Source organism: Camelus bactrianus, unplaced genomic scaffold, assembly GCF_048773025.1.
Source record: "Camelus bactrianus isolate YW-2024 breed Bactrian camel unplaced genomic scaffold, ASM4877302v1 HiC_scaffold_59, whole genome shotgun sequence".
NCBI classification, from domain to species: Eukaryota; Metazoa; Chordata; class Mammalia; order Artiodactyla; family Camelidae; genus Camelus; species Camelus bactrianus.
In genome coordinates this window covers 1,790,662-1,929,610 of record NW_027413976.1, presented here as the reverse complement: position 1 = coordinate 1,929,610, position 138,949 = coordinate 1,790,662, and positions in this window count along the sequence as shown.

Here is a 138,949-nt window from a genome sequence, read left to right as displayed (position 1 = left end):
TGCCAGGGAACTCCTTTGACACCACTCAGCTGCGAGGAGGGCGGACCCAAACCACCCGCACACTGTCAGGCTTGTTCCGGAATTGTGAGTGTGTGGAGGTTCCGTCTTCTGTCTGCAGGACCTTGGATTTCCTAGGAGCCATCCGCGTGTCTTCCCCGAGTGTCTGCCTGTGCGGACTTCCGGGGAAAGGCGGGAGTTGGGCTGGAAATGCAGGTAGCATCTAGTGCCTCCCCCTGGACAGGGTAGGGAATTAGCGGAATTCCCCCTGCCAGGGACTCCTTTGACACCACTCAGCTGCGAGGAGTGCGGACCCAAACCTTCCGCACACTGTCAGGCTTGTTCCGGAATTGTGAGTGTGTGGAGGTTCCGTCTTCTGTCTGCAGAACCCGGGATCTCCTAGGAGCCCTTCGCGTGTCTTCCCCGAGTGTCTCCCATTGCGGGCTGCCGGGGAAAGGCGGGGGTTGGTCTGGAAATGCAGGTAGCATCTAGTGCCTCCCCCTGGACAGGGTAGGGAATTAGCGGAATTCCCCCTGCCAGGGAACTCCTTTGACACCACTCAGCTGCGAGGAGGGCGGACCCAAACCTCCCCAACACAGTCAGGCTTGTTCCGGAATTGTGAGTGTGTGGAGGTTCCGTCTTCTGTCTGCAGGACCTTGGATTTCCTAGGAGCCATCCGCGTGTCTTCCCCGAGTGTCTCCCAGTGCGGGCTGCTGGGGAAAGGCGGGGGTTGGGCTGGAAATGCAGATAGCATCTAGTGCCTCCCCCTGGTCATAGGAGGTAATTAGCGGACTTCCCCCTGCCAGGGAACACCAGTGACACCAGTCAGCCTCGTGGACGGGGGCCCCATTCCTCCCCCACACAGTCAGCCGTGTTCCGGAATTCTGAGTGTGGGGAGGTTCCGTCTTCTGTCTGCAGGACCTTGGATTTCCTAGGGGCCATCCGCGTGTCTTCCCCGAGTGTCAGCCTGTGCGGACTTCCGGGGAAAGGCGGGGGTTGGGCTGGAAATGCAGGTAGCATCTAGTGCCTCCCCCTGGACAGGGTAGGGAATTAGCGGAATTCCCCCTGGCAGGGAACTCCTTTGACACCACTCAGCTGCGAGGAGGGCGGACCCAAACCTCCCCAACACAGTCAGGCTTGTTCCGGAATTGTGAGTGTGTGGAGGTTCCGTCTTCAGTCCTCAGAACCTTGGATCCCCTAGGAGCCATTCGCGTGTCTTCCCCGATTGTCTCCCAGTGCGGGCTGCCGGGGAAAGGCGGGGGTTGGGCTGGAAATGCAGGTAGCATCTAGTGCCTCCCCCTGGACAGGGTAGGGAATTAGCGGAATTCCCCCTGCCAAGGAACTCCTTTGACACCACTCAGCTGCGAGGAGGGCGGACCCAAACCTCCCGCACACTGTCAGGCTTGTTCCGGAATTGTGAGTGTGTGGAGGTTCCGTCTTCAGTCCTCAGAACCTTGGATCCCCTAGGAGCCATTCGCGTGTCTTCCCCGACTGTCTCCCAGTGCGGGCTGCCGGGGAAAGGCGGGGGTTGGGCTGGAAATGCAGGTAGCATCTAGTGCCTCCCCCTGGACAGGGCAGGCAATTAGTGGAATTCCTCCTGCCAGCGAACTCCTTTGATACAACTCAGCTGCGAGGAGGGCGGCCCCAAACCTCCCCCACACAGTCACGCTTGTTCCGGAATTGTGAGTGTGGGGAGGTTCCGTCTTCTGTCTGCAGCACCCGGGATCTCCTAGGAGCCCTTCGCGTGTCTTCCCCGAGTGTCTGCCTGTGCGGACTGCCGGGGAAAGGCGGGGGTTGGGCTGGAAATGCAGGTAGCATCTAGTGCCTCCCCCTGGACAGGGTAGGCAATTAGCGGACTTCCTCCTGCCAGGGAACTCCTTTGACACAACTCAGCTGCGAGGAGGGCGGACCCAAACCTCCCCCACACAGTCAGGCTTGTTCCGGAATTGTGAGTGTGGGGAGGTTCCGTCTTCAGTCCTCAGAACCTTGGATCCCCTAGGAGCCATTCGCGTGTCTTCCCCGATTGTCTCCCAGTGCGGGCTGCCGGGGAAATGCGGGGGTTGGGTTGGAAATGCAGATAGCATCTAGTGCCTCCCCCTGGTCATAGGAGGTAATTAGCGGACTTCCCCCTGCCAGGGAACACCTGTGACACCAGTCAGCTGCTTGGACGGCGGCCCCATTCCTTCCCCACACAGTCAGCCTTGTTCCGGAATTCTGAGTGTGGGGAGGTTCCGTATTCTGTCTGCAGAACCCGGTATCTCCTAGGAGCCCTTCGCGTGTCTTCCCCGAGTGTCTCCCATTGCGGGCTGCCGGGGAAAGGCGGGGGTTGGGCTGGAAATGCAGGTAGCATCTAGTGCCTCCCCCTGGACAGGGTAGGCATTTAGCGGATTCCCCATGCCAGGGAACACCTTTGACACCACTCAGCTTCGTGGAGGGCGGCCCCAAACCTCCCCCACACAGTCAGGCTTGTTCCGGAATTGTGAGTGTGGGGAGGATTCATCTTCTGTCTGCAGGACCTTGGATTTCATAGGAGCCATCCGCGTGTATTCCCCGAGTGTCTCCCATTGCGGGCTGCCGGGGAAAGGTGGGGGTTGGGCTGGAAATGCAGGTAGCATCTAGTGCCTCCCCCTGGACAGGGTAGGGAATTAGCGGAATTCCCCCTGCCAGGGAACTCCTTTGACACCACTCAGCTGCGAGGAGGGCGGACCCAAACCTCCCCAACACAGTCAGGCTTGTTCCGGAATTGTGAGTGTGTGGAGGTTCCGTCTTCTGTCTGCAGGACCTTGGATTTCCTAGGAGCCATCCGCGTGTCTTCCCCGAGTGTCTCCCAGTGCGGGCTGCTGGGGAAAGGCGGGGGTTGGGCTGGAAATGCAGATAGCATCTAGTGCCTCCCCCTGGTCATAGGAGGTAATTAGCGGACTTCCCCCTGCCAGGGAACACCAGTGACACCAGTCAGCCTCGTGGACGGGGGCCCCATTCCTCCCCCACACAGTCAGCCGTGTTCCGGAATTCTGATTGTGGGGAGGTTCCGTCTTCTGTCTGCGGGACCTTGGATTTCCTAGGAGCCATCCGCGTGTCTTCCCCGAGTGTCAGCCTGTGCGGACTTCCGGGGAAAGGCGGGGGTTGGGCTGGAAATGCAGGTAGCATCTAGTGCCTCCCCCTGGACAGGGTAGGGAATTAGCGGAATTCCCCATGCCAGGGAACTCCTTTGACACCACTCAGCTGCGAGGAGGGCGGACCCAAACCTCCCCAACACAGTCAGGCTAGTTCCGGAATTGTGAGTGTGTGGAGGTTCCGTCTTCAGTCCTCAGAACCTTGGATCCCCTAGGAGCCATTCGCGTGTCTTCCCCGATTGTCTCCCAGTGCGGGCTGCCGGGGAAAGGCGGGGGTTGGGCTGGAAATGCAGGTAGCATCTAGTGCCTCCCCCTGGACAGGGTAGGGAATTAGCGGAATTCCCCCTGCCAAGGAACTCCTTTGACACCACTCAGCTGCGAGGAGGGCGGACCCAAACCTCCCGCACACTGTCAGGCTTGTTCCGGAATTGTGAGTGTGTGGAGGTTCCGTCTTCTGTCTGCAGGACCTTGGATGTCCTAGGAGCCATCCGCGTGTCTTCCCCGAGTGTCAGCCTGTGCGGACTTCCGGGGAAAGGCGGGGGTTGGGCTGGAAATGCAGATAGCATCTAGTGCCTCCCCCTGGTCATAGGAGGTAATTAGCGGAATTCCCCCTGCCAGGGAACACCAGTGACACCAGTCAGCCTCGTGGACACGGGCCCCATTCCTCCCCCACACAGTCAGCCGTGTTCCGGAATTGTGAGTGTGGGGAGGTTCCGTCTTCTGTCTGCAGGACCTTGGATTTCATAGGAGCCATCCGGGTGTCTTCCCCGAGTGTCTCCAATTGCGGGCTGCCGGGGAAAGGCGGGGGTTGGGCTGGAAATGCAGGTAGCATCTAGTGCCTCCCCCTGGACAGGGTAGGCAATTAGCGGACTTCCTCCTGCCAGGGAACTCCTTTGACACAACTCAGCTGCGAGGAGGGCGGACCCAAACCTCCCCCACACAGTCAGGCTTGTTCCGGAATTGTGAGTGTGGGGAGGTTCCGTCTTCAGTCCTCAGAACCTTGGATCCCCTAGGAGCCATTCGCGTGTCTTCCCCGATTGTCTCCCAGTGCGGGCTGCCGGGGAAATGCGGGGGTTGGGTTGGAAATGCAGATAGCATCTAGTGCCTCCCCCTGGTCATAGGAGGTAATTAGCGGACTTCCCCCTCCCAGGGAACACCTGTGACACCAGTCAGCTGCTTGGACGGCGGCCCCATTCCTCCCCCACACAGTCAGCCTTGTTCCGGAATTCTGAGTGTGGGGAGGTTCCGTATTCTGTCTGCAGAACCCGGTATCTCCTAGGAGCCCTTCGCGTGTCTTCCCCGAGTGTCTCCCATTGCGGGCTGCCGGGGAAAGGCGGGGGTTGGGCTGGAAATGCAGGTAGCATCTAGTGCCTCCCCCTGGACAGGGTAGGCATTTAGCGGATTCCCCATGCCAGGGAACACCTTTGACACCACTCAGCTTCGTGGAGGGCGGCCCCAAACCTCCCCCACACAGTCAGGCTTGTTCCGGAATTGTGAGTGTGGGGAGGATTCATCTTCTGTCTGCAGGACCTTGGATTTCATAGGAGCCATCCGCGTGTATTCCCCGAGTGTCAGCCTGTGCGGACTTCCGGGGAAAGGCGGGGGTTGGGCTGGAAATGCAGGTAGCATCTAGTGCCTCCCCCTGGACAGGGTAGGGAATTAGCGGAATTCCCCCTGCCAAGGAACTCCTTTGACACCACTCAGCTGCGAGGAGGGCGGACCCAAACCTCCCGCACACTGTCAGGCTTGTTCCGGAATTGTGAGTGCGTGGAGGTTCCGTCTTCTGTCTGCAGGACCTTGGATTTCCTAGGAGCCATCCGCGTGTCTTCCCCGAGTGTCAGCCTGTGCGGACTTCCGGGGAAAGGCGGGGGTTGGGCTGGAAATGCAGGTAGCATCTAGTGCCTCCCCCTGGACAGGGTAGGGAATTAGCGGAATTCCCCCTGCCAGGGACTCCTTTGACACAACTCAGCTGCGAGGAGGGCGGACACAAACCTCCCCAACACAGTCAGGCTTGTTCCGGAATTGTGAGTGTGTGGAGGTTCCGTCTTCTGTCTGCAGGACCTTGGATTTCCTAGGAGCCATCCGCGTGTCTTCCCCGATTGTCTCCCAGTGCGGGCTGCCGGGGAAAGGCGGGGGTTGGGCTGGAAATGCAGATAGCATCTAGTGTGTCCCCCTGGTCATAGGAGGTAATTAGCGGACTTCCCCCTGCCAGGGAACACCTGTGACACCAGTCAGCCTCGTGGACGGCGGCCCCATTCCTCCCCCACACAGTCAGCCTTGTTCCGGAATTCTGAGTGTGGGGAGGTTCCGTCTTCTGTCTGCAGCACCCGGGATCTCCTAGGAGCCCTTCGCGTGTCTTCCCCGAGTGTATGCCTTTGCGGACTGCCGTGGAAAGGCGGGGGTTGTGTTGGAAATGCAGGTAGCATCTAGTGCCTCCCCCTGGACAGGGCAGGCAATTAGCGGAATTCCTCCTGCCAGGGACTCCTTTGACACCACTCAGCTGCGAGGAGGGCGGACCCAAACCTCCCGCACACTGTCAGGCTTGTTCCGGAATTGTGAGTGTGGGGAGGTTCCGTCTTCTGTCTGCAGGACCTTGGAATTCCTAGGAGCCATCCGCGTGTCTTCCCCGAGTGTCTCCCAGTGCGGGCTGCTGGGGAAAGGTGGGGGTTGGGCTGGAAATGCAGATAGCATCTAGTGCCTCCCCCTGGTCATAGGAGGTAATTAGCGGACTTCCCCCTGCCAGGGAACACCAGTGACACCAGTCAGCCTCGTGGACGGGGGCCCCATTCCTCCCCCACACAGTCAGCCGTGTTCCGGAATTCTGAGTGTGGGGAGGTTCCGTCTTCTGTCTGCAGGACCTTGGATTTCCTAGGAGCCATCCGCGTGTCTTCCCCGAGTGTCAGCCTGTGCGGACTTCCGGGGAAAGGCGGGGGTTGGGCTGGAAATGCAGGTAGCATCTAGTGCCTCCCCCTGGACAGGGTAGGGAATTAGCGGAATTCCCCCTGCCAAGGAACTCCTTTGACACCACTCAGCTGCGAGGAGGGCGGACCCAAACCTCCCGCACACTGTCAGGCTTGTTCCGGAATTGTGAGTGCGTGGAGGTTCCGTCTTCTGTCTGCAGGACCTTGGATTTCCTAGGAGCCATCCGCGTGTCTTCCCCGAGTGTCAGCCTGTGCGGACTTCCGGGGAAAGGCGGGGGTTGGTCTGGAAATGCAGGTAGCATCTAGTGCCTCCCCCTGGACAGGGTAGGGAATTAGCGGAATTCCCCCTGCCAGGGACTCCTTTGACACAACTCAGCTGCGAGGAGGGCGGACCCAAACCTCCCCAACACAGTCAGGCTTGTTCCGGAATTGTGAGTGTGTGGAGGTTCCGTCTTCTGTCTGCAGGACCTTGGATTTCCTAGGAGCCATCCGCGTGTCTTCCCCGATTGTCTCCCAGTGCGGGCTGCCGGGGAAAGGCGGGGGTTGGGCTGGAAATGCAGATAGCATCTAGTGCGTCCCCCTGGTCATAGGAGGTAATTAGCGGACTTCCCCCTGCCAGGGAACACCTGTGACACCAGTCAGCCTCGTGGACGGCGGCCCCATTCCTCCCCCACACAGTCAGCCTTGTTCCGGAATTCTGAGTGTGGGGAGGTTCCGTCTTCTGTCTGCAGCACCCGGGATCTCCTAGGAGCCCTTCGCGTGTCTTCCCCGAGTGTATGCCTTTGCGGACTGCCGTGGAAAGGCGGGGGTTGTGTTGGAAATGCAGGTAGCATCTAGTGCCTCCCCCTGGACAGGGCAGGCAATTAGCGGAATTCCTCCTGCCAGGGACTCCTTTGACACCACTCAGCTGCGAGGAGGGCGGACCCAAACCTCCCGCACACTGTCAGGCTTGTTCCGGAATTGTGAGTGTGGGGAGGTTCCGTCTTCTGTCTGCAGGACCTTGGAATTCCTAGGAGCCATCCGCGTGTCTTCCCCGAGTGTCTCCCAGTGCGGGCTGCTGGGGAAAGGCGGGGGTTGGGCTGGAAATGCAGATAGCATCTAGTGCCTCCCCCTGGTCATAGGAGGTAATTAGCGGAATTCCCCCTGCCAGGGAACACCAGTGACACCAGTCAGCCTCGTGGACGGGGGCCCCATTCCTCCCCCACACAGTCAGCCGTGTTCCGGAATTCTGAGTGTGGGGAGGTTCCGTCTTCAGTCCTCAGAACCTTGGATCCCCTAGGAGCCATTCGCGTGTCTTCCCCGATTGTCTCCCAGTGCGGGCTGCCGGGGAAAGGCGGGGGTTGGGCTGGAAATGCAGGTAGCATCTAGTGCCTCCCCCTGGACAGGGTAGGCAATTAGCGGACTACCTCCTGCAAGGGAACTCCTTTGACACAACTCAGCTGCGAGGAGGGCGGACCCAAACCTCCCCCACACAGTCAGGCTTGTTCCGGAATTGTGAGTGTGGGGAGGTTCCTTCTTCAGTCCTCAGAACCTTGGATCCCCTAGGAGCCATTCGCGTGTCTTCCCCGACTGTCTCCCAGTGCGGGCTGCCGGGGAAAGGCGGGGGTTGGGCTGGAAATGCAGGTAGCATCTAGTGCCTCCCCCTGGACAGGGCAGGCAATTAGTGGAATTCCTCCTGCCAGCGAACTCCTTTGACACAACTCAGCTGCGAGGAGGGCGGCCCCAAACCTCCCCCACACAGTCACGCTTGTTCCGGAATTGTGAGTGTGGGGAGGTTCCGTCTTCTGTCTGCAGCACCCGGGATCCCCTAGGAGCCCTTCGCGTGTCTTCCCCGAGTGTCTGCCTGTGCGGACTGCCGGGGAAAGGCGGGGGTTGGGCTGGAAATGCAGGTAGCATCTAGTGCCTCCCCCTGGACAGGGTAGGCAATTAGCGGAATTCCCCCTGCCAGGGAACTCCTTTGACACCACTCAGCTGCGAGGAGGGCGGACCCAAACCTCCCCAACACAGTCAGGCTTGTTCCGGAATTGTGAGTGTGTGGAGGTTCCGTCTTCTGTCTGCAGGACCTTGGATTTCCTAGGAGCCATCCGCGTGTCTTCCCCGAGTGTCTCCCAGTGCGGGCTGCTGGGGAAAGGCGGGGGTTGGGCTGGAAATGCAGATAGCATCTAGTGCCTCCCCCTGGTCATAGGAGGTAATTAGCGGACTTCCCCCTGCCAGGGAACACCAGTGACACCAGTCAGCCTCGTGGACGGGGGCCCCATTCCTCCCCCACACAGTCAGCCGTGTTCCGGAATTCTGAGTGTGGGGAGGTTCCGTCTTCTGTCTGCAGGACCTTGGATTTCCTAGGGGCCATCCGCGTGTCTTCCCCGAGTGTCAGCCTGTGCGGACTTCCGGGGAAAGGCGGGGGTTGGGCTGGAAATGCAGGTAGCATCTAGTGCCTCCCCCTGGACAGGGTAGGGAATTAGCGGAATTCCCCCTGCCAGGGAACTCCTTTGACACCACTCAGCTGCGAGGAGGGCGGACCCAAACCTCCCCAACACAGTCAGGCTTGTTCCGGAATTGTGAGTGTGTGGAGGTTCCGTCTTCAGTCCTCAGAACCTTGGATCCCCTAGGAGCCATTCGCGTGTCTTCCCCGATTGTCTCCCAGTGCGGGCTGCCGGGGAAAGGCGGGGGTTGGGCTGGAAATGCAGGTAGCATCTAGTGCCTCCCCCTGGACAGGGTAGGGAATTAGCGGAATTCCCCCTGCCAAGGAACTCCTTTGACACCACTCAGCTGCGAGGAGGGCGGACCCAAACCTCCCGCACACTGTCAGGCTTGTTCCGGAATTGTGAGTGTGTGGAGGTTCCGTCTTCAGTCCTCAGAACCTTGGATCCCCTAGGAGCCATTCGCGTGTCTTCCCCGACTGTCTCCCAGTGCGGGCTGCCGGGGAAAGGCGGGGGTTGGGCTGGAAATGCAGGTAGCATCTAGTGCCTCCCCCTGGACAGGGCAGGCAATTAGTGGAATTCCTCCTGCCAGCGAACTCCTTTGATACAACTCAGCTGCGAGGAGGGCGGCCCCAAACCTCCCCCACACAGTCACGCTTGTTCCGGAATTGTGAGTGTGGGGAGGTTCCGTCTTCTGTCTGCAGCACCCGGGATCTCCTAGGAGCCCTTCGCGTGTCTTCCCCGAGTGTCTGCCTGTGCGGACTGCCGGGGAAAGGCGGGGGTTGGGCTGGAAATGCAGGTAGCATCTAGTGCCTCCCCCTGGACAGGGTAGGCAATTAGCGGACTTCCTCCTGCCAGGGAACTCCTTTGACACAACTCAGCTGCGAGGAGGGCGGACCCAAACCTCCCCCACACAGTCAGGCTTGTTCCGGAATTGTGAGTGTGGGGAGGTTCCGTCTTCAGTCCTCAGAACCTTGGATCCCCTAGGAGCCATTCGCGTGTCTTCCCCGATTGTCTCCCAGTGCGGGCTGCCGGGGAAATGCGGGGGTTGGGTTGGAAATGCAGATAGCATCTAGTGCCTCCCCCTGGTCATAGGAGGTAATTAGCGGACTTCCCCCTGCCAGGGAACACCTGTGACACCAGTCAGCTGCTTGGACGGCGGCCCCATTCCTCCCCCACACAGTCAGCCTTGTTCCGGAATTCTGAGTGTGGGGAGGTTCCGTATTCTGTCTGCAGAACCCGGTATCTCCTAGGAGCCCTTCGCGTGTCTTCCCCGAGTGTCTCCCATTGCGGGCTGCCGGGGAAAGGCGGGGGTTGGGCTGGAAATGCAGGTAGCATCTAGTGCCTCCCCCTGGACAGGGTAGGCATTTAGCGGATTCCCCATGCCAGGGAACACCTTTGACACCACTCAGCTTCGTGGAGGGCGGCCCCAAACCTCCCCCACACAGTCAGGCTTGTTCCGGAATTGTGAGTGTGGGGAGGATTCATCTTCTGTCTGCAGGACCTTGGATTTCATAGGAGCCATCCGCGTGTATTCCCCGAGTGTCTCCCATTGCGGGCTGCCGGGGAAAGGTGGGGGTTGGGCTGGAAATGCAGGTAGCATCTAGTGCATCCCCCTGGACAGGGTATGGAATTAGCGGAATTCCCCTGCCAGGGAACTCCTTTGACACCACTCAGCTGCGAGGAGGGCGGACCCAAACCACCCGCACACTGTCAGGCTTGTTCCGGAATTGTGAGTGTGTGGAGGTTCCGTCTTCTGTCTGCAGGACCTTGGATTTCCTAGGAGCCATCCGCGTGTCTTCCCCGAGTGTCTGCCTGTGCGGACTTCCGGGGAAAGGCGGGAGTTGGGCTGGAAATGCAGGTAGCATCTAGTGCCTCCCCCTGGACAGGGTAGGGAATTAGCGGAATTCCCCCTGCCAGGGACTCCTTTGACACCTCTCAGCTGCGAGGAGGGCGGACCCAAACCTTCCGCACACTGTCAGGCTTGTTCCGGAATTGTGAGTGTGTGGAGGTTCCGTCTTCTGTCTGCAGAACCCGGGATCTCCTAGGAGCCCTTCGCGTGTCTTCCCCGAGTGTCTCCCATTGCGGGCTGCCGGGGAAAGGCGGGGGTTGGGCTGGAAATGCAGGTAGCATCTAGTGCCTCCCCCTGGACAGGGTAGGGAATTAGCGGAATTCCCCCTGCCAGGGAACTCCTTTGACACCACTCAGCTGCGAGGAGGGCGGACCCAAACCTCCCCAACACAGTCAGGCTTGTTCCGGAATTGTGAGTGTGTGGAGGTTCCGTCTTCTGTCTGCAGGACCTTGGATTTCCTAGGAGCCATCCGCGTGTCTTCCCCGAGTGTCTCCCAGTGCGGGCTGCTGGGGAAAGGCGGGGGTTGGGCTGGAAATTCAGATAGCATCTAGTGCCTCCCCCTGGTCATAGGAGGTAATTAGCGGACTTCCCCCTGCCAGGGAACACCAGTGACACCAGTCAGCCTCGTGGACGGGGGCCCCATTCCTCCCCCACACAGTCAGCCGTGTTCCGGAATTCTGAGTGTGGGGAGGTTCCGTCTTCTGTCTGCAGGACCTTGGATTTCCTAGGAGCCATCCGCGTGTCTTCCCCGAGTGTCAGCCTGTGCGGACTTCCGGGGAAAGGCGGGGGTTGGGCTGGAAATGCAGGTAGCATCTAGTGCCTCCCCCTGGACAGGGTAGGGAATTAGCGGAATTCCCCATGCCAGGGAACTCCTTTGACACCACTCAGCTGCGAGGAGGGCGGACCCAAACCTCCCCAACACAGTCAGGCTAGTTCCGGAATTGTGAGTGTGTGGAGGTTCCGTCTTCAGTCCTCAGAACCTTGGATCCCCTAGGAGCCATTCGCGTGTCTTCCCCGATTGTCTCCCAGTGCGGGCTGCCGGGGAAAGGCGGGGGTTGGGCTGGAAATGCAGGTAGCATCTAGTGCCTCCCCCTGGACAGGGTAGGGAATTAGCGGAATTCCCCCTGCCAAGGAACTCCTTTGACACCACTCAGCTGCGAGGAGGGCGGACCCAAACCTCCCGCACACTGTCAGGCTTGTTCCGGAATTGTGAGTGTGTGGAGGTTCCGTCTTCTGTCTGCAGGACCTTGGATGTCCTAGGAGCCATCCGCGTGTCTTCCCCGAGTGTCAGCCTGTGCGGACTTCCGGGGAAAGGCGGGGGTTGGGCTGGAAATGCAGGTAGCATCTAGTGCCTCCCCCTGGACAGGGTAGGGAATTAGCGGAATTCCCCCTGCCAGGGACTCCTTTGACACAACTCAGCTGCGAGGAGGGCGGACCCAAACCTCCCCAACACAGTCAGGCTTGTTCCGGAATTGTGAGTGTGTGGAGGTTCCGTCTTCTGTCTGCAGGACTTTGGATTTCCTAGGAGCCATCCGCGTGTCTTCCCCGATTGTCTCCCAGTGCGGGCTGCCGGGGAAAGGCGGGGGTTGGGCTGGAAATGCAGATAGCATCTAGTGCGTCCCCCTGGTCATAGGAGGTAATTAGCGGACTTCCCCCTGCCAGGGAACACCTGTGACACCAGTCAGCCTCGTGGACGGCGGCCCCATTCCTCCCCCACACAGTCAGCCTTGTTCCGGAATTCTGAGTGTGGGGAGGTTCCGTCTTCTGTCTGCAGCACCCGGGATCTCCTAGGAGCCCTTCGCGTGTCTTCCCCGAGTGTATGCCTGTGCGGACTGCCGTGGAAAGGCGGGGGTTGTGTTGGAAATGCAGGTAGCATCTAGTGCCTCCCCCTGGACAGGGCAGGCAATTAGCGGAATTCCTCCTGCCAGGGACTCCTTTGACACCACTCAGCTGCGAGGAGGGCGGACCCAAACCTCCCGCACACTGTCAGGCTTGTTCCGGAATTGTGAGTGTGGGGAGGTTCCGTCTTCTGTCTGCAGGACCTTGGAATTCCTAGGAGCCATCCGCGTGTCTTCCCCGAGTGTCTCCCAGTGCGGGCTGCTGGGGAAAGGCGGGGGTTGGGCTGGAAATGCAGATAGCATCTAGTGCCTCCCCCTGGTCATAGGAGGTAATTAGCGGAATTCCCCCTGCCAGGGAACACCAGTGACACCAGTCAGCCTCGTGGACGGGGGCCCCATTCCTCCCCCACACAGTCAGCCGTGTTCCGGAATTCTGAGTGTGGGGAGGTTCCGTCTTCAGTCCTCAGAACCTTGGATCCCCTAGGAGCCATTCGCGTGTCTTCCCCGAGTGTCTCCCAGTGCGGGCTGCTGGGGAAAGGCGGGGGTTGGGCTGGAAATGCAGGTAGCATCTAGTGCCTCCCCCTGGACAGGGTAGGCAATTAGCGGACTACCTCCTGCAAGGGAACTCCTTTGACACAAATCAGCTGCGAGGAGGGCGGACCCAAACCTCCCCCACACAGTCAGGCTTGTTCCGGAATTGTGATTGTGGGGAGGTTCCGTCTTCAGTCCTCAGAACCTTGGATCCCCTAGGAGCCATTCGCGTGTCTTCCCCGACTGTCTCCCAGTGCGGGCTGCCGGGGAAAGGCGGGGGTTGGGCTGGAAATGCAGGTAGCATCTAGTGCCTCCCCCTGGACAGGGCAGGCAATTAGTGGAATTCCTCCTGCCAGCGAACTCCTTTGATACAACTCAGCTGCGAGGAGGGCGGCCCCAAACCTCCCCCACACAGTCACGCTTGTTCCGGAATTGTGAGTGTGGGGAGGTTCCGTCTTCTGTCTGCAGCACCCGGGATCTCCTAGGAGCCCTTCGCGTGTCTTCCCCGAGTGTCTGCCTGTGCGGACTGCCGGGGAAAGGCGGGGGTTGGGCTGGAAATGCAGGTAGCATCTAGTGCCTCCCCCTGGACAGGGTAGGCAATTAGCGGACTTCCTCCTGCCAGGGAACTCCTTTGACACAACTCAGCTGCGAGGAGGGCGGACCCAAACCTCCCCCACACAGTCAGGCTTGTTCCGGAATTGTGAGTGTGGGGAGGTTCCGTCTTCAGTCCTCAGAACCTTGGATCCCCTAGGAGCCATTCGCGTGTCTTCCCCGATTGTCTCCCAGTGCGGGCTGCCGGGGAAATGCGGGGGTTGGGTTGGAAATGCAGATAGCATCTAGTGCCTCCCCCTGGTCATAGGAGGTAATTAGCGGACTTCCCCCTGCCAGGGAACACCTGTGACACCAGTCAGCTGCTTGGACGGCGGCCCCATTCCTCCCCCACACAGTCAGCCTTGTTCCGGAATTCTGAGTGTGGGGAGGTTCCGTATTCTGTCTGCAGAACCCGGTATCTCCTAGGAGCCCTTCGCGTGTCTTCCCCGAGTGTCTCCCATTGCGGGCTGCCGGGGAAAGGCGGGGGTTGGGCTGGAAATGCAGGTAGCATCTAGTGCCTCCCCCTGGACAGGGTAGGCATTTAGCGGATTCCCCATGCCAGGGAACACCTTTGACACCACTCAGCTTCGTGGAGGGCGGCCCCAAACCTCCCCCACACAGTCAGGCTTGTTCCGGAATTGTGAGTGTGGGGAGGATTCATCTTCTGTCTGCAGGACCTTGGATTTCATAGGAGCCATCCGCGTGTATTCCCCGAGTGTCTCCCATTGCGGGCTGCCGGGGAAAGGTGGGGGTTGGGCTGGAAATGCAGGTAGCATCTAGTGCATCCCCCTGGACAGGGTATGGAATTAGCGGAATTCCCCTGCCAGGGAACTCCTTTGACACCACTCAGCTGCGAGGAGGGCGGACCCAAACCACCCGCACACTGTCAGGCTTGTTCCGGAATTGTGAGTGTGTGGAGGTTCCGTCTTCTGTCTGCAGGACCTTGGATTTCCTAGGAGCCATCCGCGTGTCTTCCCCGAGTGTCTGCCTGTGCGGACTTCCGGGGAAAGGCGGGAGTTGGGCTGGAAATGCAGGTAGCATCTAGTGCCTCCCCCTGGACAGGGTAGGGAATTAGCGGAATTCCCCCTGCCAGGGACTCCTTTGACACCTCTCAGCTGCGAGGAGGGCGGACCCAAACCTTCCGCACACTGTCAGGCTTGTTCCGGAATTGTGAGTGTGTGGAGGTTCCGTCTTCTGTCTGCAGAACCCGGGATCTCCTAGGAGCCCTTCGCGTGTCTTCCCCGAGTGTCTCCCATTGCGGGCTGCCGGGGAAAGGCGGGGGTTGGGCTGGAAATGCAGGTAGCATCTAGTGCCTCCCCCTGGACAGGGTAGGGAATTAGCGGAATTCCCCCTGCCAGGGAACTCCTTTGACACCACTCAGCTGCGAGGAGGGCGGACCCAAACCTCCCCAACACAGTCAGGCTTGTTCCGGAATTGTGAGTGTGTGGAGGTTCCGTCTTCTGTCTGCAGGACCTTGGATTTCCTAGGAGCCATCCGCGTGTCTTCCCCGAGTGTCTCCCAGTGCGGGCTGCTGGGGAAAGGCGGGGGTTGGGCTGGAAATTCAGATAGCATCTAGTGCCTCCCCCTGGTCATAGGAGGTAATTAGCGGACTTCCCCCTGCCAGGGAACACCAGTGACACCAGTCAGCCTCGTGGACGGGGGCCCCATTCCTCCCCCACACAGTCAGCCGTGTTCCGGAATTCTGAGTGTGGGGAGGTTCCGTCTTCTGTCTGCAGGACCTTGGATTTCCTAGGAGCCATCCGCGTGTCTTCCCCGAGTGTCAGCCTGTGCGGACTTCCGGGGAAAGGCGGGGGTTGGGCTGGAAATGCAGGTAGCATCTAGTGCCTCCCCCTGGACAGGGTAGGGAATTAGCGGAATTCCCCATGCCAGGGAACTCCTTTGACACCACTCAGCTGCGAGGAGGGCGGACCCAAACCTCCCCAACACAGTCAGGCTAGTTCCGGAATTGTGAGTGTGTGGAGGTTCCGTCTTCAGTCCTCAGAACCTTGGATCCCCTAGGAGCCATTCGCGTGTCTTCCCCGATTGTCTCCCAGTGCGGGCTGCCGGGGAAAGGCGGGGGTTGGGCTGGAAATGCAGGTAGCATCTAGTGCCTCCCCCTGGACAGGGTAGGGAATTAGCGGAATTCCCCCTGCCAAGGAACTCCTTTGACACCACTCAGCTGCGAGGAGGGCGGACCCAAACCTCCCGCACACTGTCAGGCTTGTTCCGGAATTGTGAGTGTGTGGAGGTTCCGTCTTCTGTCTGCAGGACCTTGGATGTCCTAGGAGCCATCCGCGTGTCTTCCCCGAGTGTCAGCCTGTGCGGACTTCCGGGGAAAGGCGGGGGTTGGGCTGGAAATGCAGGTAGCATCTAGTGCCTCCCCCTGGACAGGGTAGGGAATTAGCGGAATTCCCCCTGCCAGGGACTCCTTTGACACAACTCAGCTGCGAGGAGGGCGGACCCAAACCTCCCCAACACAGTCAGGCTTGTTCCGGAATTGTGAGTGTGTGGAGGTTCCGTCTTCTGTCTGCAGGACTTTGGATTTCCTAGGAGCCATCCGCGTGTCTTCCCCGATTGTCTCCCAGTGCGGGCTGCCGGGGAAAGGCGGGGGTTGGGCTGGAAATGCAGATAGCATCTAGTGCGTCCCCCTGGTCATAGGAGGTAATTAGCGGACTTCCCCCTGCCAGGGAACACCTGTGACACCAGTCAGCCTCGTGGACGGCGGCCCCATTCCTCCCCCACACAGTCAGCCTTGTTCCGGAATTCTGAGTGTGGGGAGGTTCCGTCTTCTGTCTGCAGCACCCGGGATCTCCTAGGAGCCCTTCGCGTGTCTTCCCCGAGTGTATGCCTGTGCGGACTGCCGTGGAAAGGCGGGGGTTGTGTTGGAAATGCAGGTAGCATCTAGTGCCTCCCCCTGGACAGGGCAGGCAATTAGCGGAATTCCTCCTGCCAGGGACTCCTTTGACACCACTCAGCTGCGAGGAGGGCGGACCCAAACCTCCCGCACACTGTCAGGCTTGTTCCGGAATTGTGAGTGTGGGGAGGTTCCGTCTTCTGTCTGCAGGACCTTGGAATTCCTAGGAGCCATCCGCGTGTCTTCCCCGAGTGTCTCCCAGTGCGGGCTGCTGGGGAAAGGCGGGGGTTGGGCTGGAAATGCAGATAGCATCTAGTGCCTCCCCCTGGTCATAGGAGGTAATTAGCGGAATTCCCCCTGCCAGGGAACACCAGTGACACCAGTCAGCCTCGTGGACGGGGGCCCCATTCCTCCCCCACACAGTCAGCCGTGTTCCGGAATTCTGAGTGTGGGGAGGTTCCGTCTTCAGTCCTCAGAACCTTGGATCCCCTAGGAGCCATTCGCGTGTCTTCCCCGATTGTCTCCCAGTGCGGGCTGCCGGGGAAAGGCGGGGGTTGGGCTGGAAATGCAGGTAGCATCTAGTGCCTCCCCCTGGACAGGGTAGGCAATTAGCGGACTACCTCCTGCAAGGGAACTCCTTTGACACAAATCAGCTGCGAGGAGGGCGGACCCAAACCTCCCCCACACAGTCAGGCTTGTTCCGGAATTGTGATTGTGGGGAGGTTCCGTCTTCAGTCCTCAGAACCTTGGATCCCCTAGGAGCCATTCGCGTGTCTTCCCCGACTGTCTCCCAGTGCGGGCTGCCGGGGAAATGCGGGGGTTGGGCTGGAAATGCAGGTAGCATCTAGTGCCTCCCCCTGGACAGGGCAGGCAATTAGTGGAATTCCTCCTGCCAGCGAACTCCTTTGACACAACTCAGCTGCGAGGAGGGCGGCCCCAACCCTCCCCCACACAGTCACGCTTGTTCCGGAATTGTGAGTGTGGGGAGGTTCCGTCTTCTGTCTGCAGGACCTTGGATTTCATAGGAGCCATCCGGGTGTCTTCCCCGAGTGTCTCCAATTGCGGGCTGCCGGGGAAAGGCGGGGGTTGGGCTGGAAATGCAGGTAGCATCTAGTGCCTCCCCCTGGACAGGGTAGGCAATTAGCGGACTTCCTCCTGCCAGGGAACTCCTTTGACACAACTCAGCTGCGAGGAGGGCGGACCCAAACCTCCCCCACACAGTCAGGCTTGTTCCGGAATTGTGAGTGTGGGGAGGTTCCGTCTTCAGTCCTCAGAACCTTGGATCCCCTAGGAGCCATTCGCGTGTCTTCCCCGATTGTCTCCCAGTGCGGGCTGCCGGGGAAATGCGGGGGTTGGGTTGGAAATGCAGATAGCATCTAGTGCCTCCCCCTGGTCATAGGAGGTAATTAGCGGACTTCCCCCTGCCAGGGAACACCTGTGACACCAGTCAGCTGCTTGGACGGCGGCCCCATTCCTCCCCCACACAGTCAGCCTTGTTCCGGAATTCTGAGTGTGGGGAGGTTCCGTATTCTGTCTGCAGAACCCGGTATCTCCTAGGAGCCCTTCGCGTGTCTTCCCCGAGTGTCTCCCATTGCGGGCTGCCGGGGAAAGGCGGGGGTTGGGCTGGAAATGCAGGTAGCATCTAGTGCCTCCCCCTGGACAGGGTAGGCATTTAGCGGATTCCCCATGCCAGGGAACACCTTTGACACCACTCAGCTTCGTGGAGGGCGGCCCCAAACCTCCCCCACACAGTCAGGCTTGTTCCGGAATTGTGAGTGTGGGGAGGATTCATCTTCTGTCTGCAGGACCTTGGATTTCATAGGAGCCATCCGCGTGTATTCCCCGAGTGTCTCCCATTGCGGGCTGCCGGGGAAAGGTGGGGGTTGGGCTGGAAATGCAGGTAGCATCTAGTGCATCCCCCTGGACAGGGTATGGAATTAGCGGAATTCCCCTGCCAGGGAACTCCTTTGACACCACTCAGCTGCGAGGAGGGCGGACCCAAACCACCCGCACACTGTCAGGCTTGTTCCGGAAATGTGAGTGTGTGGAGGTTCCGTCTTCTGTCTGCAGGACCTTGGATTTCCTAGGAGCCATCCGCGTGTCTTCCCCGAGTGTCTGCCTGTGCGGACTTCCGGGGAAAGGCGGGAGTTGGGCTGGAAATGCAGGTAGCATCTAGTGCCTCCCCCTGGACAGGGTAGGGAATTAGCGGAATTCCCCCTGCCAGGGACTCCTTTGACACCACTCAGCTGCGAGGAGGGCGGACCCAAACCTTCCGCACACTGTCAGGCTTGTTCCGGAATTGTGAGTGTGTGGAGGTTCCGTCTTCTGTCTGCAGAACCCGGGATCTCCTAGGAGCCCTTCGCGTGTCTTCCCCGAGTGTCTCCCATTGCGGGCTGCCGGGGAAAGGCGGGGGTTGGGCTGGAAATGCAGGTAGCATCTAGTGCCTCCCCCTGGACAGGGTAGGGAATTAGCGGAATTCCCCCTGCCAGGGAACTCCTTTGACACCACTCAGCTGCGAGGAGGGCGGACCCAAACCTCCCCAACACAGTCAGGCTTGTTCCGGAATTGTGAGTGTGTGGAGGTTCCGTCTTCTGTCTGCAGGACCTTGGATTTCCTAGGAGCCATCCGCGTGTCTTCCCCGAGTGTCTCCCAGTGAGGGCTGCTGGGGAAAGGCGGGGGTTGGGCTGGAAATTCAGATAGCATCTAGTGCCTCCCCCTGGTCATAGGAGGTAATTAGCGGACTTCCCCCTGCCAGGGAACACCAGTGACACCAGTCAGCCTCGTGGACGGGGGCCCCATTCCTCCCCCACACAGTCAGCCGTGTTCCGGAATTCTGAGTGTGGGGAGGTTCCGTCTTCTGTCTGCAGGACCTTGGATTTCCTAGGAGCCATCCGCGTGTCTTCCCCGAGTGTCAGCCTGTGCGGACTTCCGGGGAAAGGCGGGGGTTGGGCTGGAAATGCAGGTAGCATCTAGTGCCTCCCCCTGGACAGGGTAGGGAATTAGCGGAATTCCCCCTGCCAGGGAACTCCTTTGACACCACTCAGCTGTGAGGAGGGCGGACCCAAACCTCCCCAACACAGTCAGGCTAGTTCCGGAATTGTGAGTGTGTGGAGGTTCCGTCTTCAGTCCTCAGAACCTTGGATCCCCTAGGAGCCATTCGCGTGTCTTCCCCGATTGTCTCCCAGTGCGGGCTGCCGGGGAAAGGCGGGGGTTGGGCTGGAAATGCAGGTAGCATCTAGTGCCTCCCCCTGGACAGGGTAGAGAATTAGCGGAATTCCCCCTGCCAAGGAACTCCTTTGACACCACTCAGCTGCGAGGAGGGCGGACCCAAACCTCCCGCACACTGTCAGGCTTGTTCCGGAATTGTGAGTGTGTGGAGGTTCCGTCTTCTGTCTGCAGGACCTTGGATGTCCTAGGAGCCATCCGCGTGTCTTCCCCGAGTGTCAGCCTGTGCGGGCTGCCGGGGAAATGCGGGGGTTGGGCTGGAAATGCAGGTAGCATCTAGTGCCTCCCCCTGGACAGGGCAGGCAATTAGTGGAATTCCTCCTGCCAGCGAACTCCTTTGACACAACTCAGCTGCGAGGAGGGCGGCCCCAACCCTCCCCCACACAGTCACGCTTGTTCCGGTTATTGTGAGTGTGGGGAGGTTCCGTCTTCTGTCTGCAGGACCTTGGATTTCATAGGAGCCATCCGGGTGTCTTCCCCGAGTGTCTCCAATTGCCGGCTGCCGGGGAAAGGCGGGGGTTGGGCTGGAAATGCAGGTAGCATCTAGTGCCTCCCCCTGGACAGGGTAGGCAATTAGCGGACTTCCTCCTGCCAGGGAACTCCTTTGACACAACTCAGCTGCGAGGAGGGCGGACCCAAACCTCCCCCACACAGTCAGGCTTGTTCCGGAATTGTGAGTGTGGGGAGGTTCCGTCTTCAGTCCTCAGAACCTTGGATCCCCTAGGAGCCATTCGCGTGTCTTCCCCGATTGTCTCCCAGTGCGGGCTGCCGGGGAAATGCGGGGGTTGGGTTGGAAATGCAGATAGCATCTAGTGCCTCCCCCTGGTCATAGGAGGTAATTAGCGGACTTCCCCCTGCCAGGGAACACCTGTGACACCAGTCAGCTGCTTGGACGGCGGCCCCATTCCTCCCCCACACAGTCAGCCTTGTTCCGGAATTCTGAGTGTGGGGAGGTTCCGTATTCTGTCTGCAGAACCCGGTATCTCCTAGGAGCCCTTCGCGTGTCTTCCCCGAGTGTCTCCCATTGCGGGCTGCCGGGGAAAGGCGGGGGTTGGGCTGGAAATGCAGGTAGCATCTAGTGCCTCCCCCTGGACAGGGTAGGCATTTAGCGGATTCCCCATGCCAGGGAACACCTTTGACACCACTCAGCTTCGTGGAGGGCGGCCCCAAAACTCCCCCACACAGTCAGGCTTGTTCCGGAATTGTGAGTGTGGGGAGGATTCATCTTCTGTCTGCAGGACCTTGGATTTCATAGGAGCCATCCGCGTGTATTCCCCGAGTGTCTCCCATTGCGGGCTGCCGGGGAAAGGTGGGGGTTGGGCTGGAAATGCAGGTAGCATCTAGTGCATCCCCCTGGACAGGGTATGGAATTAGCGGAATTCCCCTGCCAGGGAACTCCTTTGACACCACTCAGCTGCGAGGAGGGCGGACCCAAACCACCCGCACACTGTCAGGCTTGTTCCGGAATTGTGAGTGTGTGGAGGTTCCGTCTTCTGTCTGCAGGACCTTGGATTTCCTAGGAGCCATCCGCGTGTCTTCCCCGAGTGTCTGCCTGTGCGGACTTCCGGGGAAAGGCGGGAGTTGGGCTGGAAATGCAGGTAGCATCTAGTGCCTCCCCCTGGACAGGGTAGGGAATTAGTGGAATTCCCCCTGCCAGGGACTCCTTTGAAACCACTCAGCTGCGAGGAGGGCGGACCCAAACCTTCCGCACACTGTCAGGCTTGTTCCGGAATTGTAAGTGTGGGGAGGTTCCGTCTTCTGTCTGCAGGACCTTGGAATTCCTAGGAGCCATCCGCGTGTCTTCCCCGAGTGTCTCCCAGTGCGGGCTGCTGGGGAAAGGCGGGGGTTGGGCTGGAAATGCAGATAGCATCTAGTGCCTCCCCCTGGTCATAGGAGGTAATTAGCGGAATTCCCCCTGCCAGGGAACACCAGTGACACCAGTCAGCCTCGTGGACGGGGGCCCCATTCCTCCCCCACACAGTCAGCCGTGTTCCGGAATTCTGAGTGTGGGGAGGTTCCGTCTTCAGTCCTCAGAACCTTGGATCCCCTAGGAGCCATTCGCGTGTCTTCCCCGATTGTCTCCCAGTGCGGGCTGCCGGGGAAAGGCGGGGGTTGGGCTGGAAATGCAGGTAGCATCTAGTGCCTCCCCCTGGACAGGGTAGGCAATTAGCGGACTACCTCCTGCAAGGGAACTCCTTTGACACAACTCAGCTGCGAGGAGGGCGGACCCAAACCTCCCCCACACAGTCAGGCTTGTTCCGGAATTGTGAGTGTGGGGAGGTTCCGTCTTCAGTCCTCAGAACCTTGGATCCCCTAGGAGCCATTCGCGTGTCTTCCCCGACTGTCTCCCAGTGCGGGCTGCCGGGGAAAGGCGGGGGTTGGGCTGGAAATGCAGGTAGCATCTAGTGCCTCCCCCTGGACAGGGCAGGCAATTAGTGGAATTCCTCCTGCCAGCGAACTCCTTTGACACAACTCAGCTGCGAGGAGGGCGGCCCCAACCCTCCCCCACACAGTCACGCTTGTTCCGGAATTGTGAGTGTGGGGAGGTTCCGTCTTCTGTCTGCAGGACCTTGGATTTCATAGGAGCCATCCGGGTGTCTTCCCCGAGTGTCTCCAATTGCGGGCTGCCGGGGAAAGGCGGGGGTTGGGCTGGAAATGCAGGTAGCATCTAGTGCCTCCCCCTGGACAGGGTAGGCAATTAGCGGACTTCCTCCTGCCAGGGAACTCCTTTGACACAACTCAGCTGCGAGGAGGGCGGACCCAAACCTCCCCCACACAGTCAGGCTTGTTCCGGAATTGTGAGTGTGGGGAGGTTCCGTCTTCTGTCCTCAGAACCTTGGATCCCCTAGGAGCCATTCGCGTGTCTTCCCCGATTGTCTCCCAGTGCGGGCTGCCGGGGAAAGGCGGGGGTTGGGCTGGAAATGCAGGTAGCATCTAGTGCCTCCCCCTGGACAGGGTAGGGAATTAGCGGAATTCCCCCTGCCAGGGAACTCCTTTGACACCACTCAGCTGCGAGGAGGGCGGACCCAAACCTTCCGCACACTGTCAGGCTTGTTCCGGAATTGTGAGTGTGTGGAGGTTCCGTCTTCTGTCTGCAGGACCTTGGATTTCCTAGGAGCCATCCGCGTGTCTTCCCCGAGTGTCTGCCTGTGCGGACTTCCGGGGAAAGGCGGGGGTTGGGCTGGAAATGCAGGTAGCATCTAGTGCCTCCCCCTGGACAGGGTAGGCAATTAGCGGACTTCCTCCTGCCAGGGAACTCCTTTGACACAACTCAGCTGCGAGGAGGGCGGACCCAAACCTCCCCCACACAGTCAGGCTTGTTCCGGAATTGTGAGTGTGGGGAGGTTCCGTCTTCAGTCCTCAGAACCTTGGATCCCCTAGGAGCCATTCGCGTGTCTTCCCCGATTGTCTCCCAGTGCGGGCTGCCGGGGAAATGCGGGGGTTGGGTTGGAAATGCAGATAGCATCTAGTGACTCCCCCTGGTCATAGGAGGTAATTAGCGGACTTCCCCCTGCCAGGGAACACCTGTGACACCAGTCAGCTGCTTGGACGGCGGCCCCATTCCTCCCCCACACAGTCAGCCGTGTTCCGGAATTCTGAGTGTGGGGAGGTTCCGTATTCTGTCTGCAGAACCCGGTATCTCCTAGGAGCCCTTCACGTGTCTTCCCCGAGTGTCTCCCATTGCGGGCTGCCGGGGAAAGGCGGGGGTTGGGCTGGAAATGCAGGTAGCATCTAGTGCCTCCCCCTGGACAGGGTAGGCATTTAGCGGATTCCCCATGCCAGGGAACACCTTTGACACCACTCAGCTTCGTGGAGGGCGGCCCCAAACCTCCCCCACACAGTCAGGCTTGTTCCGGAATTGTGAGTGTGGGGAGGATTCATCTTCTGTCTGCAGGACCTTGGATTTCATAGGAGCCATCCGCGTGTATTCCCCGAGTGTCTCCCATTGCGGGCTGCCGGGGAAAGGTGGGGGTTGGGCTGGAAATGCAGGTAGCATCTAGTGCATCCCCCTGGACAGGGTATGGAATTAGCGGAATTCCCCTGCCAGGGAACTCCTTTGACACCACTCAGCTGCGAGGAGGGCGGACCCAAACCACCCGCACACTGTCAGGCTTGTTCCGGAATTGTGAGTGTGTGGAGGTTCCGTCTTCTGTCTGCAGGACCTTGGATTTCCTAGGAGCCATCCGCGTGTCTTCCCCGAGTGTCTGCCTGTGCGGACTTCCGGGGAAAGGCGGGAGTTGGGCTGGAAATGCAGGTAGCATCTAGTGCCTCCCCCTGGACAGGGTAGGGAATTAGCGGAATTCCCCCTGCCAGGGACTCCTTTGACACCACTCAGCTGCGAGGAGGGCGGACCCAAACCTCCCGCACACTGTCAGGCTTGTTCCGGAATTGTGAGTGTGTGGAGGTTCCGTCTTCTGTCTGCAGGACCTTGGATTTCCTAGGAGCCATCCGCGTGTCTTCCCCGAGTGTCTCCCAGTGCGGGCTGCTGGGGAAAGGCGGGGGTTGGGCTTGAAATGCAGATAGCATCTAGTGCCTCCCCCTGGTCATAGGAGGTAATTAGCGGACTTCCCCCTGCCAGGGAACACCAGTGACACCAGTCAGCCTCGTGGACGGGGGCCCCATTCCTACCCCACACAGTCAGCCGTGTTCCGGAATTCTGAGGGTGGGGAGGTTCCGTATTCTGTCTGCAGAACCCGGGATCTCCTAGGAGCCCTTCGCGTGTCTTCCCCGAGTGTCTCCCATTGCGGGCTGCCGGGGAAAGGCGGGGGTTGGGCTGGAAATGCAGGTAGCATCTAGTGCCTCCCCCTGGACAGGGTAGGCAATTAGCGGTCTTCCTCCTGCCAGGGAACTCCTTTGACACCACTCAGCTGCGAGGAGGGCGGACCCAAACCTCCCCCACACAGTCAGGCTTGTTCCGGAATTGTGAGTGTGGGGAGGTTCCGTCTTCAGTCCTCAGAACCTTGGATCCCCTAGGAGCCATTCGCGTGTCTTCCCCGAGTGTCTGCCTGTGCGGACTTCCGGGGAAAGGCGGGAGTTGGGCTGGAAATGCAGGTAGCATCTAGTGCCTCCCCCTGGACAGGGTAGGGAATTAGCGGAATTCCCCCTGCCAGGGACTCCTTTGACACCACTCAGCTGCGAGGAGTGCGGACCCAAACCTTCCGCACACTGTCAGGCTTGTTCCGGAATTGTGAGTGTGTGGAGGTTCCGTCTTCTGTCTGCAGAACCCGGGATCTCCTAGGAGCCCTTCGCGTGTCTTCCCCGAGTGTCTCCCATTGCGGGCTGCCGGGGAAAGGCGGGGGTTTGTCTGGAAATGCAGGTAGCATCTAGTGCCTCCCCCTGGACAGGGTAGGGAATTAGCGGAATTCCCCCTGCCAGGGAACTCCTTTGACACCACTCAGCTGCGAGGAGGGCGGACCCAAACCTCCCCAACACAGTCAGGCTTGTTCCGGAATTGTGAGTGTGTGGAGGTTCCGTCTTCTGTCTGCAGGACCTTGGATTTCCTAGGAGCCATCCGCGTGTCTTCCCCGAGTGTCTCCCAGTGCGGGCTGCTGGGGAAAGGCGGGGGTTGGGCTGGAAATGCAGATAGCATCTAGTGCCTCCCCCTGGTCATAGGAGGTAATTAGCGGACTTCCCCCTGCCAGGGAACACCAGTGACACCAGTCAGCCTCGTGGACGGGGGCCCCATTCCTCCCCCACACAGTCAGCCGTGTTCCGGAATTCTGAGTGTGGGGAGGTTCCGTCTTCTGTCTGCAGGACCTTGGATTTCCTAGGAGCCATCCGCGTGTCTTCCCCGATTGTCTCCCAGTGCGGGCTGCCGGGGAAAGGCGGGGGTTGGGCTGGAAATGCAGGTAGCATCTAGTGCCTCCCCCTGGACAGGGTAGGGAATTAGCGGAATTCCCCCTGCCAAGGAACTCCTTTGACACCACTCAGCTGCGAGGAGGGCGGACCCAAACCTCCCGCACACTGTCAGGCTTGTTCCGGAATTGTGAGTGTGTGGAGGTTCCGTCTTCTGTCTGCAGGACCTTGGATGTCCTAGGAGCCATCCGCGTGTCTTCCCCGAGTGTCAGCCTGTGCGGACTTCCGGGGAAAGGCGGGGGTTGGGCTGGAAATGCAGGTAGCATCTAGTGCCTCCCCCTGGACAGGGTAGGGAATTAGCGGAATTCCCCCTGCCAGGGACTCCTTTGACACAACTCAGCTGCGAGGAGGGCGGACCCAAACCTCCCCAACACAGTCAGGCTTGTTCCGGAATTGTGAGTGTGTGGAGGTTCCGTCTTCTGTCTGCAGGACTTTGGATTTCCTAGGAGCCATCCGCGTGTCTTCCCCGATTGTCTCCCAGTGCGGGCTGCCGGGGAAAGGCGGGGGTTGGGCTGGAAATGCAGATAGCATCTAGTGCGTCCCCCTGGTCATAGGAGGTAATTAGCGGACTTCCCCCTGCCAGGGAACACCTGTGACACCAGTCAGCCTCGTGGACGGCGGCCCCATTCCTCCCCCACACAGTCAGCCTTGTTCCGGAATTCTGAGAGTGGGGAGGTTCCGTCTTCTGTCTGCAGCACCCGGGATCTCCTAGGAGCCCTTCGCGTGTCTTCCCCGAGTGTATGCCTGTGCGGACTGCCGTGGAAAGGCGGGGGTTGTGTTGGAAATGCAGGTAGCATCTAGTGCCTCCCCCTGGACAGGGCAGGCAATTAGCGGAATTCCTCCTGCCAGGGACTCCTTTGACACCACTCAGCTGCGAGGAGGGCGGACCCAAACCTCCCGCACACTGTCAGGCTTGTTCCGGAATTGTGAGTGTGGGGAGGTTCCGTCTTCTGTCTGCAGGACCTTGGAATTCCTAGGAGCCATCCGCGTGTCTTCCCCGAGTGTCTCCCAGTGCGGGCTGCTGGGGAAAGGCGGGGGTTGGGCTGGAAATGCAGATAGCATCTAGTGCCTCCCCCTGGTCATAGGAGGTAATTAGCGGAATTCCCCCTGCCAGGGAACACCAGTGACACCAGTCAGCCTCGTGGACGGGGGCCCCATTCCTCCCCCACACAGTCAGCCGTGTTCCGGAATTCTGAGTGTGGGGAGGTTCCGTCTTCAGTCCTCAGAACCTTGGATCCCCTAGGAGCCATTCGCGTGTCTTCCCCGATTGTCTCCCAGTGCGGGCTGCCGGGGAAAGGCGGGGGTTGGGCTGGAAATGCAGGTAGCATCTAGTGCCTCCCCCTGGACAGGGTAGGCAATTAGCGGACTACCTCCTGCAAGGGAACTCCTTTGACACAACTCAGCTGCGAGGAGGGCGGACCCAAACCTCCCCCACACAGTCAGGCTTGTTCCGGAATTGTGAGTGTGGGGAGGTTCCGTCTTCAGTCCTCAGAACCTTGGATCCCCTAGGAGCCATTCGCGTGTCTTCCCCGACTGTCTCCCAGTGCGGGCTGCCGGGGAAAGGCGGGGGTTGGGCTGGAAATGCAGGTAGCATCTAGTGCCTCCCCCTGGACAGGGCAGGCAATTAGTGGAATTCCTCCTGCCAGCGAACTCCTTTGACACAACTCAGCTGCGAGGAGGGCGGCCCCAAACCTCCCCCACACAGTCACGCTTGTTCCGGAATTGTGAGTGTGGGGAGGTTCCGTCTTCTGTCTGCAGGACCTTGGATTTCATAGGAGCCATCCGGGTGTCTTCCCCGAGTGTCTCCAATTGCGGGCTGCCGGGGAAAGGCGGGGGTTGGGCTGGAAATGCAGGTAGCATCTAGTGCCTCCCCCTGGACAGGGTAGGCAATTAGCGGACTTCCTCCTGCCAGGGAACTCCTTTGACACAACTCAGCTGCGAGGAGGGCGGACCCAAACCTCCCCCACACAGTCAGGCTTGTTCCGGAATTGTGAGTGTGGGGAGGTTCCGTCTTCTGTCCTCAGAACCTTGGATCCCCTAGGAGCCATTCGCGTGTCTTCCCCGATTGTCTCCCAGTGCGGGCTGCCGGGGAAAGGCGGGGGTTGGGCTGGAAATGCAGGTAGCATCTAGTGCCTCCCCCTGGACAGGGTAGGGAATTAGCGGAATTCCCCCTGCCAGGGAACTCCTTTGACACCACTCAGCTGCGAGGAGGGCGGACCCAAACCTTCCGCACACTGTCAGGCTTGTTCCGGAATTGTGAGTGTGTGGAGGTTCCGTCTTCTGTCTGCAGGACCTTGGATTTCCTAGGAGCCATCCGCGTGTCTTCCCCGAGTGTCTGCCTGTGCGGACTTCCGGGGAAAGGCGGGGGTTGGGCTGGAAATGCAGGTAGCATCTAGTGCCTCCCCCTGGACAGGGTAGGCAATTAGCGGACTTCCTCCTGCCAGGGAACTCCTTTGACACAACTCAGCTGCGAGGAGGGCGGACCCAAACCTCCCCCACACAGTCAGGCTTGTTCCGGAATTGTGAGTGTGGGGAGGTTCCGTCTTCAGTCCTCAGAACCTTGGATCCCCTAGGAGCCATTCGCGTGTCTTCCCCGATTGTCTCCCAGTGCGGGCTGCCGGGGAAATGCGGGGGTTGGGTTGGAAATGCAGATAGCATCTAGTGCCTCCCCCTGGTCATAGGAGGTAATTAGCGGACTTCCCCCTGCCAGGGAACACCTGTGACACCAGTCAGCTGCTTGGACGGCGGCCCCATTCCTCCCCCACACAGTCAGCCGTGTTCCGGAATTCTGAGTGTGGGGAGGTTCCGTATTCTGTCTGCAGAAACCGGTATCTCCTAGGAGCCCTTCAAGTGTCTTCCCCGAGTGTCTCCCATTGCGGGCTGCCGGGGAAAGGCGGGGGTTGGGCTGGAAATGCAGGTAGCATCTAGTGCCTCCCCCTGGACAGGGTAGGCATTTAGCGGATTCCCCATGCCAGGGAACACCTTTGACACCACTCAGCTTCGTGGAGGGCGGCCCCAAACCTCCCCCACACAGTCAGGCTTGTTCCGGAATTGTGAGTGTGGGGAGGATTCATCTTCTGTCTGCAGGACCTTGGATTTCATAGGAGCCATCCGCGTGTATTCCCCGAGTGTCTCCCATTGCGGGCTGCCGGGGAAAGGTGGGGGTTGGGCTGGAAATGCAGGTAGCATCTAGTGCATCCCCCTGGACAGGGTATGGAATTAGCGGAATTCCCCTGCCAGGGAACTCCTTTGACACCACTCAGCTGCGAGGAGGGCGGACCCAAACCACCCGCACACTGTCAGGCTTGTTCCGGAATTGTGAGTGTGTGGAGGTTCCGTCTTCTGTCTGCAGGACCTTGGATTTCCTAGGAGCCATCCGCGTGTCTTCCCCGAGTGTCTGCCTGTGCGGACTTCCGGGGAAAGGCGGGAGTTGGGCTGGAAATGCAGGTAGCATCTAGTGCCTCCCCCTGGACAGGGTAGGGAATTAGCGGAATTCCCCCTGCCAGGGACTCCTTTGACACCACTCAGCTGCGAGGAGGGCGGACCCAAACCTCCCGCACACTGTCAGGCTTGTTCCGGAATTGTGAGTGTGTGGAGGTTCCGTCTTCTGTCTGCAGGACCTTGGATTTCCTAGGAGCCATCCGCGTGTCTTCCCCGAGTGTCTCCCAGTGCGGGCTGCTGGGGAAAGGCGGGGGTTGGGCTGGAAATGCAGATAGCATCTAGTGCCTCCCCCTGGTCATAGGAGGTAATTAGCGGACTTCCCCCTGCCAGGGAACACCAGTGACACCAGTCAGCCTCGTGGACGGGGGCCCCATTCCTCCCCCACACAGTCAGCCGTGTTCCGGAATTCTGAGGGTGGGGAGGTTCCGTATTCTGTCTGCAGAACCCGGGATCTCCTAGGAGCCCTTCGCGTGTCTTCCCCGAGTGTCTCCCATTGCGGGCTGCCGGGGAAAGGCGGGGGTTGGGCTGGAAATGCAGGTAGCATCTAGTGCCTCCCCCTGGACAGGGTAGGCAATTAGCGGTCTTCCTCCTGCCAGGGAACTCCTTTGACACAACTCAGCTGCGAGGAGGGCGGACCCAAACCTCCCCCACACAGTCAGGCTTGTTCCGGAATTGTGAGTGTGGGGAGGTTCCGTCTTCAGTCCTCAGAACCTTGGATCCCCTAGGAGCCATTCGCGTGTCTTCCCCGATTGTCTCCCAGTGCGGGCTGCCGGGGAAAGGCGGGGGTTGGGCTGGAAATGCAGGTAGCATCTAGTGCCTCCCCCTGGACAGGGTAGGGAATTAGCGGAATTCCCCCTGCCAGGGAACTCCTTTGACACCACTCAGCTGCGAGGAGGGCGGACCCAAACCTCCCGCACACTGTCAGGCTTGTTCCGGAATTGTGAGTGTGTGGAGGTTCCGTCTTCTGTCTGCAGGACCTTGGATTTCCTAGGAGCCATTCGCGTGTCTTCCCCGAGTTTCTCCCATTGAGGGCTGCCGGAGAAAGGCGGGGGTTGGGCTGGAAATGCTGGTAGAATCTATTGCCTCCCCCTGGACAGGGTAGGCAATTAGCGGGCTTCCCCCTGCAAGGGAACACCTGTGACACCAGTCAGCTGCTTGGACGGCGGCCCCGAACCTCCCCCACACAGTCAGCCGTGTTCCGGAATTGTGAGTGTGGGGAGGTTCCGTCTTCTGTCTGCAGCACCCGGGATCTCCTAGGAGCCCTTCGCGTGTCTTCCCCGAGTGTCTGCCTGTGCGGACTGCCGGGGAAAGGCGGGGGTTGGGCTGGAAATGCAGATAGCATCTAGTGCGTCCCCCTGGTCATAGGAGGTAATTAGCGGACTTCCCCCTGCCAGGGAACACCTGTGACACCAGTCAGCCTCGTGGACGGCGGCCCCATTCCTCCCCCACACAGTCAGCCTTGTTCCGGAATTCTGAGTGTGGGGAGGTTCCGTCTTCTGTCTGCAGCACCCGGGATCTCCTAGGAGCCCTTCGCGTGTCTTCCCCGAGTGTATGCCTTTGCGGACTGCCGTGGAAAGGCGGGGGTTGTGTTGGAAATGCAGGTAGCATCTAGTGCCTCCCCCTGGACAGGGCAGGCAATTAGCGGAATTCCTCCTGCCAGGGACTCCTTTGACACCACTCAGCTGCGAGGAGGGCGGACCCAAAACTCCCCCACACAGTCAGGCTTGTTCCGGAATTGTGAGTGTGGGGAGGTTCCGTCTTCAGTCCTCAGAACCTTGGATCCCCTAGGAGCCATTCGCGTGTCTTCCCCGATTGTCTCCCAGTGCGGGCTGCCGGGGAAAGGCGGGGGTTGGGCTGGAAATGCAGGTAGCATCTAGTGCCTCCCCCTGGACAGGGTAGGCAATTAGCGGACTACCTCCTGCAAGGGAACTCCTTTGACACAACTCAGCTGCGAGGATGGCGGACCCAAACCTCCCCCACACAGTCAGGCTTGTTCCGGAATTGTGAGTGTGTGGAGGTTCCGTCTTCAGTCCTCAGAACCTTGGATCCCCTAGGAGCCATTCGCGTGTCTTCCCCGACTGTCTCCCAGTGCGGGCTGCCGGGGAAAGGCGGGGGTTGGGCTGGAAATGCAGGTAGCATCTAGTGCCTCCCCCTGGACAGGGCAGGCAATTAGTGGAATTCCTCCTGCCAGCGAACTCCTTTGACACAACTCAGCTGCGAGGAGGGCGGCCCCAAACCTCCCCCACACAGTCACGCTTGTTCCGGAATTGTGAGTGTGGGGAGGTTCCGTCTTCTGTCTGCAGCACCCGGGATATCCTAGGAGCCCTTCGCGTGTCTTCCCCGAGTGTCTGCCTGTGCGGACTGCCGGGGAAAGGCGGGGGTTGGGCTGGAAATGCAGGTAGCATCTAGTGCCACCCCCTGGACAGGGTAGGCAATTAGCGGACTTCCTCCTGCCAGGGAACTCCTTTGACACAACTCAGCTGCGAGGAGGGCGGACCCAAACCTCCCCCACACAGTCAGGCTTGTTCCGGAATTGTGAGTGTGGGGAGGTTCCGTCTTCTGTCTGCAGCACCCGGGATCTCCTAGGAGCCCTTCGCGTGTCTTCCCCGAGTGTCTGCCTGTGCGGACTGCCGGGGAAAGGCGGGGGTTGGGCTGGAAATGCAGATAGCATCTAGTGCGTCCCCCTGGTCATAGGAGGTAATTAGCGGACTTCCCCCTGCCAGGGAACACCTGTGACACCAGTCAGCCTCGTGGACGGCGGCCCCATTCCTCCCCCACACAGTCAGCCTTGTTCCGGAATTCTGAGTGTGGGGAGGTTCCGTCTTCTGTCTGCAGCACCCGGGATCTCCTAGGAGCCCTTCGCGTGTCTTCCCCGAGTGTATGCCTGTGCGGACTGCCGTGGAAAGGCGGGGGTTGTGTTGGAAATGCAGGTAGCATCTAGTGCCTCCCCCTGGACAGGGCAGGCAATTAGCGGAATTCCTCCTGCCAGGGACTCCTTTGACACCACTCAGCTGCGAGGAGGGCGGACCCAAAACTCCCCCACACAGTCAGGCTTGTTCCGGAATTGTGAGTGTGGGGAGGTTCCGTCTTCAGTCCTCAGAACCTTGGATCCCCTAGGAGCCATTCGCGTGTCTTCCCCGATTGTCTCCCAGTGCGGGCTGCCGGGGAAAGGCGGGGGTTGGGCTGGAAATGCAGGTAGCATCTAGTGCCTCCCCCTGGACAGGGTAGGCAATTAGCGGACTACCTCCTGCAAGGGAACTCCTTTGACACAACTCAGCTGCGAGGAGGGCGGACCCAAACCTCCCCCACACAGTCAGGCTTGTTCCGGAATTGTGAGTGTGGGGAGGTTCCGTCTTCAGTCCTCAGAACCTTGGATCCCCTAGGAGCCATTCGCGTGTCTTCCCCGACTGTCTCCCAGAGCGGGCTGCCGGGGAAAGGCGGGGGTTGGGCTGGAAATGCAGGTAGCATCTAGTGCCTCCCCCTGGACAGGGCAGGCAATTAGTGGAATTCCACCTGCCAGCGAACTCCTTTGACACAACTCAGCTGCGAGGAGGGCGGCCCCAAACCTCCCCCACACAGTCAGGCTTGTTCCGGAATTGTGAGTGTGTGGAGGTTCCGTCTTCTGTCTGCAGGACCTTGGATTTCCTAGGAGCCATCCGCGTGTCTTCCCCGAGTGTCTGCCTGTGCGGACTTCCGGGGAAAGGCGGGAGTTGGGCTGGAAATGCAGGTAGCATCTAGTGCCTCCCCCTGGACAGGGTAGGGAATTAGCGGAATTCCCCCTGCCAGGGACTCCTTTGACACCACTCAGCTGCGAGGAGGGCGGACCCAAACCTTCCGCACACTGTCAGGCTTGTTCCGGAATTGTGAGTGTGTGGAGGTTCCGTCTTCTCTCTGCAGAACCCGGGATCTCCTAGGAGCCCTTCGCGTGTCTTCCCCGAGTGTCTCCCATTGCGGGCTGCCGGGGAAAGGCGGGGGTTGGGCTGGAAATGCAGGTAGCATCTAGTGCCTCCCCCTGGACAGGGTAGGGAATTAGCGGAATTCCCCCTGCCAGGGAACTCCTTTGACACCACTCAGCTGCGAGGAGGGCGGACCCAAACCTCCCCAACACAGTCAGGCTTGTTCCGGAATTGTGAGTGTGTGGAGGTTCCGTCTTCTGTCTGCAGGACCTTGGATTTCCTAGGAGCCATCCGCGTGTCTTCCCCGAGTGTCTCCCAGTGCGGGCTGCTGGGGAAAGGTGGGGGTTGGGCTGGAAATGCAGATAGCATCTAGTGCCTCCCCCTGGTCATAGGAGGTAATTAGCGGACTTCCCCCTGCCAGGGAACACCAGTGACACCAGTCAGCCTCGTGGACGGGGGCCCCATTCCTCCCCCACACAGTCAGCCGTGTTCCGGAATTCTGAGTGTGGGGAGGTTCCGTCTTCTGTCTGCAGGACCTTGGATTTCCTAGGAGCCATCCGCGTGTCTTCCCCGAGTGTCAGCCTGTGCGGACTTCCGGGGAAAGGCGGGGGTTGGGCTGGAAATGCAGGTAGCATCTAGTGCCTCCCCCTGGACAGGGTAGGGAATTAGCGGAATTCCCCCTGCCAAGGAACTCCTTTGACACCACTCAGCTGCGAGGAGGGCGGACCCAAACCTCCCGCACACTGTCAGGCTTGTTCCGGAATTGTGAGTGCGTGGAGGTTCCGTCTTCTGTCTGCAGGACCTTGGATTTCCTAGGAGCCATCCGCGTGTCTTCCCCGAGTGTCAGCCTGTGCGGACTTCCGGGGAAAGGCGGGGGTTGGGCTGGAAATGCAGGTAGCATCTAGTGCCTCCCCCTGGACAGGGTAGGGAATTAGCGGAATTCCCCCTGCCAGGGACTCCTTTGACACAACTCAGCTGCGAGGAGGGCGGACCCAAACCTCCCCAACACAGTCAGGCTTGTTCCGGAATTGTGAGTGTGTGGAGGTTCCGTCTTCTGTCTGCAGGACCTTGGATTTCCTAGGAGCCATCCGCGTGTCTTCCCCGATTGTCTCCCAGTGCGGGCTGCCGGGGAAAGGCGGGGGTTGGGCTGGAAATGCAGATAGCATCTAGTGCGTCCCCCTGGTCATAGGAGGTAATTAGCGGACTTCCCCCTGCCAGGGAACACCTGTGACACCAGTCAGCCTCGTGGACGGCGGCCCCATTCCTCCCCCACACAGTCAGCCTTGTTCCGGAATTCTGAGTGTGGGGAGGTTCCGTCTTCTGTCTGCAGCACCCGGGATCTCCTAGGAGCCCTTCGCGTGTCTTCCCCGAGTGTATGCCTTTGCGGACTGCCGTGGAAAGGCGGGGGTTGTGTTGGAAATGCAGGTAGAATCTAGTGCCTCCCCCTGGACAGGGCAGGCAATTAGCGGAATTCCTCCTGCCAGGGACTCCTTTGACACCACTCAGCTGCGAGGAGGGCGGACCCAAACCTCCCGCACACTGTCAGGCTTGTTCCGGAATTGTGAGTGTGGGGAGGTTCCGTCTTCTGTCTGCAGGACCTTGGAATTCCTAGGAGCCATCCGCGTGTCTTCCCCGAGTGTCTCCCAGTGCGGGCTGCTGGGGAAAGGCGGGGGTTGGGCTGGAAATGCAGATAGCATCTAGTGCCTCCCCCTGGTCATAGGAGGTAATTAGCGGAATTCCCCCTGCCAGGGAACACCAGTGACACCAGTCAGCCTCGTGGACGGGGGCCCCATTCCTCCCCCACACAGTCAGCCGTGTTCCGGAATTCTGAGTGTGGGGAGGTTCCGTCTTCAGTCCTCAGAACCTTGGATCCCCTAGGAGCCATTCGCGTGTCTTCCCCGATTGTCTCCCAGTGCGGGCTGCCGGGGAAAGGCGGGGGTTGGGCTGGAAATGCAGGTAGCATCTAGTGCCTCCCACTGGACAGGGTAGGGAATTAGCGGAATTCCCCCTGCCAGGGACTCCTTTGACACCACTCAGCTGCGAGGAGGGCGGACCCAAACCTTCCGCACACTGTCAGGCTTGTTCCGGAATTGTGAGTGTGTGGAGGTTCCGTCTTCTGTCTGCAGAACCCGGGATCTCCTAGGAGCCCTTCGCGTGTCTTCCCCGAGTGTCTCCCATTGCGGGCTGCCGGGGAAAGGCGGGGGTTGGGCTGGAAATGCAGGTAGCATCTAGTGCCTCCCCCTGGACAGGGTAGGCAATTAGCGGACTTCCTCCTGCCAGGGAACTCCTTTGACACAACTCAGCTGCGAGGAGGGCGGACCCAAACCTCCCCCACACAGTCAGGCTTGTTCCGGAATTGTGAGTGTGGGGAGGTTCCGTCTTCAGTCCTCAGAACCTTGGATCACCTAGGAGCCATTCGCGTGTCTTCCCCGATTGTCTCCCAGTGCGGGCTGCCGGGGAAATGCGGGGGTTGGGTTGGAAATGCAGATAGCATCTAGTGCCTCCCCCTGGTCATAGGAGGTAATTAGCGGACTTCCCCCTGCCAGGGAACACCTGTGACACCAGTCAGCTGCTTGGACGGCGGCCCCATTCCTCCCCCACACAGTCAGCCTTGTTCCGGAATTCTGAGTGTGGGGAGGTTCCGTATTCTGTCTGCAGAACCCGGTATCTCCTAGGAGCCCTTCGCGTGTCTTCCCCGAGTGTCTCCCATTGCGGGCTGCCGGGGAAAGGCGGGGGTTGGGCTGGAAATGCAGGTAGCATCTAGTGCCTCCCCCTGGACAGGGTAGGCATTTAGCGGATTCCCCATGCCAGGGAACACCTTTGACACCACTCAGCTTCGTGGAGGGCGGCCCCAAACCTCCCCCACACAGTCAGGCTTGTTCCGGAATTGTGAGTGTGGGGAGGATTCATCTTCTGTCTGCAGGAACTTGGATTTCATAGGAGCCATCCGCGTGTATTCCCCGAGTGTCTCCCATTGCGGGCTGCCGGGGAAAGGTGGGGGTTGGGCTGGAAATGCAGGTAGCATCTAGTGCATCCCCCTGGACAGGGTATGGAATTAGCGGAATTCCCCTGCCAGGGAACTCCTTTGACACCACTCAGCTGCGAGGAGGGCGGACCCAAACCACCCGCACACTGTCAGGCTTGTTCCGGAATTGTGAGTGTGTGGAGGTTCCGTCTTCTGTCTGCAGGACCTTGGATTTCCTAGGAGCCATCCGCGTGTCTTCCCCGAGTGTCTGCCTGTGCGGACTTCCGGGGAAAGGCGGGAGTTGGGCTGGAAATGCAGGTAGCATCTAGTGCCTCCCCCTGGACAGGGTAGGGAATTAGCGGAATTCCCCCTGCCAGGGACTCCTTTGACACCACTCAGCTGCGAGGAGGGCGGACCCAAACCTTCCGCACACTGTCAGGCTTGTTCCGGAATTGTGAGTGTGTGGAGGTTCCGTCTTCTCTCTGCAGAACCCGGGATCTCCTAGGAGCCCTTCGCGTGTCTTCCCCGAGTGTCTCCCATTGCGGGCTGCCGGGGAAAGGCGGGGGTTGGGCTGGAAATGCAGGTAGCATCTAGTGCCTCCCCCTGGACAGGGTAGGGAATTAGCGGAATTCCCCCTGCCAGGGAACTCCTTTGACACCACTCAGCTGCGAGGAGGGCGGACCCAAACCTCCCCAACACAGTCAGGCTTGTTCCGGAATTGTGAGTGTGTGGAGGTTCCGTCTTCTGTCTGCAGGACCTTGGATTTCCTAGGAGCCATCCGCGTGTCTTCCCCGAGTGTCTCCCAGTGCGGGCTGCTGGGGAAAGGCGGGGGTTGGGCTGGAAATGCAGATAGCATCTAGTGCCTCCCCCTGGTCATAGGAGGTAATTAGCGGACTTCCCCCTGCCAGGGAACACCAGTGACACCAGTCAGCCTCGTGGACGGGGGCCCCATTCCTCCCCCACACAGTCAGCCGTGTTCCGGAATTCTGAGTGTGGGGAGGTTCCGTCTTCTGTCTGCAGGACCTTGGATTTCCTAGGAGCCATCCGCGTGTCTTCCCCGAGTGTCAGCCTGTGCGGACTTCCGGGGAAAGGCGGGGGTTGGGCTGGAAATGCAGGTAGCATCTAGTGCCTCCCCCTGGACAGGGTAGGGAATTAGCGGAATTCCCCCTGCCAAGGAACTCCTTTGACACCACTCAGCTGCGAGGAGGGCGGACCCAAACCTCCCGCACACTGTCAGGCTTGTTCCGGAATTGTGAGTGCGTGGAGGTTCCGTCTTCTGTCTGCAGGACCTTGGATTTCCTAGGAGCCATCCGCGTGTCTTCCCCGAGTGTCAGCCTGTGCGGACTTCCGGGGAAAGGCGGGGGTTGGGCTGGAAATGCAGGTAGCATCTAGTGCCTCCCCCTGGACAGGGTAGGGAATTAGCGGAATTCCCCCTGCCAGGGACTCCTTTGACACAACTCAGCTGCGAGGAGGGCGGACCCAAACCTCCCCAACACATTCAGGCTTGTTCCGGAATTGTGAGTGTTTGGAGGTTCCGTCTTCTGTCTGCAGGACCTTGGATTTCCTAGGAGCCATCCGCGTGTCTTCCCCGATTGTCTCCCAGTGCGGGCTGCCGGGGAAAGGCGGGGGTTGGGCTGGAAATGCAGATAGCATCTAGTGCGTCCCCCTGGTCATAGGAGGTAATTAGCGGACTTCCCCCTGCCAGGGAACACCTGTGACACCAGTCAGCCTCGTGGACGGCGGCCCCATTCCTCCCCCACACAGTCAGCCTTGTTCCGGAATTCTGAGTGTGGGGAGGTTCCGTCTTCTGTCTGCAGCACCCGGGATCTCCTAGGAGCCCTTCGCGTGTCTTCCCCGAGTGTATGCCTTTGCGGACTGCCGTGGAAAGGCGGGGGTTGTGTTGGAAATGCAGGTAGCATCTAGTGCCTCCCCCTGGACAGGGCAGGCAATTAGCGGAATTCCTCCTGCCAGGGACTCCTTTGACACCACTCAGCTGCGAGGAGGGCGGACCCAAACCTCCCGCACACTGTCAGGCTTGTTCCGGAATTGTGAGTGTGGGGAGGTTCCGTCTTCTGTCTGCAGGACCTTGGAATTCCTAGGAGCCATCCGCGTGTCTTCCCCGAGTGTCTCCCAGTGCGGGCTGCTGGGGAAAGGCGGGGGTTGGGCTGGAAATGCAGATAGCATCTAGTGCCTCCCCCTGGTCATAGGAGGTAATTAGCGGAATTCCCCCTGCCAGGGAACACCAGTGACACCAGTCAGCCTCGTGGACGGGGGCCCCATTCCTCCCCCACACAGTCAGCCGTGTTCCGGAATTCTGAGTGTGGGGAGGTTCCGTCTTCAGTCCTCAGAACCTTGGATCCCCTAGGAGCCATTCGCGTGTCTTCCCCGATTGTCTCCCAGTGCGGGCTGCCGGGGAAAGGCGGGGGTTGGGCTGGAAATGCAGGTAGCATCTAGTGCCTCCCCCTGGACAGGGTAGGCAATTAGCGGACTACCTCCTGCAAGGGAACTCCTTTGACACAACTCAGCTGCGAGGAGGGCGGACCCAAACCTCCCCCACACAGTCAGGCTTGTTCCGGAATTGTGAGTGTGGGGAGGTTCCTTCTTCAGTCCTCAGAACCTTGGATCCCCTAGGAGCCATTCGCGTGTCTTCCCCGACTGTCTCCCAGTGCGGGCTGCCGGGGAAAGGCGGGGGTTGGGCTGGAAATGCAGGTAGCATCTAGTGCCTCCCCCTGGACAGGGCAGGCAATTAGTGGAATTCCTCCTGCCAGCGAACTCCTTTGACACAACTCAGCTGCGAGGAGGGCGGCCCCAAACCTCCCCCACACAGTCACGCTTGTTCCGGAATTGTGAGTGTGGGGAGGTTCCGTCTTCTGTCTGCAGCACCCGGGATCTCCTAGGAGCCCTTCGCGTGTCTTCCCCGAGTGTCTGCCTGTGCGGACTGCCGGGGAAAGGCGGGGGTTGGGCTGGAAATGCAGGTAGCATCTAGTGCCTCCCCCTGGACAGGGTAGGCAATTAGCGGACTTCCTCCTGCCAGGGAACTCCTTTTACACAACTCAGCTGCGAGGAGGGCGGACCCAAACCTCCCCCACACAGTCAGGCTTGTTCCGGAATTGTGAGTGTGGGGAGGTTCCGTCTTCAGTCCTCAGAACCTTGGATCCCCTAGGAGCCATTCGCGTGTCTTCCCCGATTGTCTCCCAGTGCGGGCTGCCGGGGAAATGCGGGGGTTGGGTTGGAAATGCAGATAGCATCTAGTGCCTCCCCCTGGTCATAGGAGGTAATTAGCGGACTTCCCCCTCCCAGGGAACACCTGTGACACCAGTCAGCTGCTTGGACGGCGGCCCCATTCCTCCCCCACACAGTCAGCCTTGTTCCGGAATTCTGAGTGTGGGGAGGTTCCGTATTCTGTCTGCAGAACCCGGTATCTCCTAGGAGCCCTTCGCGTGTCTTCCCCGAGTGTCTCCCATTGCGGGCTGCCGGGGAAAGGCGGGGGTTGGGCTGGAAATGCAGGTAGCATCTAGTGCCTCCCCCTGGACAGGGTAGGGAATTAGCGGAATTCCCCCTGCCAGGGACTCCTTTGACACCACTCAGCTGCGAGGAGGGCGGACCCAAACCTTCCGCACACTGTCAGGCTTGTTCCGGAATTGTGAGTGTGTGGAGGTTCCGTCTTCTGTCTGCAGAACCCGGGATCTCCTAGGAGCCCTTCGCGTGTCTTCCCCGAGTGTCTCCCATTGCGGGCTGCCGGGGAAAGGCGGGGGTTGGTCTGGAAATGCAGGTAGCATCTAGTGCCTCCCCCTGGACAGGGTAGGGAATTAGCGGAATTCCCCCTGCCAGGGATCTCCTTTGACACCACTCAGCTGCGAGGAGGGCGGACCCAAACCTCCCCAACACAGTCAGGCTTGTTCCGGAATTGTGAGTGTGTGGAGGTTCCGTCTTCTGTCTGCAGGACCTTGGATTTCCTAGGAGCCATCCGCGTGTCTTCCCCGAGTGTCTCCCAGTGCGGGCTGCTGGGGAAAGGCGGGGGTTGGGCTGGAAATGCAGATAGCATCTAGTGCCTCCCCCTGGTCATAGGAGGTAATTAGCGGACTTCCCCCTGCCAGGGAACACCAGTGACACCAGTCAGCCTCGTGGACGGGGGCCCCATTCCTCCCCCACACAGTCAGCCGTGTTCCGGAATTCTGAGTGTGGGGAGGTTCCGTCTTCTGTCTGCAGGACCTTGGATTTCCTTGGAGCCATCCGCGTGTCTTCCCCGAGTGTCAGCCTGTGCGGACTTCCGGGGAAAGGCGGGGGTTGGGCTGGAAATGCAGGTAGCATCTAGTGCCTCCCCCTGGACAGGGTAGGGAATTAGCGGAATTCCCCCTGCCAGGGAACTCCTTTGACACCACTCAGCTGCGAGGAGGGCGGACCCAAACCTCCCCAACACAGTCAGGCTTGTTCCGGAATTGTGAGTGTGTGGAGGTTCCGTCTTCAGTCCTCAGAACCTTGGATCCCCTAGGAGCCATTCGCGTGTCTTCCCCGATTGTCTCCCAGTGCGGGCTGCCGGGGAAAGGCGGGGGTTGGGCTGGAAATGCAGGTAGCATCTAGTGCCTCCCCCTGGACAGGGTAGGGAATTAGCGGAATTCCCCCTGCCAAGGAACTCCTTTGACACCACTCAGCTGCGAGGAGGGCGGACCCAAACCTCCCGCACACTGTCAGGCTTGTTCCGGAATTGTGAGTGTGTGGAGGTTCCGTCTTCAGTCCTCAGAACCTTGGATCCCCTAGGAGCCATTCGCGTGTCTTCCCCGACTGTCTCCCAGTGCGGGCTGCCGGGGAAAGGCGGGGGTTGGGCTGGAAATGCAGGTAGCATCTAGTGCCTCCCCCTGGACAGGGCAGGCAATTAGTGGAATTCCTCCTGCCAGCGAACTCCTTTGATACAACTCAGCTTCGAGGAGGGCGGCCCCAAACCTCCCCCACACAGTCACGCTTGTTCCGGAATTGTGAGTGTGGGGAGGTTCCGTCTTCTGTCTGCAGCACCCGGGATCTCCTAGGAGCCCTTCGCGTGTCTTCCCCGAGTGTCTGCCTGTGCGGACTGCCGGGGAAAGGCGGGGGTTGGGCTGGAAATGCAGGTAGCATCTAGTGCCTCCCCCTGGACAGGGTAGGCAATTAGCGGACTTCCTCCTGCCAGGGAACTCCTTTGACACAACTCAGCTGCGAGGAGGGCGGACCCAAACCTCCCCCACACAGTCAGGCTTGTTCCGGAATTGTGAGTGTGGGGAGGTTCCGTCTTCAGTCCTCAGAACCTTGGATCCCCTAGGAGCCATTCGCGTGTCTTCCCCGATTGTCTCCCAGTGCGGGCTGCCGGGGAAATGCGGGGGTTGGGTTGGAAATGCAGATAGCATCTAGTGCCTCCCCCTGGTCATAGGAGGTAATTAGCGGACTTCCCCCTGCCAGGGAACACCTGTGACACCAGTCAGCTGCTTGGACGGCGGCCCCATTCCTCCCCCACACAGTCAGCCTTGTTCCGGAATTCTGAGTGTGGGGAGGTTCCGTATTCTGTCTGCAGAACCCGGTATCTCCTAGGAGCCCTTCGCGTGTCTTCCCCGAGTGTCTCCCATTGCGGGCTGCCGGGGAAAGGCGGGGGTTGGGCTGGAAATGCAGGTAGCATCTAGTGCCTCCCCCTGGACAGGGTAGGCATTTAGCGGATTCCCCATGCCAGGGAACACCTTTGACACCACTCAGCTTCGTGGAGGGCGGCCCCAAACCTCCCCCACACAGTCAGGCTTGTTCCGGAATTGTGAGTGTGGGGAGGATTCATCTTCTGTCTGCAGGACCTTGGATTTCATAGGAGCCATCCGCGTGTATTCCCCGAGTGTCTCCCATTGCGGGCTGCCGGGGAAAGGTGGGGGTTGGGCTGGAAATGCAGGTAGCATCTAGTGCATCCCCCTGGACAGGGTATGGAATTAGCGGAATTCCCCTGCCAGGGAACTCCTTTGACACCACTCAGCTGCGAGGAGGGCGGACCCAAACCACCCGCACACTGTCAGGCTTGTTCCGGAATTGTGAGTGTGTGGAGGTTCCGTCTTCTGTCTGCAGGACCTTGGATTTCCTAGGAGCCATCCGCGTGTCTTCCCCGAGTGTCTGCCTGTGCGGACTTCCGGGGAAAGGCGGGAGTTGGGCTGGAAATGCAGGTAGCATCTAGTGCCTCCCCCTGGACAGGGTAGGGAATTAGAGGAATTCCCCCTGCCAGGGACTCCTTTGACACCACTCAGCTGCGAGGAGGGCGGACCCAAACCTTCCGCACACTGTCAGGCTTGTTCCGGAATTGTGAGTGTGTGGAGGTTCCGTCTTCTGTCTGCAGAACCCGGGATCTCCTAGGAGCCCTTCGCGTGTCTTCCCCGAGTGTCTCCCATTGCGGGCTGCCGGGGAAAGGCGGGGGTTGGGCTGGAAATGCAGGTAGCATCTAGTGCCTCCCCCTGGACAGGGTAGGGAATTAGCGGAATTCCCCCTGCCAGGGAACTCCTTTGACACCACTCAGCTGCGAGGAGGGCGGACCCAAACCTCCCCAACACAGTCAGGCTTGTTCCGGAATTGTGAGTGTGTGGAGGTTCCGTCTTCTGTCTGCAGGACCTTGGATTTCCTAGGAGCCATCCGCGTGTCTTCCCCGAGTGTCTCCCAGTGCGGGCTGCTGGGGAAAGGCGGGGGTTGGGCTGGAAATGCAGATAGCATCTAGTGCCTCCCCCTGGTCATAGGAGGTAATTAGCGGACTTCCCCCTGCCAGGGAACACCAGTGACACCAGTCAGCCTCGTGGACGGGGGCCCCATTCCTCCCCCACACAGTCAGCCGTGTTCCGGAATTCTGAGTGTGGGGAGGTTCCGTCTTCTGTCTGCAGGACCTTGGATTTCCTAGGAGCCATCCGCGTGTCTTCCCCGAGTGTCAGCCTGTGCGGACTTCCGGGGAAAGGCGGGGGTTGGGCTGGAAATGCAGGTAGCATCTAGTGCCTCCCCCTGGACAGGGTAGGGAATTAGCGGAATTCCCCATGCCAGGGAACTCCTTTGACACCACTCAGCTGCGAGGAGGGCGGACCCAAACCTCCCCAACACAGTCAGGCTAGTTCCGGAATTGTGAGTGTGTGGAGGTTCCGTCTTCAGTCCTCAGAACCTTGGATCCCCTAGGAGCCATTCGCGTGTCTTCCCCGATTGTCTCCCAGTGCGGGCTGCCGGGGAAAGGCGGGGGTTGGGCTGGAAATGCAGGTAGCATCTAGTGCCTCCCCCTGGACAGGGTAGGGAATTAGCGGAATTCCCCCTGCCAAGGAACTCCTTTGACACCACTCAGCTGCGAGGAGGGCGGACCCAAACCTCCCGCACACTGTCAGGCTTGTTCCGGAATTGTGAGTGTGTGGAGGTTCCGTCTTCTGTCTGCAGGACCTTGGATGTCCTAGGAGCCATCCGCGTGTCTTCCCCGAGTGTCAGCCTGTGCGGACTTCCGGGGAAAGGTGGGGGTTGGGCTGGAAATGCAGATAGCATCTAGTGCGTCCCCCTGGTCATAGGAGGTAATTAGCGGACTTCCCCCTGCCAGGGAACACCTGTGACACCAGTCAGCCTCGTGGACGGCGGCCCCATTCCTCCCCCACACAGTCAGCCTTGTTCCGGAATTCTGAGTGTGGGGAGGTTCCGTCTTCTGTCTGCAGCACCCGGGATCTCCTAGGAGCCCTTCGCGTGTCTTCCCCGAGTGTATGCCTGTGCGGACTGCCGTGGAAAGGCGGGGGTTGTGTTGGAAATGCAGGTAGCATCTAGTGCCTCCCCCTGGACAGGGCAGGCAATTAGCGGAATTCCTCCTGCCAGGGACTCCTTTGACACCACTCAGCTGCGAGGAGGGCGGACCCAAACCTCCCGCACACTGTCAGGCTTGTTCCGGAATTGTGAGTGTGGGGAGGTTCCGTCTTCTGTCTGCAGGACCTTGGAATTCCTAGGAGCCATCCGCGTGTCTTCCCCGAGTGTCTCCCAGTGCGGGCTGCTGGGGAAAGGCGGGGGTTGGGCTGGAAATGCAGATAGCATCTAGTGCCTCCCCCTGGTCATAGGAGGTAATTAGCGGAATTCCCCCTGCCAGGGAACACCAGTGACACCAGTCAGCCTCGTGGACGGGGGCCCCATTCCTCCCCCACACAGTCAGCCGTGTTCCGGAATTCTGAGTGTGGGGAGGTTCCGTCTTCAGTCCTCAGAACCTTGGATCCCCTAGGAGCCATTCGCGTGTCTTCCCCGATTGTCTCCCAGTGCGGGCTGCCGGGGAAAGGCGGGGGTTGGGCTGGAAATGCAGGTAGCATCTAGTGCCTCCCCCTGGACAGGGTAGGCAATTAGCGGACTACCTCCTGCAAGGGAACTCCTTTGACACAACTCAGCTGCGAGGAGGGCGGACCCAAACCTCCCCCACACAGTCAGGCTTGTTCCGGAATTGTGAGTGTGGGGAGGTTCCGTCTTCAGTCCTCAGAACCTTGGATCCCCTAGGAGCCATTCGCGTGTCTTCCCCGACTGTCTCCCAGTGCGGGCTGCCGGGGAAAGGCGGGGGTTGGGCTGGAAATGCAGGTAGCATCTAGTGCCTCCCCCTGGACAGGGCAGGCAATTAGTGGAATTCCTCCTGCCAGCGAACTCCTTTGACACAACTCAGCTGCGAGGATGGCGGCCCCAACCCTCCCCCACACAGTCACGCTTGTTCCGGAATTGTGAGTGTGGGGAGGTTCCGTCTTCTGTCTGCAGGACCTTGGATTTCATAGGAGCCATCCGGGTGTCTTCCCCGAGTGTCTCCAATTGCGGGCTGCCGGGGAAAGGCGGGGGTTGGGCTGGAAATGCAGGTAGCATCTAGTGCCTCCCCCTGGACAGGGTAGGCAATTAGCGGACTTCCTCCTGCCAGGGAACTCCTTTGACACAACTCAGCTGCGAGGAGGGCGGACCCAAACCTCCCCCACACAGTCAGGCTTGTTCCGGAATTGTGAGTGTGGGGAGGTTCCGTCTTCAGTCCTCAGAACCTTGGATCCCCTAGGAGCCATTCGCGTGTCTTCCCCGATTGTCTCCCAGTGCGGGCTGCCGGGGAAATGCGGGGGTTGAGTTGGAAATGCAGATAGCATCTAGTGCCTCCCCCTGGTCATAGGAGGTAATTAGCGGACTTCCCCCTCCCAGGGAACACCTGTGACACCAGTCAGCTGCTTGGACGGCGGCCCCATTCCTCCCCCACACAGTCAGCCTTGTTCCGGAATTCTGAGTGTGGGGAGGTTCCGTATTCTGTCTGCAGAACCCGGTATCTCCTAGGAGCCCTTCGCGTGTCTTCCCCGAGTGTCTCCCATTGCGGGCTGCCGGGGAAAGGCGGGGGTTGGGCTGGAAATGCAGGTAGCATCTAGTGCCTCCCCCTGGACAGGGTAGGCATTTAGCGGATTCCCCATGCCAGGGAACACCTTTGACACCACTCAGCTTCGTGGAGGGCGGCCCCAAACCTCCCCCACACAGTCAGGCTTGTTCCGGAATTGTGAGTGTGGGGAGGATTCATCTTCTGTCTGCAGGAACTTGGATTTCATAGGAGCCATCCGCGTGTATTCCCCGAGTGTCTCCCATTGCGGGCTGCCGGGGAAAGGTGGGGGTTGGGCTGGAAATGCAGGTAGCATCTAGTGCATCCCCCTGGACAGGGTATGGAATTAGCGGAATTCCCCTGCCAGGGAACTCCTTTGACACCACTCAGCTGCGAGGAGGGCGGACCCAAACCACCCGCACACTGTCAGGCTTGTTCCGGAATTGTGAGTGTGTGGAGGTTCCGTCTTCTGTCTGCAGGACCTTGGATTTCCTAGGAGCCATCCGCGTGTCTTCCCCGAGTGTCTGCCTGTGCGGACTTCCGGGGAAAGGCGGGAGTTGGGCTGGAAATGCAGGTAGCATCTAGTGCCTCCCCCTGGACAGGGTAGGGAATTAGCGGAATTCCCCCTGCCAGGGACTCCTTTGACACCACTCAGCTGCGAGGAGGGCGGACCCAAACCTTCCGCACACTGTCAGGCTTGTTCCGGAATTGTGAGTGTGTGGAGGTTCCGTCTTCTGTCTGCAGAACCCGGGATCTCCTAGGAGCCCTTCGCGTGTCTTCCCCGAGTGTCTCCCATTGCGGGCTGCCGGGGAAAGGCGGGGGTTGGTCTGGAAATGCAGGTAGCATCTAGTGCCTCCCCCTGGACAGGGTAGGGAATTAGCGGAATTCCCCCTGCCAGGGAACTCCTTTGACACCACTCAGCTGCGAGGAGGGCGGACCCAAACCTCCCCAACACAGTCAGGCTTGTTCCGGAATTGTGAGTGTGTGGAGGTTCCGTCTTCTGTCTGCAGGACCTTGGATTTCCTAGGAGCCATCCGCGTGTCTTCCCCGAGTGTCTCCCAGTGCGGGCTGCTGGGGAAAGGCGGGGGTTGGGCTGGAAATGCAGATAGCATCTAGTGCCTCCCCCTGGTCATAGGAGGTAATTAGCGGACTTCCCCCTGCCAGGGAACACCAGTGACACCAGTCAGCCTCGTGGACGGGGGCCCCATTCCTCCCCCACACAGTCAGCCGTGTTCCGGAATTCTGAGTGTGGGGAGGTTCCGTCTTCTGTCTGCAGGACCTTGGATTTCCTAGGAGCCATCCGCGTGTCTTCCCCGAGTGTCAGCCTGTGCGGACTTCCGGGGAAAGGCGGGGGTTGGGCTGGAAATGCAGGTAGCATCTAGTGCCTCCCCCTGGACAGGGTAGGGAATTAGCGGAATTCCCCCTGCCAGGGAACTCCTTTGACACCACTCAGCTGCGAGGAGGGCGGACCCAAACCTCCCCAACACAGTCAGGCTTGTTCCGGAATTGTGAGTGTGTGGAGGTTCCGTCTTCTGTCTGCAGGACCTTGGATTTCCTAGGAGCCATCCGCGTGTCTTCCCCGAGTGTCTCCCAGTGCGGGCTGCCGGAGAAAGGCGGGGGTTGGGCTGGAAATGCTGGTAGAATCTATTGCCTCCCCCTGGACAGGGTAGGCAATTAGCGGGCTTCCCCCTGCAAGGGAACACCTGTGACACCAGTCAGCCTCGTGGACGGCGGCCCCATTCCTCCCCCACACAGTCAGCCTTGTTCCGGAATTCTGAGTGTGGGGAGGTTCCGTCTTCTGTCTGCAGCACCCGGGATATCCTAGGAGCCCTTCGCGTGTCTTCCCCGAGTGTATGCCTGTGCGGACTGCCGTGGAAAGGCGGGGGTTGTGTTGGAAATGCAGGTAGCATCTAGTGCCTCCCCCTGGACAGGGCAGGCAATTAGCGGAATTCCTCCTGCCAGGGACTCCTTTGACACCACTCAGCTGCGAGGAGGGCGGACCCAAAACTCCCCCACACAGTCAGGCTTGTTCCGGAATTGTGAGTGTGGGGAGGTTCCGTCTTCAGTCCTCAGAACCTTGGATCCCCTAGGAGCCATTCGCGTGTCTTCCCCGATTGTCTCCCAGTGCGGGCTGCCGGGGAAAGGCGGGGGTTGGGCTGGAAATGCAGGTAGCATCTAGTGCCTCCCCCTGGACAGGGTAGGCAATTAGCGGACTACCTCCTGCAAGGGAACTCCTTTGACACAACTCAGCTGCGAGGAGGGCGGACCCAAACCTCCCCCACACAGTCAGGCTTGTTCCGGAATTGTGAGTGTGGGGAGGTTCCGTCTTCAGTCCTCAGAACCTTGGATCCCCTTGGAGCCATTCGCGTGTCTTCCCCGACTGTCTCCCAGTGCGGGCTGCCGGGGAAAGGCGGGGGTTGGGCTGGAAATGCAGGTAGCATCTAGTGCCTCCCCCTGGACAGGGCAGGCAATTAGTGGAATTCCTCCTGCCAGCGAACTCCTTTGACACAACTCAGCTGCGAGGAGGGCGGCCCCAAACCTCCCCCACACAGTCACGCTTGTTCCGGAATTGTGAGTGTGGGGAGGTTCCGTCTTCTGTCTGCAGCACCCGGGATCTCCTAGGAGCCCTTCGCGTGTCTTCCCCGAGTGTCTGCCTGTGCGGACTGCCGGGGAAAGGCGGGGGTTGGGCTGGAAATGCAGGTAGCATCTAGTGCCTCCCCCTGGACAGGGTAGGCAATTAGCGGACTTCCTCCTGCCAGGGAACTCCTTTGACACTACTCAGCTGCGAGGAGGGCGGACCCAAACCTCCCCCACACAGTCAGGCTTGTTCCGGAATTGTGAGTGTGTGGAGGTTCCGTCTTCTGTCTGCAGGACCTTGGATTTCCTAGGAGCCATCCGCGTGTCTTCCCCGATTGTCTCCCAGTGCGGGCTGCCGGGGAAAGGCGGGGGTTGGGCTGGAAATGCAGATAGCATCTAGTGCGTCCCCCTGGTCATAGGAGGTAATTAGCGGACTTCCCCCTGCCAGGGAACACCTGTGACACCAGTCAGCCTCGTGGACGGCGGCCCCATTCCTCCCCCACACAGTCAGCCGTGTTCCGGAATTCTGAGTGTGGGGAGGTTCCGTCTTCAGTCCTCAGAACCTTGGATCCCCTAGGAGCCATTCGCGTGTCTTCCCCGATTGTCTCCCAGTGCGGGCTGCCGGGGAAAGGCGGGGGTTGGGCTGGAAATGCAGGTAGCATCTAGTGCCTCCCCCTGGACAGGGTAGGGAATTAGCGGAATTCCCCCTGCCAGGGACTCCTTTGACACCACTCAGCTGCGAGGAGGGCGGACCCAAACCTTCCGCACACTGTCAGGCTTGTTCCGGAATTGTGAGTGTGTGGAGGTTCCGTCTTCTGTCTGCAGAACCCGGGATCTCCTAGGAGCCCTTCGCGTGTCTTCCCCGAGTGTCTCCCATTGCGGGCTGCCGGGGAAAGGCGGGGGTTGGTCTGGAAATGCAGGTAGCATCTAGTGCCTCCCCCTGGACAGGGTAGGGAATTAGCGGAATTCCCCCTGCCAGGGAACTCCTTTGACACCACTCAGCTGCGAGGAGGGCGGACCCAAACCTCCCCAACACAGTCAGGCTTGTTCCGGAATTGTGAGTGTGTGGAGGTTCCGTCTTCTGTCTGCAGGACCTTGGATTTCCTAGGAGCCATCCGCGTGTCTTCCCCGAGTGTCTCCCAGTGCGGGCTGCTGGGGAAAGGCGGGGGTTGGCCTGGAAATGCAGATAGCATCTAGTGCCTCCCCCTGGTCATAGGAGGTAATTAGCGGACTTCCCCCTGCCAGGGAACACCAGTGACACCAGTCAGCCTCGTGGACGGGGGCCCCATTCCTCCCCCACACAGTCAGCCGTGTTCCGGAATTCTGAGTGTGGGGAGGTTCCGTCTTCTGTCTGCAGGACCTTGGATTTCCTAGGAGCCATCCGCGTGTCTTCCCCGAGTGTCAGCCTGTGCGGACTTCCGGGGAAAGGCGGGGGTTGGGCTGGAAATGCAGGTAGCATCTAGTGCCTCCCCCTGGACAGGGTAGGGAATTAGCGGAATTCCCCCTGCCAGGGAACTCCTTTGACACCACTCAGCTGCGAGGAGGGCGGACCCAAACCTCCCCAACACAGTCAGGCTTGTTCCGGAATTGTGAGTGTGTGGAGGTTCCGTCTTCAGTCCTCAGAACCTTGGATCCCCTAGGAGCCATTCGCGTGTCTTCCCCGATTGTCTCCCAGTGCGGGCTGCCGGGGAAAGGCGGGGGTTGGGCTGGAAATGCAGGTAGCATCTAGTGCCTCCCCCTGGACAGGGTAGGGAATTAGCGGAATTCCCCCTGCCAAGGAACTCCTTTGACACCACTCAGCTGCGAGGAGGGCGGACCCAAACCTCCCGCACACTGTCAGGCTTGTTCCGGAATTGTGAGTGTGTGGAGGTTCCGTCTTCAGTCCTCAGAACCTTGGATCCCCTAGGAGCCATTCGCGTGTCTTCCCCGACTGTCTCCCAGTGCGGGCTGCCGGGGAAAGGCGGGGGTTGGGCTGGAAATGCAGGTAGCATCTAGTGCCTCCCCCTGGACAGGGCAGGCAATTAGTGGAATTCCTCCTGCCAGCGAACTCCTTTGATACAACTCAGCTGCGAGGAGGGCGGCCCCAAACCTCCCCCACACAGTCACGCTTGTTCCGGAATTGTGAGTGTGGGGAGGTTCCGTCTTCTGTCTGCAGCACCCGGGATCTCCTAGGAGCCCTTCGCGTGTCTTCCCCGAGTGTCTGCCTGTGCGGACTGCCGGGGAAAGGCGGGGGTTGGGCTGGAAATGCAGGTAGCATCTAGTGCCTCCCCCTGGACAGGGTAGGCAATTAGCGGACTTCCTCCTGCCAGGGAACTCCTTTGACACAACTCAGCTGCGAGGAGGGCGGACCCAAACCTCCCCCACACAGTCAGGCTTGTTCCGGAATTGTGAGTGTGGGGAGGTTCCGTCTTCAGTCCTCAGAACCTTGGATCCCCTAGGAGCCATTCGCGTGTCTTCCCCGATTGTCTCCCAGTGCGGGCTGCCGGGGAAATGCGGGGGTTGGGTTGGAAATGCAGATAGCATCTAGTGCCTCCCCCTGGTCATAGGAGGTAATTAGCGGACTTCCCCCTGCCAGGGAACACCTGTGACACCAGTCAGCTGCTTGGACGGCGGCCCCATTCCTCCCCCACACAGTCAGCCTTGTTCCGGAATTCTGAGTGTGGGGAGGTTCCGTATTCTGTCTGCAGAACCCGGTATCTCCTAGGAGCCCTTCGCGTGTCTTCCCCGAGTGTCTCCCATTGCGGGCTGCCGGGGAAAGGCGGGGGTTGGGCTGGAAATGCAGGTAGCATCTAGTGCCTCCCCCTGGACAGGGTAGGCATTTAGCGGATTCCCCATGCCAGGGAACACCTTTGACACCACTCAGCTTCGTGGAGGGCGGCCCCAAACCTCCCCCACACAGTCAGGCTTGTTCCGGAATTGTGAGTGTGGGGAGGATTCATCTTCTGTCTGCAGGACCTTGGATTTCATAGGAGCCATCCGCGTGTATTCCCCGAGTGTCTCCCATTGCGGGCTGCCGGGGAAAGGTGGGGGTTGGGCTGGAAATGCAGGTAGCATCTAGTGCATCCCCCTGGACAGGGTATGGAATTAGCGGAATTCCCCTGCCAGGGAACTCCTTTGACACCACTCAGCTGCGAGGAGGGCGGACCCAAACCACCCGCACACTGTCAGGCTTGTTCCGGAATTGTGAGTGTGTGGAGGTTCCGTCTTCTGTCTGCAGGACCTTGGATTTCCTAGGAGCCATCCGCGTGTCTTCCCCGAGTGTCTGCCTGTGCGGACTTCCGGGGAAAGGCGGGAGTTGGGCTGGAAATGCAGGTAGCATCTAGTGCCTCCCCCTGGACAGGGTAGGGAATTAGCGGAATTCCCCCTGCCAGGGACTCCTTTGACACCACTCAGCTGCGAGGAGGGCGGACCCAAACCTTCCGCACACTGTCAGGCTTGTTCCGGAATTGTGAGTGTGTGGAGGTTCCGTCTTCTGTCTGCAGAACCCGGGATCTCCTAGGAGCCCTTCGCGTGTCTTCCCCGAGTGTCTCCCATTGCGGGCTGCCGGGGAAAGGCGGGGGTTGGGCTGGAAATGCAGGTAGCATCTAGTGCCTCCCCCTGGACAGGGTAGGGAATTAGCGGAATTCCCCCTGCCAGGGAACTCCTTTGACACCACTCAGCTGCGAGGAGGGCGGACCCAAACCTCCCCAACACAGTCAGGCTTGTTCCGGAATTGTGAGTGTGTGGAGGTTCCGTCTTCTGTCTGCAGGACCTTGGATTTCCTAGGAGCCATCCGCGTGTCTTCCCCGAGTGTCTCCCAGTGCGGGCTGCTGGGGAAAGGCGGGGGTTGGGCTGGAAATGCAGATAGCATCTAGTGCCTCCCCCTGGTCATAGGAGGTAATTAGCGGACTTCCCCCTGCCAGGGAACACCAGTGACACCAGTCAGCCTCGTGGACGGGGGCCCCATTCCTCCCCCACACAGTCAGCCGTGTTCCGGAATTCTGAGTGTGGGGAGGTTGCGTCTTCTGTCTGCAGGACCTTGGATTTCCTAGGAGCCATCCGCGTGTCTTCCCCGAGTGTCAGCCTGTGCGGACTTCCGGGGAAAGGCGGGGGTTGGGCTGGAAATGCAGGTAGCATCTAGTGCCTCCCCCTGGACAGGGTAGGGAATTAGCGGAATTCCCCATGCCAGGGAACTCCTTTGACACCACTCAGCTGCGAGGAGGGCGGACCCAAACCTCCCCAACACAGTCAGGCTAGTTCCGGAATTGTGAGTGTGTGGAGGTTCCGTCTTCAGTCCTCAGAACCTTGGATCCCCTAGGAGCCATTCGCGTGTCTTCCCCGATTGTCTCCCAGTGCGGGCTGCCGGGGAAAGGCGGGGGTTGGGCTGGAAATGCAGGTAGCATCTAGTGCCTCCCCCTGGACAGGGTAGGGAATTAGCGGAATTCCCCCTGCCAAGGAACTCCTTTGACACCACTCAGCTGCGAGGGGGGCGGACCCAAACCTCCCGCACACTGTCAGGCTTGTTCCGGAATTGTGAGTGTGTGGAGGTTCCGTCTTCTGTCTGCAGGACCTTGGATGTCCTAGGAGCCATCCGCGTGTCTTCCCCGAGTGTCAGCCTGTGCGGACTTCCGGGGAAAGGCGGGGGTTGGGCTGGAAATGCAGGTAGCATCTAGTGCCTCCCCCTGGACAGGGTAGGGAATTAGCGGAATTCCCCCTGCCAGGGACTCCTTTGACACAACTCAGCTGCGAGGAGGGCGGACCCAAACCTCCCCAACACAGTCAGGCTTGTTCCGGAATTGTGAGTGTGTGGAGGTTCCGTCTTCTGTCTGCAGGACTTTGGATTTCCTAGGAGCCATCCGCGTGTCTTCCCCGATTGTCTCCCAGTGCGGGCTGCCGGGGAAAGGCGGGGGTTGGGCTGGAAATGCAGGTAGCATCTAGTGCCTCCCCCTGGACAGGGCAGGCAATTAGTGGAATTCCTCCTGCCAGCGAACTCCTTTGACACAACTCAGCTGCGAGGAGGGCGGCCCCAACCCTCCCCCACACAGTCACGCTTGTTCCGGAATTGTGAGTGTGGGGAGGTTCCGTCTTCTGTCTGCAGGACCTTGGATTTCATAGGAGCCATCCGGGTGTCTTCCCCGAGTGTCTCCAATTGCGGGCTGCCGGGGAAAGGCGGGGGTTGGGCTGGAAATGCAGGTAGCATCTAGTGCCTCCCCCTGGACAGGGTAGGCAATTAGCGGACTTCCTCCTGCCAGGGAACTCCTTTGACACAACTCAGCTGCGAGGAGGGCGGACCCAAACCTCCCCCACACAGTCAGGCTTGTTCCGGAATTGTGAGTGTGGGGAGGTTCCGTCTTCAGTCCTCAGAACCTTGGATCCCCTAGGAGCCATTCGCGTGTCTTCCCCGATTGTCTACCAGTGCGGGCTGCCGGGGAAATGCGGGGGTTGGGTTGGAAATGCAGATAGCATCTAGTGCCTCCCCCTGGTCATAGGAGGTAATTAGCGGACTTCCCCCTCCCAGGGAACACCTGTGACACCAGTCAGCTGCTTGGACGGCGGCCCCATTCCTCCCCCACACAGTCAGCCGTGTTCCGGAATTCTGAGTGTGGGGAGGTTCCGTATTCTGTCTGCAGAACCCGGTATCTCCTAGGAGCCCTTCGCGTGTCTTCCCCGAGTGTCTCCCATTGCGGGCTGCCGGGGAAAGGCGGGGGTTGGGCTGGAAATGCAGGTAGCATCTAGTGCCTCCCCCTGGACAGGGTAGGCATTTAGCGGATTCCCCATGCCAGGGAACACCTTTGACACCACTCAGCTTCGTGGAGGGCGGCCCCAAACCTCCCCCACACAGTCAGGCTTGTTCCGGAATTGTGAGTGTGGGGAGGATTCATCTTCTGTCTGCAGGACCTTGGATTTCATAGGAGCCATCCGCGTGTATTCCCCGAGTGTCTCCCATTGCGGGCTGCCGGGGAAAGGTGGGGGTTGGGCTGGAAATGCAGGTAGCATCTAGTGCATCCCCCTGGACAGGGTATGGAATTAGCGGAATTCCCCTGCCAGGGAACTCCTTTGACACCACTCAGCTGCGAGGAGGGCGGACCCAAACCACCCGCACACTGTCAGGCTTGTTCCGGAATTGTGAGTGTGTGGAGGTTCCGTCTTCTGTCTGCAGGACCTTGGATTTCCTAGGAGCCATCCGCGTGTCTTCCCCGAGTGTCTGCCTGTGCGGACTTCCGGGGAAAGGCGGGAGTTGGGCTGGAAATGCAGGTAGCATCTAGTGCCTCCCCCTGGACAGGGTAGGGAATTAGCGGAATTCCCCCTGCCAGGGACTCCTTTGACACCACTCAGCTGCGAGGAGGGCGGACCCTAACCTTCCGCACACTGTCAGGCTTGTTCCGGAATTGTGAGTGTGTGGAGGTTCCGTCTTCTGTCTGCAGAACCCGGGATCTCCTAGGAGCCCTTCGCGTGTCTTCCCCGAGTGTCTCCCATTGCGGGCTGCCGGGGAAAGGCGGGGGTTGGTCTGGAAATGCAGGTAGCATCTAGTGCCTCCCCCTGGACAGGGTAGGGAATTAGCGGAATTCCCCCTGCCAGGGAACTCCTTTGACACCACTCAGCTGCGAGGAGGGCGGACCCAAACCTCCCCAACACAGTCAGGCTTGTTCCGGAATTGTGAGTGTGTGGAGGTTCCGTCTTCTGTCTGCAGGACCTTGGATTTCCTAGGAGCCATCCGCGTGTCTTCCCCGAGTGTCTCCCAGTGCGGGCTGCTGGGGAAAGGCGGGGGTTGGGCTGGAAATGCAGATAGCATCTAGTGCCTCCCCCTGGTCATAGGAGGTAATTAGCGGACTTCCCCCTGCCAGGGAACACCAGTGACACCAGTCAGCCTCGTGGACGGGGGCCCCATTCCTCCCCCACACAGTCAGCCGTGTTCCGGAATTCTGAGTGTGGGGAGGTTCCGTCTTCTGTCTGCAGGACCTTGGATTTCCTAGGAGCCATCCGCGTGTCTTCCCCGAGTGTCAGCCTGTGCGGACTTCCGGGGAAAGGCGGGGGTTGGGCTGGAAATGCAGGTAGCATCTAGTGCCTCCCCCTGGACAGGGTAGGGAATTAGCGGAATTCCCCCTGCCAGGGAACTCCTTTGACACCACTCAGCTGCGAGGAGGGCGGACCCAAACCTCCCCAACACAGTCAGGCTTGTTCCGGAATTGTGAGTGTGTGGAGGTTCCGTCTTCAGTCCTCAGAACCTTGGATCCCCTAGGAGCCATTCGCGTGTCTTCCCCGATTGTCTCCCAGTGCGGGCTGCCGGGGAAAGGCGGGGGATGGGCTGGAAATGCAGGTAGCATCTAGTGCCTCCCCCTGGACAGGGTAGGCAATTAGCGGAATTCCCCCTGCCAAGGAACTCCTTTGACACCACTCAGCTGCGAGGAGGGCGGACCCAAACCTCCCGCACACTGTCAGGCTTGTTCCGGAATTGTGAGTGTGTGGAGGTTCCGTCTTCAGTCCTCAGAACCTTGGATCCCCTAGGAGCCATTCGCGTGTCTTCCCCGACTGTCTCCCAGTGCGGGCTGCCGGGGAAAGGCGGGGGTTGGGCTGGAAATGCAGGTAGCATCTAGTGCCTCCCCCTGGACAGGGCAGGCAATTAGTGGAATTCCTCCTGCCAGCGAACTACTTTGACACAACTCAGCTGCGAGGAGGGCGGCCCCAACCCTCCCCCACACAGTCACGCTTGTTCCGGAATTGTGAGTGTGGGGAGGTTCCGTCTTCTTTCTGCAGGACCTTGGATTTCATAGGAGCCATCCGGGTGTCTTCCCCGAGTGTCTCCAATTGCGGGCTGCCGGGGAAAGGCGGGGGTTGGGCTGGAAATGCAGGTAGCATCTAGTGCCTCCCCCTGGACAGGGTAGGCAATTAGCGGACTTCCTCCTGCCAGGGAACTCCTTTGACACAACTCAGCTGCGAGGAGGGCGGACCCAAACCTCCCCCACACAGTCAGGCTTGTTCCGGAATTGTGAGTGTGGGGAGGTTCCGTCTTCAGTCCTCAGAACCTTGGATCCCCTAGGAGCCATTCGCGTGTCTTCCCCGATTGTCTCCCAGTGCGGGCTGCCGGGGAAATGCGGGGGTTGGGTTGGAAATGCAGATAGCATCTAGTGCCTCCCCCTGGTCATAGGAGGTAATTAGCGGACTTCCCCCTCCCAGGGAACACCTGTGACACCAGTCAGCTGCTTGGACGGCGGCCCCATTCCTCCCACACACAGTCAGCCTTGTTCCGGAATTCTGAGTGTGGGGAGGTTCCGTATTCTGTCTGCAGAACCCGGTATCTCCTAGGAGCCCTTCGCGTGTCTTCCCCGAGTGTCTCCCATTGCGGGCTGCCGGGGAAAGGCGGGGGTTGGGCTGGAAATGCAGGTAGCATCTAGTGCCTCCCCCTGGACAGGGTAGGCATTTAGCGGATTCCCCATGCCAGGGAACACCTTTGACACCACTCAGCTTCGTGGAGGGCGGCCCCAAACCTCCCCCACACAGTCAGGCTTGTTCCGGAATTGTGAGTGTGGGGAGGATTCATCTTCTGTCTGCAGGACCTTGGATTTCATAGGAGCCATCCGCGTGTATTCCCCGAGTGTCTCCCATTGCGGGCTGCCGGGGAAAGGTGGGGGTTGGGCTGGAAATGCAGGTAGCATCTAGTGCATCCCCCTGGACAGGGTATGGAATTAGCGGAATTCCCCTGCCAGGGAACTCCTTTGACACCACTCAGCTGCGAGGAGGGCGGACCCAAACCACCCGCACACTGTCAGGCTTGTTCCGGAATTGTGAGTGTGTGGAGGTTCCGTCTTCTGTCTGCAGGACCTTGGATTTCCTAGGAGCCATCCGCGTGTCTTCCCCGAGTGTCTGCCTGTGCGGACTTCCGGGGAAAGGCGGGAGTTGGGCTGGAAATGCAGGTAGCATCTAGTGCCTCCCCCTGGACAGGGTAGGGAATTAGCGGAATTCCCCCTGCCAGGGACTCCTTTGACACCACTCAGCTGCGAGGAGGGCGGACCCAAACCTTCCGCACACTGTCAGGCTTGTTCCGGAATTGTGAGTGTGTGGAGGTTCCGTCTTCTGTCTGCAGAAGCCGGGATCTCCTAGGAGCCCTTCGCGTGTCTTCCCCGAGTGTCTCCCATTGCGGGCTGCCGGGGAAAGGCGGGGGTTGGTCTGGAAATGCAGGTAGCATCTAGTGCCTCCCCCTGGACAGGGTAGGGAATTAGCGGAATTCCCCCTGCCAGGGAACTCCTTTGACACCACTCAGCTGCGAGGAGGGCGGACCCAAACCTCCCCAACACAGTCAGGCTTGTTCCGGAATTGTGAGTGTGTGGAGGTTCCGTCTTCTGTCTGCAGGACCTTGGATTTCCTAGGAGCCATCCGCGTGTCTTCCCCGAGTGTCTCCCAGTGCGGGCTGCTGGGGAAAGGCGGGGGTTGGGCTGGAAATGCAGATAGCATCTAGTGCCTCCCCCTGGTCATAGGAGGTAATTAGCGGACTTCCCCCTGCCAGGGAACACCAGTGACACCAGTCAGCCTCGTGGAAGGGGGCCCCATTCCTCCCCCACACAGTCAGCCGTGTTCCGGAATTCTGAGTGTGGGGAGGTTCCGTCTTCTGTCTGCAGGACCTTGGATTTCCTAGGAGCCATCCGCGTGTCTTCCCCGAGTGTCAGCCTGTGCGGACTTCCGGGGAAAGGCGGGGGTTGGGCTGGAAATGCAGGTAGCATCTAGTGCCTCCCCCTGGACAGGGTAGGGAATTAGCGGAATTCCCCCTGCCAGGGAACTCCTTTGACACCACTCAGCTGCGAGGAGGGCGGACCCAAACCTCCCCAACACAGTCAGGCTTGTTCCGGAATTGTGAGTGTGTGGAGGTTCCGTCTTCAGTCCTCAGAACCTTGGATCCCCTAGGAGCCATTCGCGTGTCTTCCCCGACTGTCTCCCAGTGCGGGCTGCCGGGGAAAGGCGGGGGTTGGGCTGGAAATGCAGGTAGCATCTAGTGCCTCCCCCTGGACAGGGCAGGCAATTAGTGGAATTCCTCCTGCCAGCGAACTCCTTTGATACAACTCAGCTGCGAGGAGGGCGGCCCCAAACCTCCCCCACACAGTCACGCTTGTTCCGGAATTGTGAGTTTGGGGAGGTTCCGTCTTCTGTCTGCAGCACCCGGGATCTCCTAGGAGCCCTTCGCGTGTCTTCCCCGAGTGTCTGCCTGTGCGGACTGCCGGGGAAAGGCGGGGGTTGGGCTGGAAATGCAGGTAGCATCTAGTGCCTCCCCCTGGACAGGGTAGGCAATTAGCGGACTTCCTCCTGCCAGGGAACTCCTTTGACACAACTCAGCTGCGAGGAGGGCGGACCCAAACCTCCCCCACACAGTCAGGCTTGTTCCGGAATTGTGAGTGTGGGGAGGTTCCGTCTTCAGTCCTCAGAACCTTGGATCCCCTAGGAGCCATTCGCGTGTCTTCCCCGATTGTCTCCCAGTGCGGGCTGCCGGGGAAATGCGGGGGTTGGGTTGGAAATGCAGATAGCATCTAGTGCCTCCCCCTGGTCATAGGAGGTAATTAGCGGACTTCCCCCTGCCAGGGAACACCTGTGACACCAGTCAGCTGCTTGGACGGCGGCCCCATTCCTCCCCCACACAGTCAGCCTTGTTCCGGAATTCTGAGTGTGGGGAGGTTCCGTATTCTGTCTGCAGAACCCGGTATCTCCTAGGAGCCCTTCGCGTGTCTTCCCCGAGTGTCTCCCATTGCGGGCTGCCGGGGAAAGGCGGGGGTTGGGCTGGAAATGCAGGTAGCATCTAGTGCCTCCCCCTGGACAGGGTAGGCATTTAGCGGATTCCCCATGCCAGGGAACACCTTTGACACCACTCAGCTTCGTGGAGGGCGGCCCCAAACCTCCCCCACACAGTCAGGCTTGTTCCGGAATTGTGAGTGTGGGGAGGATTCATCTTCTGTCTGCAGGACCTTGGATTTCATAGGAGCCATCCGCGTGTATTCCCCGAGTGTCTCCCATTGCGGGCTGCCGGGGAAAGGTGGGGGTTGGGCTGGAAATGCAGGTAGCATCTAGTGCATCCCCCTGGACAGGGTATGGAATTAGCGGAATTCCCCTGCCAGGGAACTCCTTTGACACCACTCAGCTGCGAGGAGGGCGGACCCAAACCACCCGCACACTGTCAGGCTTGTTCCGGAATTGTGAGTGTGTGGAGGTTCCGTCTTCTGTCTGCAGGACCTTGGATTTCCTAGGAGCCATCCGCGTGTCTTCCCCGAGTGTCTGCCTGTGCGGACTTCCGGGGAAAGGCGGGAGTTGGGCTGGAAATGCAGGTAGCATCTAGTGCCTCCCCCTGGACAGGGTAGGGAATTAGCGGAATTCCCCCTGCCAGGGACTCCTTTGACACCACTCAGCTGCGAGGAGGGCGGACCCAAACCTTCCGCACACTGTCAGGCTTGTTCCGGAATTGTGAGTGTGTGGAGGTTCCGTCTTCTGTCTGCAGAACCCGGGATCTCCTAGGAGCCCTTCGCGTGTCTTCCCCGAGTGTCTCCCATTGCGGGCTGCCGGGGAAAGGCGGGGGTTGGGCTAGAAATGCAGGTAGCATCTAGTGCCTCCCCCTGGACAGGGTAGGGAATTAGCGGAATTCCCCCTGCCAGGGAACTCCTTTGACACCACTCAGCTGCGAGGAGGGCGGACCCAAACCTCCCCAACACAGTCAGGCTTGTTCCGGAATTGTGAGTGTGTGGAGGTTCCGTCTTCTGTCTGCAGGACCTTGGATTTCCTAGGAGCCATCCGCGTGTCTTCCCCGAGTGTCTCCCAGTGCGGGCTGCTGGGGAAAGGCGGGGGTTGGGCTGGAAATGCAGATAGCATCTAGTGCCTCCCCCTGGTCATAGGAGGTAATTAGCGGACTTCCCCCTGCCAGGGAACACCAGTGACACCAGTCAGCCTCGTGGACGGGGGCCCCATTCCTCCCCCACACAGTCAGCCGTGTTCCGGAATTCTGAGTGTGGGGAGGTTCCGTCTTCTGTCTGCAGGACCTTGGATTTCCTAGGAGCCATCCGCGTGTCTTCCCCGAGTGTCAGCCTGTGCGGACTTCCGGGGAAAGGCGGGGGTTGGGCTGGAAATGCAGGTAGCATCTAGTGCCTCCCCCTGGACAGGGTAGGGAATTAGCGGAATTCCCCATGCCAGGGAACTCCTTTGACACCACTCAGCTGCGAGGAGGGCGGACCCAAACCTCCCCAACACAGTCAGGCTAGTTCCGGAATTGTGAGTGTGTGGAGGTTCCGTCTTCAGTCCTCAGAACCTTGGATCCCCTAGGAGCCATTCGCGTGTCTTCCCCGATTGTCTCCCAGTGCGGGCTGCCGGGGAAAGGCGGGGGTTGGGCTGGAAATGCAGGTAGCATCTAGTGCCTCCCCCTGGACAGGGTAGGGAATTAGCGGAATTCCCCCTGCCAAGGAACTCCTTTGACACCACTCAGCTGCGAGGAGGGCGGACCCAAACCTCCCGCACACTGTCAGGCTTGTTCCGGAATTGTGAGTGTGTGGAGGTTCCGTCTTCTGTCTGCAGGACCTTGGATGTCCTAGGAGCCATCCGCGTGTCTTCCCCGAGTGTCAGCCTGTGCGGACTTCCGGGGAAAGGCGGGGGTTGGGCTGGAAATGCAGGTAGCATCTAGTGCCTCCCCCTGGACAGGGTAGGGAATTAGCGGAATTCCCCCTGCCAGGGACTCCTTTGACACAACTCAGCTGCGAGGAGGGCGGACCCAAACCTCCCCAACACAGTCAGGCTTGTTCCGGAATTGTGAGTGTGTGGAGGTTCCGTCTTCTGTCTGCAGGACTTTGGATTTCCTAGGAGCCATCCGCGTGTCTTCCCCGATTGTCTCCCAGTGCGGGCTGCCGGGGAAAGGCGGGGGTTGGGCTGGAAATGCAGATAGCATCTAGTGCGTCCCCCTGGTCATAGGAGGTAATTAGCGGACTTCCCCCTGCCAGGGAACACCTGTGACACCAGTCAGCCTCGTGGACGGCGGCCCCATTCCTCCCCCACACAGTCAGCCTTGTTCCGGAATTCTGAGTGTGGGGAGGTTCCGTCTTCTGTCTGCAGCACCCGGGATCTCCTAGGAACCCTTCGCGTGTCTTCCCCGAGTGTATGCCTGTGCGGACTGCCGTGGAAAGGCGGGGGTTGTGTTGGAAATGCAGGTAGCATCTAGTGCCTCCCCCTGGACAGGGCAGGCAATTAGCGGAATTCCTCCTGCCAGGGACTCCTTTGACACCACTCAGCTGCGAGGAGGGCGGACCCAAACCTCCCGCACACTGTCAGGCTTGTTCCGGAATTGTGAGTGTGGGGAGGTTCCGTCTTCTGTCTGCAGGACCTTGGAATTCCTAGGAGCCATCCGCGTGTCTTCCCCGAGTGTCTCCCAGTGCGGGCTGCTGGGGAAAGGCGGGGGTTGGGCTGGAAATGCAGATAGCATCTAGTGCCTCCCCCTGGTCATAGGAGGTAATTAGCGGAATTCCCCCTGCCAGGGAACACCAGTGACACCAGTCAGCCTCGTGGACGGGGGCCCCATTCCTCCCCCACACAGTCAGCCGTGTTCCGGAATTCTGAGTGTGGTGAGGTTCCGTCTTCAGTCCTCAGAACCTTGGATCCCCTAGGAGCCATTCGCGTGTCTTCCCCGATTGTCTCCCAGTGCGGGCTGCCGGGGAAAGGCGGGGGTTGGGCTGGAAATGCAGGTAGCATCTAGTGCCTCCCCCTGGACAGGGTAGGCAATTAGCGGACTACCTCCTGCAAGGGAACTCCTTTGACACAACTCAGCTGCGAGGAGGGCGGACCCAAACCTCCCCCACACAGTCAGGCTTGTTCCGGAATTGTGAGTGTGGGGAGGTTCCGTCTTCAGTCCTCAGAACCTTGGATCCCCTAGGAGCCATTCGCGTGTCTTCCCCGACTGTCTCCCAGTGCGGGCTGCCGGGGAAAGGCGGGGGTTGGGCTGGAAATGCAGGTAGCATCTAGTGCCTCCCCCTGGACAGGGTAGGGAATTAGCGGAATTCCCCCTGCCAGGGAACTCCTTTGACACCACTCAGCTGCGAGGAGGGCGGACCCAAACCTCCCGCACACTGTCAGGCTTGTTCCGGAATTGTGAGTGTGTGGAGGTTCCGTCTTCTGTCTGCAGGACCTTGGATTTCCTAGGAGCCATCCGCGTGTCTTCCCCGAGTGTCAGCCTGTGCGGACTTCCGGGGAAAGGCGGGGGTTGGGCTGGAAATGCAGGTAGCATCTAGTGCCTCCCCCTGGACAGGGTAGGGAATTAGCGGAATTCCCCCTGCCAGGGACTCCTTTGACACCACTCAGCTGCGAGGAGGGCGGACCCAAACCTCCCGCACACTGTCAGGCTTGTTCCGGAATTGTGACTGTGGGGAGGTTCCGTCTTCTGTCTGCAGGACCTTGTATTTCCTAGGAGCCATTCGCGTGTCTTCCCCGAGTTTCTCCCATTGAGGGCTGCCGGAGAAAGGCGGGGGTTGGGCTGGAAATGCTGGTAGAATCTATTGCCTCCCCCTGGACAGGGTAGGCAATTAGCGGGCTTCCCCCTGCAAGGGAACACCTGTGACACCAGTCAGCTGCTTGGACGGCGGCCCCGAACCTCCCCCACACAGTCAGCCGTGTTCCGGAATTGTGAGTGTGGGGAGGTTCCGTCTTCTGTCTGCAGCACCCGGGATCTCCTAGGAGCCCTTCGCGTGTCTTCCCCGAGTGTCTGCCTGTGCGGACTGCCGGGGAAATGCGGGGGTTGGGCTGGAAATGCAGATAGCATCTAGTGCGTCCCCCTGGTCATAGGAGGTAATTAGCGGACTTCCCCTTGCCAGGGAACACCTGTGACACCAGTCAGCCTCGTGGACGGCGGCCCCATTCCTCCCCCACACAGTCAGCCTTGTTCCGGAATTCTGAGTGTGGGGAGGTTCCGTCTTCTGTCTGCAGCACCCGGGATCTCCTAGGAGCCCTTCGCGTGTCTTCCCCGAGTGTATGCCTGTGCGGACTGCCGTGGAAAGGCGGGGGTTGTGTTGGAAATGCAGGTAGCATCTAGTGCCTCCCCCTGGACAGGGCAGGCAATTAGCGGAATTCCTCCTGCCAGGGACTCCTTTGACACCACTCAGCTGCGAGGAGGGCGGACCCAAAACTCCCCCACACAGTCAGGCTTGTTCCGGAATTGTGAGTGTGGGGAGGTTCCGTCTTCAGTCCTCAGAACCTTGGATCCCCTAGGAGCCATTCGCGTGTCTTCCCCGATTGTCTCCCAGTGCGGGCTGCCGGGGAAAGGCGGGGGTTGGGCTGGAAATGCAGGTAGCATCTAGTGCCTCCCCCTGGACAGGGTAGGCAATTAGCGGACTACCTCCTGCAAGGGAACTCCTTTGACACAACTCAGCTGCGAGGAGGGCGGACCCAAACCTCCCCCACACAGTCAGGCTTGTTCCGGAATTGTGAGTGTGGGGAGGTTCCGTCTTCAGTCCTCAGAACCTTGGATCCCCTAGGAGCCATTCGCGTGCCTTCCCCGACTGTCTCCCAGTGCGGGCTGCCGGGGAAAGGCGGGGGTTGGGCTGGAAATGCAGGTAGCATCTAGTGCCTCCCCCTGGACAGGGCAGGCAATTAGTGGAATTCCTCCTGCCAGCGAACTCCTTTGACACAACTCAGCTGCGAGGAGGGCGGCCCCAAACCTCCCCCACACAGTCACGCTTGTTCCGGAATTGTGAGTGTGGGGAGGTTCCGTCTTCTGTCTGCAGCACCCGGGATCTCCTAGGAGCCCTTCGCGTGTCTTCCCCGAGTGTCTGCCTGTGCGGACTGCCGGGGAAAGGCGGGGGTTGGGCTGGAAATGCAGGTAGCATCTAGTGCCTCCCCCTGGACAGGGTAGGCAATTAGCGGACTTCCTCCTGCCAGGGAACTCCTTTGACACAACTCAGCTGCGAGGAGGGCGGACCCAAACCTCCCCCACACAGTCAGGCTTGTTCCGGAATTGTGAGTGTGGGGAGGTTCCGTCTTCTGTCTGCAGCACCCGGGATCTCCTAGGAGCCCTTCGCGTGTCTTCCCCGAGTGTCTGCCTGTGCGGACTGCCGGGGAAAGGCGGGGGTTGGGCTGGAAATGCAGATAGCATCTAGTGCGTCCCCCTGGTCATAGGAGGTAATTAGCGGACTTCCCCCTCCCAGGGAACACCTGTGACACCAGTCAGCCTCGTGGACGGCGGCCCCATTCCTCCCCCACACAGTCAGCCTTGTTCCGGAATTCTGAGTGTGGGGAGGTTCCGTCTTCTGTCTGCAGCACCCGGGATCTCCTAGGAGCCCTTCGCGTGTCTTCCCCGAGTGTATGCCTTTGCGGACTGCCGTGGAAAGGCGGGGGTTGTGTTGGAAATGCAGGTAGCATCTAGTGCCTCCCCCTGGACAGGGCAGGCAATTAGCGGAATTCCTCCTGCCAGGGACTCCTTTGACACCACTCAGCTGCGAGGAGGGCGGACCCAAAACTCCCCCACACAGTCAGGCTTGTTCCGGAATTGTGAGTGTGGGGAGGTTCCGTCTTCAGTCCTCAGAACCTTGGATCCCCTAGGAGCCATTCGCGTGTCTTCCCCGATTGTCTCCCAGTGCGGGCTGCCGGGGAAAGGCGGGGGTTGGGCTGGAAATGCAGGTAGCATCTAGTGCCTCCCCCTGGACAGGGTAGGCAATTAGCGGACTACCTCCTGCAAGGGAACTCCTTTGACACAACTCAGCTGCGAGGAGGGCGGACCCAAACCTCCCCCACACAGTCAGGCTTGTTCCGGAATTGTGAGTGTGGGGAGGTTCCGTCTTCAGTCCTCAGAACCTTGGATCCCCTAGGAGCCATTCGCGTGTCTTCCCCGACTGTCTCCCAGTGCGGGCTGCCGGGGAAAGGCGGGGGTTGGGCTGGAAATGCAGGTAGCATCTAGTGCCTCCCCCTGGACAGGGCAGGCAATTAGTGGAATTCCTCCTGCCAGCGAACTCCTTTGACACAACTCAGCTGCGAGGAGGGCGGCCCCAAACCTCCCCCACACAGTCACGCTTGTTCCGGAATTGGGAGTGTGGGGAGGTTCCGTCTTCTGTCTGCAGCACCCGGGATCTCCTAGGAGCCCTTCGCGTGTCTTCCCCGAGTGTCTGCCTGTGCGGACTGCCGGGGAAAGGCGGGGGTTGGGCTGGAAATGCAGGTAGCATCTAGTGCCTCCCCCTGGACAGGGTAGGCAATTAGCGGACTTCCTCCTGCCAGGGAACTCCTTTGACACAACTCAGCTGCGAGGAGGGCGGACCCAAACCTCCCCCACACAGTCAGGCTTGTTCCGGAATTGTGAGTGTGGGGAGGTTCCGTCTTCAGTCCTCAGAACCTTGGATCCCCTAGGAGCCATTCGCGTGTCTGCCCCGATTGTCTCCCAGTGCGGGCTGCCGGGGAAATGCGGGGGTTGGGTTGGAAATGCAGATAGCATCTAGTGCCTCCCCCTGGTCATAGGAGGTAATTAGCGGACTTCCCCCTGCCAGGGAACACCTGTGACACCAGTCAGCTGCTTGGACGGCGGCCCCATTCCTCCCCCACACAGTCAGCCTTGTTCCGGAATTCTGAGTGTGGGGAGGTTCCGTATTCTGTCTGCAGAACCCGGTATCTCCTAGGAGCCCTTCGCGTGTCTTCCCCGAGTGTCTCCCATTGCGGGCTGCCGGGGAAAGGCGGGGGTTGGGCTGGAAATGCAGGTAGCATCTAGTGCCTCCCCCTGGACAGGGTAGGCATTTAGCGGATTCCCCATGCCAGGGAACACCTTTGACACCACTCAGCTTCGTGGAGGGCGGCCCCAAACCTCCCCCACACAGTCAGGCTTGTTCCGGAATTGTGAGTGTGTGGAGGTTCCGTCTTCTGTCTGCAGGACCTTGGATTTCCTAGGAGCCATCCGCGTGTCTTCCCCGAGTGTCTGCCTGTGCGGACTTCCGGGGAAAGGCGGGAGTTGTGCTGGAAATGCAGGTAGCATCTAGTGCCTCCCCCTGGACAGGGTAGGGAATTAGCGGAATTCCCCCTGCCAGGGACTCCTTTGACACCACTCAGCTGCGAGGAGGGCGGACCCAAACCTTCCGCACACTGTCAGGCTTGTTCCGGAATTGTGAGTGTGTGGAGGTTCCGTCTTCTCTCTGCAGAACCCGGGATCTCCTAGGAGCCCTTCGCGTGTCTTCCCCGAGTGTCTCCCATTGCGGGCTGCCGGGGAAAGGCGGGGGTTGGGCTGGAAATGCAGGTAGAATCTAGTGCCTCCCCCTGGACAGGGCAGGCAATTAGCGGAATTCCTCCTGCCAGGGACTCCTTTGACACCACTCAGCTGCGAGGAGGGCGGACCCAAACCTCCCGCACACTGTCAGGCTTGTTCCGGAATTGTGAGTGTGGGGAGGTTCCGTCTTCTGTCTGCAGGACCTTGGAATTCCTAGGAGCCATCCGCGTGTCTTCCCCGAGTGTCTCCCAGTGCGGGCTGCTGGGGAAAGGCGGGGGTTGGGCTGGAAATGCAGATAGCATCTAGTGCCTCCCCCTGGTCATAGGAGGTAATTAGCGGAATTCCCCCTGCCAGGGAACACCAGTGACACCAGTCAGCCTCGTGGACGGGGGCCCCATTCCTCCCCCACACAGTCAGCCGTGTTCCGGAATTCTGAGTGTGGGGAGGTTCCGTCTTCAGTCCTCAGAACCTTGGATCCCCTAGGAGCCATTCGCGTGTCTTCCCCGATTGTCTCCCAGTGCGGGCTGCCGGGGAAAGGCGGGGGTTGGGCTGGAAATGCAGGTAGCATCTAGTGCCTCCCCCTGGACAGGGCAGGCAATTAGTGGAATTCCTCCTGCCAGCGAACTCCTTTGACACAACTCAGCTGCGAGGAGGGCGGCCCCAAACCTCCCCCACACAGTCACGCTTGTTCCGGAATTGTGAGTGTGGGGAGGTTCCGTCTTCTGTCTGCAACACCCGGGATCTCCTAGGAGCCCTTCGCGTGTCTTCCCCGAGTGTCTGCCTGTGCGGACTGCCGGGGAAAGGCGGGGGTTGGGCTGGAAATGCAGGTAGTATCTAGTGCCTCCCCCTGGACAGGGTAGGCAATTAGCGGACTTCCTCCTGCCAGGGAACTCCTTTGACACAACTCAGCTGCGAGGAGGGCGGACCCAAACCTCCCCCACACAGTCAGGCTTGTTCCGGAATTGTGAGTGTGGGGAGGTTCCGTCTTCAGTCCTCAGAACCTTGGATCCCCTAGGAGCCATTCGCGTGTCTTCCCCGATTGTCTCCCAGTGCGGGCTGCCGGGGAAATGCGGGGGTTGGGTTGGAAATGCAGATAGCATCTAGTGCCTCCCCCTGGTCATAGGAGGTAATTAGCGGACTTCCCCCTCCCAGGGAACACCTGTGACACCAGTCAGCTGCTTGGACGGCGGCCCCATTCCTCCCCCACACAGTCAGCCTTGTTCCGGAATTCTGAGTGTGGGGAGGTTCCGTATTCTGTCTGCAGAACCCGGTATCTCCTAGGAGCCCTTCGCGTGTCTTCCCCGAGTGTCTCCCATTGCGGGCTGCCGGGGAAAGGCGGGGGTTGGGCTGGAAATGCAGGTAGCATCTAGTGCCTCCCCCTGGACAGGGTAGGCATTTAGCGGATTCCCCATGCCAGGGAACACCTTTGACACCACTCAGCTTCGTGGAGGGCGGCCCCAAACCTCCCCCACACAGTCAGGCTTGTTCCGGAATTGTGAGTGTGGGGAGGATTCATCTTCTGTCTGCAGGACCTTGGATTTCATAGGAGCCATCCGCGTGTATTCCCCGAGTGTCTCCCATTGCGGGCTGCCGGGGAAAGGTGGGGGTTGGGCTGGAAATGCAGGTAGCATCTAGTGCATCCCCCTGGACAGGGTATGGAATTAGCGGAATTCCCCTGCCAGGGAACTCCTTTGACACCACTCAGCTGCGAGGAGGGCGGACCCAAACCACCCGCACACTGTCAGGCTTGTTCCGGAATTGTGAGTGTGTGGAGGTTCCGTCTTCTGTCTGCAGGACCTTGGATTTCCTAGGAGCCATCCGCGTGTCTTCCCCGAGTGTCTGCCTGTGCGGACTTCCGGGGAAAGGCGGGAGTTGGGCTGGAAATGCAGGTAGCATCTAGTGCCTCCCCCTGGACAGGGTAGGGAATTAGCGGAATTCCCCCTGCCAGGGACTCCTTTGACACCACTCAGCTGCGAGGAGGGCGGACCCAAACCTTCCGCACACTGTCAGGCTTGTTCCGGAATTGTGAGTGTGTGGAGGTTCCGTCTTCTGTCTGCAGAACCCGGGATCTCCTAGGAGCCCTTCGCGTGTCTTCCCCGAGTGTCTCCCATTGCGGGCTGCCGGGGAAAGGCGGGGGTTGGGCTGGAAATGCAGGTAGCATCTAGTGCCTCCCCCTGGACAGGGTAGGGAATTAGCGGAATTCCCCCTGCCAGGGAACTCCTTTGACACCACTCAGCTGCGAGGAGGGCGGACCCAAACCTCCCCAACACAGTCAGGCTTGTTCCGGAATTGTGAGTGTGTGGAGGTTCCGTCTTCTGTCTGCAGGACCTTGGATTTCCTAGGAGCCATCCGCGTGTCTTCCCCGAGTGTCTCCCAGTGCGGGCTGCTGGGGAAAGGCGGGGGTTGGGCTGGAAATGCAGATAGCATCTAGTGCCTCCCCCTGGTCATAGGAGGTAATTAGCGGACTTCCCCCTGCCAGGGAACACCAGTGACACCAGTCAGCCTCGTGGACGGGGGCCCCATTCCTCCCCCACACAGTCAGCCGTGTTCCGGAATTCTGAGTGTGGGGAGGTTCCGTCTTCTGTCTGCAGGACCTTGGATTTCCTAGGAGCCATCCGCGTGTCTTCCCCGAGTGTCAGCCTGTGCGGACTTCCGGGGAAAGGCGGGGGTTGGGCTGGAAATGCAGGTAGCATCTAGTGCCTCCCCCTGGACAGGGTAGGGAATTAGCGGAATTCCCCCTGCCAGGGAACTCCTTTGACACCACTCAGCTGCGAGGAGGGCGGACCCAAACCTCCCCAACACAGTCAGGCTTGTTCCGGAATTGTGAGTGTGTGGAGGTTCCGTCTTCAGTCCTCAGAACCTTGGATCCCCTAGGAGCCATTCGCGTGTCTTCCCCGATTGTCTCCCAGTGCGGGCTGCCGGGGAAAGTCGGGGGTTGGGCTGGAAATGCAGGTAGCATCTAGTGCCTCCCCCTGGACAGGGTAGGGAATTAGCGGAATTCCCCCTGCCAAGGAACTCCTTTGACACCACTCAGCTGCGAGGAGGGCGGACCCAAACCTCCCGCACACTGTCAGGCTTGTTCCGGAATTGTGAGTGTGTGGAGGTTCCGTCTTCTGTCTGCAGGACCTTGGATTTCCTAGGAGCCATCCGCGTGTCTTCCCCGAGTGTCAGCCTGTGCGGACTTCCGGGGAAAGGCGGGGGTTGGGCTGGAAATGCAGGTAGCATCTAGTGCCTCCCCCTGGACAGGGTAGGGAATTAGCGGAATTCCCCCTGCCAGGGACTCCTTTGACACCACTCAGCTGCGAGGAGGGCGGACCCAAACCTCCCGCACACTGTCAGGCTTGTTCCGGAATTGTGACTGTGGGGAGGTTCCGTCTTCTGTCTGCAGGACCTTGTATTTCCTAGGAGCCATTCGCGTGTCTTCCCCGAGTTTCTCCCATTGAGGGCTGCCGGAGAAAGGCGGGGGTTGGGCTGGAAATGCTGGTAGAATCTATTGCCTCCCCCTGGACAGGGTAGGCAATTAGCGGGCTTCCCCCTGCAAGGGAACACCTGTGACACCAGTCAGCTGCTTGGACGGCGGCCCCGAACCTCCCCCACACAGTCAGCCTTGTTCCGGAATTCTGAGTGTGGGGAGGTTCCGTATTCTGTCTGCAGAACCCGGTATCTCCTAGGAGCCCTTCGCGTGTCTTCCCCGAGTGTCTCCCATTGCGGGCTGCCGGGGAAAGGCGGGGGTTGGGCTGGAAATGCAGGTAGCATCTAGTGCCTCCCCCTGGACAGGGTAGGCATTTAGCGGATTCCCCATGCCAGGGAACACCTTTGACACCACTCAGCTTCGTGGAGGGCGGCCCCAAACCTCCCCCACACAGTCAGGCTTGTTCCGGAATTGTGAGTGTGGGGAGGATTCATCTTCTGTCTGCAGGACCTTGGATTTCATAGGAGCCATCCGCGTGTATTCCCCGAGTGTCTCCCATTGCGGGCTGCCGGGGAAAGGTGGGGGTTGGGCTGGAAATGCAGGTAGCATCTAGTGCATCCCCCTGGACAGGGTATGGAATTAGCGGAATTCCCCTGCCAGGGAACTCCTTTGACACCACTCAGCTGCGAGGAGGGCGGACCCAAACCTCCCGCACACTGTCAGGCTTGTTCCGGAATTGTGAGTGTGTGGAGGTTCCGTCTTCTGTCTGCAGGACCTTGGATTTCCTAGGAGCCATCCGCGTGTCTTCCCCGAGTGTCAGCCTGTGCGGACTTCCGGGGAAAGGCGGGGGTTGGGCTGGAAATGCAGGTAGCATCTAGTGCCTCCCCCTGGACAGGGTAGGGAATTAGCGGAATTCCCCCTGCCAGGGACTCCTTTGACACCACTCAGCTGCGAGGAGGGCGGACCCAAACCTCCCGCACACTGTCAGGCTTGTTCCGGAATTGTGACTGTGGGGAGGTTCCGTCTTCTGTCTGCAGGACCTTGTATTTCCTAGGAGCCATTCGCGTGTCTTCCCCGAGTTTCTCCCATTGAGGGCTGCCGGAGAAAGGCGGGGGTTGGGCTGGAAATGCTGGTAGAATCTATTGCCTCCCCCTGGACAGGGTAGGCAATTAGCGGGCTTCCCCCTGCAAGGGAACACCTGTGACACCAGTCAGCTGCTTGGACGGCGGCCCCGAACCTCCCCCACACAGTCAGCCTTGTTCCGGAATTCTGAGTGTGGGGAGGTTCCGTATTCTGTCTGCAGAACCCGGTATCTCCTAGGAGCCCTTCGCGTGTCTTCCCCGAGTGTCTCCCATTGCGGGCTGCCGGGGAAAGGCGGGGGTTGGGCTGGAAATGCAGGTAGCATCTAGTGCCTCCCCCTGGACAGGGTAGGCATTTAGCGGATTCCCCATGCCAGGGAACACCTTTGACACCACTCAGCTTCGTGGAGGGCGGCCCCAAACCTCCCCCACACAGTCAGGCTTGTTCCGGAATTGTGAGTGTGGGGAGGATTCATCTTCTGTCTGCAGGACCTTGGATTTCATAGGAGCCATCCGCGTGTATTCCCCGAGTGTCTCCCATTGCGGGCTGCCGGGGAAAGGTGGGGGTTGGGCTGGAAATGCAGGTAGCATCTAGTGCATCCCCCTGGACAGGGTATGGAATTAGCGGAATTCCCCTGCCAGGGAACTCCTTTGACACCACTCAGCTGCGAGGAGGGCGGACCCAAACCACCCGCACACTGTCAGGCTTGTTCCGGAATTGTGAGTGTGTGGAGGTTCCGTCTTCTGTCTGCAGGACCTTGGATTTCCTAGGAGCCATCCGCGTGTCTTCCCCGAGTGTCTGCCTGTGCGGACTTCCGGGGAAAGGCGGGAGTTGGGCTGGAAATGCAGGTAGCATCTAGTGCCTCCCCCTGGACAGGGTAGGGAATTAGCGGAATTCCCCCTGCCAGGGAATCCTTTGACACCACTCAGCTGCGAAGAGGGCGGACCCAAACCTTCCGCACACTGTCAGGCTTGTTCCGGAATTGTGAGTGTGTGGAGGTTCCGTCTTCTGTCTGCAGAACCCGGGATCTCCTAGGAGCCCTTCGCGTGTCTTCCCCGAGTGTCTCCCATTGCGGGCTGCCGGGGAAAGGCGGGGGTTGGGCTGGAAATGCAGGTAGCATCTAGTGCCTCCCCCTGGACAGGGTAGGGAATTAGCGGAATTCCCCCTGCCAGGGAACTCCTTTGACACCACTCAGCTGCGAGGAGGGCGGACCCAAACCTCCCCAACACAGTCAGGCTTGTTCCGGAATTGTGAGTGTGTGGAGGTTCCGTCTTCTGTCTGCAGGACCTTGGATTTCCTAGGAGCCATCCGCGTGTCTTCCCCGAGTGTCTCCCAGTGCGGGCTGCTGGGGAAAGGCGGGGGTTGGGCTGGAAATGCAGATAGCATCTAGTGCCTCCCCCTGGTCATAGGAGGTAATTAGCGGACTTCCCCCTGCCAGGGAACACCAGTGACACCAGTCAGCCTCGTGGACGGGGGCCCCATTCCTCCCCCACACAGTCAGCCGTGTTCCGGAATTCTGAGTGTGGGGAGGTTCCGTCTTCTGTCTGCAGGACCTTGGATTTCCTAGGAGCCATCCGCGTGTCTTCCCCGAGTGTCAGCCTGTGCGGACTTCCGGGGAAAGGCGGGGGTTGGGCTGGAAATGCAGGTAGCATCTAGTGCCTCCCCCTGGACAGGGTAGGGAATTAGCGGAATTCCCCCTGCCAGGGAACTCCTTTGACACCACTCAGCTGCGAGGAGGGCGGACCCAAACCTCCCCAACACAGTCAGGCTTGTTCCGGAATTGTGAGTGTGTGGAGGTTCCGTCTTCAGTCCTCAGAACCTTGGATCCCCTAGGAGCCATTCGCGTGTCTTCCCCGATTGTCTCCCAGTGCGGGCTGCCGGGGAAAGTCGGGGGTTGGGCTGGAAATGCAGGTAGCATCTAGTGCCTCCCCCTGGACAGGGTAGGGAATTAGCGGAATTCCCCCTGCCAAGGAACTCCTTTGACACCACTCAGCTGCGAGGAGGGCGGACCCAAACCTCCCGCACACTGTCAGGCTTGTTCCGGAATTGTGAGTGTGTGGAGGTTCCGTCTTCTGTCTGCAGGACCTTGGATTTCCTAGGAGCCATCCGCGTGTCTTCCCGGAGTGTCAGCCTGTGCGGACTTCCGGGGAAAGGCGGGGGTTGGGCTGGAAATGCAGGTAGCATCTAGTGCCTCCCCCTGGACAGGGTAGGGAATTAGCGGAATTCCCCCTGCCAGGGACTCCTTTGACACCACTCAGCTGCGAGGAGGGCGGACCCAAACCTCCCGCACACTGTCAGGCTTGTTCCGGAATTGTGACTGTGGGGAGGTTCCGTCTTCTGTCTGCAGGACCTTGTATTTCCTAGGAGCCATTCGCGTGTCTTCCCCGAGTTTCTCCCATTGAGGGCTGCCGGAGAAAGGCGGGGGTTGGGCTGGAAATGCTGGTAGAATCTATTGCCTCCCCCTGGACAGGGTAGGCAATTAGCGGGCTTCCCCCTGCAAGGGAACACCTGTGACACCAGTCAGCTGCTTGGACGGCGGCCCCGAACCTCCCCCACACAGTCAGCCGTGTTCCGGAATTGTGAGTGTGGGGAGGTTCCGTCTTCTGTCTGCAGCACCCGGGATCTCCTAGGAGCCCTTCGCGTGTCTTCCCCGAGTGTCTGCCTGTGCGGACTGCCGGGGAAAGGCGGGGGTTGGGCTGGAAATGCAGGTAGCATCTAGTGCCTCCCCCTGGACAGGGTAGGCAATTAGCGGACTTCCTCCTGCCAGGGAACTCCTTTGACACAACTCAGCTGCGAGGAGGGCGGACCCAAACCTCCCCCACACAGTCAGGCTTGTTCCGGAATTGTGAGTGTGGGGAGGTTCCGTCTTCAGTCCTCAGAACCTTGGATCCCCTAGGAGCCATTCGCGTGTCTTCCCCGATTGTCTCCCAGTGCGGGCTGCCGGGGAAAGGCGGGGGTTGGGCTGGAAATGCAGATAGCATCTAGTGCGTCCCCCTGGTCATAGGAGGTAATTAGCGGACTTCCCCCTGCCAGGGAACACCTGTGACACCAGTCAGCCTCGTGGACGGCGGCCCCATTCCTCCCCCACACAGTCAGCCTTGTTCCGGAATTCTGAGTGTGGGGAGGTTCCGTCTTCTGTCTGCAGCACCCGGGATCTCCTAGGAGCCCTTCGCGTGTCTTCCCCGAGTGTATGCCTGTGCGGACTGCCGTGGAAAGGCGGGGGTTGTGTTGGAAATGCAGGTAGCATCTAGTGCCTCCCCCTGGCCAGGGCAGGCAATTAGCGGAATTCCTCCTGCCAGGGACTCCTTTGACACCACTCAGCTGCGGGGAGGGCGGACCCAAACCTCCCGCACACTGTCAGGCTTGTTCCGGAATTGTGAGTGTGGGGAGGTTCCGTCTTCTGTCTGCAGGACCTTGGAATTCCTAGGAGCCATCCGCGTGTCTTCCCCGAGTGTCTCCCAGTGCGGGCTGCTGGGGAAAGTCGGGGGTTGGGCTGGAAATGCAGATAGCATCTAGTGCCTCCCCCTGGTCATAGGAGGTAATTAGCGGACTTCCCCCTGCCAGGGAACACCAGTGACACCAGTCAGCCTCGTGGACGGGGACCCCATTCCTCCCCCACACAGTCAGCCGTGTTCCGGAATTCTGAGTGTGGGGAGGTTCCGTCTTCAGTCCTCAGAACCTTGGATCCCCTAGGAGCCATTCGCGTGTCTTCCCCGATTGTCTCCCAGTGCGGGCTGCCGGGGAAAGGCGGGGGTTGGGCTGGAAATGCAGGTAGCATCTAGTGCCTCCCCCTGGACAGGGTAGGCAATTAGCGGACTACCTCCTGCAAGGGAACTCCTTTGACACAACTCAGCTGCGAGGAGGGCGGACCCAAACCTCCCCCACACAGTCAGGCTTGTTCCGGAATTGTGAGTGTGGGGAGGTTCCGTCTTCAGTCCTCAGAACCTTGGATCCCCTAGGAGCCATTCGCGTGTCTTCCCCGACTGTCTCCCAGTGCGGGCTGCCGGGGAAAGGCGGGGGTTGGGCTGGAAATGCAGGTAGCATCTAGTGCCTCCCCCTGGACAGGGCAGGCAATTAGTGGAATTCCTCCTGCCAGTGAACTCCTTTGACACAACTCAGCTGCGAGGAGGGCCCCCCCAACCCTCCCCCACACAGTCACGCTTGTTCCGGAATTGTGAGTGTGGGGAGGTTCCGTCTTCTGTCTGCAGGACCTTGGATTTCATAGGAGCCATCCGGGTGTCTTCCCCGAGTGTCTCCAATTGCGGGCTGCCGGGGAAAGGCGGGGGTTGGGCTGGAAATGCAGGTAGCATCTAGTGCCTCCCCCTGGACAGGGTAGGCAATTAGCGGACTTCCTCCTGCCAGGGAACTCCTTTGACACAAATCAGCTGCGAGGAGGGCGGACCCAAACCTCCCCCACACAGTCAGGCTTGTTCCGGAATTGTGAGTGTGGGGAGGTTCCGTCTTCAGTCCTCAGAACCTTGGATCCCCTAGGAGCCATTCGCGTGTCTTCCCCGATTGTCTCCCAGTGCGGGCTGCCGGGGAAAGGCGGGGGTTGGGCTGGAAATGCAGGTAGCATCTAGTGCCTCCCCCTGGACAGGGTAGGGAATTAGCGGAATTCCCCCTGCCAGGGAACTCCTTTGACACCACTCAGCTGCGAGGAGGGCGGACCCAAACCTCCCGCACACTGTCAGGCTTGTTCCGGAATTGTGAGTGTGTGGAGGTTCCGTCTTCTGTCTGCAGGACCTTGGATTTCCTAGGAGCCATCCGCGTGTCTTCCCCGAGTGTCTGCCTGTGCGGACTTCCGGGGAAAGGCGGGGGTTGGGCTGGAAATGCAGGTAGCATCTAGTGCCTCCCCCTGGACAGGGTAGGCAATTAGCGGACTTCCTCCTGCCAGGGAACTCCTTTGACACAACTCAGCTGCGAGGAGGGCGGACCCAAACCTCCCCCACACAGTCAGGCTTGTTCCGGAATTGTGAGTGTGGGGAGGTTCCGTCTTCAGTCCTCAGAACCTTGGATCCCCTAGGAGCCATTCGCGTGTCTTCCCCGATTGTCTCCCAGTGCGGGCTGCCGGGGAAATGCGGGGGTTGGGTTGGAAATGCAGATAGCATCTAGTGCCTCCCCCTGGTCATAGGAGGTAATTAGCGGACTTCCCCCTGCCAGGGAACACCTGTGACACCAGTCAGCTGCTTGGACGGCGGCCCCATTCCTCCCCCACACAGTCAGCCGTGTTCCGGAATTCTGAGTGTGGGGAGGTTCCGTATTCTGTCTGCAGAACCCGGTATCTCCTAGGAGCCCTTCGCGTGTCTTCCCCGAGTGTCTCCCATTGCGGGCTGCCGGGGAAAGGCGGGGGTTGGGCTGGAAATGCAGGTAGCATCTAGTGCCTCCCCCTGGACAGGGTAGGCATTTAGCGGATTCCCCATGCCAGGGAACACCTTTGACACCACTCAGCTTCGTGGAGGGCGGCCCCAAACCTCCCCCACACAGTCAGGCTTGTTCCGGAATTGTGAGTGTGGGGAGGATTCATCTTCTGTCTGCAGGACCTTGGATTTCATAGGAGCCATCCGCGTGTATTCCCCGAGTGTCTCCCATTGCGGGCTGCCGGGGAAAGGTGGGGGTTGGGCTGGAAATGCAGGTAGCATCTAGTGCATCCCCCTGGACAGGGTATGGAATTAGCGGAATTCCCCTGCCAGGGAACTCCTTTGACACCACTCAGCTGCGAGGAGGGCGGACCCAAACCACCCGCACACTGTCAGGCTTGTTCCGGAATTGTGAGTGTGTGGAGGTTCCGTCTTCTGTCTGCAGGACCTTGGATTTCCTAGGAGCCATCCGCGTGTCTTCCCCGAGTGTCTGCCTGTGCGGACTTCCGGGGAAAGGCGGGAGTTGGGCTGGAAATGCAGGTAGCATCTAGTGCCTCCCCCTGGACAGGGTAGGGAATTAGCGGAATTCCCCCTGCCAGGGACTCCTTTGACACCACTCAGCTGCGAGGAGGGCGGACCCAAACCTCCCGCACACTGTCAGGCTTGTTCCGGAATTGTGAGTGTGGGGAGGATTCATCTTCTGTCTGCAGGACCTTGTATTTCCTAGGAGCCATTCGCGTGTCTTCCCCAAGTTTCTCCCATTGAGGGCTGCCGGAGAAAGGCGGGGGTTGGGCTGGAAATGCTGGTAGAATCTATTGCCTCCCCCTGGACAGGGTAGGCAATTAGCGGGCTTCCCCCTGCAAGGGAACACCTGTGACACCAGTCAGCCTCGTGGACGGCGGCCCCATTCCTCCCCCACACAGTCAGCCTTGTTCCGGAATTCTGAGTGTGGGGAGGTTCCGTCTCTTGTCTGCAGCACCCGGGATCTCCTAGGAGCCCTTCGCGTGTCTTCCCCGAGTGTATGCCTGTGCGGACTGCCGTGGAAAGGCGGGGGTTGTGTTGGAAATGCAGGTAGCATCTAGTGCCTCCCCCTGTACAGGGCAGGCAATTAGCGGAATTCCTCCTGCCAGGGACTCCTTTGACACCACTCAGCTGCGAGGAGGGCGGACCCAAACCTCCCGCACACTGTCAGGCTTGTTCCGGAATTGTGAGTGTGGGGAGGTTCCGTCTTCTGTCTGCAGGACCTTGGAATTCCTAGGAGCCATCCGCGTGTCTTCCCCGAGTGTCTCCCAGTGCGGGCTGCTGGGGAAAGGCGGGGGTTGGGCTGGAAATGCAGATAGCATCTAGTGCCTCCCCCTGGTCATAGGAGGTAATTAGCGGACTTCCTCCTGCCAGGGAACTCCTTTGACACAACTCAGCTGCGAGGAGGGCGGACCCAAACCTCCCCCACACAGTCAGGCTTGTTCCGGAATTGTGAGTGTGCGGAGGTTCCGTCTTCAGTCCTCAGAACCTTGGATCCCCTAGGAGCCATTCGCGTGTCTTCCCCGATTGTCTCCCAGTGCGGGCTGCCGGGGAAAGGCGGGGGTTGGGCTGGAAATGCAGGTAGCATCTAGTGCCTCCCCCTGGACAGGGTAGGGAATTAGCGGAATTCCCCCTGCCAGGGAACTCCTTTGACACCACTCAGCTGCGAGGAGGGCGGACCCAAACCTCCCGCACACTGTCAGGCTTGTTCCGGAATTGTGAGTGTGTGGAGGTTCCGTCTTCTGTCTGCAGGACCTTGGATTTCCTAGGAGCCATCCGCGTGTCTTCCCCGAGTGTCTGCCTGTGCGGACTTCCGGGGAAAGGCGGGGGTTGGGCTGGAAATGCAGGTAGCATCTAGTGCCTCCCCCTGGACAGGGTAGGCAATTAGCGGACTTCCTCCTGCCAGGGAACTCCTTTGACACAACTCAGCTGCGAGGAGGGCGGACCCAAACCTCCCCCACACAGTCAGGCTTGTTCCGGAATTGTGAGTGTGGGGAGGTTCCGTCTTCAGTCCTCAGAACCTTGGATCCCCTAGGAGCCATTCGCGTGTCTTCCCCGATTGTCTCCCAGTGCGGGCTGCCGGGGAAATGCGGGGGTTGGGTTGGAAATGCAGATAGCATCTAGTGCCTCCCCCTGGTCATAGGAGGTAATTAGCGGACTTCCCCCTGCCAGGGAACACCTGTGACACCAGTCAGCTGCTTGGACGGCGGCCCCATTCCTCCCCCACACAGTCAGCCGTGTTCCGGAATTCTGAGTGTGGGGAGGTTCCGTATTCTGTCTGCAGAACCCGGTATCTCCTAGGAGCCCTTCGCGTGTCTTCCCCGAGTGTCTCCCATTGCGGGCTGCCGGGGAAAGGCGGGGGTTGGGCTGGAAATGCAGGTAGCATCTAGTGCCTCCCCCTGGACAGGGTAGGCATTTAGCGGATTCCCCATGCCAGGGAACACCTTTGACACCACTCAGCTTCGTGGAGGGCGGCCCCAAACCTCCCCCACACAGTCAGGCTTGTTCCGGAATTGTGAGTGTGGGGAGGATTCATCTTCTGTCTGCAGGACCTTGGATTTCATAGGAGCCATCCGCGTGTATTCCCCGAGTGTCTCCCATTGCGGGCTGCCGGGGAAAGGTGGGGGTTGGGCTGGAAATGCAGGTAGCATCTAGTGCATCCCCCTGGACAGGGTATGGAATTAGCGGAATTCCCCTGCCAGGGAACTCCTTTGACACCACTCAGCTGCGAGGAGGGCGGACCCAAACCACCCGCACACTGTCAGGCTTGTTCCGGAATTGTGAGTGTGTGGAGGTTCCGTCTTCTGTCTGCAGGACCTTGGATTTCCTAGGAGCCATCCGCGTGTCTTCCCCGAGTGTCTGCCTGTGCGGACTTCTGGGGAAAGGCGGGAGTTGGGCTGGAAATGCAGGTAGCATCTAGTGCCTCCCCCTGGACAGGGTAGGGAATTAGCGGAATTCCCCCTGCCAGGGACTCCTTTGACACCACTCAGCTGCGAGGAGGGCGGACCCAAACCTCCCGCACACTGTCAGGCTTGTTCCGGAATTGTGAGTGTGTGGAGGTTCCGTCTTCTGTCTGCAGGACCTTGGATTTCCTAGGAGCCATCCGCGTGTCTTCCCCGAGTGTCTGCCTGTGCGGACTTCCGGGGAAAGGCGGGGGTTGGGCTGGAAATGCAGGTAGCATCTAGTGCCTCCCCCTGGACAGGGTAGGCAATTAGCGGACTTCCTCCTGCCAGGGAACTCCTTTGACACAACTCAGCTGCGAGGAGGGCGGACCCAAACCTCCCCCACACAGTCAGGCTTGTTCCGGAATTGTGAGTGTGGGGAGGTTCCGTCTTCAGTCCTCAGAACCTTGGATCCCCTAGGAGCCATTCGCGTGTCTTCCCCGATTGTCTCCCAGTGCGGGCTGCCGGGGAAATGCGGGGGTTGGGTTGGAAATGCAGATAGCATCTAGTGCCTCCCCCTGGTCATAGGAGGTAATTAGCGGACTTCCCCCTGCCAGGGAACACCTGTGACACCAGTCAGCTGCTTGGACGGCGGCCCCATTCCTCCCCCACACAGTCAGCCGTGTTCCGGAATTCTGAGTGTGGGGAGGTTCCGTATTCTGTCTGCAGAACCCGGTATCTCCTAGGAGCCCTTCGCGTGTCTTCCCCGAGTGTCTCCCATTGCGGGCTGCCGGGGAAAGGCGGGGGTTGGGCTGGAAATGCAGGTAGCATCTAGTGCCTCCCCCTGGACAGGGTAGGCATTTAGCGGATTCCCCATGCCAGGGAACACCTTTGACACCACTCAGCTTCGTGGAGGGCGGCCCCAAACCTCCCCCACACAGTCAGGCTTGTTCCGGAATTGTGAGTGTGGGGAGGATTCATCTTCTGTCTGCAGGACCTTGGATTTCATAGGAGCCATCCGCGTGTATTCCCCGAGTGTCTCCCATTGCGGGCTGCCGGGGAAAGGTGGGGGTTGGGCTGGAAATGCAGGTAGCATCTAGTGTCTCCCTCTGGACAGGGTAGGGAATTAGCGGAATTCCCCCTGCCAGGGACTCCTTTGACACCACTCAGCTGCGAGGAGGGCGGACCCAAACCTCCCGCACACTGTCAGGCTTGTTCCGGAATTGTGAGTGTGTGGAGGTTCCGTCTTCTGTCTGCAGAACCCGGGATCTCCTAGGAGCCCTTCGCGTGTCTTCCCCGAGTGTCTCCCATTGCGGGCTGCCGGGGAAAGGCGGGGGTTGGGCTGGAAATGCAGGTAGCATCTAGTGCCACCCCCTGGACAGGGTAGGGAATTAGCGGAATTCCCCCTGCCAGGGAACTCCTTTGACACCACTCAGCTGCGAGGAGGGCGGACCCAAACCTCCCCCACACAGTCAGGCTTGTTCCGGAATTGTGAGTGTGTGGAGGTTCCGTCTTCTGTCTGCAGGACCTTGGATTTCCTAGGAGCCATCCGCGTGTCTTCCCCGAGTGTCTCCCAGTGCGGGCTGCTGGGGAAAGGCGGGGGTTGGGCTGGAAATGCAGATAGCATCTAGTGCCTCCCCCTGGTCATAGGAGGTAATTAGCGGACTTCCCCCTGCCAGGGAACTCCAGTGACACCAGTCAGCCTCGTGGACGGGGGCCCCATTCCTCCCCCACACAGTCAGCCGTGTTCCGGAATTCTGAGTGTGGGGAGGTTCCGTATTCTGTCTGCAGAACCCGGGATCTCCTAGGAGCCCTTCGCGTGTCTTCCCCGAGTGTCTCCCATTGCGGGATGCCGGGGAAAGGCGGGGGTTGGGCTGGAAATGCAGGTAGCATCTAGTGCCTCCCCCTGGACAGGGTAGGCAATTAGCGGTCTTCCTCCTGCCAGGGAACTCCTTTGACACAACTCAGCTGCGAGGAGGGCGGACCCAAACCTCCCCCACACAGTCAGGCTTGTTCCGGAATTGTGAGTGTGGGGAGGTTCCGTCTTCAGTCCTCAGAACCTTGGATCCCCTAGGAGCCATTAGCGTGTCTTCCCCGACTGTCTCCCAGTGCGGGCTGCCGGGGAAAGGCGGGGGTTGGGCTGGAAATGCAGGTAGCATCTAGTGCCTCCCCCTGGACAGGGCAGGCAATTAGTGGAATTCCTCCTGCCAGCGAACTCCTTTGACACAACTCAGCTGCGAGGAGGGCCCCCCCAACCCTCCCCCACACAGTCACGCTTGTTCCGGAATTGTGAGTGTGGGGAGGTTCCGTCTTCTGTCTGCAGGACCTTGGATTTCATAGGAGCCATCCGGGTGTCTTCCCCGAGTGTCTCCAATTGCGGGCTGCCGGGGAAAGGCGGGGGTTGGGCTGGAAATGCAGGTAGCATCTAGTGCCTCCCCCTGGACAGGGTAGGCAATTAGCGGACTTCCTCCTGCCAGGGAACTCCTTTGACACAACTCAGCTGCGAGGAGGGCGGACCCAAACCTCCCCCACACAGTCAGGCTTGTTCCGGAATTGTGAGTGTGGGGAGGTTCCGTCTTCAGTCCTCAGAACCTTGGATCCCCTAGGAGCCATTCGCGTGTCTTCCCCGATTGTCTCCCAGTGCGGGCTGCCGGGGAAAGGCGGGGGTTGGGCTGGAAATGCAGGTAGCATCTAGTGCCTCCCCCTGGACAGGGTAGGGAATTAGCGGAATTCCCCCTGCCAGGGAACTCCTTTGACACCACTCAGCTGCGAGGAGGGCGGACCCAAACCTCCCGCACACTGTCAGGCTTGTTCCGGAATTGTGAGTGTGTGGAGGTTCCGTCTTCTGTCTGCAGGACCTTGGATTTCCTAGGAGCCATCCGCGTGTCTTCCCCGAGTGTCTGCCTGTGCGGACTTCCGGGGAAAGGCGGGGGTTGGGCTGGAAATGCAGGTAGCATCTAGTGCCTCCCCCTGGACAGGGTAGGCAATTAGCGGACTTCCTCCTGCCAGGGAACTCCTTTGACACAACTCAGCTGCGAGGAGGGCGGACCCAAACCTCCCCCACACAGTCAGGCTTGTTCCGGAATTGTGAGTGTGGGGAGGTTCCGTCTTCAGTCCTCAGAACCTTGGATCCCCTAGGAGCCATTCGCGTGTCTTCCCCGATTGTCTCCCAGTGCGGGCTGCCGGGGAAATGCGGGGGTTGGGTTGGAAATGCAGATAGCATCTAGTGCCTCCCCCTGGTCATAGGAGGTAATTAGCGGACTTCCCCCTGCCAGGGAACACCTGTGACACCAGTCAGCTGCTTGGACGGCGGCCCCATTCCTCCCCCACACAGTCAGCCGTGTTCCGGAATTCTGAGTGTGGGGAGGTTCCGTATTCTGTCTGCAGAACCCGGTATCTCCTAGGAGCCCTTCGCGTGTCTTCCCCGAGTGTCTCCCATTGCGGGCTGCCGGGGAAAGGCGGGGGTTGGGCTGGAAATGCAGGTAGCATCTAGTGCCTCCCCCTGGACAGGGTAGGCATTTAGCGGATTCCCCATGCCAGGGAACACCTTTGACACCACTCAGCTTCGTGGAGGGCGGCCCCAAACCTCCCCCACACAGTCAGGCTTGTTCCGGAATTGTGAGTGTGGGGAGGATTCATCTTCTGTCTGCAGGACCTTGGATTTCATAGGAGCCATCCGCGTGTATTCCCCGAGTGTTTCCCATTGCGGGCTGCCGGGGAAAGGTGGGGGTTGGGCTGGAAATGCAGGTAGCATCTAGTGCATCCCCCTGGACAGGGTATGGAATTAGCGGAATTCCCCTGCCAGGGAACTCCTTTGACACCACTCAGCTGCGAGGAGGGCGGACCCAAACCACCCGCACACTGTCAGGCTTGTTCCGGAATTGTGAGTGTGTGGAGGTTCCGTCTTCTGTCTGCAGGACCTTGGATTTCCTAGGAGCCATCCGCGTGTCTTCCCCGAGTGTCTGCCTGTGCGGACTTCCGGGGAAAGGCGGGAGTTGGGCTGGAAATGCAGGTAGCATCTAGTGCCTCCCCCTGGACAGGGTAGGGAATTAGCGGAATTCCCTCTGCCAGGGACTCCTTTGACACCACTCAGCTGCGAGGAGGGCGGACCCAAACCTCCCGCACACTGTCAGGCTTGTTCCGGAATTGTGAGTGTGTGGAGGTTCCGTCTTCTGTCTGCAGAACCCGGGATCTCCTAGGAGCCCTTCGCGTGTCTTCCCCGAGTGTCTCCCATTGCGGGCTGCCGGGGAAAGGCGGGGGTTGGGCTGGAAATGCAGGTAGCATCTAGTGCCTCCCCCTGGACAGGGTAGGGAATTAGCGGAATTCCCCCTGCCAGGGAACTCCTTTGACACCACTCAGCTGCGAGGAGGGCGGACCCAAACCTCCCCCACACAGTCAGGCTTGTTCCGGAATTGTGAGTGTGTGGAGGTTCCGTCTTCTGTCTGCAGGACCTTGGATTTCCTAGGAGCCATCCGCGTGTCTTCCCCGAGTGTCTCCCAGTGCGGGCTGCTGGGGAAAGGCGGGGGTTGGGCTGGAAATGCAGATAGCATCTAGTGCCTCCCCCTGGTCATAGGAGGTAATTAGCGGACTTCCCCCTGCCAGGGAACACCAGTGACACCAGTCAGCCTCGTGGACGGGGGCCCCATTCCTCCCCCACACAGTCAGCCGTGTTCCGGAATTCTGAGTGTGGGGAGGTTCCGTCTTCTGTCTGCAGGACCTTGGATTTCCTAGGAGCCATCCGCGTGTCTTCCCCGAGTGTCAGCCTGTGCGGACTTCCGGGGAAAGGCGGGGGTTGGGCTGGAAATGCAGGTAGCATCTAGTGCCTCCCCCTGGACAGGGTAGGGAATTAGCGGAATTCCCCCTGCCAGGGAACTCCTTTGACACCACTCAGCTGCGAGGAGGGCGGACCCAAACCTCCCCAACACAGTCAGGCTTGTTCCGGAATTGTGAGTGTGTGGAGGTTCCGACTTCAGTCCTCAGAACCTTGGATCCCCTAGGAGCCATTCGCGTGTCTTCCCCGATTGTCTCCCAGTGCGGGCTGCCGGGGAAAGGCGGGGGTTGGCCTGGAAATGCAGGTAGCATCTAGTGACTCCCCCTGGACAGGGTAGGGAATTAGCGGAATTCCCCCTGCCAAGGAACTCCTTTGACACCACTCAGCTGCGAGGAGGGCGGACCCAAACCTCCCGCACACTGTCAGGCTTGTTCCGGAATTGTGAGTGTGTGGAGGTTCCGTCTTCTGTCTGCAGGACCTTGGATTTCCTAGGAGCCATCCGCGTGTCTTCCCGAGTGTCAGCCTGTGCGGACTTCCGGGGAAAGGCGGGGGTTGGGCTGGAAATGCAGGTAGCATCTAGTGCCTCCCCCTGGACAGGGTAGGGAATTAGCGGAATTCCCCCTGCCAGGGACTCCTTTGACACCACTCAGCTGCGAGGAGGGCGGACCCAAACCTCCCGCACACTGTCAGGCTTGTTCCGGAATTGTGACTGTGGGGAGGTTCCGTCTTCTGTCTGCAGGACCTTGTATTTCCTAGGAGCCATTCGCGTGTCTTCCCCGAGTTTCTCCCATTGAGGGCTGCCGGAGAAAGGCGGGGGATGGGCTGGAAATGCTGGTAGAATCTATTGCCTCCCCCTGGACAGGGTAGGCAATTAGCGGGCTTCCCCCTGCAAGGGAACACCTGTGACACCAGTCAGCTGCTTGGACGGCGGCCCCGAACCTCCCCCACACAGTCAGCCGTGTTCCGGAATTGTGAGTGTGGGGAGGTTCCGTCTTCTGTCTGCAGCACCCGGGATCTCCTAGGAGCCCTTCGCGTGTCTTCCCCGAGTGTCTGCCTGTGCGGACTGCCGGGGAAAGGCGGGGGTTGGGCTGGAAATGCAGGTAGCATCTAGTGCCTCCCCCTGGACAGGGTAGGCAATTAGCGGACTTCCTCCTGCCAGGGAACTACTTTGACACAACTCAGCTGCGAGGAGGGCGGACCCAAACCTCCCCCACACAGTCAGGCTTGTTCCGGAATTGTGAGTGTGGGGAGGTTCCGTCTTCAGTCCTCAGAACCTTGGATCCCCTAGGAGCCATTCGCGTGTCTTCCCCGATTGTCTCCCAGTGCGGGCTGCCGGGGAAAGGCGGGGGTTGGGCTGGAAATGCAGATAGCATCTAGTGCGTCCCCCTGGTCATAGGAGGTAATTAGCGGACTTCCCCCTGCCAGGGAACACCAGTGACACCAGTCAGCCTCGTGGACGGGGGCCCCATTCCTCCCCCACACAGTCAGCCGTGTTCCGGAATTCTGAGTGTGGGGAGGTTCCGTCTTCTGTCTGCAGGACCTTGGATTTCCTAGGAGCCATCCGCGTGTCTTCCCCGAGTGTCAGCCTGTGCGGACTTCCGGGGAAAGGCGGGGGTTGGGCTGGAAATGCAGGTAGCATCTAGTGCCTCCCCCTGGACAGGGTAGGGAATTAGCGGAATTCCCCCTGCCAGGGAACTCCTTTGACACCACTCAGCTGCGAGGAGGGCGGACCCAAACCTCCCCAACACAGTCAGGCTTGTTCCGGAATTGTGAGTGTGTGGAGGTTCCGTCTTCAGTCCTCAGAACCTTGGATCCCCTAGGAGCCATTTGCGTGTCTTCCCCGATTGTCTCCCAGTGCGGGCTGCCGGGGAAAGGCGGGGGTTGGGCTGGAAATGCAGGTAGCATCTAGTGCCTCCCCCTGGACAGGGTAGGGAATTAGCGGAATTCCCCCTGCCAAGGAACTCCTTTGACACCACTCAGCTGCGAGGAGGGCGGACCCAAACCTCCCGCACACTGTCAGGCTTGTTCCGGAATTGTGAGTGTGTGGAGGTTCCGTCTTCTGTCTGCAGGACCTTGGATTTCCTAGGAGCCATCCGCGTGTCTTCCCCGAGTGTCAGCCTGTGCGGACTTCCGGGGAAAGGCGGGGGTTGGGCTGGAAATGCAGGTAGCATCTAGTGCCTCCCCCTGGACAGGGTAGGCATTTAGCGGATTCCCCATGCCAGGGAACACCTTTGACACCACTCAGCTGCGAGGAGGGCGGACCCAAACCTCCCGCACACTGTCAGGCTTGTTCCGGAATTGTGAGTGTGTGGAGGTTCCGTCTTCTGTCTGCAGGACCTTGGATTTCCTAGGAGCCATCCACGTGTCTTCCCCGAGTTTCAGCCTGTGCGGACTTCCGGGGAAAGGCGGGGGTTGGGCTGGAATTGCAGGTAGCATCTAGTGCCTCCCCCTGGACAGGGTAGGGAATTAGCGGAATTCCCCCTGCCAGGGACTCCTTTGACACCACTCAGCTGCGAGGAGGGCGGACCCAAACCTCCCGCACACTGTCAGGCTTGTTCCGGAATTGTGACTGTGGGGAGGTTCCGTCTTCTGTCTGCAGGACCTTGTATTTCCTAGGAGCCATTCGCGTGTCTTCCCCGAGTTTCTCCCATTGAGGGCTGCCGGAGAAAGGCGGGGGTTGGGCTGGAAATGCTGGTAGAATCTATTGCCTCCCCCTGGACAGGGTAGGCAATTAGCGGGCTTCCCCCTGCAAGGGAACACCTGTGACACCAGTCAGCTGCTTGGACGGCGGCCCCGAACCTCCCCCACACAGTCAGCCGTGTTCCGGAATTGTGAGTGTGGGGAGGTTCCGTCTTCTGTCTGCAGCACCCGGGATCTCCTAGGAGCCCTTCGCGTGTCTTCCCCGAGTGTCTGCCTGTGCGGACTGCCGGGGAAAGGCGGGGGTTGGGCTGGAAATGCAGATAGCATCTAGTGCGTCCCCCTGGTCATAGGAGGTAATTAGCGGACTTCCCCCTGCCAGGGAACACCTGTGACACCAGTCAGCCTCGTGGACGGCGGCCCCATTCCTCCCCCACACAGTCAGCCTTGTTCCGGAATTCTGAGTGTGGGGAGGTTCCGTCTTCTGTCTGCAGCACCCGGGATCTCCTAGGAGCCCTTCGCGTGTCTTCCCCGAGTGTATGCCTGTGCGGACTGCCGTGGAAAGGCGGGGGTTGTGTTGGAAATGCAGGTAGCATCTAGTGCCTCCCCCTGGACAGGGCAGGCAATTAGCGGAATTCCTCCTGCCAGGGACTCCTTTGACACCACTCAGCTGCGAGGAGGGCGGACCCAAAACTCCCCCACACAGTCAGGCTTGTTCCGGAATTGTGAGTGTGGGGAGGTTCCGTCTTCAGTCCTCAGAACCTTGGATCCCCTAGGAGCCATTCGCGTGTCTTCCCCGATTGTCTCCCAGTGCGGGCTGCCGGGGAAAGGCGGGGGTTGGGCTGGAAATGCAGGTAGCATCTAGTGCCTCCCCCTGGACAGGGTAGGCAATTAGCGGACTACCTCCTGCAAGGGAACTCCTTTGACACAACTCAGCTGCGAGGAGGGCGGACCCAAACCTCCCCCACACAGTCAGGCTTGTTCCGGAATTGTGAGTGTGGGGAGGTTCCGTCTTCAGTCCTCAGAACCTTGGATCCCCTAGGAGCCATTCGCGTGTCTTCCCCGACTGTCTCCCAGTGCGGGCTGCCGGGGAAAGGCGGGGGTTGGGCTGGAAATGCAGGTAGCATCTAGTGCCTCCCCCTGGACAGGGCAGGCAATTAGTGGAATTCCTCCTGCCAGCGAACTCCTTTGACACAACTCAGCTGCGAGGAGGGCGGCCCCAAACCTCCCCCACACAGTCACGCTTGTTCCGGAATTGTGAGTGTGGGGAGGTTCCGTCTTCTGTCTGCAGCACCCAGGATCTCCTAGGAGCCCTTCGCGTGTCTTCCCCGAGTGTCTGCCTGTGCGGACTGCCGGGGAAAGGCGGGGGTTGGGCTGGAAATGCAGGTAGCATCTAGTGCCTCCCCCTGGACAGGGTAGGCAATTAGCGGACTTCCTCCTGCCAGGGAACTCCTTTGACACAACTCAGCTGCGAGGAGGGCGGACCCAAACCTCCCCCACACAGTCAGGCTTGTTCCGGAATTGTGAGTGTGGGGAGGTTCCGTCTTCAGTCCTCAGAACCTTGGATCCCCTAGGAGCCATTCGCGTGTCTTCCCCGATTGTCTCCCAGTGCGGGCTGCCGGGGAAATGCGGGGGTTGGGTTGGAAATGCAGATAGCATCTAGTGCCTCCCCCTGGTCATAGGAGGTAATTAGCGGACTTCCCCCTGCCAGGGAACACCTGTGACACCAGTCAGCTGCTTGGACGGCGGCCCCATTCCTCCCCCACACAGTCAGCCGTGTTCCGGAATTCTGAGTGTGGGGAGGTTCCGTATTCTGTCTGCAGAACCCGGTATCTCCTAGGAGCCCTTCGTGTGTCTTCCCCGAGTGTCTCCCATTGCGGGCTGCCGGGGAAAGGCGGGGGTTGGGCTGGAAATGCAGGTAGCATCTAGTGCCTCCCCCTGGACAGGGTAGGCATTTAGCGGATTCCCCATGCCAGGGAACACCTTTGACACCACTCAGCTTCGTGGAGGGCGGCCCCAAACCTCCCCCACAAAGTCAGGCTTGTTCCGGAATTGTGAGTGTGGGGAGGATTCATCTTCTGTCTGCAGGACCTTGGATTTCATAGGAGCCATCCGCGTGTATTCCCCGAGTGTCTCCCATTGCGGGCTGCCGGGGAAAGGTGGGGGTTGGGCTGGAAATGCAGGTAGCATCTAGTGCATCCCCCTGGACAGGGTATGGAATTAGCGGAATTCCCCTGCCAGGGAACTCCTTTGACACCACTCAGCTGCGAGGAGGGCGGACCCAAACCACCCGCACACTGTCAGGCTTGTTCCGGAATTGTGAGTGTGTGGAGGTTCCGTCTTCTGTCTGCAGGACCTTGGATTTCCTAGGAGCCATCCGCGTGTCTTCCCCGAGTGTCTGCCTGTGCGGACTTCCGGGGAAAGGCGGGAGTTGGGCTGGAAATGCAGGTAGCATCTAGTGCCTCCCCCTGGACAGGGTAGGGAATTAGCGGAATTCCCCCTGCCAGGGACTCCTTTGACACCACTCAGCTGCGAGGAGGGCGGACCCAAACCTTCCGCACACTGTCAGGCTTGTTCCGGAATTGTGAGTGTGTGGAGGTTCCGTCTTCTGTCTGCAGAACCCGGGATCTCCTAGGAGCCCTTCGCGTGTCTTCCCCGAGTGTCTCCCATTACGGGCTGCCGGGGAAAGGCGGGGGTTGGGCTGGAAATGCAGGTAGCATCTAGTGCCTCCCCCTGGACAGGGTAGGGAATTAGCGGAATTCCCCCTGCCAGGGAACTCCTTTGACACCACTCAGCTGCGAGGAGGGCGGACCCAAACCTCCCCAACACAGTCAGGCTTGTTCCGGAATTGTGAGTGTGTGGAGGTTCCGTCTTCTGTCTGCAGGACCTTGGATTTCCTAGGAGCCATCCGCGTGTCTTCCCCGAGTGTCTCCCAGTGCGGGCTGCTGGGGAAAGGCGGGGGTTGGGCTGGAAATGCAGATAGCATCTAGTGCCTCCCCCTGGTCATAGGAGGTAATTAGCGGACTTCCCCCTGCCAGGGAACACCAGTGACACCAGTCAGCCTCGTGGACGGGGGCCCCATTCCTCCCCCACACAGTCAGCCGTGTTCCGGAATTCTGAGTGTGGGGAGGTTCCGTCTTCTGTCTGCAGGACCTTGGATTTCCTAGGAGCCATCCGCGTGTCTTCCCCGAGTGTCAGCCTGTGCGGACTTCCGGGGAAAGGCGGGGGTTGGGCTGGAAATGCAGGTAGCATCTAGTGCCTCCCCCTGGACAGGGTAGGGAATTAGCGGAATTCCCCCTGCCAGGGAACTCCTTTGACACCACTCAGCTGCGAGGAGGGCGGACCCAAACCTCCCCAACACAGTCAGGCTTGTTCCGGAATTGTGAGTGTGTGGAGGTTCCGTCTTCAGTCCTCAGAACCTTGGATCCCCTAGGAGCCATTTGCGTGTCTTCCCCGATTGTCTCCCAGTGCGGGCTGCCGGGGAAAGGCGGGGGTTGGGCTGGAAATGCAGGTAGCATCTAGTGCCTCCCCCTGGACAGGGTAGGGAATTAGCGGAATTCCCCCTGCCAAGGAACTCCTTTGACACCACTCAGCTGCGAGGAGGGCGGACCCAAACCTCCCGCACACTGTCAGGCTTGTTCCGGAATTGTGAGTGTGTGGAGGTTCCGTCTTCTGTCTGCAGGACCTTGGATTTCCTAGGAGCCATCCGCGTGTCTTCCCCGAGTGTCAGCCTGTGCGGACTTCCGGGGAAAGGCGGGGGTTGGGCTGGAAATGCAGGTAGCATCTAGTGCCTCCCCCTGGACAGGGTAGGGAATTAGCGGAATTCCCCCTGCCAGGGAACTCCTTTGACACCACTCAGCTGCGAGGAGGGCGGACCCAAACCTCCCCAACACAGTCAGGCTTGTTCCGGAATTGTGAGTGTGTGGAGGTTCTGTCTTCAGTCCTCAGAACCTTGGATCCCCTAGGAGCCATTTGCGTGTCTTCCCCGATTGTCTCCCAGTGCGGGCTGCCGGGGAAAGGCGGGGGTTGGGCTGGAAATGCAGGTAGCATCTAGTGCCTCCCCCTGGACAGGGTAGGGAATTAGCGGAATTCCCCCTGCCAAGGAACTCCTTTGACACCACTCAGCTGCGAGGAGGGCGGACCCAAACCTCCCGCACACTGTCAGGCTTGTTGCGGAATTGTGAGTGTGTGGAGGTTCCGTCTTCTGTCTGCAGGACCTTGGATTTCCTAGGAGCCATCCGCGTGTCTTCCCCGAGTGTCAGCCTGTGCGGACTTCCGGGGAAAGGCGGGGGTTGGGCTGGAAATGCAGGTAGCATCTAGTGCCTCCCCCTGGACAGGGTAGGGAATTAGCGGAATTCCCCCTGCCAGGGACTCCTTTGACACCACTCAGCTGCGAGGAGGGCGGACCCAAACCTCCCGCACACTGTCAGGCTTGTTCCGGAATTGTGACTGTGGGGAGGTTCCGTCTTCTGTCTGCAGGACCTTGTATTTCCTAGGAGCCATTCGCGTGTCTTCCCCGAGTTTCTCCCATTGAGGGCTGCCGGAGAAAGGCGGGGGATGGGCTGGAAATGCTGGTAGAATCTATTGCCTCCCCCTGGACAGGGTAGGCAATTAGCGGGCTTCCCCCTGCAAGGGAACACCTGTGACACCAGTCAGCTGCTTGGACGGCGGCCCCATTCCTCCCCCACACAGTCAGCCGTGTTCCGGAATTCTGAGTGTGGGGAGGTTCCGTATTCTGTCTGCAGAACCCGGTATCTCCTAGGAGCCCTTCGTGTGTCTTCCCCGAGTGTCTCCCATTGCGGGCTGCCGGGGAAAGGCGGGGGTTGGGCTGGAAATGCAGGTAGCATCTAGTGCCTCCCCCTGGACAGGGTAGGCATTTAGCGGATTCCCCATGCCAGGGAACACCTTTGACACCACTCAGCTTCGTGGAGGGCGGCCCCAAACCTCCCCCACAAAGTCAGGCTTGTTCCGGAATTGTGAGTGTGGGGAGGATTCATCTTCTGTCTGCAGGACCTTGGATTTCATAGGAGCCATCCGCGTGTATTCCCCGAGTGTCTCCCATTGCGGGCTGCCGGGGAAAGGTGGGGGTTGGGCTGGAAATGCAGGTAGCATCTAGTGCATCCCCCTGGACAGGGTATGGAATTAGCGGAATTCCCCTGCCAGGGAACTCCTTTGACACCACTCAGCTGCGAGGAGGGCGGACCCAAACCACCCGCACACTGTCAGGCTTGTTCCGGAATTGTGAGTGTGTGGAGGTTCCGTCTTCTGTCTGCAGGACCTTGGATTTCCTAGGAGCCATCCGCGTGTCTTCCCCGAGTGTCTGCCTGTGCGGACTTCCGGGGAAAGGCGGGAGTTGGGCTGGAAATGCAGGTAGCATCTAGTGCCTCCCCCTGGACAGGGTAGGGAATTAGCGGAATTCCCCCTGCCAGGGACTCCTTTGACACCACTCAGCTGCGAGGAGGGCGGACCCAAACCTTCCGCACACTGTCAGGCTTGTTCCGGAATTGTGAGTGTGTGGAGGTTCCGTCTTCTGTCTGCAGAACCCGGGATCTCCTAGGAGCCCTTCGCGTGTCTTCCCCGAGTGTCTCCCATTACGGGCTGCCGGGGAAAGGCGGGGGTTGGGCTGGAAATGCAGGTAGCATCTAGTGCCTCCCCCTGGACAGGGTAGGGAATTAGCGGAATTCCCCCTGCCAGGGAACTCCTTTGACACCACTCAGCTGCGAGGAGGGCGGACCCAAACCTCCCCAACACAGTCAGGCTTGTTCCGGAATTGTGAGTGTGTGGAGGTTCCGTCTTCTGTCTGCAGGACCTTGGATTTCCTAGGAGCCATCCGCGTGTCTTCCCCGAGTGTCTCCCAGTGCGGGCTGCTGGGGAAAGGCGGGGGTTGGGCTGGAAATGCAGATAGCATCTAGTGCCTCCCCCTGGTCATAGGAGGTAATTAGCGGACTTCCCCCTGCCAGGGAACACCAGTGACACCAGTCAGCCTCGTGGACGGGGGCCCCATTCCTCCCCCACACAGTCAGCCGTGTTCCGGAATTCTGAGTGTGGGGAGGTTCCGTCTTCTGTCTGCAGGACCTTGGATTTCCTAGGAGCCATCCGCGTGTCTTCCCCGAGTGTCAGCCTGTGCGGACTTCCGGGGAAAGGCGGGGGTTGGGCTGGAAATGCAGGTAGCATCTAGTGCCTCCCCCTGGACAGGGTAGGGAATTAGCGGAATTCCCCCTGCCAGGGAACTCCTTTGACACCACTCAGCTGCGAGGAGGGCGGACCCAAACCTCCCCAACACAGTCAGGCTTGTTCCGGAATTGTGAGTGTGTGGAGGTTCCGTCTTCAGTCCTCAGAACCTTGGATCCCCTAGGAGCCATTTGCGTGTCTTCCCCGATTGTCTCCCAGTGCGGGCTGCCGGGGAAAGGCGGGGGTTGGGCTGGAAATGCAGGTAGCATCTAGTGCCTCCCCCTGGACAGGGTAGGGAATTAGCGGAATTCCCCCTGCCAAGGAACTCCTTTGACACCACTCAGCTGCGAGGAGGGCGGACCCAAACCTCCCGCACACTGTCAGGCTTGTTCCGGAATTGTGAGTGTGTGGAGGTTCCGTCTTCTGTCTGCAGGACCTTGGATTTCCTAGGAGCCATCCGCGTGTCTTCCCCGAGTGTCAGCCTGTGCGGACTTCCGGGGAAAGGCGGGGGTTGGGCTGGAAATGCAGGTAGCATCTAGTGCCTCCCCCTGGACAGGGTAGGGAATTAGCGGAATTCCCCCTGCCAGGGAACTCCTTTGACACCACTCAGCTGCGAGGAGGGCGGACCCAAACCTCCCCAACACAGTCAGGCTTGTTCCGGAATTGTGAGTGTGTGGAGGTTCTGTCTTCAGTCCTCAGAACCTTGGATCCCCTAGGAGCCATTTGCGTGTCTTCCCCGATTGTCTCCCAGTGCGGGCTGCCGGGGAAAGGCGGGGGTTGGGCTGGAAATGCAGGTAGCATCTAGTGCCTCCCCCTGGACAGGGTAGGGAATTAGCGGAATTCCCCCTGCCAAGGAACTCCTTTGACACCACTCAGCTGCGAGGAGGGCGGACCCAAACCTCCCGCACACTGTCAGGCTTGTTGCGGAATTGTGAGTGTGTGGAGGTTCCGTCTTCTGTCTGCAGGACCTTGGATTTCCTAGGAGCCATCCGCGTGTCTTCCCCGAGTGTCAGCCTGTGCGGACTTCCGGGGAAAGGCGGGGGTTGGGCTGGAAATGCAGGTAGCATCTAGTGCCTCCCCCTGGACAGGGTAGGGAATTAGCGGAATTCCCCCTGCCAGGGACTCCTTTGACACCACTCAGCTGCGAGGAGGGCGGACCCAAACCTCCCGCACACTGTCAGGCTTGTTCCGGAATTGTGACTGTGGGGAGGTTCCGTCTTCTGTCTGCAGGACCTTGTATTTCCTAGGAGCCATTCGCGTGTCTTCCCCGAGTTTCTCCCATTGAGGGCTGCCGGAGAAAGGCGGGGGATGGGCTGGAAATGCTGGTAGAATCTATTGCCTCCCCCTGGACAGGGTAGGCAATTAGCGGGCTTCCCCCTGCAAGGGAACACCTGTGACACCAGTCAGCTGCTTGGACGGCGGCCCCGAACCTCCCCCACACAGTCAGCCGTGTTCCGGAATTGTGAGTGTGGGGAGGTTCCGTCTTCTGTCTGCAGCACCCGGGATCTCCTAGGAGCCCTTCGCGTGTCTTCCCCGAGTGTCTGCCTGTGCGGACTGCCGGGGAAAGGCGGGGGTTGGGCTGGAAATGCAGGTAGCATCTAGTGCCTTCCCCTGGACAGGGTAGGCAATTAGCGGACTTCCTCCTGCCAGGGAACTCCTTTGACACAACTCAGCTGCGAGGAGGGCGGACCCAAACCTCCCCCACACAGTCAGGCTTGTTCCGGAATTGTGAGTGTGGGGAGGTTCCGTCTTCAGTCCTCAGAACCTTGGATCCCCTAGGAGCCATTCGCGTGTCTTCCCCGATTGTCTCCCAGTGCGGGCTGCCGGGGAAAGGCGGGGGTTGGGCTGGAAATGCAGATAGCATCTAGTGCGTCCCCCTGGTCATAGGAGGTAATTAGCGGACTTCCCCCTGCCAGGGAACACCTGTGACACCAGTCAGCCTCGTGGACGGCGGCCCCATTCCTCCCCCACACAGTCAGCCTTGTTCGGGAATTCTGAGTGTGGGGAGGTTCCGTCTTCTGTCTGCAGCACCCGGGATCTCCTAGGAGCCCTTCGCGTGTCTTCCCCGAGTGTATGCCTGTGCGGACTGCCGTGGAAAGGCGGGGGTTGTGTTGGAAATGCAGGTAGCATCTAGTGCCTCCCCCTGGACAGGGCAGGCAATTAGCGGAATTCCTCCTGCCAGGGACTCCTTTGACACCACTCAGCTGCGAGGAGGGCGGACCCAAACCTCCCGCACACTGTCAGGCTTGTTCCGGAATTGTGAGTGTGGGGAGGTTCCGTCTTCTGTCTGCAGGACCTTGGAATTCCTAGGAGCCATCCGCGTGTCTTCCCCGAGTGTCTCCCAGTGCGGGCTGCTGGGGAAAGGCGGGGGTTGGGCTGGAAATGCAGATAGCATCTAGTGCCTCCCCCTGGTCATAGGAGGTAATTAGCGGACTTCCTCCTGCCAGGGAACTCCTTTGACACAACTCAGCTGCGAGGAGGGCGGACCCAAACCTCCCCCACACAGTCAGGCTTGTTCCGGAATTGTGAGTGTGCGGAGGTTCCGTCTTCAGTCCTCAGAACCTTGGATCCCCTAGGAGCCATTCGCGTGTCTTCCCCGATTGTCTCCCAGTGCGGGCTGCCGGGGAAAGGCGGGGGTTGGGCTGGAAATGCAGGTAGCATCTAGTGCCTCCCCCTGGACAGGGTAGGGAATTAGCGGAATTCCCCCTGCCAGGGAACTCCTTTGACACCACTCAGCTGCGAGGAGGGCGGACCCAAACCTCCCGCACACTGTCAGGCTTGTTCCGGAATTGTGAGTGTGTGGAGGTTCCGTCTTCTGTCTGCAGGACCTTGGATTTCCTAGGAGCCATCCGCGTGTCTTCCCCGAGTGTCTGCCTGTGCGGACTTCCGGGGAAAGGCGGGGGTTGGGCTGGAAATGCAGGTAGCATCTAGTGCCTCCCCCTGGACAGGGTAGGCAATTAGCGGACTTCCTCCTGCCAGGGAACTCCTTTGACACAACTCAGCTGCGAGGAGGGCGGACCCAAACCTCCCCCACACAGTCAGGCTTGTTCCGGAATTGTGAGTGTGGGGAGGTTCCGTCTTCAGTCCTCAGAACCTTGGATCCCCTAGGAGCCATTCGCGTGTCTTCCCCGATTGTCTCCCAGTGCGGGCTGCCGGGGAAATGCGGGGGTTGGGTTGGAAATGCAGATAGCATCTAGTGCCTCCCCCTGGTCATAGGAGGTAATTAGCGGACTTCCCCCTGCCAGGGAACACCTGTGACACCAGTCAGCAGCTTGGACGGCGGCCCCATTCCTCCCCCACACAGTCAGCCGTGTTCCGGAATTCTGAGTGTGGGGAGGTTCCGTATTCTGTCTGCAGAACCCGGTATCTCCTAGGAGCCCTTCGCGTGTCTTCCCCGAGTGTCTCCCATTGCGGGCTGCCGGGGAAAGGCGGGGGTTGGGCTGGAAATGCAGGTAGCATCTAGTGCCTCCCCCTGGACAGGGTAGGCATTTAGCGGATTCCCCATGCCAGGGAACACCTTTGACACCACTCAGCTTCGTGGAGGGCGGCCCCAAACCTCCCCCACACAGTCAGGCTTGTTCCGGAATTGTGAGTGTGGGGAGGATTCATCTTCTGTCTGCAGGACCTTGGATTTCATAGGAGCCATCCGCGTGTATTCCCCGAGTGTCTCCCATTGCGGGCTGCCGGGGAAAGGTGGGGGTTGGGCTGGAAATGCAGGTAGCATCTAGTGCATCCCCCTGGACAGGGTATGGAATTAGCGGAATTCCCCTGCCAGGGAACTCCTTTGACACCACTCAGCTGCGAGGAGGGCGGACCCAAACCACCCGCACACTGTCAGGCTTGTTCCGGAATTGTGAGTGTGTGGAGGTTCCGTCTTCTGTCTGCAGGACCTTGGATTTCCTAGGAGCCATCCGCGTGTCTTCCCCGAGTGTCTGCCTGTGCGGACTTCCGGGGAAAGGCGGGAGTTGGGCTGGAAATGCAGGTAGCATCTAGTGCATCCCCCTGGACAGGGTAGGGAATTAGCGGAATTCCCCCTGCCAGGGACTCCTTTGACACCACTCAGCTGCGAGGAGGGCGGACCCAAACCTCCCGCACACTGTCAGGCTTGTTCCGGAATTGTGAGTGTGTGGAGGTTCCGTCTTCTGTCTGCAGGACCTTGGATTTCCTAGGAGCCATCCGCGTGTCTTCCCCGAGTGTCTGCCTGTGCGGACTTCCGGGGAAAGGCGGGGGTTGGGCTGGAAATGCAGGTAGCATCTAGTGCCTCCCCCTGGACAGGGTAGGCAATTAGCGGACTTCCTCCTGCCAGGGAACTCCTTTGACACAACTCAGCTGCGAGGAGGGCGGACCCAAACCTCCCCCACACAGTCAGGCTTGTTCCGGAATTGTGAGTGTGGGGAGGTTCCGTCTTCAGTCCTCAGAACCTTGGATCCCCTAGGAGCCATTCGCGTGTCTTCCCCGATTGTCTCCCAGTGCGGGCTGCCGGGGAAATGCGGGGGTTGGGTTGGAAATGCAGATAGCATCTAGTGCCTCCCCCTGGTCATAGGAGGTAATTAGCGGACTTCCCCCTGCCAGGGAACACCTGTGACACCAGTCAGCTGCTTGGACGGCGGCCCCATTCCTCCCCCACACAGTCAGCCGTGTTCCGGAATTCTGAGTGTGGGGAGGTTCCGTATTCTGTCTGCAGAACCCGGTATCTCCTAGGAGCCCTTCGCGTGTCTTCCCCGAGTGTCTCCCATTGCGGGCTGCCGGGGAAAGGCGGGGGTTGGGCTGGAAATGCAGGTAGCATCTAGTGCCTCCCCCTGGACAGGGTAGGCATTTAGCGGATTCCCCATGCCAGGGAACACCTTTGACACCACTCAGCTTCGTGGAGGGCGGCCCCAAACCTCCCCCACACAGTCAGGCTTGTTCCGGAATTGTGAGTGTGGGGAGGATTCATCTTCTGTCTGCAGGACCTTGGATTTCATAGGAGCCATCCGCGTGTATTCCCCGAGTGTCTCCCATTGCGGGCTGCCGGGGAAAGGTGGGGGTTGGGCTGGAAATGCAGGTAGCATCTAGTGTCTCCCTCTGGACAGGGTAGGGAATTAGCGGAATTCCCCCTGCCAGGGACTCCTTTGACACCACTCAGCTGCGAGGAGGGCGGACCCAAACCTCCCGCACACTGTCAGGCTTGTTCCGGAATTGTGAGTGTGTGGAGGTTCCGTCTTCTGTCTGCAGAACCCGGGATCTCCTAGGAGCCCTTCGCGTGTCTTCCCCGAGTGTCTCCCATTGCGGGCTGCCGGGGAAAGGCGGGGGTTGGGCTGGAAATGCAGGTAGCATCTAGTGCCACCCCCTGGACAGGGTAGGGAATTAGCGGAATTCCCCCTGCCAGGGAACTCCTTTGACACCACTCAGCTGCGAGGAGGGCGGACCCAAACCTCCCCCACACAGTCAGGCTTGTTCCGGAATTGTGAGTGTGTGGAGGTTCCGTCTTCTGTCTGCAGGACCTTGGATTTCCTAGGAGCCATCCGCGTGTCTTCCCCGAGTGTCTCCCAGTGCGGGCTGCTGGGGAAAGGCGGGGGTTGGGCTGGAAATGCAGATAGCATCTAGTGCCTCCCCCTGGTCATAGGAGGTAATTAGCGGACTTCCCCCTGCCAGGGAACTCCAGTGACACCAGTCAGCCTCGTGGACGGGGGCCCCATTCCTCCCCCACACAGTCAGCCGTGTTCCGGAATTCTGAGTGTGGGGAGGTTCCGTATTCTGTCTGCAGAACCCGGGATCTCCTAGGAGCCCTTCGCGTGTCTTCCCCGAGTGTCTCCCATTGCGGGATGCCGGGGAAAGGCGGGGGTTGGGCTGGAAATGCAGGTAGCATCTAGTGCCTCCCCCTGGACAGGGTAGGCAATTAGCGGTCTTCCTCCTGCCAGGGAACTCCTTTGACACAACTCAGCTGCGAGGAGGGCGGACCCAAACCTCCCCCACACAGTCAGGCTTGTTCCGGAATTGTGAGTGTGGGGAGGTTCCGTCTTCAGTCCTCAGAACCTTGGATCCCCTAGGAGCCATTAGCGTGTCTTCCCCGACTGTCTCCCAGTGCGGGCTGCCGGGGAAAGGCGGGGGTTGGGCTGGAAATGCAGGTAGCATCTAGTGCCTCCCCCTGGACAGGGCAGGCAATTAGTGGAATTCCTCCTGCCAGCGAACTCCTTTGACACAACTCAGCTGCGAGGAGGGCCCCCCCAACCCTCCCCCACACAGTCACGCTTGTTCCGGAATTGTGAGTGTGGGGAGGTTCCGTCTTCTGTCTGCAGGACCTTGGATTTCATAGGAGCCATCCGGGTGTCTTCCCCGAGTGTCTCCAATTGCGGGCTGCCGGGGAAAGGCGGGGGTTGGGCTGGAAATGCAGGTAGCATCTAGTGCCTCCCCCTGGACAGGGTAGGCAATTAGCGGACTTCCTCCTGCCAGGGAACTTCTTTGACACAACTCAGCTGCGAGGAGGGCGGACCCAAACCTCCCCCACACAGTCAGGCTTGTTCCGGAATTGTGAGTGTGGGGAGGTTCCGTCTTCAGTCCTCAGAACCTTGGATCCCCTAGGAGCCATTCGCGTGTCTTCCCCGATTGTCTCCCAGTGCGGGCTGCCGGGGAAAGGCGGGGGTTGGGCTGGAAATGCAGGTAGCATCTAGTGCCTCCCCCTGGACAGGGTAGGGAATTAGCGGAATTCCCCCTGCCAGGGAACTCCTTTGACACCACTCAGCTGCGAGGAGGGCGGACCCAAACCTCCCGCACACTGTCAGGCTTGTTCCGGAATTGTGAGTGTGTGGAGGTTCCGTCTTCTGTCTGCAGGACCTTGGATTTCCTAGGAGCCATCCGCGTGTCTTCCCCGAGTGTCTGCCTGTGCGGACTTCCGGGGAAAGGCGGGGGTTGGGCTGGAAATGCAGGTAGCATCTAGTGCCTCCCCCTGGACAGGGTAGGCAATTAGCGGACTTCCTCCTGCCAGGGAACTCCTTTGACACAACTCAGCTGCGAGGAGGGCGGACCCAAACCTCCCCCACACAGTCAGGCTTGTTCCGGAATTGTGAGTGTGGGGAGGTTCCGTCTTCAGTCCTCAGAACCTTGGATCCCCTAGGAGCCATTCGCGTGTCTTCCCCGATTGTCTCCCAGTGCGGGCTGCCGGGGAAATGCGGGGGTTGGGTTGGAAATGCAGATAGCATCTAGTGCCTCCCCCTGGTCATAGGAGGTAATTAGCGGACTTCCCCCTGCCAGGGAACACCTGTGACACCAGTCAGCTGCTTGGACGGCGGCCCCATTCCTCCCCCACACAGTCAGCCGTGTTCCGGAATTCTGAGTGTGGGGAGGTTCCGTATTCTGTCTGCAGAACCCGGTATCTCCTAGGAGCCCTTCGCGTGTCTTCCCCGAGTGTCTCCCATTGCGGGCTGCCGGGGAAAGGCGGGGGTTGGGCTGGAAATGCAGGTAGCATCTAGTGCCTCCCCCTGGACAGGGTAGGCATTTAGCGGATTCCCCATGCCAGGGAACACCTTTGACACCACTCAGCTTCGTGGAGGGCGGCCCCAAACCTCCCCCACACAGTCAGGCTTGTTCCGGAATTGTGAGTGTGGGGAGGATTCATCTTCTGTCTGCAGGACCTTGGATTTCATAGGAGCCATCCGCGTGTATTCCCCGAGTGTTTCCCATTGCGGGCTGCCGGGGAAAGGTGGGGGTTGGGCTGGAAATGCAGGTAGCATCTAGTGCATCCCCCTGGACAGGGTATGGAATTAGCGGAATTCCCCTGCCAGGGAACTCCTTTGACACCACTCAGCTGCGAGGAGGGCGGACCCAAACCACCCGCACACTGTCAGGCTTGTTCCGGAATTGTGAGTGTGTGGAGGTTCCGTCTTCTGTCTGCAGGACCTTGGATTTCCTAGGAGCCATCCGCGTGTCTTCCCCGAGTGTCTGCCTGTGCGGACTTCCGGGGAAAGGCGGGAGTTGGGCTGGAAATGCAGGTAGCATCTAGTGCCTCCCCCTGGACAGGGTAGGGAATTAGCGGAATTCCCTCTGCCAGGGACTCCTTTGACACCACTCAGCTGCGAGGAGGGCGGACCCAAACCTCCCGCACACTGTCAGGCTTGTTCCGGAATTGTGAGTGTGTGGAGGTTCCGTCTTCTGTCTGCAGAACCCGGGATCTCCTAGGAGCCCTTCGCGTGTCTTCCCCGAGTGTCTCCCATTGCGGGCTGCCGGGGAAAGGCGGGGGTTGGGCTGGAAATGCAGGTAGCATCTAGTGCCTCCCCCTGGACAGGGTAGGGAATTAGCGGAATTCCCCCTGCCAGGGAACTCCTTTGACACCACTCAGCTGCGAGGAGGGCGGACCCAAACCTCCCCCACACAGTCAGGCTTGTTCCGGAATTGTGAGTGTGTGGAGGTTCCGTCTTCTGTCTGCAGGACCTTGGATTTCCTAGGAGCCATCCGCGTGTCTTCCCCGAGTGTCTCCCAGTGCGGGCTGCTGGGGAAAGGCGGGGGTTGGGCTGGAAATGCAGATAGCATCTAGTGCCTCCCCCTGGTCATAGGAGGTAATTAGCGGACTTCCCCCTGCCAGGGAACACCAGTGACACCAGTCAGCCTCGTGGACGGGGGCCCCATTCCTCCCCCACACAGTCAGCCGTGTTCCGGAATTCTGAGTGTGGGGAGGTTCCGTCTTCTGTCTGCAGGACCTTGGATTTCCTAGGAGCCATCCGCGTGTCTTCCCCGAGTGTCAGCCTGTGCGGACTTCCGGGGAAAGGCGGGGGTTGGGCTGGAAATGCAGGTAGCATCTAGTGCCTCCCCCTGGACAGGGTAGGGAATTAGCGGAATTCCCCCTGCCAGGGAACTCCTTTGACACCACTCAGCTGCGAGGAGGGCGGACCCAAACCTCCCCAACACAGTCAGGCTTGTTCCGGAATTGTGAGTGTGTGGAGGTTCCGACTTCAGTCCTCAGAACCTTGGATCCCCTAGGAGCCATTCGCGTGTCTTCCCCGATTGTCTCCCAGTGCGGGCTGCCGGGGAAAGGCGGGGGTTGGCCTGGAAATGCAGGTAGCATCTAGTGACTCCCCCTGGACAGGGTAGGGAATTAGCGGAATTCCCCCTGCCAAGGAACTCCTTTGACACCACTCAGCTGCGAGGAGGGCGGACCCAAACCTCCCGCACACTGTCAGGCTTGTTCCGGAATTGTGAGTGTGTGGAGGTTCCGTCTTCTGTCTGCAGGACCTTGGATTTCCTAGGAGCCATCCGCGTGTCTTCCCGAGTGTCAGCCTGTGCGGACTTCCGGGGAAAGGCGGGGGTTGGGCTGGAAATGCAGGTAGCATCTAGTGCCTCCCCCTGGACAGGGTAGGGAATTAGCGGAATTCCCCCTGCCAGGGACTCCTTTGACACCACTCAGCTGCGAGGAGGGCGGACCCAAACCTCCCGCACACTGTCAGGCTTGTTCCGGAATTGTGACTGTGGGGAGGTTCCGTCTTCTGTCTGCAGGACCTTGTATTTCCTAGGAGCCATTCGCGTGTCTTCCCCGAGTTTCTCCCATTGAGGGCTGCCGGAGAAAGGCGGGGGATGGGCTGGAAATGCTGGTAGAATCTATTGCCTCCCCCTGGACAGGGTAGGCAATTAGCGGGCTTCCCCCTGCAAGGGAACACCTGTGACACCAGTCAGCTGCTTGGACGGCGGCCCCGAACCTCCCCCACACAGTCAGCCGTGTTCCGGAATTGTGAGTGTGGGGAGGTTCCGTCTTCTGTCTGCAGCACCCGGGATCTCCTAGGAGCCCTTCGCGTGTCTTCCCCGAGTGTCTGCCTGTGCGGACTGCCGGGGAAAGGCGGGGGTTGGGCTGGAAATGCAGGTAGCATCTAGTGCCTCCCCCTGGACAGGGTAGGCAATTAGCGGACTTCCTCCTGCCAGGGAACTCCTTTGACACAACTCAGCTGCGAGGAGGGCGGACCCAAACCTCCCCCACACAGTCAGGCTTGTTCCGGAATTGTGAGTGTGGGGAGGTTCCGTCTTCAGTCCTCAGAACCTTGGATCCCCTAGGAGCCATTCGCGTGTCTTCCCCGATTGTCTCCCAGTGCGGGCTGCCGGGGAAAGGCGGGGGTTGGGCTGGAAATGCAGATAGCATCTAGTGCGTCCCCCTGGTCATAGGAGGTAATTAGCGGACTTCCCCCTGCCAGGGAACACCTGTGACACCAGTCAGCCTCGTGGACGGCGGCCCCATTCCTCCCCCACACAGTCAGCCTTGTTCCGGAATTCTGAGTGTGGGGAGGTTCCGTCTTCTGTCTGCAGCACCCGGGATCTCCTAGGAGCCCTTCGCGTGTCTTCCCCGAGTGTATGCCTGTGCGGACTGCCGTGGAAAGGCGGGGGTTGTGTTGGAAATGCAGGTAGCATCTAGTGCCTCCCCCTGGCCAGGGCAGGCAATTAGCGGAATTCCTCCTGCCAGGGACTCCTTTGACACCACTCAGCTGCGAGGAGGGCGGACCCAAACCTCCCGCACACTGTCAGGCTTGTTCCGGAATTGTGAGTGTGGGGAGGTTCCGTCTTCTGTCTGCAGGACCTTGGAATTCCTAGGAGCCATCCGCGTGTCTTCCCCGAGTGTCTCCCAGTGCGGGCTGCTGGGGAAAGGCGGGGGTTGGGCTGGAAATGCAGATAGCATCTAGTGCCTCCCCCTGGTCATAGGAGGTAATTAGCGGACTTCCCCCTGCCAGGGAACACCAGTGACACCAGTCAGCCTCGTGGACGGGGGCCCCATTCCTCCCCCACACAGTCAGCCGTGTTCCGGAATTCTGAGTGTGGGGAGGTTCCGTCTTCAGTCCTCAGAACCTTGGATCCCCTAGGAGCCATTCGCGTGTCTTCCCCGATTGTCTCCCAGTGCGGGCTGCCGGGGAAAGGCGGGGGTTGGGCTGGAAATGCAGGTAGCATCTAGTGCCACCCCCTGGACAGGGTAGGCAATTAGCGGACTTCCTCCTGCAAGGGAACTCCTTTGACACAACTCAGCTGCGAGGAGGGCGGACCCAAACCTCCCCCACACAGTCAGGCTTGTTCCGGAATTGTGAGTGTGGGGAGGTTCCGTCTTCAGTCCTCAGAACCTTGGATCCCCTAGGAGCCATTCGCGTGTCTTCCCCGACTGTCTCCCAGTGCGGGCTGCCGGGGAAAGGCGGGGGTTGGGCTGGAAATGCAGGTAGCATCTAGTGCCTCCCCCTGGACAGGGCAGGCAATTAGTGGAATTCCTCCTGCCAGCGAACTCCTTTGACACAACTCAGCTGCGAGGAGGGCCCCCCCAACCCTCCCCCACACAGTCACGCTTGTTCCGGAATTGTGAGTGTGGGGAGGTTCCGTCTTCTGTCTGCAGGACCTTGGATTTCATAGGAGCCATCCGGGTGTCTTCCCCGAGTGTCTCCAATTGCGGGCTGCCGGGGAAAGGCGGGGGTTGGGCTGGAAATGCAGGTAGCATCTAGTGCATCCCCCTGGACAGGGTATGGAATTAGCGGAATTCCCCTGCCAGGGAACTCCTTTGACACCACTCAGCTGCGAGGAGGGCGGACCCAAACCTCCCGCACACTGTCAGGCTTGTTCCGGAATTGTGAGTGTGTGGAGGTTCCGTCTTCTGTCTGCAGGACCTTGGATTTCCTAGGAGCCATCCGCGTGTCTTCCCCGAGTGTCTGCCTGTGCGGACTTCCGGGGAAAGGCGGGGGTTGGGCTGGAAATGCAGGTAGCATCTAGTGCCTCCCCCTGGACAGGGTAGGCAATTAGCGGACTTCCTCCTGCCAGGGAACTCCTTTGACACAACTCAGCTGCGAGGAGGGCGGACCCAAACCTCCCCCACACAGTCAGGCTTGTTCCGGAATTGTGAGTGTGGGGAGGTTCCGTCTTCAGTCCTCAGAACCTTGGATCCCCTAGGAGCCATTCGCGTGTCTTCCCCGATTGTCTCCCAGTGCGGGCTGCCGGGGAAATGCGGGGGTTGGGTTGGAAATGCAGATAGCATCTAGTGCCTCCCCCTGGTCATAGGAGGTAATTAGCGGACTTCCCCCTGCCAGGGAACACCTGTGACACCAGTCAGCTGCTTGGACGGCGGCCCCATTCCTCCCCCACACAGTCAGCCGTGTTCCGGAATTCTGAGTGTGGGGAGGTTCCGTATTCTGTCTGCAGAACCCGGTATCTCCTAGGAGCCCTTCGCGTGTCTTCCCCGAGTGTCTCCCATTGCGGGCTGCCGGGGAAAGGCGGGGGTTGGGCTGGAAATGCAGGTAGCATCTAGTGCCTCCCCCTGGACAGGGTAGGCATTTAGCGGATTCCCCATGCCAGGGAACACCTTTGACACCACTCAGCTGCGAGGAGGGCGGACCCAAACCTCCCGCACACTGTCAGGCTTGTTCCGGAATTGTGAGTGTGTGGAGGTTCCGTCTTCTGTCTGCAGGACCTTGGATTTCCTAGGAGCCATCCACGTGTCTTCCCCGAGTTTCAGCCTGTGCGGACTTCCGGGGAAAGGCGGGGGTTGGGCTGGAATTGCAGGTAGCATCTAGTGCCTCCCCCTGGACAGGGTAGGGAATTAGCGGAATTCCCCCTGCCAGGGACTCCTTTGACACCACTCAGCTGCGAGGAGGGCGGACCCAAACCTCCCGCACACTGTCAGGCTTGTTCCGGAATTGTGACTGTGGGGAGGTTCCGTCTTCTGTCTGCAGGACCTTGTATTTCCTAGGAGCCATTCGCGTGTCTTCCCCGAGTTTCTCCCATTGAGGGCTGCCGGAGAAAGGCGGGGGTTGGGCTGGAAATGCTGGTAGAATCTATTGCCTCCCCCTGGACAGGGTAGGCAATTAGCGGGCTTCCCCCTGCAAGGGAACACCTGTGACACCAGTCAGCTGCTTGGACGGCGGCCCCGAACCTCCCCCACACAGTCAGCCGTGTTCCGGAATTGTGAGTGTGGGGAGGTTCCGTCTTCTGTCTGCAGCACCCGGGATCTCCTAGGAGCCCTTCGCGTGTCTTCCCCGAGTGTCTGCCTGTGCGGACTGCCGGGGAAAGGCGGGGGTTGGGCTGGAAATGCAGATAGCATCTAGTGCGTCCCCCTGGTCATAGGAGGTAATTAGCGGACTTCCCCCTGCCAGGGAACACCTGTGACACCAGTCAGCCTCGTGGACGGCGGCCCCATTCCTCCCCCACACAGTCAGCCTTGTTCCGGAATTCTGAGTGTGGGGAGGTTCCGTCTTCTGTCTGCAGCACCCGGGATCTCCTAGGAGCCCTTCGCGTGTCTTCCCCGAGTGTATGCCTGTGCGGACTGCCGTGGAAAGGCGGGGGTTGTGTTGGAAATGCAGGTAGCATCTAGTGCCTCCCCCTGGACAGGGCAGGCAATTAGCGGAATTCCTCCTGCCAGGGACTCCTTTGACACCACTCAGCTGCGAGGAGGGCGGACCCAAAACTCCCCCACACAGTCAGGCTTGTTCCGGAATTGTGAGTGTGGGGAGGTTCCGTCTTCAGTCCTCAGAACCTTGGATCCCCTAGGAGCCATTCGCGTGTCTTCCCCGATTGTCTCCCAGTGCGGGCTGCCGGGGAAAGGCGGGGGTTGGGCTGGAAATGCAGGTAGCATCTAGTGCCTCCCCCTGGACAGGGTAGGCAATTAGCGGACTACCTCCTGCAAGGGAACTCCTTTGACACAACTCAGCTGCGAGGAGGGCGGACCCAAACCTCCCCCACACAGTCAGGCTTGTTCCGGAATTGTGAGTGTGGGGAGGTTCCGTCTTCAGTCCTCAGAACCTTGGATCCCCTAGGAGCCATTCGCGTGTCTTCCCCGACTGTCTCCCAGTGCGGGCTGCCGGGGAAAGGCGGGGGTTGGGCTGGAAATGCAGGTAGCATCTAGTGCCTCCCCCTGGACAGGGCAGGCAATTAGTGGAATTCCTCCTGCCAGCGAACTCCTTTGACACAACTCAGCTGCGAGGAGGGCGGCCCCAAACCTCCCCCACACAGTCACGCTTGTTCCGGAATTGTGAGTGTGGGGAGGTTCCGTCTTCTGTCTGCAGCACCCAGGATCTCCTAGGAGCCCTTCGCGTGTCTTCCCCGAGTGTCTGCCTGTGCGGACTGCCGGGGAAAGGCGGGGGTTGGGCTGGAAATGCAGGTAGCATCTAGTGCCTCCCCCTGGACAGGGTAGGCAATTAGCGGACTTCCTCCTGCCAGGGAACTCCTTTGACACAACTCAGCTGCGAGGAGGGCGGACCCAAACCTCCCCCACACAGTCAGGCTTGTTCCGGAATTGTGAGTGTGGGGAGGTTCCGTCTTCAGTCCTCAGAACCTTGGATCCCCTAGGAGCCATTCGCGTGTCTTCCCAGATTGTCTCCCAGTGCGGGCTGCCGGGGAAATGCGGGGGTTGGGTTGGAAATGCAGATAGCATCTAGTGCCTCCCCCTGGTCATAGGAGGTAATTAGCGGACTTCCCCCTGCCAGGGAACACCTGTGACACCAGTCAGCTGCTTGGACGGCGGCCCCATTCCTCCCCCACACAGTCAGCCGTGTTCCGGAATTCTGAGTGTGGGGAGGTTCCGTATTCTGTCTGCAGAACCCGGTATCTCCTAGGAGCCCTTCGTGTGTCTTCCCCGAGTGTCTCCCATTGCGGGCTGCCGGGGAAAGGCGGGGGTTGGGCTGGAAATGCAGGTAGCATCTAGTGCCTCCCCCTGGACAGGGTAGGCATTTAGCGGATTCCCCATGCCAGGGAACACCTTTGACACCACTCAGCTTCGTGGAGGGCGGCCCCAAACCTCCCCCACACAGTCAGGCTTGTTCCGGAATTGTGAGTGTGGGGAGGATTCATCTTCTGTCTGCAGGACCTTGGATTTCATAGGAGCCATCCGCGTGTATTCCCCGAGTGTCTCCCATTGCGGGCTGCCGGGGAAAGGTGGGGGTTGGGCTGGAAATGCAGGTAGCATCTAGTGCATCCCCCTGGACAGGGTATGGAATTAGCGGAATTCCCCTGCCAGGGAACTCCTTTGACACCACTCAGCTGCGAGGAGGGCGGACCCAAACCACCCGCACACTGTCAGGCTTGTTCCGGAATTGTGAGTGTGTGGAGGTTCCGTCTTCTGTCTGCAGGACCTTGGATTTCCTAGGAGCCATCCGCGTGTCTTCCCCGAGTGTCTGCCTGTGCGGACTTCCGGGGAAAGGCGGGAGTTGGGCTGGAAATGCAGGTAGCATCTAGTGCCTCCCCCTGGACAGGGTAGGGAATTAGCGGAATTCCCCCTGCCAGGGACTCCTTTGACACCACTCAGCTGCGAGGAGGGCGGACCCAAACCTTCCGCACACTGTCAGGCTTGTTCCGGAATTGTGAGTGTGTGGAGGTTCCGTCTTCTGTCTGCAGAACCCGGGATCTCCTAGGAGCCCTTCGCGTGTCTTCCCCGAGTGTCTCCCATTACGGGCTGCCGGGGAAAGGCGGGGGTTGGGCTGGAAATGCAGGTAGCATCTAGTGCCTCCCCCTGGACAGGGTAGGGAATTAGCGGAATTCCCCCTGCCAGGGAACTCCTTTGACACCACTCAGCTGCGAGGAGGGCGGACCCAAACCTCCCCAACACAGTCAGGCTTGTTCCGGAATTGTGAGTGTGTGGAGGTTCCGTCTTCTGTCTGCAGGACCTTGGATTTCCTAGGAGCCATCCGCGTGTCTTCCCCGAGTGTCTCCCAGTGCGGGCTGCTGGGGAAAGGCGGGGGTTGGGCTGGAAATGCAGATAGCATCTAGTGCCTCCCGCTGGTCATAGGAGGTAATTAGCGGACTTCCCCCTGCCAGGGAACACCAGTGACACCAGTCAGCCTCGTGGACGGGGGCCCCATTCCTCCCCCACACAGTCAGCCGTGTTCCGGAATTCTGAGTGTGGGGAGGTTCCGTCTTCTGTCTGCAGGACCTTGGATTTCCTAGGAGCCATCCGCGTGTCTTCCCCGAGTGTCTGCCTGTGCGGACTTCCGGGGAAAGGCGGGGGTTGGGCTGGAAATGCAGGTAGCATCTAGTGCCTCCCCCTGGACAGGGTAGGCAATTAGCGGACTTCCTCCTGCCAGGGAACTCCTTTGACACAACTCAGCTGCGAGGAGGGCGGACCCAAACCTCCCCCACACAGTCAGGCTTGTTCCGGAATTGTGAGTGTGGGGAGGTTCCGTCTTCAGTCCTCAGAACCTTGGATCCCCTAGGAGCCATTCGCGTGTCTTCCCCGATTGTCTCCCAGTGCGGGCTGCCGGGGAAATGCGGGGGTTGGGTTGGAAATGCAGATAGCATCTAGTGCCTCCCCCTGGTCATAGGAGGTAATTAGCGGACTTCCCCCTGCCAGGGAACACCTGTGACACCAGTCAGCTGCTTGGACGGCGGCCCCATTCCTCCCCCACACAGTCAGCCGTGTTCCGGAATTCTGAGTGTGGGGAGGTTCCGTATTCTGTCTGCAGAACCCGGTATCTCCTAGGAGCCCTTCGCGTGTCTTCCCCGAGTGTCTCCCATTGCGGGCTGCCGGGGAAAGGCGGGGGTTGGGCTGGAAATGCAGGTAGCATCTAGTGCCTCCCCCTGGACAGGGTAGGCATTTAGCGGATTCCCCATGCCAGGGAACACCTTTGACACCACTCAGCTGCGAGGAGGGCGGACCCAAACCTCCCGCACACTGTCAGGCTTGTTCCGGAATTGTGAGTGTGTGGAGGTTCCGTCTTCTGTCTGCAGGACCTTGGATTTCCTAGGAGCCATCCACGTGTCTTCCCCGAGTTTCAGCCTGTGCGGACTTCCGGGGAAAGGCGGGGGTTGGGCTGGAATTGCAGGTAGCATCTAGTGCCTCCCCCTGGACAGGGTAGGGAATTAGCGGAATTCCCCCTGCCAGGGACTCCTTTGACACCACTCAGCTGCGAGGAGGGCGGACCCAAACCTCCCGCACACTGTCAGGCTTGTTCCGGAATTGTGACTGTGGGGAGGTTCCGTCTTCTGTCTGCAGGACCTTGTATTTCCTAGGAGCCATTCGCGTGTCTTCCCCGAGTTTCTCCCATTGAGGGCTGCCGGAGAAAGGCGGGGGTTGGGCTGGAAATGCTGGTAGAATCTATTGCCTCCCCCTGGACAGGGTAGGCAATTAGCGGGCTTCCCCCTGCAAGGGAACACCTGTGACACCAGTCAGCTGCTTGGACGGCGGCCCCGAACCTCCCCCACACAGTCAGCCGTGTTCCGGAATTGTGAGTGTGGGGAGGTTCCGTCTTCTGTCTGCAGCACCCGGGATCTCCTAGGAGCCCTTCGCGTGTCTTCCCCGAGTGTCTGCCTGTGCGGACTGCCGGGGAAAGGCGGGGGTTGGGCTGGAAATGCAGATAGCATCTAGTGCGTCCCCCTGGTCATAGGAGGTAATTAGCGGACTTCCCCCTGCCAGGGAACACCTGTGACACCAGTCAGCCTCGTGGACGGCGGCCCCATTCCTCCCCCACACAGTCAGCCTTGTTCCGGAATTCTGAGTGTGGGGAGGTTCCGTCTTCTGTCTGCAGCACCCGGGATCTCCTAGGAGCCCTTCGCGTGTCTTCCCCGAGTGTATGCCTGTGCGGACTGCCGTGGAAAGGCGGGGGTTGTGTTGGAAATGCAGGTAGCATCTAGTGCCTCCCCCTGGACAGGGCAGGCAATTAGCGGAATTCCTCCTGCCAGGGACTCCTTTGACACCACTCAGCTGCGAGGAGGGCGGACCCAAAACTCCCCCACACAGTCAGGCTTGTTCCGGAATTGTGAGTGTGGGGAGGTTCCGTCTTCAGTCCTCAGAACCTTGGATCCCCTAGGAGCCATTCGCGTGTCTTCCCCGATTGTCTCCCAGTGCGGGCTGCCGGGGAAAGGCGGGGGTTGGGCTGGAAATGCAGGTAGCATCTAGTGCCTCCCCCTGGACAGGGTAGGCAATTAGCGGACTACCTCCTGCAAGGGAACTCCTTTGACACAACTCAGCTGCGAGGAGGGCGGACCCAAACCTCCCCCACACAGTCAGGCTTGTTCCGGAATTGTGAGTGTGGGGAGGTTCCGTCTTCAGTCCTCAGAACCTTGGATCCCCTAGGAGCCATTCGCGTGTCTTCCCCGACTGTCTCCCAGTGCGGGCTGCCGGGGAAAGGCGGGGGTTGGGCTGGAAATGCAGGTAGCATCTAGTGCCTCCCCCTGGACAGGGCAGGCAATTAGTGGAATTCCTCCTGCCAGCGAACTCCTTTGACACAACTCAGCTGCGAGGAGGGCGGCCCCAAACCTCCCCCACACAGTCACGCTTGTTCCGGAATTGTGAGTGTGGGGAGGTTCCGTCTTCTGTCTGCAGCACCCAGGATCTCCTAGGAGCCCTTCGCGTGTCTTCCCCGAGTGTCTGCCTGTGCGGACTGCCGGGGAAAGGCGGGGGTTGGGCTGGAAATGCAGGTAGCATCTAGTGCCTCCCCCTGGACAGGGTAGGCAATTAGCGGACTTCCTCCTGCCAGGGAACTCCTTTGACACAACTCAGCTGCGAGGAGGGCGGACCCAAACCTCCCCCACACAGTCAGGCTTGTTCCGGAATTGTGAGTGTGGGGAGGTTCCGTCTTCAGTCCTCAGAACCTTGGATCCCCTAGGAGCCATTCGCGTGTCTTCCCAGATTGTCTCCCAGTGCGGGCTGCCGGGGAAATGCGGGGGTTGGGTTGGAAATGCAGATAGCATCTAGTGCCTCCCCCTGGTCATAGGAGGTAATTAGCGGACTTCCCCCTGCCAGGGAACACCTGTGACACCAGTCAGCTGCTTGGACGGCGGCCCCATTCCTCCCCCACACAGTCAGCCGTGTTCCGGAATTCTGAGTGTGGGGAGGTTCCGTATTCTGTCTGCAGAACCCGGTATCTCCTAGGAGCCCTTCGTGTGTCTTCCCCGAGTGTCTCCCATTGCGGGCTGCCGGGGAAAGGCGGGGGTTGGGCTGGAAATGCAGGTAGCATCTAGTGCCTCCCCCTGGACAGGGTAGGCATTTAGCGGATTCCCCATGCCAGGGAACACCTTTGACACCACTCAGCTTCGTGGAGGGCGGCCCCAAACCTCCCCCACACAGTCAGGCTTGTTCCGGAATTGTGAGTGTGGGGAGGATTCATCTTCTGTCTGCAGGACCTTGGATTTCATAGGAGCCATCCGCGTGTATTCCCCGAGTGTCTCCCATTGCGGGCTGCCGGGGAAAGGTGGGGGTTGGGCTGGAAATGCAGGTAGCATCTAGTGCATCCCCCTGGACAGGGTATGGAATTAGCGGAATTCCCCTGCCAGGGAACTCCTTTGACACCACTCAGCTGCGAGGAGGGCGGACCCAAACCACCCGCACACTGTCAGGCTTGTTCCGGAATTGTGAGTGTGTGGAGGTTCCGTCTTCTGTCTGCAGGACCTTGGATTTCCTAGGAGCCATCCGCGTGTCTTCCCCGAGTGTCTGCCTGTGCGGACTTCCGGGGAAAGGCGGGAGTTGGGCTGGAAATGCAGGTAGCATCTAGTGCCTCCCCCTGGACAGGGTAGGGAATTAGCGGAATTCCCCCTGCCAGGGACTCCTTTGACACCACTCAGCTGCGAGGAGGGCGGACCCAAACCTTCCGCACACTGTCAGGCTTGTTCCGGAATTGTGAGTGTGTGGAGGTTCCGTCTTCTGTCTGCAGAACCCGGGATCTCCTAGGAGCCCTTCGCGTGTCTTCCCCGAGTGTCTCCCATTACGGGCTGCCGGGGAAAGGCGGGGGTTGGGCTGGAAATGCAGGTAGCATCTAGTGCCTCCCCCTGGACAGGGTAGGGAATTAGCGGAATTCCCCCTGCCAGGGAACTCCTTTGACACCACTCAGCTGCGAGGAGGGCGGACCCAAACCTCCCCAACACAGTCAGGCTTGTTCCGGAATTGTGAGTGTGTGGAGGTTCCGTCTTCTGTCTGCAGGACCTTGGATTTCCTAGGAGCCATCCGCGTGTCTTCCCCGAGTGTCTCCCAGTGCGGGCTGCTGGGGAAAGGCGGGGGTTGGGCTGGAAATGCAGATAGCATCTAGTGCCTCCCCCTGGTCATAGGAGGTAATTAGCGGACTTCCCCCTGCCAGGGAACACCAGTGACACCAGTCAGCCTCGTGGACGGGGGCCCCATTCCTCCCCCACACAGTCAGCCGTGTTCCGGAATTCTGAGTGTGGGGAGGTTCCGTCTTCTGTCTGCAGGACCTTGGATTTCCTAGGAGCCATCCGCGTGTCTTCCCCGAGTGTCAGCCTGTGCGGACTTCCGGGGAAAGGCGGGGGTTGGGCTGGAAATGCAGGTAGCATCTAGTGCCTCCCCCTGGACAGGGTAGGGAATTAGCGGAATTCCCCCTGCCAGGGAACTCCTTTGACACCACTCAGCTGCGAGGAGGGCGGACCCAAACCTCCCCAACACAGTCAGGCTTGTTCCGGAATTGTGAGTGTGTGGAGGTTCCGTCTTCAGTCCTCAGAACCTTGGATCCCCTAGGAGCCATTTGCGTGTCTTCCCCGATTGTCTCCCAGTGCGGGCTGCCGGGGAAAGGCGGGGGTTGGGCTGGAAATGCAGGTAGCATCTAGTGCCTCCCCCTGGACAGGGTAGGGAATTAGCGGAATTCCCCCTGCCAAGGAACTCCTTTGACACCACTCAGCTGCGAGGAGGGCGGACCCAAACCTCCCGCACACTGTCAGGCTTGTTCCGGAATTGTGAGTGTGTGGAGGTTCCGTCTTCTGTCTGCAGGACCTTGGATTTCCTAGGAGCCATCCGCGTGTCTTCCCCGAGTGTCAGCCTGTGCGGACTTCCGGGGAAAGGCGGGGGTTGGGCTGGAAATGCAGGTAGCATCTAGTGCCTCCCCCTGGACAGGGTAGGGAATTAGCGGAATTCCCCCTGCCAGGGAACTCCTTTGACACCACTCAGCTGCGAGGAGGGCGGACCCAAACCTCCCCAACACAGTCAGGCTTGTTCCGGAATTGTGAGTGTGTGGAGGTTCTGTCTTCAGTCCTCAGAACCTTGGATCCCCTAGGAGCCATTTGCGTGTCTTCCCCGATTGTCTCCCAGTGCGGGCTGCCGGGGAAAGGCGGGGGTTGGGCTGGAAATGCAGGTAGCATCTAGTGCCTCCCCCTGGACAGGGTAGGGAATTAGCGGAATTCCCCCTGCCAAGGAACTCCTTTGACACCACTCAGCTGCGAGGAGGGCGGACCCAAACCTCCCGCACACTGTCAGGCTTGTTGCGGAATTGTGAGTGTGTGGAGGTTCCGTCTTCTGTCTGCAGGACCTTGGATTTCCTAGGAGCCATCCGCGTGTCTTCCCCGAGTGTCAGCCTGTGCGGACTTCCGGGGAAAGGCGGGGGTTGGGCTGGAAATGCAGGTAGCATCTAGTGCCTCCCCCTGGACAGGGTAGGGAATTAGCGGAATTCCCCCTGCCAGGGACTCCTTTGACACCACTCAGCTGCGAGGAGGGCGGACCCAAACCTCCCGCACACTGTCAGGCTTGTTCCGGAATTGTGACTGTGGGGAGGTTCCGTCTTCTGTCTGCAGGACCTTGTATTTCCTAGGAGCCATTCGCGTGTCTTCCCCGAGTTTCTCCCATTGAGGGCTGCCGGAGAAAGGCGGGGGATGGGCTGGAAATGCTGGTAGAATCTATTGCCTCCCCCTGGACAGGGTAGGCAATTAGCGGGCTTCCCCCTGCAAGGGAACACCTGTGACACCAGTCAGCTGCTTGGACGGCGGCCCCGAACCTCCCCCACACAGTCAGCCGTGTTCCGGAATTGTGAGTGTGGGGAGGTTCCGTCTTCTGTCTGCAGCACCCGGGATCTCCTAGGAGCCCTTCGCGTGTCTTCCCCGAGTGTCTGCCTGTGCGGACTGCCGGGGAAAGGCGGGGGTTGGGCTGGAAATGCAGGTAGCATCTAGTGCCTTCCCCTGGACAGGGTAGGCAATTAGCGGACTTCCTCCTGCCAGGGAACTCCTTTGACACAACTCAGCTGCGAGGAGGGCGGACCCAAACCTCCCCCACACAGTCAGGCTTGTTCCGGAATTGTGAGTGTGGGGAGGTTCCGTCTTCAGTCCTCAGAACCTTGGATCCCCTAGGAGCCATTCGCGTGTCTTCCCCGATTGTCTCCCAGTGCGGGCTGCCGGGGAAAGGCGGGGGTTGGGCTGGAAATGCAGATAGCATCTAGTGCGTCCCCCTGGTCATAGGAGGTAATTAGCGGACTTCCCCCTGCCAGGGAACACCTGTGACACCAGTCAGCCTCGTGGACGGCGGCCCCATTCCTCCCCCACACAGTCAGCCTTGTTCCGGAATTCTGAGTGTGGGGAGGTTCCGTCTTCTGTCTGCAGCACCCGGGATCTCCTAGGAGCCCTTCGCGTGTCTTCCCCGAGTGTATGCCTGTGCGGACTGCCGTGGAAAGGCGGGGGTTGTGTTGGAAATGCAGGTAGCATCTAGTGCCTCCCCCTGGACAGGGCAGGCAATTAGCGGAATTCCTCCTGCCAGGGACTCCTTTGACACCACTCAGCTGCGAGGAGGGCGGACCCAAACCTCCCGCACACTGTCAGGCTTGTTCCGGAATTGTGAGTGTGGGGAGGTTCCGTCTTCTGTCTGCAGGACCTTGGAATTCCTAGGAGCCATCCGCGTGTCTTCCCCGAGTGTCTCCCAGTGCGGGCTGCTGGGGAAAGGCGGGGGTTGGGCTGGAAATGCAGATAGCATCTAGTGCCTCCCCCTGGTCATAGGAGGTAATTAGCGGACTTCCCCCTGCCAGGGAACACCAGTGACACCAGTCAGCCTCGTGGACGGGGGCCCCATTCCTCCCCCACACAGTCAGCCGTGTTCCGGAATTCTGAGTGTGGGGAGGTTCCGTCTTCAGTCCTCAGAACCTTGGATCCCCTAGGAGCCATTCGCGTGTCTTCCCCGATTGTCTCCCAGTGCGGGCTGCCGGGGAAAGGCGGGGGTTGGGCTGGAAATGCAGGTAGCATCTAGTGCCTCCCCCTGGACAGGGTAGGCAATTAGCGGACTACCTCCTGCAAGGGAACTCCTTTGACACAACTCAGCTGCGAGGAGGGCGGACCCAAACCTCCCCCACACAGTCAGGCTTGTTCCGGAATTGTGAGTGTGGGGAGGTTCCGTCTTCAGTCCTCAGAACCTTGGATCCCCTAGGAGCCATTCGCGTGTCTTCCCCGACTGTCTCCCAGTGCGGGCTGCCGGGGAAAGGCGGGGGTTGGGCTGGAAATGCAGGTAGCATCTAGTGCCTCCCCCTGGACAGGGCAGGGAATTAGTGGAATTCCTCCTGCCAGCGAACTCCTTTGACACAACTCAGCTGCGAGGAGGGCCACCCCAACCCTCCCCCACACAGTCACGCTTGTTCCGGAATTGTGAGTGTGGGGAGGTTCCGTCTTCTGTCTGCAGGACCTTGGATTTCATAGGAGCCATCCGGGTGTCTTCCCCGAGTGTCTCCAATTGCGGGCTGCCGGGGAAAGGCGGGGGTTGGGCTGGAAATGCAGGTAGCATCTAGTGCCTCCCCCTGGACAGGGTAGGCAATTAGCGGACTTCCTCCTGCCAGGGAACTCCTTTGACACAACTCAGCTGCGAGGAGGGCGGACCCAAACCTCCCCCACACAGTCAGGCTTGTTCCGGAATTGTGAGTGTGGGGAGGTTCCGTCATCAGTCCTCAGAACCTTGGATCCCCTAGGAGCCATTCGCGTGTCTTCCCCGATTATCTCCCAGTGCGGGCTGCCGGGGAAAGGCGGGGGTTGGGCTGGAAATGCAGGTAGCATCTAGTGCCTCCCCCTGGACAGGGTAGGGAATTAGCGGAATTCCCCCTGCCAGGGAACTCCTTTGACACCACTCAGCTGCGAGGAGGGCGGACCCAAACCTCCCGCACACTGTCAGGCTTGTTCCGGAATTGTGAGTGTGTGGAGGTTCCGTCTTCTGTCTGCAGGACCTTGGATTTCCTAGGAGCCATCTGCGTGTCTTCCCCGAGTGTCTGCCTGTGCGGACTTCCGGGGAAAGGCGGGGGTTGGGCTGGAAATGCAGGTAGCATCTAGTGCCTCCCCCTGGACAGGGTAGGCAATTAGCGGACTTCCTCCTGCCAGGGAACTCCTTTGACACAACTCAGCTGCGAGGAGGGCGGACCCAAACCTCCCCCACACAGTCAGGCTTGTTCCGGAATTGTGAGTGTGGGGAGGTTCCGTCTTCAGTCCTCAGAACCTTGGATCCCCTAGGAGCCATTCGCGTGTCTTCCCCGATTGTCTCCCAGTGCGGGCTGCCGGGGAAATGCGGGGGTTGGGTTGGAAATGCAGATAGCATCTAGTGCCTCCCCCTGGTCATAGGAGGTAATTAGCGGACTTCCCCCTGCCAGGGAACACCTGTGACACCAGTCAGCTGCTTGGACGGCGGCCCCATTCCTCCCCCACACAGTCAGCCGTGTTCCGGAATTCTGAGTGTGGGGAGGTTCCGTATTCTGTCTGCAGAACCCGGTATCTCCTAGGAGCCCTTCGCGTGTCTTCCCCGAGTGTCTCCCATTGCGGGCTGCCGGGGAAAGGCGGGGGTTTGGCTGGAAATGCAGGTAGCATCTAGTGCCTCCCCCTGGACAGGGTAGGCATTTAGCGGATTCCCCATGCCAGGGAACTCCTTTGACACCACTCAGCTGCGAGGAGGGCGGACCCAAACCTCCCCCACACAGTCAGGCTTGTTCCGGAATTGTGAGTGTGTGGAGGTTCCGTCTTCTGTCTGCAGGACCTTGGATTTCCTAGGAGCCATCCGCGTGTCTTCCCCGAGTGTCTCCCAGTGCGGGCTGCTGGGGAAAGGCGGGGGTTGGGCTGGAAATGCAGATAGCATCTAGTGCCTCCCCCTGGTCATAGGAGGTAATTAGCGGACTTCCCCCTGCCAGGGAACACCAGTGACACCAGTCAGCCTCGTGGACGGGGGCCCCATTCCTCCCCCACACAGTCAGCCGTGTTCCGGAATTCTGAGAGTGGGGAGGTTCCGTATTCTGTCTGCAGAACCCGGGATCTCCTAGGAGCCCTTCGCGTGTCTTCCCCGAGTGTCTCCCATTGCGGGATGCCGGGGAAAGGCGGGGGTTGGGCTGGAAATGCAGGTAGCATCTAGTGCCTCCCCCTGGACAGGGTAGGCAATTAGCGGTCTTCCTCCTGCCAGGGAACTCCTTTGACACAACTCAGCTGCGAGGAGGGCGGACCCAAACCTCCCCCACACAGTCAGGCTTGTTCCGGAATTGTGAGTGTGGGGAGGTTCCGTCTTCAGTCCTCAGAACCTTGGATCCCCTAGGAGCCATTCGCGTGTCTTCCCCGACTGTCTCCCAGTGCGGGCTGCCGGGGAAAGGCGGGGGTTGGGCTGGAAATGCAGGTAGCATCTAGTGCCTCCCCCTGGACAGGGCAGGCAATTAGTGGAATTCCTCCTGCCAGCGAACTCCTTTGACACAACTCAGCTGCGAGGAGGGCCCCCCCAACCCTCCCCCACACAGTCACGCTTGTTCCGGAATTGTGAGTGTGGGGAGGTTCCGTCTTCTGTCTGCAGGACCTTGGATTTCATAGGAGCCATCCGGGTGTCTTCCCCGAGTGTCTCCAATTGCGGGCTGCCGGGGAAAGGCGGGGGTTGGGCTGGAAATGCAGGTAGCATCTAGTGCCTCCCCCTGGACAGGGTAGGGAATTAGCGGAATTCCCCCTGCCAGGGAACTCCTTTGACACCACTCAGCTGCGAGGAGGGCGGACCCAAACCTCCCGCACACTGTCAGGCTTGTTCCGGAATTGTGAGTGTGTGGAGGTTCCGTCTTCTGTCTGCAGGACCTTGGATTTCCTAGGAGCCATCCGCGTGTCTTCCCCGAGTGTCTGCCTGTGCGGACTTCCGGGGAAAGGCGGGGGTTGGGCTGGAAATGCAGGTAGCATCTAGTGCCTCCCCCTGGACAGGGTAGGCAATTAGCGGACTTCCTCCTGCCAGGGAACTCCTTTGACACAACTCAGCTGCGAGGAGGGCGGACCCAAACCTCCCCCACACAGTCAGGCTTGTTCCGGAATTGTGAGTGTGGGGAGGTTCCGTCTTCAGTCCTCAGAACCTTGGATCCCCTAGGAGCCATTCGCGTGTCTTCCCCGATTGTCTCCCAGTGCGGGCTGCCGGGGAAATGCGGGGGTTGGGTTGGAAATGCAGATAGCATCTAGTGCCTCCCCCTGGTCATAGGAGGTAATTAGCGGACTTCCCCCTGCCAGGGAACACCTGTGACACCAGTCAGCTGCTTGGACGGCGGCCCCATTCCTCCCCCACACAGTCAGCCGTGTTCCGGAATTCTGAGTGTGGGGAGGTTCCGTATTCTGTCTGCAGAACCCGGTATCTCCTAGGAGCCCTTCGCGTGTCTTCCCCGAGTGTCTCCCATTGCGGGCTGCCGGGGAAAGGCGGGGGTTGGGCTGGAAATGCAGGTAGCATCTAGTGCCTCCCCCTGGACAGGGTAGGCATTTAGCGGATTCCCCATGCCAGGGAACACCTTTGACACCACTCAGCTTCGTGGAGGGCGGCCCCAAACCTCCCCCACACAGTCAGGCTTGTTCCGGAATTGTGAGTGTGGGGAGGATTCATCTTCTGTCTGCAGGACCTTGGATTTCATAGGAGCCATCCGCGTGTATTCCCCGAGTGTCTCCCATTGCGGGCTGCCGGGGAAAGGTGGGGGTTGGGCTGGAAATGCAGGTAGCATCTAGTGCATCCCCCTGGACAGGGTATGGAATTAGCGGAATTCCCCTGCCAGGGAACTCCTTTGACACCACTCAGCTGCGAGGAGGGCGGACCCAAACCACCCGCACACTGTCAGGCTTGTTCCGGAATTGTGAGTGTGTGGAGGTTCCGTCTTCTGTCTGCAGGACCTTGGATTTCCTAGGAGCCATCCGCGTGTCTTCCCCGAGTGTCTGCCTGTGCGGACTTACGGGGAAAGGCGGGAGTTGGGCTGGAAATGCAGGTAGCATCTAGTGCCTCCCCCTGGACAGGGTAGGCAATTAGCGGACTTCCTCCTGCCAGGGAACTCCTTTGACACAACTCAGCTTCGAGGAGGGCGGACCCAAACCTCCCCCACACAGTCAGGCTTGTTCCGGAATTGTGAGTGTGGGGAGGTTCCGTCTTCAGTCCTCAGAACCTTGGATCCCCTAGGAGCCATTCGCGTGTCTTCCCCGATTGTCTCCCAGTGCGGGCTGCCGGGGAAATGCGGGGGTTGGGTTGGAAATGCAGATAGCATCTAGTGCCTCCCCCTGGTCATAGGAGGTAATTAGCGGACTTCCCCCTGCCAGGGAACACCTGTGACACCAGTCAGCTGCTTGGACGGCGGCCCCATTCCTCCCCCACACAGTCAGCCGTGTTCCGGAATTCTGAGTGTGGGGAGGTTCCGTATTCTGTCTGCAGAACCCGGTATCTCCTAGGAGCCCTTCGCGTGTCTTCCCCGAGTGTCTCCCATTGCGGGCTGCCGGGGAAAGGCGGGGGTTGGGCTGGAAATGCAGGTAGCATCTAGTGCCTCCCCCTGGACAGGGTAGGCATTTAGCGGATTCCCCATGCCAGGGAACTCCTTTGACACCACTCAGCTGCGAGGAGGGCGGACCCAAACCACCCGCACACTGTCAGGCTTGTTCCGGAATTGTGAGTGTGTGGAGGTTCCGTCTTCTGTCTGCAGGACCTTGGATTTCCTAGGAGCCATCCGCGTGTCTTCCCCGAGTGTCTGCCTGTGCGGACTTCCGGGGAAAGGCGGGAGTTGGGCTGGAAATGCAGGTAGCATCTAGTGCCTCCCCCTGGACAGGGTAGGGAATTAGCGGAATTCCCTCTGCCAGGGACTCCTTTGACACCACTCAGCTGCGAGGAGGGCGGACCCAAACCTCCCGCACACTGTCAGGCTTGTTCCGGAATTGTGAGTGTGTGGAGGTTCCGTCTTCTGTCTGCAGAACCCGGGATCTCCTAGGAGCCCTTCGCGTGTCTTCCCCGAGTGTCTCCCATTGCGGGCTGCCGGGGAAAGGCGGGGGTTGGGCTGGAAATGCAGGTAGCATCTAGTGCCTCCCCCTGGACAGGGTAGGGAATTAGCGGAATTCCCCCTGCCAGGGAACTCCTTTGACACCACTCAGCTGCGAGGAGGGCGGACCCAAACCTCCCCCACACAGTCAGGCTTGTTCCGGAATTGTGAGTGTGTGGAGGTTCCGTCTTCTGTCTGCAGGACCTTGGATTTCCTAGGAGCCATCCGCGTGTCTTCCCCGAGTGTCTCCCAGTGCGGGCTGCTGGGGAAAGGCGGGGGTTGGGCTGGAAATGCAGATAGCATCTAGTGCCTCCCCCTGGTCATAGGAGGTAACTAGCGGACTTCCCCCTGCCAGGGAACACCAGTGACACCAGTCAGCCTCGTGGACGGGGGCCCCATTCCTCCCCCACACAGTCAGCCGTGTTCCGGAATTCTGAGTGTGGGGAGGTTCCGTCTTCTGTCTGCAGGACCTTGGATTTCCTAGGAGCCATCCGCGTGTCTTCCCCGAGTGTCAGCCTGTGCGGACTTCCGGGGAAAGGCGGGGGTTGGGCTGGAAATGCAGGTAGCATCTAGTGCCTCCCCCTGGACAGGGTAGGGAATTAGCGGAATTCCCCCTGCCAGGGAACTCCTTTGACACCACTCAGCTGCGAGGAGGGCGGACCCAAACCTCCCCCACACAGTCAGGCTTGTTCCGGAATTGTGAGTGTGGGGAGGTTCCGTCTTCAGTCCTCAGAACCTTGGATCCCCTAGGAGCCATTCGCGTGTCTTCCCCGATTGTCTCCCAGTGCGGGCTGCCGGGGAAAGGCGGGGGTTGGGCTGGAAATGCAGATAGCATCTAGTGCGTCCCACTGGTCATAGGAGGTAGTTAGCGGACTTCCCCCTGCCAGGGAACACCTGTGACACCAGTCAGCCTCGTGGACGGCGGCCCCATTCCTCCCCCACACAGTCAGCCTTGTTCCGGAATTCTGAGTGTGGGGAGGTTCCGTCTTCTGTCTGCAGCACCCGGGATCTCCTAGGAGCCCTTCGCGTGTCTTCCCCGAGTGTCTGCCTGTGCGGACTGCCGGGGAAAGGCGGGGGTTGGGCTGGAAATGCAGGTAGCATCTAGTGCCTCCCCCTGGACAGGGTAGGCAATTAGCGGACTTCCTCCTGCCAGGGAACTCCTTTGACACAACTCAGCTGCGAGGAGGGCGGACCCAAACCTCCCCCACACAGTCAGGCTTGTTCCGGAATTGTGAGTGTGGGGAGGTTCCGTCTTCAGTCCTCAGAACCTTGGATCCCCTAGGAGCCATTCGCGTGTCTTCCCCGACTGTCTCCCAGTGCGGGCTGCCGGGGAAAGGCGGGGGTTGGGCTGGAAATGCAGGTAGCATCTAGTGCCTCCCCCTGGACAGGGCAGGCAATTAGTGGAATTCCTCCTGCCAGCGAACTCCTTTGACACAACTCAGCTGCGAGGAGGGCCCCCCCAACCCTCCCCCACACAGTCACGCTTGTTCCGGAATTGTGAGTGTGGGGAGGTTCCGTCTTCTGTCTGCAGGACCTTGGATTTCATAGGAGCCATCCGGGTGTCTTCCCCGAGTGTCTCCAATTGCGGGCTGCCGGGGAAAGGCGGGGGTTGGGCTGGAAATGCAGGTAGCATCTAGTGCCTCCCCCTGGACAGGGTATGGAATTAGCGGAATTCCCCTGCCAGGGAACTCCTTTGACACCACTCAGCTGCGAGGAGGGCGGACCCAAACCACCCGCACACTGTCAGGCTTGTTCCGGAATTGTGAGTGTGTGGAGGTTCCGTCTTCTGTCTGCAGGACCTTGGATTTCCTAGGAGCCATCCGCGTGTCTTCCCCGAGTGTCTGCCTGTGCGGACTTCCGGGGAAAGGCGGGAGTTGGGCTGGAAATGCAGGTAGCATCTAGTGCCTCCCCCTGGACAGGGTAGGGAATTAGCGGAATTCCCCCTGCCAAGGAACTCCTTTGACACCACTCAGCTGCGAGGAGGGCGGACCCAAACCTCCCGCACACTGTCAGGCTTGTTCCGGAATTGTGAGTGTGTGGAGGTTCCGTCTTCTGTCTGCAGGACCTTGGATTTCCTAGGAGCCATCCGCGTGTCTTCCCCGAGTGTCAGCCTGTGCGGACTTCCGGGGAAAGGCGGGGGTTGGGCTGGAAATGCAGGTAGCATCTAGTGCCTCCCCCTGGACAGGGTAGGGAATTAGCGGAATTCCCCCTGCCAGGGACTCCTTTGACACCACTCAGCTGCGAGGAGGGCGGACCCAAACCTCCCGCACACTGTCAGGCTTGTTCCGGAATTGTGACTGTGGGGAGGTTCCGTCTTCTGTCTGCAGGACCTTGTATTTCCTAGGAGCCATTCGCGTGTCTTCCCCGAGTTTCTCCCATTGAGGGCTGCCGGAGAAAGGCGGGGGATGGGCTGGAAATGCTGGTAGAATCTATTGCCTCCCCCTGGACAGGGTAGGCAATTAGCGGGCTTCCCCCTGCAAGGGAACACCTGTGACACCAGTCAGCTGCTTGGACGGCGGCCCCGAACCTCCCGCACACAGTCAGCCGTGTTCCGGAATTGTGAGTGTGGGGAGGTTCCGTCTTCTGTCTGCAGCACCCGGGATCTCCTAGGAGCCCTTCGCGTGTCTTCCCCGAGTGTCTGCCTGTGCGGACTGCCGGGGAAAGGCAGGGGTTGGGCTGGAAATGCAGGTAGCATCTAGTGCCTCCCCCTGGACAGGGTAGGCAATTAGCGGACTTCCTCCTGCCAGGGAACTCCTTTGACACAACTCAGCTGCGAGGAGGGCGGACCCAAACCTCCCCCACACAGTCAGGCTTGTTCCGGAATTGTGAGTGTGGGGAGGTTCCGTCTTCAGTCCTCAGAACCTTGGATCCCCTAGGAGCCATTCGCGTGTCTTCCCCGATTGTCTCCCAGTGCGGGCTGCCGGGGAAAGGCGGGGGTTGGGCTGGAAATGCAGATAGCATCTAGTGCCTCCCCCTGGTCATAGGAGGTAATTAGCGGACTTCCCCCTGCCAGGGAACACCAGTGACACCAGTCAGCCTCGTGGACGGGGGCCCCATTCCTCCCCCACACAGTCAGCCGTGTTCCGGAATTCTGAGTGTGGGGAGGTTCCGTCTTCAGTCCTCAGAACCTTGGATCCCCTAGGAGCCATTCGCGTGTCTTCCCCGATTGTCTCCCAGTGCGGGCTGCCGGGGAAAGGCGGGGGTTGGGCTGGAAATGCAGGTAGCATCTAGTGCCTCCCCCTGGACAGGGCAGGCAATTAGTGGAATTCCTCCTGCCAGGGAACTCCTTTGACACAACTCAGCTGCGAGGAGGGCCCCCCCAACCCTCCCCCACACAGTCACGCTTGTTCCGGAATTGTGAGTGTGGGGAGGTTCCGTCTTCTGTCTGCAGGACCTTGGATTTCATAGGAGCCATCCGGGTGTCTTCCCCGAGTGTCTCCAATTGCGGGCTGCCGGGGAAAGGCGGGGGTTGGGCTGGAAATGCAGGTAGCATCTAGTGCCTCCCCCTGGACAGGGTAGGCAATTAGCGGACTTCCTCCTGCCAGGGAACTCCTTTGACACAACTCAGCTGCGAGGAGGGCGGACCCAAACCTCCCCCACACAGTCAGGCTTGTTCCGGAATTGTGAGTGTGGGGAGGTTCCGTCTTCAGTCCTCAGAACCTTGGATCCCCTAGGAGCCATTCGCGTGTCTTCCCCGATTGTCTCCCAGTGCGGGCTGCCGGGGAAAGGCGGGGGTTGGGCTGGAAATGCAGGTAGCATCTAGTGCCTCCCCCTGGACAGGGTAGGGAATTAGCGGAATTCCCCCTGCCAGGGAACTCCTTTGACACCACTCAGCTGCGAGGAGGGCGGACCCAAACCTCCCGCACACTGTCAGGCTTGTTCCGGAATTGTGAGTGTGTGGAGGTTCCGTCTTCTGTCTGCAGGACCTTGGATTTCCTAGGAGCCATCCGCGTGTCTTCCCCGAGTGTCTGCCTGTGCGGACTTCCGGGGAAAGGCGGGGGTTGGGCTGGAAATGCAGGTAGCATCTAGTGCCTCCCCCTGGACAGGGTAGGCAATTAGCGGACTTCCTCCTGCCAGGGAACTCCTTTGACACAACTCAGCTGCGAGGAGGGCGGACCCAAACCTCCCCCACACAGTCAGGCTTGTTCCGGAATTGTGAGTGTGGGGAGGTTCCGTCTTCAGTCCTCAGAACCTTGGATCCCCTAGGAGCCATTCGCGTGTCTTCCCCGATTGTCTCCCAGTGCGGGCTGCCGGGGAAATGCGGGGGTTGGGTTGGAAATGCAGATAGCATCTAGTGCCTCCCCCTGGTCATAGGAGGTAATTAGCGGACTTCCCCCTGCCAGGGAACACCTGTGACACCAGTCAGCTGCTTGGACGGCGGCCCCATTCCTCCCCCACACAGTCAGCCGTGTTCCGGAATTCTGAGTGTGGGGAGGTTCCGTATTCTGTCTGCAGAACCCGGTATCTCCTAGGAGCCCTTCGCGTGTCTTCCCCGAGTGTCTCCCATTGCGGGCTGCCGGGGAAAGGCGGGGGTTGGGCTGGACATGCAGGTAGCATCTAGTGCCTCCCCCTGGACAGGGTAGGCATTTAGCGGATTCCCCATGCCAGGGAACACCTTTGACACCACTCAGCTTCATGGAGGGCGGCCCCAAACCTCCCCCACACAGTCAGGCTTGTTCCGGAATTGTGAGTGTGGGGAGGATTCATCTTCTGTCTGCAGGACCTTGGATTTCATAGGAGCCATCCGCGTGTATTCCCCGAGTGTCTCCCATTGCGGTCTGCCGGGGAAAGGTGGGGGTTGGGCTGGAAATGCAGGTAGCATCTAGTGCATCCCCCTGGACAGGGTATGGAATTAGCGGAATTCCCCTGCCAGGGAACTCCTTTGACACCACTCAGCTGCGAGGAGGGCGGACCCAAACCTCCCGCACACTGTCAGGCTTGTTCCGGAATTGTGAGTGTGTGGAGGTTCCGTCTTCTGTCTGCAGGACCTTGGATTTCCTAGGAGCCATCCGCGTGTCTTCCCCGAGTGTCTGCCTGTGCGGACTTCCGGGGAAAGGCGGGGGTTGGGCTGGAAATGCAGGTAGCATCTAGTGCCTCCCCCTGGACAGGGTAGGCAATTAGCGGACTTCCTCCTGCCAGGGATCTCCTTTGACACAACTCAGCTGCGAGGAGGTCGGACCCAAACCTCCCCCACACAGTCAGGCTTGTTCCGGAATTGTGAGTGTGGGGAGGTTCCGTCTTCAGTCCTCAGAACCTTGGATCCCCTAGGAGCCATTCGCGTGTCTTCCCCGATTGTCTCCCAGTGCGGGCTGCCGGGGAAATGCGGGGGTTGGGTTGGAAATGCAGATAGCATCTAGTGCCTCCCCCTGGTCATAGGAGGTAATTAGCGGACTTCCCCCTGCCAGGGAACACCTGTGACACCAGTCAGCTGCTTGGACGGCGGCCCCATTCCTCCCCCACACAGTCAGCCGTGTTCCGGAATTCTGAGTGTGGGGAGGTTCCGTATTCTGTCTGCAGAACCCGGTATCTCCTAGGAGCCCTTCGCGTGTCTTCCCCGAGTGTCTCCCATTGCGGGCTGCCGGGGAAAGGCGGGGGTTGGGCTGGAAATGCAGGTAGCATCTAGTGCCTCCCCCTGGACAGGGTAGGCATTTAGCGGATTCCCCATGCCAGGGAACACCTTTGACACCACTCAGCTGCGAGGAGGGCGGACCCAAACCTCCCGCACACTGTCAGGCTTGTTCCGGAATTGTGAGTGTGTGGAGGTTCCGTCTTCTGTCTGCAGGACCTTGGATTTCCTAGGAGCCATCCACGTGTCTTCCCCGAGTGTCAGCCTGTGCGGACTTCCGGGGAAAGGCGGGGGTTGGGCTGGAATTGCAGGTAGCATCTAGTGCCTCCCCCTGGACAGGGTAGGGAATTAGCGGAATTCCCCCTGCCAGGGACTCCTTTGACACCACTCAGCTGCGAGGAGGGCGGACCCAAACCTCCCGCACACTGTCAGGCTTGTTCCGGAATTGTGACTGTGGGGAGGTTCCGTCTTCTGTCTGCAGGACCTTGTATTTCCTAGGAGCCATTCGCGTGTCTTCCCCGAGTTTCTCCCATTGAGGGCTGCCGGAGAAAGGCGGGGGTTGGGCTGGAAATGCTGGTAGAATCTATTGCCTCCCCCTGGACAGGGTAGGCAATTAGCGGGCTTCCCCCTGCAAGGGAACACCTGTGACACCAGTCAGCTGCTTGGACGGCGGCCCCGAACCTCCCCCACACAGTCAGCCGTGTTCCGGAATTGTGAGTGTGCGGAGGTTCCGTCTTCTGTCTGCAGCACCCGGGATCTCCTAGGAGCCCTTCGCGTGTCTTCCCCGAGTGTCTGCCTGTGCGGACTGCCGGGGAAAGGCGGGGGTTGGGCTGGAAATGCAGATAGCATCTAGTGCGTCCCCCTGGTCATAGGAGGTAATTAGCGGACTTCCCCCTGCCAGGGAACACCTGTGACACCAGTCAGCCTCGTGGACGGCGGCCCCATTCCTCCCCCACACAGTCAGCCTTGTTCCGGAATTCTGAGTGTGGGGAGGTTCCGTCTTCTGTCTGCAGCACCCGGGATCTCCTAGGAGCCCTTCGCGTGTCTTCCCCGAGTGTATGCCTGTGCGGAATGCCGTGGAAAGGCGGGGGTTGTGTTGGAAATGCAGGTAGCATCTAGTGCCTCCCCCTGGACAGGGCAGGCAATTAGCGGAATTCCTCCTGCCAGGGACTCCTTTGACACCACTCAGCTGCGAGGAGGGCGGACCCAAAACTCCCCCACACAGTCAGGCTTGTTCCGGAATTGTGAGTGTGGGGAGGTTCCGTCTTCAGTCCTCAGAACCTTGGATCCCCTAGGAGCCATTCGCGTGTCTTCCCCGATTGTCTCCCAGTGCGGGCTGCCGGGGAAAGGCGGGGGTTGGGCTGGAAATGCAGGTAGCATCTAGTGCCTCCCCCTGGACAGGGTAGGCAATTAGCGGACTACCTCCTGCAAGGGAACTCCTTTGACACAACTCAGCTGCGAGGAGGGCGGACCCAAACCTCCCCCACACAGTCAGGCTTGTTCCGGAATTGTGAGTGTGGGGAGGTTCCGTCTTCTGTCTGCAGCACCCAGGATCTCCTAGGAGCCCTTCGCGTGTCTTCCCCGAGTGTCTGCCTGTGCGGACTGCCGGGGAAAGGCGGGGGTTGGGCTGGAAATGCAGGTAGCATCTAGTGCCTCCCCCTGGACAGGGTAGGCAATTAGCGGACTTCCTCCTGCCAGGGAACTCCTTTGACACAACTCAGCTGCGAGGAGGGCGGACCCAAACCTCCCCCACACAGTCAGGCTTGTTCCGGAATTGTGAGTGTGGGGAGGTTCCGTCTTCAGTCCTCAGAACCTTGGATCCCCTAGGAGCCATTCGCGTGTCTTCCCCGATTGTCTCCCAGTGCGGGCTGCCGGGGAAATGCGGGGGTTGGGTTGGAAATGCAGATAGCATCTAGTGCCTCCCCCTGGTCATAGGAGGTAATTAGCGGACTTCCCCCTGCCAGGGAACACCTGTGACACCAGTCAGCTGCTTGGACGGCGGCCCCATTCCTCCCCCACACAGTCAGCCGTGTTCCGGAATTCTGAGTGTGGGGAGGTTCCGTATTCTGTCTGCAGAACCCGGTATCTCCTAGGAGCCCTTCGCGTGTCTTCCCCGAGTGTCTCCCATTGCGGGCTGCCGGGGAAAGGCGGGGGTTGGGCTGGAAATGCAGGTAGCATCTAGTGCCTCCCCCTGGACAGGGTAGGCATTTAGCGGATTCCCCATGCCAGGGAACACCTTTGACACCACTCAGCTTCGTGGAGGGCGGCCCCAAACCTCCCCCACACAGTCAGGCTTGTTCCGGAATTGTGAGTGTGGGGAGGATTCATCTTCTGTCTGCAGGACCTTGGATTTCATAGGAGCCATCCGCGTGTATTCCCCGAGTGTCTCCCATTGCGGGCTGCCGGGGAAAGGTGGGGGTTGGGCTGGAAATGCAGGTAGCATCTAGTGCATCCCCCTGGACAGGGTATGGAATTAGCGGAATTCCCCTGCCAGGGAACTCCTTTGACACCACTCAGCTGCGAGGAGGGCGGACCCAAACCACCCGCACACTGTCAGGCTTGTTCCGGAATTGTGAGTGTGTGGAGGTTCCGTCTTCTGTCTGCAGGACCTTGGATTTCCTAGGAGCCATCCGCGTGTCTTCCCCGAGTGTCTGCCTGTGCGGACTTCCGGGGAAAGGCGGGAGTTGGGCTGGAAATGCAGGTAGCATCTAGTGCCTCCCCCTGGACAGGGTAGGGAATTAGCGGAATTCCCCCTGCCAGGGACTCCTTTGACACCACTCAGCTGCGAGGAGGGCGGACCCAAACCTTCCGCACACTGTCAGGCTTGTTCCGGAATTGTGAGTGTGTGGAGGTTCCGTCTTCTGTCTGCAGAACCCGGGATCTCCTAGGAGCCCTTCGCGTGTCTTCCCCGAGTGTCTCCCATTGCGGGCTGCCGGGGAAAGGCGGGGGTTGGGCTGGAAATGCAGGTAGCATCTAGTGCCTCCCCCTGGACAGGGTAGGGAATTAGCGGAATTCCCCCTGCCAGGGAACTCCTTTGACACCACTCAGCTGCGAGGAGGGCGGACCCAAACCTCCCCAACACAGTCAGGCTTGTTCCGGAATTGTGAGTGTGTGGAGGTTCCGTCTTCTGTCTGCAGGACCTTGGATTTCCTAGGAGCCATCCGCGTGTCTTCCCCGAGTGTCTCCCAGTGCGGGCTGCTGGGGAAAGGCGGGGGTTGGGCTGGAAATGCAGATAGCATCTAGTGCCTCCCCCTGGTCATAGGAGGTAATTAGCGGACTTCCCCCTGCCAGGGAACACCAGTGACACCAGTCAGCCTCGTGGACGGGGGCCCCATTCCTCCCCCACACAGTCAGCCGTGTTCCGGAATTCTGAGTGTGGGGAGGTTCCGTCTTCTGTCTGCAGGACCTTGGATTTCCTAGGAGCCATCCGCGTGTCTTCCCCGAGTGTCAGCCTGTGCGGACTTCCGGGGAAAGGCGGGGGTAGGGCTGGAAATGCAGGTAGCATCTAGTGCCTCCCCCTGGACAGGGTAGGGAATTAGCGGAATTCCCCCTGCCAGGGAACTCCTTTGACACCACTCAGCTGCGAGGAGGGCGGACCCAAACCTCCCCAACACAGTCAGGCTTGTTCCGGAATTGTGAGTGTGTGGAGGTTCCGTCTTCAGTCCTCAGAACCTTGGATCCCCTAGGAGCCATTCGCGTGTCTTCCCCGAGTGTCTCACATTGCGGGCTGCCGGGGAAAGGCGGGGGTTGGGCTGGAAATGCAGGTAGCATCTAGTGCCTCCCCCTGGACAGGGTAGGCATTTAGCGGATTCCCCATGCCAGGGAACACCTTTGACACCACTCAGCTGCGAGGAGGGCGGACCCAAACCTCCCGCACACTGTCAGTCTTGTTCCGGAATTGTGAGTGTGTGGAGGTTCCGTCTTCTGTCTGCAGGACCTTGGATTTCCTAGGAGCCATCCACGTGTCTTCCCCGAGTGTCAGCCTGTGCGGACTTCCGGGGAAAGGCGGGGGTTGGGCTGGAATTGCAGGTAGCATCTAGTGCCTCCCCCTGGACAGGGTAGGGAATTAGCGGAATTCCCCCTGCCAGGGACTCCTTTGACACCACTCAGCTGCGAGGAGGGCGGACCCAAACCTCCCGCACACTGTCAGGCTTGTTCCGGAATTGTGACTGTGGGGAGGTTCCGTCTTCTGTCTGCAGGACCTTGTATTTCCTAGGAGCCATTCGCGTGTCTTCCCCGAGTTTCTCCCATTGAGGGCTGCCGGAGAAAGGCGGGGGTTGGGCTGGAAATGCTGGTAGAATCTATTGCCTCCCCCTGGACAGGGTAGGCAATTAGCGGGCTTCCCCCTGCAAGGGAACACCTGTGACACCAGTCAGCTGCTTGGACGGCGGCCCCGAACCTCCCCCACACAGTCAGCCGTGTTCCGGAATTGTGAGTGTGGGGAGGTTCCGTCTTCTGTCTGCAGCACCCGGGATCTCCTAGGAGCCCTTCGCGTGTCTTCCCCGAGTGTCTGCCTGTGCGGACTGCCGGGGAATGCGGGGGTTGGGCTGGAAATGCAGATAGCATCTAGTGCGTCCCCCTGGTCATAGGAGGTAATTAGCGGACTTCCCCCTGCCAGGGAACACCTGTGACACCAGTCAGCCTCGTGGACGGCGGCCCCATTCCTCCCCCACACAGTCAGCCTTGTTCCGGAATTCTGAGTGTGGGGAGGTTCCGTCTTCTGTCTGCAGCACCCGGGATCTCCTAGGAGCCCTTCGCGTGTCTTCCCCGAGTGTATGCCTGTGCGGACTGCCGTGGAAAGGCGGGGGTTGTGTTGGAAATGCAGGTAGCATCTAGTGCCTCCCCCTGGACAGGGCAGGCAATTAGCGGAATTCCTCCTGCCAGGGACTCCTTTGACACCACTCAGCTGCGAGGAGGGCGGACCCAAACCTCCCCCACACAGTCAGGCTTGTTCCGGAATTGTGAGTGTGGGGAGGTTCCGTCTTCTGTCTGCAGCACCCAGGATCTCCTAGGAGCCCTTCGCGTGTCTTCCCCGAGTGTCTGCCTGTGCGGACTGCCGGGGAAAGGCGGGGGTTGGGCTGGAAATGCAGGTAGCATCTAGTGCCTCCCCCTGGACAGGGTAGGCAATTAGCGGACTTCCTCCTGCCAGGGAACTCCTTTGACACAACTCAGCTGCGAGGAGGGCGGACCCAAACCTCCCCCACACAGTCAGGCTTGTTCCGGAATTGTGAGTGTGGGGAGGTTCCGTCTTCAGTCCTCAGAACCTTGGATCCCCTAGGAGCCATTCGCGTGTCTTCCCCGATTGTCTCCCAGTGCGGGCTGCCGGGGAAATGCGGGGGTTGGGTTGGAAATGCAGATAGCATCTAGTGCCTCCCCCTGGTCATAGGAGGTAATTAGCGGACTTCCCCCTGCCAGGGAACACCTGTGACACCAGTCAGCTGCTTGGACGGCGGCCCCATTCCTCCCCCACACAGTCAGCCGTGTTCCGGAATTCTGAGTGTGGGGAGGTTCCGTATTCTGTCTGCAGAACCCGGTATCTCCTAGGAGCCCTTCGCGTGTCTTCCCCGAGTGTCTCCCATTGCGGGCTGCCGGGGAAAGGCGGGGGTTGGGCTGGAAATGCAGGTAGCATCTAGTGCCTCCCCCTGGACAGGGTAGGCATTTAGCGGATTCCCCATGCCAGGGAACACCTTTGACACCACTCAGCTTCGTGGAGGGCGGCCCCAAACCTCCCCCACACAGTCAGGCTTGTTCCGGAATTGTGAGTGTGGGGAGGATTCATCTTCTGTCTGCAGGACCTTGGATTTCATAGGAGCCATCCGCGTGTATTCCCCGAGTGTCTCCCATTGCGGGCTGCCGGGGAAAGGTGGGGGTTGGGCTGGAAATGCAGGTAGCATCTAGTGCATCCCCCTGGACAGGGTATGGAATTAGCGGAATTCCCCTGCCAGGGAACTCCTTTGACACCACTCAGCTGCGAGGAGGGCGGACCCAAACCACCCGCACACTGTCAGGCTTGTTCCGGAATTGTGAGTGTGTGGAGGTTCCGTCTTCTGTCTGCAGGACCTTGGATTTCCTAGGAGCCATCCGCGTGTCTTCCCCGAGTGTCTGCCTGTGCGGACTTCCGGGGAAAGGCGGGAGTTGGGCTGGAAATGCAGGTAGCATCTAGTGCCTCCCCCTGGACAGGGTAGGGAATTAGCGGAATTCCCCCTGCCAGGGACTCCTTTGACACCACTCAGCTGCGAGGAGGGCGGACCCAAACCTTCCGCACACTGTCAGGCTTGTTCTGGAATTGTGAGTGTGTGGAGGTTCCGTCTTCTGTCTGCAGAACCCGGGATCTCCTAGGAGCCCTTCGCGTGTCTTCCCCGAGTGTCTCCCATTGCGGGCTGCCGGGGAAAGGCGGGGGTTGGGCTGGAAATGCAGGTAGCATCTAGTGCCTCCCCCTGGACAGGGTAGGGAATTAGCGGAATTCCCCCTGCCAGGGAACTCCTTTGACACCACTCAGCTGCGAGGAGGGCGGACCCAAACCTCCCCAACACAGTCAGGCTTGTTCCGGAATTGTGAGTGTGTGGAGGTTCCGTCTTCTGTCTGCAGGACCTTGGATTTCCTAGGAGCCATCCGCGTGTCTTCCCCGAGTGTCTCCCAGTGCGGGCTGCTGGGGAAAGGCGGGGGTTGGGCTGGAAATGCAGATAGCATCTAGTGCCTCCCCCTGGTCATAGGAGGTAATTAGCGGACTTCCCCCTGCCAGGGAACACCAGTGACACCAGTCAGCCTCGTGGACGGGGGCCCCATTCCTCCCCCACACAGTCAGCCGTGTTCCGGAATTCTGAGTGTGGGGAGGTTCCGTCTTCTGTCTGCAGGACCTTGGATTTCCTAGGAGCCATCCGCGTGTCTTCCCCGAGTGTCAGCCTGTGCGGACTTCCGGGGAAAGGCGGGGGTAGGGCTGGAAATGCAGGTAGCATCTAGTGCCTCCCCCTGGACAGGGTAGGGAATTAGCGGAATTCCCCCTGCCAGGGAACTCCTTTGACACCACTCAGCTGCGAGGAGGGCGGACCCAAACCTCCCCAACACAGTCAGGCTTGTTCCGGAATTGTGAGTGTGTGGAGGTTCCGTCTTCAGTCCTCAGAACCTTGGATCCCCTAGGAGCCATTCGCGTGTCTTCCCCGAGTGTCTCACATTGCGGGCTGCCGGGGAAAGGCGGGGGTTGGGCTGGAAATGCAGGTAGCATCTAGTGCCTCCCCCTGGACAGGGTAGGCATTTAGCGGATTCCCCATGCCAGGGAACACCTTTGACACCACTCAGCTGCGAGGAGGGCGGACCCAAACCTCCCGCACACTGTCAGGCTTGTTCCGGAATTGTGAGTGTGTGGAGGTTCCGTCTTCTGTCTGCAGGACCTTGGATTTCCTAGGAGCCATCCACGTGTCTTCCCCGAGTGTCAGCCTGTGCGGACTTCCGGGGAAAGGCGGGGGTTGGGCTGGAATTGCAGGTAGCATCTAGTGCCTCCCCCTGGACAGGGTAGGGAATTAGCGGAATTCCCCCTGCCAGGGACTCCTTTGACACCACTCAGCTGCGAGGAGGGCGGACCCAAACCTCCCGCACACTGTCAGGCTTGTTCCGGAATTGTGACTGTGGGGAGGTTCCGTCTTCTGTCTGCAGGACCTTGTATTTCCTAGGAGCCATTCGCGTGTCTTCCCCGAGTTTCTCCCATTGAGGGCTGCCGGAGAAAGGCGGGGGTTGGGCTGGAAATGCTGGTAGAATCTATTGCCTCCCCCTGGACAGGGTAGGCAATTAGCGGGCTTCCCCCTGCAAGGGAACACCTGTGACACCAGTCAGCTGCTTGGACGGCGGCCCCGAACCTCCCCCACACAGTCAGCCGTGTTCCGGAATTGTGAGTGTGGGGAGGTTCCGTCTTCTGTCTGCAGCACCCGGGATCTCCTAGGAGCCCTTCGCGTGTCTTCCCCGAGTGTCTGCCTGTGCGGACTGCCGGGGAATGCGGGGGTTGGGCTGGAAATGCAGATAGCATCTAGTGCGTCCCCCTGGTCATAGGAGGTAATTAGCGGACTTCCCCCTGCCAGGGAACACCTGTGACACCAGTCAGCCTCGTGGACGGCGGCCCCATTCCTCCCCCACACAGTCAGCCTTGTTCCGGAATTCTGAGTGTGGGGAGGTTCCGTCTTCTGTCTGCAGCACCCGGGATCTCCTAGGAGCCCTTCGCGTGTCTTCCCCGAGTGTATGCCTGTGCGGACTGCCGTGGAAAGGCGGGGGTTGTGTTGGAAATGCAGGTAGCATCTAGTGCCTCCCCCTGGACAGGGCAGGCAATTAGCGGAATTCCTCCTGCCAGGGACTCCTTTGACACCACTCAGCTGCGAGGAGGGCGGACCCAAAACTCCCCCACACAGTCAGGCTTGTTCCGGAATTGTGAGTGTGGGGAGGTTCCGTCTTCAGTCCTCAGAACCTTGGATCCCCTAGGAGCCATTCGCGTGTCTTCCCCGATTGTCTCCCAGTGCGGGCTGCCGGGGAAAGGCGGGGGTTGGGCTGGAAATGCAGGTAGCATCTAGTGCCTCCCCCTGGACAGGGTAGGCAATTAGCGGACTACCTCCTGCAAGGGAACTCCTTTGACACAACTCAGCTGCGAGGAGGGCGGACCCAAACCTCCCCCACACAGTCAGGCTTGTTCCGGAATTGTGAGTGTGGGGAGGTTCCGTCTTCAGTCCTCAGAACCTTGGATCCCCTAGGAGCCATTCGCGTGTCTTCCCCGACTGTCTCCCAGTGCGGGCTGCCGGGGAAAGGCGGGGGTTGGGCTGGAAATGCAGGTAGCATCTAGTGCCTCCCCCTGGACAGGGCAGGCAATTAGTGGAATTCCTCCTGCCAGCGAACTCCTTTGACACAACTCAGCTGCGAGGAGGGCGGCCCCAAACCTCCCCCACACAGTCACGCTTGTTCCGGAATTGTGAGTGTGGGGAGGTTCCGTCTTCTGTCTGCAGCACCCAGGATCTCCTAGGAGCCCTTCGCGTGTCTTCCCCGAGTGTCTGCCTGTGCGGACTGCCGGGGAAAGGCGGGGGTTGGGCTGGAAATGCAGGTAGCATCTAGTGCCTCCCCCTGGACAGGGTAGGCAATTAGCGGACTTCCTCCTGCCAGGGAACTCCTTTGACACAACTCAGCTGCGAGGAGGGCGGACCCAAACCTCCCCCACACAGTCAGGCTTGTTCCGGAATTGTGAGTGTGGGGAGGTTCCGTCTTCAGTCCTCAGAACCTTGGATCCCCTAGGAGCCATTCGCGTGTCTTCCCCGATTGTCTCCCAGTGCGGGCTGCCGGGGAAATGCGGGGGTTGGGTTGGAAATGCAGATAGCATCTAGTGCCTCCCCCTGGTCATAGGAGGTAATTAGCGGACTTCCCCCTGCCAGGGAACACCTGTGACACCAGTCAGCTGCTTGGACGGCGGCCCCATTCCTCCCCCACACAGTCAGCCGTGTTCCGGAATTCTGAGTGTGGGGAGGTTCCGTATTCTGTCTGCAGAACCCGGTATCTCCTAGGAGCCCTTCGCGTGTCTTCCCCGAGTGTCTCCCATTGCGGGCTGCCGGGGAAAGGCGGGGGTTGGGCTGGAAATGCAGGTAGCATCTAGTGCCTCCCCCTGGACAGGGTAGGCATTTAGCGGATTCCCCATGCCAGGGAACACCTTTGACACCACTCAGCTTCGTGGAGGGCGGCCCCAAACCTCCCCCACACAGTCAGGCTTGTTCCGGAATTGTGAGTGTGGGGAGGATTCATCTTCTGTCTGCAGGACCTTGGATTTCATAGGAGCCATCCGCGTGTATTCCCCGAGTGTCTCCCATTGCGGGCTGCCGGGGAAAGGTGGGGGTTGGGCTGGAAATGCAGGTAGCATCTAGTGCATCCCCCTGGACAGGGTATGGAATTAGCGGAATTCCCCTGCCAGGGAACTCCTTTGACACCACTCAGCTGCGAGGAGGGCGGACCCAAACCACCCGCACACTGTCAGGCTTGTTCCGGAATTGTGAGTGTGTGGAGGTTCCGTCTTCTGTCTGCAGGACCTTGGATTTCCTAGGAGCCATCCGCGTGTCTTCCCCGAGTGTCTGCCTGTGCGGACTTCCGGGGAAAGGCGGGAGTTGGGCTGGAAATGCAGGTAGCATCTAGTGCCTCCCCCTGGACAGGGTAGGGAATTAGCGGAATTCCCCCTGCCAGGGACTCCTTTGACACCACTCAGCTGCGAGGAGGGCGGACCCAAACCTTCCGCACACTGTCAGGCTTGATCCGGAATTGTGAGTGTGTGGAGGTTCCGTCTTCTGTCTGCAGAACCCGGGATCTCCTAGGAGCCCTTCGCGTGTATTCCCCGAGTGTCTCCCATTGCGGGCTGCCGGGGAAAGGCGGGGGTTGGGCTGGAAATGCAGGTAGCATCTAGTGCCTCCCCCTGGACAGGGTAGGGAATTAGCGGAATTCCCCCTGCCAGGGAACTCCTTTGACACCACTCAGCTGCGAGGAGGGCGGACCCAAACCTCCCCAACACAGTCAGGCTTGTTCCGGAATTGTGAGTGTGTGGAGGTTCCGTCTTCTGTCTGCAGGACCTTGGATTTCCTAGGAGCCATCCGCGTGTCTTCCCCGAGTGTCTCCCAGTGCGGGCTGCTGGGGAAAGGCGGGGGTTGGGCTGGAAATGCAGATAGCATCTAGTGCCTCCCCCTGGTCATAGGAGGTAATTAGCGGACTTCCCCCTGCCAGGGAACACCAGTGACACCAGTCAGCCTCGTGGACGGGGGCCCCATTCCTCCCCCACACAGTCAGCCGTGTTCCGGAATTCTGAGTGTGGGGAGGTTCCGTCTTCTGTCTGCAGGACCTTGGATTTCCTAGGAGCCATCCGCGTGTCTTCCCCGAGTGTCAGCCTGTGCGGACTTCCGGGGAAAGGCGGGGGTAGGGCTGGAAATGCAGGTAGCATCTAGTGCCTCCCCCTGGACAGGGTAGGGAATTAGCGGAATTCCCCCTGCCAGGGAACTCCTTTGACACCACTCAGCTGCGAGGAGGGCGGACCCAAACCTCCCCAACACAGTCAGGCTTGTTCCGGAATTGTGAGTGTGTGGAGGTTCCGTCTTCAGTCCTCAGAACCTTGGATCCCCTAGGAGCCATTCGCGTGTCTTCCCCGATTGTCTCCCAGTGCGGGCTGCCGGGGAAAGGCGGGGGTTGGGCTGGAAATGCAGGTAGCATCTAGTGCCTCCCCCTGGACAGGGTAGGGAATTAGCGGAATTCCCCCTGCCAAGGAACTCCTTTGACACCACTCAGCTGCGAGGAGGGCGGACCCAAACCTCCCCCACACTGTCAGGCTTGTTCCGGAATTGTGAGTGTGTGGAGGTTCCGTCTTCTGTCTGCAGGACCTTGGATTTCCTAGGAGCCATCCGCGTGTCTTCCCCGAGTGTCAGCCTGTGCGGACTTCCGGGGAAAGGCGGGGGTTGGGCTGGAAATGCAGGTAGCATCTAGTGCCTCCCCCTGGACAGGGTAGGGAATTAGCGGAATTCCCCCTGCCAGGGACTCCTTTGACACCACTCAGCTGCGAGGAGGGCGGACCCAAACCTCCCGCACACTGTCAGGCTTGTTCCGGAATTGTGACTGTGGGGAGGTTCCGTCTTCTGTCTGCAGGACCTTGTATTTCCTAGGAGCCATTCGCGTGTCTTCCCCGAGTTTCTCCCATTGAGGGCTGCCGGAGAAAGGCGGGGGATGGGCTGGAAATGCTGGTATAATCTATTGCCTCCCCCTGGACAGGGTAGGCAATTAGCGGGCTTCCCCCTGCAAGGGAACACCTGTGACACCAGTCAGCTGCTTGGACGGCGGCCCCGAACCTCCCCCACACAGTCAGCCGTGTTCCGGAATTGTGAGTGTGGGGAGGTTCCGTCTTCTGTCTGCAGCACCCGGGATCTCCTAGGAGCCCTTCGCGTGTCTTCCCCGAGTGTCTGCCTGTGCGGACTGCCGGGGAAAGGCGGGGGTTGGGCTGGAAATGCAGGTAGCATCTAGTGCCTCCCACTGGACAGGGTAGGCAATTAGCGGACTTCCTCCTGCCAGGGAACTCCTTTGACACAACTCAGCTGCGAGGAGGGCGGACCCAAACCTCCCCCACACAGTCAGGCTTGTTCCGGAATTGTGAGTGTGGGGAGGTTCCGTCTTCTGTCTGCAGGACCTTGGAATTCCTAGGAGCCATCCGCGTGTCTTCCCCGAGTGTCTCCCAGTGCGGGCTGCTGGGGAAAGGCGGGGGTTGGGCTGGAAATGCAGATAGCATCTAGTGCCTCCCCCTGGTCATAGGAGGTAATTAGCGGACTTCCCCCTGCCAGGGAACACCAGTGACACCAGTCAGCCTCGTGGACGGGGGCCCCATTCCTCCCCCACACAGTCAGCCGTGTTCCGGAATTCTGAGTGTGGGGAGGTTCCGTCTTCAGTCCTCAGAACCTTGGATCCCCTAGGAGCCATTCGCGTGTCTTCCCCGATTGTCTCCCAGTGCGGGCTGCCGGGGAAAGGCGGGGGTTGGGCTGGAAATGCAGGTAGCATCTAGTGCCTCCCCCTGGACAGGGTAGGCAATTAGCGGACTACCTCCTGCAAGGGAACTCCTTTGACACAACTCAGCTGCGAGGAGGGCGGTCCCAAACCTCCCCCACACAGTCAGGCTTGTTCCGGAATTGTGAGTGTGGGGAGGTTCCGTCTTCAGTCCTCAGAACCTTGGATCCCCTAGGAGCCATTCGCGTGTCTTCCCCGACTGTCTCCCAGTGCGGGCTGCCGGGGAAAGGCGGGGGTTGGGCTGGAAATGCAGGTAGCATCTAGTGCCTCCCCCTGGACAGGGCAGGCAATTAGTGGAATTCCTCCTGCCAGCGAACTCCTTTGACACAACTCAGCTGCGAGGAGGGCGGACCCAAACCTCCCGCACACTGTCAGGCTTGTTCCGGAATTGTGAGTGTGTGGAGGTTCCGTCTTCTGTCTGCAGGACCTTGGATTTCCTAGGAGCCATCCGCGTGTCTTCCCCGAGTGTCTCCCAGTGCGGGCTGCTGGGGAAAGGCGGGGGTTGGGCTGGAAATGCAGATAGCATCTAGTGCCTCCCCCTGGTCATAGGAGGTAATTAGCGGACTTCCCCCTGCCAGGGAACACCAGTGACACCAGTCAGCCTCGTGGACGGGGGCCCCATTCCTCCCCCACACAGTCAGCCGTGTTCCGGAATTCTGAGTGTGGGGAGGTTCCGTCTTCTGTCTGCAGGACCTTGGATTTCCTAGGAGCCATCCGCGTGTCTTCCCCGAGTGTCAGCCTGTGCGGACTTCCGGGGAAAGGCGGGGGTAGGGCTGGAAATGCAGGTAGCATCTAGTGCCTCCCCCTGGACAGGGTAGGGAATTAGCGGAATTCCCCCTGCCAGGGAACTCCTTTGACACCACTCAGCTGCGAGGAGGGCGGACCCAAACCTCCCCAACACAGTCAGGCTTGTTCCGGAATTGTGAGTGTGTGGAGGTTCCGTCTTCAGTCCTCAGAACCTTGGATCCCCTAGGAGCCATTCGCGTGTCTTCCCCGATTGTCTCCCAGTGCGGGCTGCCGGGGAAAGGCGGGGGTTGGGCTGGAAATGCAGGTAGCATCTAGTGCCTCCCCCTGGACAGGGTAGGGAATTAGCGGAATTCCC